Source organism: Equus przewalskii, chromosome 13 (assembly GCF_037783145.1).
Source record: "Equus przewalskii isolate Varuska chromosome 13, EquPr2, whole genome shotgun sequence".
Lineage (NCBI taxonomy): Eukaryota > Metazoa > Chordata > Mammalia > Perissodactyla > Equidae > Equus > Equus przewalskii.
In genome coordinates, this window is record NC_091843.1 from 85286878 (window position 1) to 85431056 (window position 144179).

At 39.3% G+C, this 144179-nt stretch overlaps 1 protein-coding gene and 1 long non-coding RNA gene across 3 annotated transcripts; both read right to left on the minus strand.

Moving 5' to 3' along the window:
* Positions 1-627: 627 nt before the first annotated feature.
* JMY (junction mediating and regulatory protein, p53 cofactor) lies at positions 628-104908 on the minus strand. Of its 2 annotated transcripts, XM_070571545.1 has the most exons (12): positions 104262-104685; positions 103371-104109; positions 65004-65177; positions 50178-50328; positions 35171-35340; positions 24975-25140; positions 24081-24268; positions 21593-21679; positions 13460-13555; positions 11652-12252; positions 10261-10571; positions 628-6226 (listed from the first exon to the last, which is right to left on the minus strand). In XM_070571545.1, exons 2-11 carry the CDS (start codon positions 103818-103820, stop codon positions 10264-10266), a joined length of 2391 nt encoding a protein of 796 aa, XP_070427646.1. In that variant the 5' UTR covers positions 103821-104109; positions 104262-104685; the 3' UTR covers positions 628-6226; positions 10261-10263. The 2 variants fall into 2 exon arrangements, with proteins under 2 accessions (XP_070427646.1, XP_070427645.1); XM_070571544.1 differs by having other exon boundaries at positions 103371-104908.
* Positions 104909-107010: 2102 nt separating this feature from the next.
* LOC139075358 (uncharacterized) lies at positions 107011-107777 on the minus strand. Its single transcript, XR_011525707.1, has 2 exons — positions 107491-107777; positions 107011-107160 (listed from the first exon to the last, which is right to left on the minus strand). It is a non-coding gene; the product is annotated as an uncharacterized lncRNA (long non-coding RNA).
* Between the last annotated feature and the right edge of the window lie 36402 nt (positions 107778-144179).

Here is a 144179-nt window from a genome sequence, read left to right on the forward strand (position 1 = left end):
GGTGTTCACCTGTGTTAGTGAAGATGGCTAACCCAATAAAGAGGTCATCCACTAAGCCCACTGCAAGCCAGCTGCACCGTGATTTTCACGAGGCTGAACTAGGTACTAGATTCTTCTGATGAACTATGATGTACTAAGCGGGGTAGAGATGCAAACTGGAGCCCTTACTCAGGACTGGGCAGCATCTGGGACGCAAGTCCCTTAGAGCACGCGTGTCTCTGTGTGCAGGGGTGGCATCGAGTCAGCATCAGGTGAGGGCATCTGCCGGGCTCTTGTTAAGCTAGTCCTGTGTTTTGGTGGAAAGCCAATCATCTCCCCCAATTCAGATGATCACAAACTGACTGCTAAATGACAGGCATTTAAAGACCTTCCAATTTTGGAGGTCATCATTTCCAAACTATGTGGGCAGTTACGCAGACACAAATAAGGCTGTTACTAGCACAAGTAAAGTTGCCATTAAAATGTCTCAGTACAAACAGTGGTCGGGAAGAGACAGAAGCAAAGGGGTGGATAGTTTCTGAATCCTGCTCAACATGTTATAACAAATGCACAACTTGCCATGCTCCTTCTGTCTGAAATGAAGTGACAGTATTACCACCAATGCTAGTGTAAACAAACGAAATTAAGTTAACTCAATAAATATCTTTTATTAAAGAAAAAAAGGAATATCGTTAAGCACCAAAACTGTATGTTGTTACATTGCATGTACAAGAAGAGAAAGGTGATTGCAACACTTGGTGAACAAGTACTTAACTCTGAAGTCATGAGTGTAAAACATGAAATACAAAGCAAGACAAATTACAATGCAGAAAAGTTGCACTAAAGGGCAAAAGGCAACCGTCAAAACAATTGGAGATTTCAGAGTATTGCTATAAATGCCTGCCTAGTTTTTTCTTTGCACTTTTAATACTTTAGAATGTTAACTGAGCATATTAAGTATTGTAAATTTGCAAGAGTTGGCATTTACAATACACTGTGCACACTGTCCAACTGACGTCTCGGTGGTAAAGCCATCCTCACCAGCCAAGCAGTGTGCCAGTTAGTGTCTGCTTCTACCATTATAACATTGCACAAAGCTGGTAAATGGTGAGTCAGTTTGCCATTAAAAGTTTCATTTAACCAGAAAGGCTAAAAAACATGTCAGTTTCATTAGCCCTAATGGGCTTTATTATTCATGCAAAATGATCTGTAGCCTTCGATTTTTCATAAAATATATATTACGGTCTCACACTTGGCAAGACATACAGTACAATGAGAAATTCAATGAGACAGTGGGGATTCTGTCCAAGTCGAAGAAGTCAGAAGCCACCTATGGGCTGTATTGTCTACCCCTCTTGGTTCACAAATGAAGGGAAAAAGCCATCTTGTGATTATGGAGACTTCTTAAAACCAACATAATTAGTACTTGGAAAAGCTAGAATAACTTGTTACACTCTTTGATAGTTAACCATAGAACATGCAAGTTAAAAAAAAAAACAAAAACCAAAACTTCCCTTGTTAAAATTGAACTCTAAACCAACACCCATACCTTTTGTATACACCTCAAGATCCCTTTCCAGGGTCTTTCCTTTCCGTCCTTAACTCCCCAAATTGCGCCACACTTAGTTATACCTGACTTGAAAAGAAACAAACTTCCCCCTAACCCTCAAAACAAATAGCTGCTTTGAGATTCAGTGTGAAATAACATTAATAAAATATTTAATATGTCAACCTCAGAGGTATTTTCTGTACATGCACCTTACAGCGGCATAATTAACATGTTTGCAGAAGGGGAGAAACATTTATAAATTTGGAATTCAATCAACTAAATTCCTCAAAATACCAAGCTGTACATTTACCATGGGCAGAACAGAAAATTTTAGAATGAACACGTCTTCGAAATAATGGGCAAACATTTCACACACACACACACACACACACACACACACACACACGCAATCCAGACTCCCTCTCACCTTTAAAAAACCTCTGTTTACATATATGATAGTTTAGGCAGCAATATAAACTCATTTTGTAGGAAAAACTTTTAAATTAGACTATATTTACAGGATAAAAAATACCATTGCTTCATTTTACAAAGCTTAACTGAGCAGAGGCTCTTCCTCATGTGCTTTAACTACAGAGCGCTCTGCGGGAGAGTTCAGGGATAGCTACTGAAGGCTCAGGAGCCGGAAGAAACGCAACGTGCTCCAAAAGTAAGGTGCTTCAACTGGCTTACCTCTCTGCCATCTGAGATAAATCTTGTCCGTCAATCCTCTAGCACTAAGCACAGCTCTTCCATGCTAAGCAATAAATGGGAATAAAGTCTGTTTAAAATGCACGTTTAACTTTATATTATCATTTAAATTCAGTGCAGGAATTAGATAAAACTTGTTAAGTTTTCTGCTTTCACTATCAAATGGCTGCATGTTAACAATGCATCTGCCATGGTTTTTAAATGTTTTACAGCTGTTCAAAAAGATTCTTTACAAATAACCCGGTAATATATATGAAATTTCAACTCCCTGATAAGGCCTTTAAGGACCCATTAGTACTTTACAGGTTGGTATCTGATGTTGAGTGCATAACAATTAAATTATAAGGCAAAAAAACCCCTTGTATTTAGTGAAAGAAAAAAACTGCACCTAGGCTAAAAGCAGTGACTTAAATTCATACACATACTCAATGAATGTAGTTAAAAACTGGAGTCTAAGGCAATGTATAAAATTAAATTTTATACTGGTCCCATTCCAAACAGAGAGGATGCTGCCCATTAATTTTTGCTCCACTGATATAGTAAGAGTTTTAATTCTTTAGTATCTGCTATGGCCAAAGTATGCTTTACAGGTGAACACATTTTATGACATCAAGTGGTCAGGCCATATGTTACCGTGTATTGCTACACCCTGCAGCTTTGTAGAAACAAGGATTTTCCCCTCATTATATAGAGTACATGACAGTGCTGAGAATTTTCTACGGTTTCATGTCATAAGAAAATCCCCACATTCCCACTGTGGAAATACTACAGCTGATCGACTGTTACAGCTGTGCCTTGGAGCCTGTTTAGAAATGCATTTTATAGAAATGTGCCAGTTCCACAATGAAGAATTAAGGAATGATTGTTTTTATGCTGCTCACGAACTCCATAAGCTGATAAAATATCCACCGAGTAAGCAAGGTGAGTGCTCATCTGTGGAAATCCTCGAGCCAGGCCTTTCCTCACTGCACCCTCCAGTGCCATGGGGAGTGTACGTCACTAACCACACCTTTTCTAAACAGGCCACACTGGTTATATATACATAACGTTGGTCGCATTAGTAGGGGAAATACTGAAAATTGACATTCAAGTGAGCAGTAACATTAACCTCAAAACATCCCCAAGTCATCATCTACTTGTTTCCCGATTTTCAATATATTGCTGTTGAGACTAGACTGGTCAATTCACCTCTGAATTGACTCAACATCAGCAAGCAGCTGTTTGTGGATCTTAACACAGAAATGATACAATAACAGAAATAGAACTGTCAAATATTTTAAACCATATAAATAGTACAGGCAAGACTGGAACTGGAAACATGATCATCTGGAAGTACCATGATAAGTAAATATATACAAATTTAATACTAAGGCCAAATACTAAGACCAAAGATGCTCATTTTCTTAGGGACAAGAAAAAAAAAATTTAGCCATGTTTACATATAATTTTTGGTTCTGAAACTGCTTTAAAATTAACAAGAGGATTCAATTGGTAATCTCATCTTGACGGACAAGTGGACCATAGTTATTTGAAATTTTAATATTATTTGTGAGAACTGCGCAGCTGATGACCTGCAGCTAAATAAAGTGTAATTTTGTGGAAGCAGGAACCTGAATCTTGAGGAAGAGAACGGGTGTGCTGGAGAATGTTATTTGCCAGAGAATGAGCACAGTGGCTGCCAACGAGGCTTTCCTTTCACCTACTCACTCTCAAGTGTGGGATAACCGCCACGGAGCGCTACAAAGGGACGTGCTGAGAGCCGTGAGTGCGCCCTACAAGGGTCTCTAGGGCTCTCAGGAAGACAGACCACAGGACCCTTGTATAAGTGAGCCTGTCTTTAACATGGAATCCCAGCTGTAAGATTAAATGGGTAATTCCCTCAACACAGGAAAGTCCCCATGCCTTTGTTGTTAATTTAACACTAGATCCTCCAGTATTTTTCTAAATGTCAGTAAGTGAAAACAAAAACCAAAAACAACTTATGTAATGAACAAGCATCCAAAGGCATAAAACTAATACATGATTTTTGCTAAAAAAACTTTTTTCAGACGTATTAACAATCAAACCAATCATTCTTTGGGTTAAAAGGCATACTTCAATGCTTTACTGAAGGTGTACAGGGAAAAAAAATCTACCCCCCCCACCCCCATCATGGGGTGAAGATTTCTAATCTTCCCAGACAAGATGTGGGAATAATGCTAGAATACAACCAAGGTATCGTGAAAATGGTGTGCAAAAGCTCCTAGTCTCATCTATAAACATATTACCAACATTTAAGCAGAAAGATTTTGTTTTATATAACCTATTGCCAAAAAACTTTCCCTATAATTATTTTAAAGGAAATAACATTTTAAAGTGATAAAGGTGCGACCATTTCTTTTTTTCTCCAGGAACACCGATTCATATACTTTGGAGGGCTTTTACTCTGGGACTGCTTCTGGGTCCAGGCCAGAGAACCGCCTCATAAGAAAGAAAGTTCTTTTTGGTGCTTCAGTCCTTAACTCCTTTCTCATAAAGGCCAACATCTGTCTCAAGCAGAATTACACTCGACAGCACACTGTAAACTGAGTTCCACATATCTACCTTCATTCAAGCCTACAACAGTCCTGCTGAGAATTCATCATGATGTCTCCATTCATATAAAGGCATCCTTCAGGACTCCATTACAGCAAAATCAGCACCTAGAGCTACACACACGTTGAAAAACTTAGTGACAATAACAAAGGCTCTCTCCCAAAATCCCACTCACAGCATGTGGAGATAGTGAAACGCCAGGCAAGCAGGCTTTTCTGCCTGTCTGCATTCTGCATGCAGCCGTGCGCCGCATAACAAGGCTTCGGTCGACGACAGGCCGCGCACAGGACAGTGGTCCCCTAAGTTTAGCGCCACACAGCCTAGGTGGGAGTAGGCTGCACACTCTATGATGTTCACACAATGAGGAAATTGCCTAATGACACATTTCTCAGAACGCATACCTGTCGTTAAGTGCCACACAACTGCACACGGCACACTTTTTTCACTGTGGAGCATAAAAATAAAACTTAAAATGGTGCATGTTAAAAAGACTTAAGATCTGCATCCCTATTACTGAATCCCGATTTTGATTCTCAATAGGAAAGTCATGTCAAGTTACAGTAATCAAGCAATAGTTCAAACAAAAAGACTAAAGATAATTTGAAATATTATCAAATTACAAAGTATTGCTTCTCATAAACAAAGCTGCACATAAAATTCAAACTATTATAAATTCACAATTATGAAGAGCTAAGCATGGAAATTTGTACTTCGAAACCTTACAAAGTGTTAAGAGTGTGTGGTCTTCTAAAAATACGCCATGTTAAATGTATTGTGTTGTGGTAAACACATTAATAGGTGTATCTCCATGGTTAGGTATCTTTTCAGATGTTGTCAAACATCTTTATGAAAATTCCTTTGGAGATGAGTAATGTGGAAATTTTCAGAGCCTTTCCATCTGATTTTCTTTCAATTCCTGTCCTATAGCTATCATGATAAACTTCTTTTTTGGAGTGTCGCACTACTTTATAGAAGCTGATATGGAAGCAGCTCTGTATTTAAGCAGATGACTTATTCAGTGCACTGAAAGATGGGTTTCAAAGCAGTCCCGATACAGCTCACAGTAGATCTGTCAACCCAGTGTTCTTCCAACTCACAGCAACCCCGAGCTCTACTGGCCACTACAAGGATGTAAATGCGTGGACAGGAGGGGAAGGTGCTTCAAAAGCCAGGAATCTCCGGAAGGCCTTTTCTTCACTGCTGTCAGGAACATTGCACATCTAAAACTCACGGTCTATTGGAATGACTGGAAAAGCGATCACTTGCCAATTGTGCTTCCTTTTTTCACACCACTGATCCCATACACTTGGGATCTAATGAAATCCAACTGAGGAACAAAGTGCTTAAAATTTTGTTTTCCGAAAGAATAAAAACCAATCTTCAACTGTAGGTATCTTTTTCTTTCTGTTGGGTCACCTGTTTACAAACAAAACAATACAGTGTATTAGAAAAAGGTGACCTATTAAAGATAGTGTGTAGGTATGCTTCCTCACCCCCTCTGCAAGATCCAGGTCAACACTGATGGTTTTTTTTCTTCTAAGTGGCCATTATACAGATGGTGTACAGCAGACATGTTTTTTAAAAAAGGATATGCTTCTACTCTTTTTTTTCTTTAAAGTTTTTTTTTTTTTAAAGATTTTATTTTTTCCCTTTTTCTCCCCAAAGCCCCCCGGTACATAGTTGTATATTCTTCGCTGTGGGTCCTTCTAGTTGTGGCATGTGGGACGCTGCCTCAGCGTGCTTTGATGAGTGGTGCCATGTCCGCACCCAGGATTCGAACCAACGAAACACTGGCCGCCTGCAGCAGAGGGCGCGAACTTAACCACTTGGCCACGGGGCCAGCCCCTGCTTCTACTCTTAAAGCAATAAAAATGAAAACAAAATAATCTGAATATGGATTTTGAACACTGTTTAAAAAGTTGTATATTAGATTCGCTTTGACTTTCATTCCTTTCTGCTCTAACATGTATGTCAAAACTATATACTAAAAAGGAAAATACAAACTAAAATATTTGCCTCATAAACTCCCAGTATGCTAAGTACTATTAAAGAGTATCTCTAAAATTCACTAGAGTCAGTGTTTGTTACAGTGACATTTAGAGGTCAGGATTAGTACTAGTCTTTAAATGAACACTTTACCAGGACTTTTTAAAATTGAAAATAGCTGTGTTTGAGATCTAAGAGCTTACTCAGGGCACAGGAGCATATATATAAAAACCAATCTGCCAGACAAAAGCTGACACACACATGAATAAAGTACCGACTTATTTCATTACAGTTCTGCATTACCTAATACATGTGGCTACTGAGCACTTGAAGCGTGGCTAGTGTGGCTGAGAAACTGAATTTTTCATTTGATTTAAATTAAATGAAGCAATATAAAAATCTGTCCATTAAATACAATTTTATTGTTTTAGTAGGACATTTCACTTTAACCACTGAATACTTAGCGTACAAATTGAGATGTGCTACTAGTAAGTGTAAAACACCCACTGGATTTTAAAGATTCAGTACCAAAAAAATACATAAACTACATTGTGAATTTTTTATACTGATATGTTGAAAGACTCTATTTTGGATATATCACGTAAAATAAAGTATTACTAAAATCAATTTCACCTGTTCCTTTTAACCGTTTTTAGTGTGACTTTTGGAACTTTTACAATTACACCTGTGACTCACAATGTATCTCTAGTGTATGGCGTCATTATAGTTACTTCCAAGTTTAAGAAGGACCCCAGAGGAAATAAATTAGAAACTCAAGAAAAAGATATATAATTACTTGTATTTCCTTATGTTTAGAAATCCCCTTCAAGGATATTATTACCTATGACTATCTCTGAGAAGAGTTTTTAGAGGAAGATTAGGCAGAACAAGAACCTTCACTTCTAATTTCATGACGTTTTGAGAAATTAGTTCTTCAAAAAACAAAAGTATGGGATTACATTAATGATTTAAAATCTCTAAGAAAGAAACCGATTAATAATAGGCAGTACAAATATAGCCTTTTCAGCCAATCATAGAGAAGTATCTAAAAGCTCAGGGCCTTTAAAAATGATTTCCCAAGACCACACATAAAGCAGCAACACACAGCTCCTTCTCACTGCCTGCTCAGTGGGTGGGGAACACAACTACAGCCGTGTGCTTCATAACGCCTTTTGGTCAACGACAGACCCCACATATGACAGTGGGTCCGTAAGACTAGTACCCTAGAGCCCAGGTGTGTAGTAGGCTGCAGCATCTAGGTTTGTGTAAGTGCACTCTATGATGTTCACACAACAACAAAATCCCCTAACAACACATTTCTCAGAGCGTAGCCCCGTCGTTAAGCGGCGTCTAAGTACAGTCTGTGGTCTGCTTCCGGTGTAGGGTACATTCAGTCTTTTAAAAGCGACTTTGCAACATTCCAAGCTCATAAATTTTCTGGGAGTATTTCACCATTTCTCTCCACATTATACTACATACACCAGCCATAAACGATCACCCCAAAAAAGAAAAGTTTTAGGCAATTTTCAAAGTGGTATTCATCATAGACCATATTCTTAACATCTGATAGATGGCTAAACGAGCGGCCAAAAGCTATAAATAACATCCAGCCACTTGAATATACAAAATGCTGTTGCAATATCATGTGTTGGGCAGGATCTGGTGGGATGGGAGAAGACAAGCAGGGATGGGTCATGTACCCTGGCTGGGCCATTGCAAGCAGGGATAACAAAAGGACTAAACACCCAATGAAGTGAAGGCCCAGCTGTGGGATTAACCAATCAGTACTAAGATGGTAGTTTTAGGCATAGGCTTAGCAGCTCAGCAGCTCACTGAGAAGCCACAAGCAAAAGGACACAAGAAAATAGGCAGCAAGCACTGTAAAGTGGGAGACGACTCAGTGTGGAAAAGATTCCCAATCAGACACACCTGAGTCTCTAGACGCATTCACACACTGAGTAGACATACTAATATCTTTACATTCCTCTACAAAGCATAGTGTACTATGTACAAGCACAAATGGTTTAAAATTATTTTAGAATCCAAAAACACTAGGTCATACAAAGTAACTGATAATTAGTGTCTCTCTAAGTAACAGGAAAAAAGGATAGCAAAAGCCCAAGACCCATGGCAGGACACTGGTGCTGTCGACTGTTGGCTGAAGCACATTAAAGGTAACACACAACCACGGATCAAGAGGAATGCGATTTTTCACTCTTTTTGTTAAGCCACTGACGGGTGCAGACACTGATGGCGGGGTGGGGTTGGGAGTGTAGTACAGGAACACTTTCCTGATGGACCAAGCCCAGAAGGAAAAGGTAAAACTGCTTTTAGAAATATTTTATTTGATATATCCAAAATAGCATCTTTCGACATATAATCAATATAAAAAATTAACGACGTAACTTGCATTTTTTTGTATTAAGTCTCCCAAATCCAGACGTGCGCCCGTGCATGCATCACGTCTATTCAGTCAGCTCCTCGGGAGCGACGGCCAGGAATCTTCATTTTTAATCAGCTCCCCCAGTAATTCTTACGATAGGCATGTTTAAGAATTACTGTGCTAGTGAATAAGTTTATTATGCCTTTACCTACTTCCTCCAGGACTAGAGTCTTCCCATTTTTGGTGAATGTTTGGAAGCCCCCAGAAACATATTCCATCAAAAAAACATAATAACTAATAGAATATATTTTGCACAAATTGTAACATTTCAGTTATGATCATTACCAATCCTGTATCCTATTTAATCTATAGAATGTGTTATCTTTACTGATTCTATATATTTAGCATAATTTGTGCCACATTACTCTACCATTAGCTTATTAAAATGTAGTGGAGTACAACTCTCTGTTACCTTAGGAAAATGCCAAATGTGTAACCAATAGCCACAGGGGTACTCAGTAAGATATGTACACAATTTTTATATATTTATTATGTCAGCTGCAATTTTATCTAGACCATGCAGTAACTATGATAAGCCTTAAAATGATAAACCTTAGTTTTAAAGGCTTAGAAAGCTAAATAATCAAACAATACAACAATTTTTTTAGACTGATCTTAAAAACTTCCTTTGCGGGCAGCTAATGAGACATCAAAATTCAATATGCATTTTAACAGTTTGTAACCAAAATAGAAAAAGCCTTTCCTTTTTTAAAAAGTAGAATAAGACCGTCCCTTTACTAAAGTAAGACTGTCCTCTGTACTTGGGATATAGTTGTACTGCAGAAATTTTTAATGAGCAGGATATAAAAAACACAGCATTTACATAGCAGTATCTTTGGAAAGTGCTTTTCTGTTAAGCTCCTTGAAACTACACAAGTAAAACCTGAAGTTTACAAATTTATGATCCATGCTATAACTGAGCTGTATAATAAATAATAAGCCTCAGACTCAAAATAGAACAGACTTCATCATCCACTATAAAACTGTATCGCTGAATGCTATCAAAAAAAGGAAGCCATACTTGTTAGTTTTCCCAGTCCGTGCAAGGCACAGCCTCCTCTTCATCCTCTGACTCAGGGGATGCTTCTTTGATTCTTCTGAGAGCTTCATGGATGCTCCGTGTTAGAGGGTCTGTGTCGGGCAGGAGCGTGAAGGATTCTCTTAAAACTTCCTTCTGTACCTTCTTCAATTTCACCCCTTTCCTTATTTGTGCCAAGATATTATTACTGTCATCTTCATCAGGAAAAGGAGGCAGAGTTCGCTGTTCAACCTTTTTCAGATGAAAACTACCACGCTTCAAGGAAGCTAGCACCTCATCCATGGGGGAGCTCACTTTAGAAAAACGAGAGAGAACAATTACAGTTAGGATGGCACTTCGAGTCAAAGTGTAGACCTGTAGACTTTAGGACAGTAATAGCCCAGGACACTGAAAACACCATCTACAAAATGGACCATGAAGTGTAAACAGAAGGTTGACAGAGGACAGGAGAGCTTCACTATGCTTGTTTAAAAAAAAAAAATCCCAAGACTCAAATTCCATGTCAGCTATTATTAGCATTTCTCTCATTTGCATGTGAGAGAGGTGAGCACTCGGCGGGCTAGGAGGGAGTCTTCAGTAAAACCATGCGTGAGACTCCCAGAGGATTCCCAAAACGCGCCAGCCAACCTAAATTCAGATAGACATTGGGTTACACTCTTAATTTTAAAAAGTTAGATTGTGGTTCATTGTAGTGATTGTGCCATATTTTTCATCTTCTTGTTTCACATATGAAACTCTACTCAGGTTATAGTAGGAAATACTTTACAGGATGGTGTCTTGGATTAAAAGGTAACATGCAAATTGTTTTACAGAATGTTTTCCCTATGGAAGCTAAAGTTCCTTAAGGGACAGGATTATTCTATCCTTTTCAAAAATAGCTGTATGAAGGCATATCTGACATTAATAAACTATACATATTACTCCTTCTTTTTTGCTTCTTTATACAAAGGGAATATCAAGGTCCTCGAAAATGTGACCAGATTTTCCACGGTCCTACTGATGTCATCCTAGTGTGACAGGCCTGACCAGATGGCTTACCTTTCTGATGTGAATACCTTTCTTGTATTTCCCAAGTTTAAAATCAGGTTTTCTTTCCATTACAAAAGGAGCCACCTACTATGTATTACCAAACAGATCCAGTATCACTTAAATGTTTTTAAAAACATGTCTAAGAGCTCAAGATGATACACATTTCTTGACGTGGGTTGGTAAGAATTCTGCCCCGCTGCAACCTTGAAAACATGTTTGCTATCATATAATGTCCAAAAATAAAATAATGTTTTAAGCTTTGTAAGGTCCTATGAAATAAAAAGTCCTCTGATTATGCCTCAGTTTATTCAACAGACGAACAGGAAAATATCTCTGTAACTTACCTCTCCTCCTCTGCAAACCTTCCGCAGTCTTTTTGAGCTTCTTCCTGGCACTGACCAGCTGGCTGCTGTCAAAGAGGTGTGCTGAGGGGGCACTTGCAGACTTCGGGATCCTCTTCTCATTTCCCTCCATTCTAGGCAGACCTTTCTCCAGTGTCTCTAGGGTGTTGTCCTTAGCAACTGGCAGAGGTGGTGGCGGTGGGGGAGGGGGAGGAGGTGGCGGTGGGGGAGGCGGTGTTGGAGGGAGAGGTGGTGGGAGTGGATCTACGGTAGCAGAACCTGGTTCAAGATCAATGTTATTCAAAAGTGGAAGAGATCCAGTAGGAGGCAGTTCAGAGGTAAGACCACTGAGAGGTAATGAAGTGGCTTCAAGTTGTGCTAACGAAGTATCTTCAAGCTGTGGGAGGCTTTGGGGCTCTGTTGTCTGCGATGGCCCAAGCTTGGCGCCTCGTTCCTCCGCCTCTTCCCTCTTCTCTTCTACCGGCAGCGCTCCTGGCAGAGAGTCGCACTGGTCCTCGCAGGGCCCAGGACTGGCTGTGCTGCTGCTTCTCGCATGAGCCAGGCGCAATCTGGTTGATTTAAGTATAACTTGGCCAGGGTACCTCTAAAAAATCAGAAGTTACTATAACTGGTTAAATTATATTAAAACAGCTTATGAACAAATGGTTATTTATTTTCTCCCTCAAATGCAAGATGTTGTTTTGGAGCTTTTGTGATTTTCAGGGAAAATTCTTTAATAAAGTTATAGAGAAAACCAGAATACCAAAGCATAATACCTTTCCAATTTATCACCAAACTCTATTATTTGCTTATAATTATACCCTGTATCCACTCTGTCCCCTCTTATCCACTTAAGAAATCACTGTTTAAAATTACATGATTTAAAAAAGATCTTTAATGAATAAAATTACTAATTTAGATGGGAAGATAATAATAGCAATGTAAAATACAAAAACTAAATGATGTCAAACAATGTTCTTTTTAAAAAGGCTGCTTGACATTTAAAAAAGTTCTGAAAACAATATATGCATTTTATGTTAGAAGAAAAGGGAATTCAACGTTCTGGAGTACTGATACACAGAACTCTTGTTCTGTATCTTTTACTACAGTAAAACCTAGCATCAACACGCTCAGTAGACAACATTTACTTGAGACAAGGCTGATCCTCGTGTTAAGGCCCCCCCCCCACTATAATACTAAGAGGACTTGATCAAAGGCTTCCTTCCTCTATTAGGTGACCGCTCAGCACAGACAGTGGAAGTAAGGCTCCTTGTGCAATTGAACAACTAGAACCATTCAACTTAAGCACAGACTCAAGGAAATGTTTAGCTGCTGTGTTATCAGTGTCCAGTGTCATGGGTTAGCCTGGCAAGAGGACAGCTGAAGCATTTCTCATGTACATTGATCCACCTTCTAATTTTGCCACTGGTCATCTCCCTAGATTATTACCATGCTGATGTATGTGGAATTAATAACAAGTTGATGCTTGAAAGGGATAGTCAGTTATGAACTAATTTTATAAAACTCAAGAGGAATCCAGGCTTCCCAGAGGCCCTGACCATTCCTCTTATACCACTGAAGTGGTAGGCCAAGGGTCACAAGAATATTAATTCTGGAAACAACCAGAGGAAAAGGAGCCATGCAATCAAAACATTAATAAAAAAATTTAAAAGGATTGCCATGATTATAATTATTTTCTAAATAACAAACGGAAAGGCAAGTTTTTCTCAAAGAAATCTTACAAGAGCAGTGTGGATGTAGCTCTGTTTAAAAAGCAGTGAAAATCAATAAATTGACCACACTTTTATTACCTGTTTGAAAGTTCGAAGTCTATCCAGTGTTCTCTGTCTTTCTTGGCTAACCCAGGCACTTTTTCTTTCTTCTTCATCATGTAATCTTTCTCTCTTCTGGTAAAAAAAATAGTAATTCCATTATGATGTGTCCCATTTATTTTTAACATTAATAGGAAAAATAAAACAAGAGTCCTTCCAATATGTAAACTGGATGACTCCGAAGAAGGATTGATGCATTAAATAAAATAGTTTACAGCACAAAATACTAGCAGTTTTTAAAAGAAATCATTTTAAAATTCACAATGATACGTGGACAAAAATAATGCTATTTCACTTTTCTTCATTTACTTCCAATTAAAGATGCTTATAAAGTAAAATAAAATCTCCCCTGAACTAAAAAAATGTTTCATTTTTGGGGTTCTGGCTTAAACAATTTTAGTAGGAAATACCTGTAGGTGCTGTATTCTGCTAACTCAAATAGTTGACCTTAAAAATAAAATCAGCAACCGCTTGGTCAGTAATTTAGATATTATACATTATTTCAACCAATATAACCAGGAATTCAAGAAAAAGAAAGTACTTCCAGCATTATACATGAAATCATTTGGTTTAACATCACACCTTATAGTTGGCAGTTATCTGCACAGAAATTTAAAATTTTTCCCGGGGCCGGCCTCGTGGCTGTGTGGTTAAGTTTGCGTGCTCCGCTTCAGCGGCCCAGGGTTTCGCTGGTTCAGATTCTGGGCACAGACATGGCACCACTCATCAAGCCACGCTGAGGCGGCGTCCCACATAGCACAACCAGAGGCACTCACAACTAGAATATACAACTATGTACTGGGGAGCTTTGGGAAGAAGAAAAAGAAAAAAAAAAAAAGATTGGCAACAGTTGGTAGCTCAGGTGCCAATCTTTAAAAATAAAAAAAAAAAATTCCCATGTTGTTGAATCATCTAAAAGCTGTCTAATTAAACCTCATTTGGCAGAACAAACAATAAATAAATGAAAAGACTTGCTAAATAGGTAATTGGGGTATGGCTTCATTTTCCTGCTTTGTTTTAAAAAACTGGAGATACCTCCCACAAGACCAGATAATTTCACATGGAGATGACAGGTCTCCAGTGTGTTATTAACCTGCTCTCTTCTATTGTCTGCTGTCCTTTTCAAATTCAATGCTCCACTGTTCTCTTAGATTCTATTACCTCTCTCTGTCACCAGCTGTTCCCTGGGCAACATAATTTCCAATGTGAGTTACTGCTATATTTGCCTTGGATGATTACATCAAAATCTAAAGGACAACCTGGATCCTCAGACTGCAAGTGCACATCAAGTTTCAGGAAACCCTGATGCACAATGATCAGCTGGTAAAGTTACTAGACTTTACAATAAAGAAAGACTCTTTATGGGTATTCAGACAGAAACATCAAGTCTCCCAGGGAGGCGAGAGGAGGCAGGGGTGACTCCAAGCCTCTCCACTGCAACATCAAATGCTACACGACATTGCAGCAATGTCTCCAGAATTCTGATGGAGAGGAAATATGACAACATGACCCAGCCAACTATCCTTTACAAATAAAGGAAACAGACAAGCATTCCCAAAACATGTCAGAACTCAGAAAATATGGCAACCATGAAACTTTCCTGAAATAGTACCTTAATGAAATCTAATAACTCCAAGATGAATCAAAATAAACTCAGGAACAGACAAGTTGTGATAAGAGGACTGGCACTAAACAATGAATCCACTTTAATATACAACTAAACTTAACTCTAGGAATTAGGACCATATGAAATAACTGAATTCTGACTATGTGAAATAAAGAATATGAAACTTATATAATTATTTTGACATTGTGAAGGTTCATAACATTGGGAGTTGGAGGGAAATGGAGTTGGGAGAAAGCATAAGGGCAATAATTTCTTCATTTTCATAGCACGAGTCTAAAGTTGAAATAATTTTTAAAACTATGATCACAACACTCAATGTTTTTCTGAATCTTGTTGTGCTCAAGAAATTTATCTAAATTTCAGTAGTTCTTTCAAATTCACTCAAGTTATCCTGTTAAAAGTAAAATTTATTTTGGCATTGATTTTTTCTTTGTAACTTTTTCCTGTGTTGTTTTAATCTTTTATAATCATCATGTCTGTCTTTTTGTAAACACAATAAGGGCAGTAAGGGTTTCTTTTTAATGTCTAAGAATGGTTGAGAAACATTTTTGTAAGACACTAACTAAAACTGCTCACAATAGAAGGATTTTTAAAGTAGCAATGAAGAAAAGTGTTTAGGATTTTTTTAAAATCTGGTAAGTCATCAAAATTTATACACAGACATCAAGATACTCAATTATTCAGGAAAGAATCACCTTGCTTAGATAACAGGACAAAATTAGAAAGTACTATGTAAAAAGCAAGAAAACTTTTTAAGATCACAGAGTAAAAAAAGTCATATAACATGTTAAGATACCATCTAAGACACTGACATGGCAGGAAAAAGGCTGCTTAAAAAATTCCATTCTTTCAACACACATTTATTAAATATGTGCAAACCAGGCACCACATTGAGCCCTAGGAAAAGGCAGGGATGCAGTCGAAGTGGCGGTGAGGAGGAGCAGGCCTGGTAGACAGACATGAGGCGTGGTGCTGGCAAGCACCAAGGAAGAAACGGACCCTGGTGGAGGTGGTAAGAATGAGAATTCACGTTCTCTAACATAGCCAACCCTGGGTGGATGGTGGAACTGTTAATCCAGATTAGGAATACAAAACGAAAGAGGTCTGGGGTTGGGGAATGGGGAGGAAAAACAATCTAAAGTAGTAAGGCACATCTTAACTTAGATTTGCAGCAAGAAGGAAGTTTCATTAACAGCAGACACTATCTGCTGAACATCAAGCTTAACCCATATGTAATAGGTTTCTTGAGAAATTATGCAACCAGACCCTACAGGAAATTATGCTGAGAAGAGTGTGGAGGACTAACGTGGAATTCTTGTCAGGAGGACAAAGAGTAGAAGTAGTGGTTTTGATAACCGCACTGTTGGAGGACCGCACGGATCTGCAGCTACTGATTAGGGAATGCACTGAAGAGGGCCTCACATCCAACCTGCTGACCACCACACACAACAGAGATCAGTTACACTTCTTCTCTCTTCGTGAGGGGGGCTGGATCCTTTGCATGGAAATTAGCCCCTTAGATTTATGGGAGGCAGGGAGGTAAGGAGTTACTGGCGAAGTTAAGATGAACATTCTTCCATCTCTTCCTCCTGCAGAAGGTCAGAAAGACCTTTTGCCTGTGCCTAGAGAGCTCTCACTGGGAAAGTCTTAAGAGTTCTCAAAGACCATTTATTAGTAGACTCAAAGTCAGGCATCTCTCAGCAATAGTGCCAGATGCCAGAAGACTTGCTATATATTCCTACAGGTTTCCAGATGGGAAAATAAAGAGAAGATATGACCGGAGCTCTATAGTAAAAGTAGGCAGAAAGATCCCACGTGGACTCTCTCCTTTAGAAAGGAAAGCCCAGAACAGCTCAAGGACACAGTGAGGCAAGAACTTACCCCACCTCCTCGCCCCTACTCCGTGCGTACTTCTATTTCATATAGCTAGAATGTGCAACTCTTCCAGCTGAGTCAGCAAAAGGAAGAAACAGAAAAAGATCTCATGTACATCTGGTGGCCACTTGGAATTGGGAGTGAGCTTGCACCTTCTCACGCCCAGATACATGCCACAGCCACCTGCAGACAGAGTCTTTCTAAGGCCTGTAGAGGAGCACTGACTCCAGAGGTGAAGACACTTTTCTATACTTAGAGAAAGTACACTATCCAACAGATACAGTTCCTAGTACTTGGGGGAGAAACATTAGTTATCTAAGAGGTACTTAGTTTGAGTTTTCAAACTGTGAATGTGCATCTCTAAACATAATCTATAAATAGTCAGATATGGACTTCAGAGATAAATTAACTGATTAATCATCTTGCTGGGCTGTTGGCTGGTATATACAAAGTCAAATCTTACTATAATTTAAAAGATCCTAGAGGAAGAGAGAAGGAGAAAGGTTCAGATTCCTGAGGCATGAACTGATGAGCTATATGGGGAAATAAAGCCCTTCTAGAGCATAGCATCAGAGTTATGTTTAAAAGCATAGCAAGTAACAGATAGGCCTGGGCTGAATACAAGGTGCCCCTTTACTAACTGGATGACTTTGGGAAAGTTATTTAATGAGTCTGTAAAATGAACACAATTTACCTTTTATTTTGGCCGGAGGAGTACTTATTAGATGGTAACAGAAGGGACTTTGGGTTTCTGTTAACATTCTACTTATCAATCTGGGTGCTGGTACATAGGTACGTTCAACTTGTGAAAATTCTTCAAGTTATACACTTGCGAGCTGGACACTTTTCTATATGTATATTATGCTTCAATAAAAGCGATAAAAGGTTTTCATAACAAAGTATTGTTTTAAGAAAATGAGACTAGACAATGATTTGGCAGGGCACATATTAGAGCATGGAGGAAGTAGGCAGAATTAAAAGGAGCCACTGTGAACAAAATAATCTAAAAAGCTCGGACGAGTTTCCATAAACTACAGTTTAAAAGTATTCCATGTGTTCTTTCCTGAAGTGAAATCCATAAGTTATGAATGTGGTTACATAAAACAAGAATGTATGTTTTAATGGGGAAAACTGACTTGTTTCCTGACCGCTATTTCCTTCTCTTACCTAATTTGTCTCTGAGCCAACAAAAAAAAAGAATAAGTAATTTTCATTTCATTAACTATTCTGTTTTAGAGAGTTTACTAGCAAATATTAAAATTAATTCCTCTTATTTACATATTTAATTTGCAAGGATTTCCAGAAGAATTTTTCAAACAATAAGGTTAAAATCTAGGGATCAACATTTTAAATAATCCACCACCCAAGATTTTGATAAAGGTGGTTTAAAACTGGTTTTGAAAAACAATGATTTCTTTTGATGTAAGCCAACTTTCACGTTCTTCTAGCTATGCATGTTAAAGATGACTAGATGGTTAAGAGATTCATTCTCCTACAATGAGGTATTTCACCCAAAGCTGGCATTGGGCAAAATTGTAAGGTAGATGATATTTATCTTTGAGATTCCCTCTATTTCATTTTCAATTTCCTCATTTTTACTACTCTTTGTCCTGTAAAGTTCATTGAGAAAGGACTTGATAATCATTCTAAAAGTTAATTAGTTACTCCATCCACCAAAGTACTGGGTTTCATGAAGCTCAAATCTTCATGTAATAAGGAACAAATTCCAAGTGTAGAATCTCAGTAACAAGCTGACAGCACAGGTGCTGATGGTGACGGTAGAGGGCATTCTGACTCACCTAACCATTACGCTGGTCCATTGCTGAACCTTCCTTACAAAGCAGTTTCTGACCCATGAAAATAGGAATGAAAAATAAAACTGTGATAATTAATTTTGCTATTTCTAGCTTCTGGACAAAGAAAGATGAATCTTAGAGTTTATGGGTAGTTTGGCTACTTTTCTGTGTTTAAAATCAAGAGTAAGAGGCAGCTTTAGCTAACACGCCAAAATGAGCTTAAGGGATAAGAGAGACAAATTTAAGCCCTTTGGCCTTTAGTGTGACACTAAAGAAAGAAAAATTTTAAATAAGCATAGTGTTATGGTCACGCCAGCATTTCTCCTATTTAATGAAATATAAATTATTGATGTTGACTAATCTAAGACATATGTGCCTGAAAAGACTACTGTCAGGATAATATACTGCAGGAACGATGGGGTGCAGCAATACCAGGAGTGGAAGGTTTGTAATGTGATTTTTAAAAAAGTGAACTAATGATCTCAGCAAACTATAAATAGAGGGGTACTTCCTCAACTTGATAAAGAACATCTACAAAAAACCCTATAGCTAACATCATACTTACACAGTGAGAAACTGGAAGCTTTCCTGTTAAGATCAGGAAAAGACAAAGATGTCCCCTCTCACCACTCCTTTTAAACATCCTACTGGAAGTCCTATCTAATGCAGCAAGAAAAGCAAATAAAAGATATACAGATTGGGACAGAAGAAATAAAATTGTCTTTATTTACAGATGACATGATTGTCTATGGAGAAAATCTGACCAAAGAAGTAGATAAAAGAACCGACAAAAAAACCCTCCTGGAACTGATAAGTGATTAGAGAAAGGCTGCACGATACAAGGTTGACGTGTAAGTCAAGTGCTTTCTAACAGGCTAGCAATGAACAACTGGAGTTTGAAATGAAAAACTATTTACATTACCACCAAAAAGAAAAGAAAAAAGACAGACAGATTTAGGTATAAATCTAATAAAATATGTACAAGATCTATATAAGGCAAACTACAAAACTTATGAAAGAAAATCAAAGAAGAACTAAACAAACGGAGAGAGATTCCTTGTTCACGGATAGGCAGCCTCAATATTGTTAAGGTGTCAATTATTCCCAAGCTGATCTCTAGATTCAACGCAATCTAAATCAAAATCCCAGCCTCTTATTTTGCGGTTCTCATCAGGCTGATTCTAAAGTTTCTTTGGAGAGGCAAAAGACCTAGATCCATGGAACAGAACAGAGAGCCCCAAAACAGACCCACACAAATACAATCAACTGGTCTTTAACAATGGAGCAAAGGTAATTCAATGGAGAAAGGATAGTGCTGGAACAATGAGACATCCACATGCAGGAAAAAAAAGGGAAGAAGTTTAGCCACAGACTTTACACCCTTCACAAATACTAACTTAAAATGGACCATAGGCTTAAACGTAAAATGCAAAACTATAAAGCGCCTAGAATATAACATAGGAGAAAATCCAGATGACTCCAGGCTTGGTGATAACGTTTTAGATACAATACCAAGGTATAACCTATGAAAGAAAGAACTGATAAGGTGGACTTCATTAAAATTAAAAACTTCTGCTCTGTGAGAGAGACTGTCAAGAGAATGAAAAGACAAGCCACAGACGAGGAGGAAATATTTGCTGCAGACACAGTATCTGATAGAGGAGTGTTATCCAGAATAAAAGAATTCGTCAAACTCCACAGTAAGAAAACAAACAACTCAATTAAAAAATGAGCAAAAGATCTGAATAGACACCTCACTAAACAAGATATACAGATGGAAAATAAGCATTATGAAAAGATGCTCAACATCATATGCCATTAGGGAAGTGCTAACTAAAACAACCATGAGATACCAAAACACACCTATCAGAATCACCAAAACCCAAAATACTGACAACACCAAATGCTGGTGAGGATGTGGAGCAACAGGAAAGGTCATCATTGCTGGTGGGAATGCAAAAATGGTACAGCCGTTTGGCAGTTTCTTACAAAACTAAACATACTCTTTCCATACGATCAATTGCACTCCCTGGTATTTAACCAAAGGAGTTGAAAACTTATGTCCACAAAAAAACTTGCACAGATGTTTATAGCAGCTTTATTCATAATTGCCAAAACTTGGAAGGAAGTAATCAAGATATCCTTCAGTGAGTGAATGGGTAAATAAACTGTGCTACATCCAGACAATGGAGTATTATTCAGCACCAAAAAGAAATGAGCTATCAAGCCCTGAAAAGACATGGAGGAACCTTAAATGCATATTACTAAGTTAAATAAGCCAATCTGAAAAGGCTACATACTGTATAGTTCCAATTAAATATTGTGGAAAAGGCAAAACTGGAGACAGTAAAAAGATCAGTGGTTACCAGGAGTTTGGGGAGAGAGAAGGATGAAGAGGTGGAGCACAGGGGACTGTTAGGGCAGCGAAAATAATCTGTATGGTCCTATAACGGTGGATTCATGTCATAACACATTTGTCAAAACCAACAGACCATACAGTACCAAGAACGAACTCTCATGTAAACTATGGACCTTGGACGATGATGTGTCACCGTTGGTTCGCTGATTGTAACAAATGTTCCACTCTTACGTGGGATTTGGTTGGTAGGGGAAGCTGTGCATGCGTGGAGGTATATGGGAACTGTGTCTATTTTCAACTTAATTTTGCCCAAAACAGCTCTAAATAATAAAGTATATATAGTGAACCAAGGCTAACATTAGTTATAACACTTTTGTATTCTCTGTAGTTCTCATTCACTTTGAGACACGTAAAAACTGAAGTTTTGTTCTAATTCTCCGAGAGTCCAAACTTACTAGTTGTATTGTGTGATGGCTTCTATATTCATCTTCACTCCGAAGACGCTGTTGGAATTTTTCATTGTGTTTTGCAATACAAATTTCCTATAAATACATAAAATATGTTTTAATATAAGTGAAATCTCAAAGACAAAACACCACACCAGGGTTTACTTGATAAGTTGAATTTTAAACTTCACAATATACCCACATAGCAAAATACCAATGCTACCTCTGGCTTTTTGTCTGGAGTACTGAAGCAGCATAAGCCAAATAACCGGGGTCTTAAAAAGACTCTTCTATTGAACTATTAACTTCTCTAGAACTCCCATTTCTCTTTTTATGGAGGGAGACGGATGGGCCAACGTAGCGTGGAAGGAGGCGTCCTGAAATGATCTCAAAGGTCTCTTTCAGCTCTGAAGTCTGTGGCCAGAAGATTCTAAGTCATATTGTACACTTTAAACTAGTCTGGGAAAAAAAGGATACACAATTTTTGGCTTAAAGTCTGTATTCTTAAGCTGTCTCTGATGCGTTAAAGAATATAATTTTGACTGGACTGGTTTAAACATTTTCATAAAATCTGAATCTTCTGGTCAGAGACCTCAGAGTTAAAAGAGACCTTAAAGATTAGAAAATTAGAATTATAAAGAAAATATAGGTGTGCTTATTCTACTCACATGAAAATAAAAACATATTACTAAAATAGGAGATACATGCTTCTTCACAAAATAATGCACTATCTCTGGCACGGTTTTAGTGGTACCACGCTGTCTTCATTTTCCCTGCGTCCTTTGGGAGAAGTCCTCCAGATAAAAGGGTTAACATTCGTTGCCAACACTCTCAAAGCTACACCAGAAGATCACTCTTCTAACTAGAGAAAGTCACACAATGAATGACCTTTTAAGCCAGTAAACTATATTTTAAAGCAATTGTTTCTATCATATTCTTCACCCACACTGGGTTGACTCTATTGCCTAACAAGTATCCATCATGAAATGAACCCGTCCCAGGCCGTCTCCAGGGGAAAACAAGGGTAGTAATACACAGCAACGTGATATAGTGTATACTGACTCAGCACTGAGCCACAGAGACTTGGGACAGAGCCCTCCCTCTGCCCCACACTGGCCACACTTCCTTGGGTGACTGATTTAACCACCGGAAGCCCTGGTTCCCTTGGTTATGAGGACACAGGCCCACGATCCCTTAACAAGAACAGAGGTCAGATGTGTTTTGAAATTAAAATTTTGTTCAGATTTTAGAAAGATGACATGCTGCATATATCATATATTACCCAGTAACTCCAACAGGCTCTGAAGCAGCACCCCACAAATAGTAATACTAATATTTTTTCACTGAAATAAATGAACAAAGTAAGTGGGACAAAGAAATAAGTAACTACTTCATATCAGTTCGGGTCTGGGTTTGCCACCAAATCAAGTATGAGAACGCTATCGGTTTTCGGAGCTTTCCAGATTTCAGGCAAAAAATTATCTCATTTGGCTATTGGGAGAATTAAAGAAGATAAAATACATAAAGAACAATGTTCTTTCTACTATTCTTCTTGAAAAGTTTAATCATGAAGCAGAGACTTCAGGTCCTCAGGGCACAGGCAGAGACCATCCTTGTCTTTGAAGAGGAGAGGCAGGGCTGACTCACTTACAATCAGAACCACCCTGGGGATGAAATCCTATTGTGGGTGCCAGATAAGCCAAGCAGCCAGTGAACCCGGGCACTGAACCCAGGCACGCTGACATGGAGACAACAAGGAAGACAAGACGATGCTACATCAAGAGGCATATTTTGATCTTTTGTATGGTATGGTTGTGTCACATTCTCTTTCTTTTTAGGACTTAGTGTTTCTAGTTTTCTCTTTCTAGCCTCCTCCTTCGGTCTACAATTCGGCCACCTCAGTTGGTGGGCTTCAGTGGCTGGGGGCAGGGAGGGGGGAGGGCAAAACCATTTAGAGCTCCTGACTCCGTGTGAGGTGATGGGTTGCAGCAGATCTGAGGCTGCTGGGGTCAATGGGCAGATTCCCTAGGGGTGAGCTTCCCTAGCTCTGACTTAGATTAAAATACGAATGAAGAGTGAAGACTGTGTGTTAAATTGATATGAGCCTCTATGTGTGTATATATAATTCCTTCAAGACTGAGGTCAGTGCTCGGACTTAACTGCAGAACACCACTGGCCTCCTTAAATAACAAGGAGCAGGAGCTGCATCACATGGGATTCTGTAGTCATGCCTTTTAGCAGTCACCTTCAGGGTGGCTGAGGTGAAAAGCACATCTGGCTATTGTAATGTGTTTAAGAGGGCAATTCTTGGAGATCTACACATGTTTAATATAATGGCCTGAGGACTGAGAAGGGGTACTTCTCACTTAGTTTTAAAAGATATGCAGGTATTAGTGACAAACCGGATTAAAATTATTAGATATGGTCAAGGATTAATTAATAAAAACAAGATTTAAAACTAAGGCTACATATTCAATAAATACTTAACCTATTATACCTTTTTATTTCTGAGGTAGGCTTTCTTGGCCGAAACCCGTCCACGTCTTGCTTCCAGCTGGCGCGCCTTCTGCTGGAGTTTCTGGAGCTCTTCCCTCTGTAAGTGCACAGACGTGGCCGTCTCCTCCTTCTCCAGCATGGCCTCCATGCTTTCGTACGTGTCATAGTACACCACTTCGTCTCTCTTCTCTGTCACAGAAGAGCAACAAGGGCATGGGCTGTGAAGCCAGACAGAATGAGGTTCTAACCCACTCATGGGCTCTGTAACCTTGGGCAAAGCCATTACCTCTTGAGTTTCTTTGTAAAATAGTGATTATTAGGAAATACGCCTTATAAGGTGAATGTGTGCACAGTGCTTAGCAGTGTCTAGCACACAGTTAAGTGCTCAATAAATGCTAAATATCATCCTCCTCATCCTCCAAATTCAACATTTTTGAGAATACAGATTCTGGCTGAAATAACTTTTACCAAGTGAGTATGATAACACATACTGGCACTGCGGAGTCTACTAAACCACTTGTTCGACTTTAGGAACTTCTTTTTTTCTTTTAGAGATTTTTTTTTTCCTTTTTCTCTCCATAGCACCCCGGTATACAGTTGTATATTCTTCGTTGTGAGTCCTTCTAGTTGCGGCATGTGGCACGCTGCCTCAGCGTGGTTGATGAGCAGTACCATGTCCGCGCCCAGGATTCGAACCAACGAAACACTGGGCCGCCTGCAGCGGAGCGCGCGAACTTAACCACTCGGCCATGGGGCCAGCCCCATTTAGGAACTTCTTAAAAAGGTTTTACATTAAGACTTTATTTAATCTCAACAGAAGAAACATAGCTGACCATGTCCTTGTCCATTTTTCCTACGTATTTAATCTGTTGTGGGTTTATGTGGTTAAACGTACCCGATATAAGTCTTTTGATGCTTTCCAGTTGTGCTGTCAACAGTAACTCTTCACACTTCAAGATTTCAAACTGTACTTCATACAACTGAAGTTGCAGATCATAATAATCAGCTTCTAACTGATCCAATCTGGCTATGGCTTCTGTACCACCCTGCAAACTCTGCATCTGCAAGGAAAATAAAAATAAGAACATCAGTTGGTGGGGACAAGAAAAAAAATCAAGTTGTGATTAGAAAAGAACACTAATCAGACAGGATAATCCATGAAGCAACTGTTCTAAGATACTTGTAGGCAAGAAATGATGGTTTTAAAAAAGATAAAAGCAGTAATAATCAAAACATATGGCTTTGGAAATAACTAGGCAAACATGGTAAAAATAAAGTTTTTAAAGTTTATTTACATTACAGTTTATTCATATTTAGGATGATAATCTATTATTCTAATTGTCCTGACATAAATATTAATAGCGTCCCTTTTCACTCTCAAAAGTGCATGCTAAGTTATGCATTTATCCTTTTCATATAAAATGTATGACTACGATTAGGCCATACTGGGTGGGTTACAACAGAAGGGTAAAAGTTTGGTCAACTCCACACATCTGGGGCTGTGTTTTGCTCCATGGTCACAGCCTGGTAGCTTCTAGGATCTGTGGACTAGAGAGCAAGGTGAGTGAGTGTGAGTGGAGCAGCAAGACAGAATTCCTCTTCATGGAAATTCTTGCAATCTACTGATAACGATCACTATTAGTACCTTTAAGTAAATGCAATAGCATCTTTAAGTAAATCCAGGGTCTGACACTGAACCTAAGGTGGGATTCAGAAATTTCTGGCCATGTCTCATGAAGTGGTGGGTGGTCCTGCATGAGGTTTGATGCAAATATTTCGAACTGCAAAGCAACAGTTAGGCTGCGGTCTAAATGTATAATGGCAGACATTAAAAAAAAAACCATTGAATTAAACGCAGTGCTATTTAATAAACGTTATAAAAATTTTATAAGTAAATGTTTACTAAATTATCTAAGTTGTAACCAATGATCCTGATGCATTAGGAAATATTTCATGGGTAACAAACAATAAATACAGAACAAACCCCAAGGTGTTTAATTACAGTGGCTCATGGAGGGGAATGCTGACAAAATGAAATTCTGCTGTTTTTGTCCTAGGTCACAAAATAGGAACCGTGGAGGGATTTCTTTCCTGAGACTCCCAGCCTCACTTTAAATTACAAACATCCCTTCACACACTGTTTTGGGGCTCTTGTCCAACTCTGGAGACCACAGCCTCAGGATGCATCTACCTCTGCCATCTGCACCCACACTCTCTTTGAGCACAGCACACTAACAGTTAAAATATATAATGTTAGAAGGCTTTAAGAAGGCTCTAAGTGGGGAATTATAATCAGTTAAGTTAAAACCTCAGTGTGCAAGAGTCTAAAAACCTTCCTCTAAGATCATTCCAGGGACACCCTTCAGGCCCAGGCTGTCAGTTCTGTCTTCACCGCCTCCAGTTCTCTTCAGCAGAAAGTGACCATTACTTGCCACGTTCAGGACACTGAGCTAAGGCTTCCGCTAGCACTCTCCATGTCTGTCTCTCCTATCCACTCCTTTGGCTAAGGAAGGAAGTGGACAGGCCCCTGATGACACACCTTCACACTGTCAGCCACTCCAACTGCAAGCAGAGCAGTACTCTGATCCCTGCCCTGGGCCCATGTACTTTAAAAACACTTGAGACGCAGAGTGATCCAGAATACAGCAAATAGCAAATATCAAACTGAGAAAGCAAGGGGGTATTTTTCTTACAAGAAGTGACCTCACCCCCAATCTTCTGGGTCAGTGAGTTCTATTCAGAGCCAGGGAGTCCAGAGGTTGATTTGCCGTGGCTGGGCTCAAAAGGACAAAACCCCATCAGAGACAGAGGTGCAGATGAGGGATCTGTGAAATCCCAACCTCTGAGACAACAAGCAACAGGGCAGTGGGAGGCCTCAGGCAAAGGAAAAGGATGGCAGGACCAGAGCAGAGAGGACTTTTATCGGATAAGCTAAAGAGAAAGGAATGAGACAAGTCAGAGAAATCAGGGACGCCAAAATGGTGCTCTGAGGTTTATCTAAACTTCAATAGGGCGGCGAAATCCTCAGTGAAAGGCATGGAGAGGTATGAGGCTATGCTGCTCCAAATCCCTGCCCTATAACATCTGAAGTTTCCAGACTGGTTTGTTCCCGGTACCTGACTCAGCTGACAGCCACAGAACTAAGGGAACAGAAATCCAGAGTGGAAGGAGCACTGATTCTAGACAAAGGAGCAGTGCAGAGAAGGTGGGTGCCACAGCTGGGTATCTTTGTTATACGTGGGGGCAGTGCTTCCCTGGGCAGGAAGGAAGTCTAAAATGTAGGTTAAGTGCTCAAAAAAGTAGACAATGGGGGCCAGCCCAGTGATGCAGTGGTTAAGTTCACACACTCCACTTCAGTGGCCTGGGTTTGTGGGTTCAAGTCCCAGGCACAGACCTATACACTGCTCATCAAGCCATGTGGTGGCGGCATCCCATATACAAAATAGAGGAAGTTTGGCACAGATGTTAGCTCAGGGACAATTTATTGGCAACAGATGTTAGCTCAGGGACAATTTTCCTCAGCAAAAAAAAAAAGTAGACAATCAAGTGCCAACAAAAACTTTGCTACCTTGAAATTTTGTTCAGCTTCACTTTCATCCTTCTAAACAAACTGCTACTATCAGGATATCAAGACCCCAAAGCAAACTGTGACTTCTCAATGTAACCCAGGTAATACACCAGCAATGCTGGAGCCACACCCAATTCTCCCAATTCCTAGGAGAATGGCCTTTTCACTAGACAAAAGTAGGGAGCATCATTCTAATAAATATGCAAAAGAAACGAAGAAAAATGTTTTTACAATAACTGTAGCAAGGAAATGAAGTACCAGTGGATGTCCATTTACCCGCATAAGTACACCATATACTACTGACCCCACAGATGAGCACTCCACCATGCACAATAATGACACAGGTTTCACGTGTACCTATTTTGACAACCATATCATGAAACCAGATATAAAGCAATTTATACACACTAATGACACCTCTGTCCTGCCTTTTACCCCACTGTGCTAGAAACAGAAAACCTCATGACAGGTGAGGAACTGTGACAACAGAGCTTTCAGAGAATCTGTGGGTTCAGTCATTCATTCAACAAATACTCACTGAGCACCCACCTCTGTCTGAGATCAAGTACGCAGTAAACAAGAAGTGAGTGAGGGTTCAAAAAGTAGGCATAAAAACCATACACAGCCTGAGAGAAATAACAGTAAAGGCAAACTCTCAATCAATACTACCCCTTTTATGTGAAAAAGATGGAAAAAACATAAGACTTAGAACCAGACAAACCTGAATATAAATACAGGTCCCACCAATAACAGCTGCATAAATATGGATAATACATACAAGCTGACAGAATTATCTGGAATTTCACATTTCAGAAATCTTGGAAAACTAAAAATATCCACAATTTCTTTGATATCAAAACCTAATCACATAATCCATTTGTAGGAAAACATAATCTGAATTGATATGAGTCTCTATTCCATTTAATGTAAATATCCATCTGTTTCATTATTGGAATAGTAACACACGTCTGGAAGTTATATGCTATAAATTACCTTTCTAAAATCTGAAAAATTTAGAATTCTGAAACATACCTGGCCTCCGGGGTTCAGATAATGGCTTAAGGGCTTACAGCATAAAGGGTTATAGTTGAGAATTAAATGAGATAGTATACCTAAAGCACTATGGACAGGACCTGAAATATTTAAAGCATTTCTATTATCTTTTTTTTGTAACCATGACCAAAATGTAATTTAGATAGCTAAAATAGAATTTCATAATTAAGTAATATAAATTAAAACTTTTAGAGTGGAACCTAGCTTTTTGAACTTAGAGACTTTAACATTTCTAGTGTGCAGATATGGAATAGACTTACAGATAAATAAATTAAAAACAAAAAACTAGCCTTCCTGCCTGAAGAAGCACCCCAGCTTCTCCACCTCTGTTCAGATTGTGTCCACATGCAAGCTCCTTGCTGTTGAAACTTTTTGACAAGGCCTATATGAAATGCCAGTAAATGTCTTAAGCATGGGAATTATATTTTTCTCATCTTTGTATTCCCTTCCATGATACTGGCATAATAACCTAACATAGATCAGAGTAATATCTAATATTTATTGGTTTCTTACTCTATGCCAGGCACTGTGCTAAATGCTTTATATACATTAACTCATGGAATCATAACCCTCCTAGAAGTTATATCATATTTTACAGAGAGGTTAAGTAATTCACCCACGGTTACATAAGCAGTTAGTTTGCAGAATCGGGATCTACAGAGTTGTTCTATCTGAAATAGTAGCCACAAGACACATGTGGCTATTTAAATTGAAATAAAATAAAAAAATTCTGTTCCTCTGTCACATCAGCCACATTTCAAGAGTTTGATACACATGTGTCTAGCAGGCACCCTATTGGAAAGTGCAGAAATAGAACATTCCCATCATTGCAGGAAGTTCTATCTAGATCCTAAACTTCTATCCGCTATGGTATACTGCACATGCTCAATAAATACTTGATGACTTAAATAAAACTGACATAGGGGAATATAACCTTAATTAATCATAATCTAGCTTATGCTTTTAGGAGAAAGACAAAATTATGAAATATAAGGAACTAGCTTCAGGAGTGGTATATATTCAGCTCAATATTCTAGCAGTTTTTACGTTCACAGAGATGACCTCAAGGAATCACAAAGTTTTAAAAAGGAACGGATGGAGAACGGTTAAAATCCTCTGCCAAGACAAGAAAGCACATTGATGTATTGTTAGAACCTTCAACCACAAGGAGTGGAATCCAGAGTTTTCAGGTTAACTCCTGTTAGACAGAGAACGTAGTTACAGAAGCTAACAGTCTACAAGTTTATTGAGAGATGTGTACTTTCTATGATCTGTTTCATGATGGCATCTTAATTTTAGTATCTCCTATTTCAGTTAATAACTACAAAGAGAATCCCCTTATTTCATTGATAAATTTTATTTTAATAACACCTCTAACACATCCTACTCCTAACCCTGCGTGATTATGTGTTTTTTAATCTTGTCCAACGGCTTAAAATATATCTGATGTGATCTGTGAAGAATGCAGATCTGAAAGCAAAGGTGTACGTGTGTGGTCAGATGGCGCTGTTATTTTTGAGTCTGGACTTGAGGGGGAGTATACTATTTAAAGGGTAATTTAAAGCAGCTACAACTAATTAAACTCACCCTGGATTCTTTCAAAAGTATTAGGCCAAAAATACACTGATATTTCAGGAGTTTCTGATGGGAAAATCTGAACACCAGAGGACAATCTGGAATCAGAGGCTCAGGTACAGATGATTTGGGAACCTACTGAACTTGTGGCAAAGCTGTGTGTATACATGTATTTCCCTGAGGTCAGTGTTCCTAGCTTTCAAATTCTGAATCGGCAGGAGTCTGTGACCTAGAAAGGACAAGAATGACTACAGTCAAGACTCAGAAATAAATAAAAAGGAGATTGATTAAAAGGAATGGTACTTACTCCTAAGTGTAAGGAAAATTTAAAACTCAAATAGAATTTTGCTTGCCTCAGAGATATTTAACATTTCAGCATTTAGAAATTTTATTTCAAGTTCAGCATCATACTCCTGGCAAATATTACTAAATATTTTCAATTTAATTTCTAATTTTAATTTTGAAAGTGTTTTGTTTTGTCGCATCAGAAAGAAGTTTTTTGTTTTTAAAATAATGTAAGGAGACACAGCACACTGCCATTTTTGTAAAGAACAAAAGTCTCCTCCTAACTTAAATCACAGGGTAGCACTGGGTTAGACAGCCTCCACCGGCACAGCATTTGTTCGGGACGGACTTAATCACTCACATTTGCCGTTTCTCATGAGTAATGCGGTCAGCTTGAATTTATGCTAATAAAACTGGTGCAGTACATCTTCACAGACATATATATGTAAAGCACAATACATGTATTATATACACACAACAAGCATAAACCTGGCAAGAATGACTAACTGACAGTTTTACCAAATCCTTTGAAGAATTCAAACACAATCCAGAACATTAAAAAACCAACTATTAAAGTAATGGAATGGCCCCAGGGAAAATGACCCCACGGACAATCATCTCAGACTCTCGGGCCATCTCAGCCCCGCCCTTCCTCTACCACCCTAGATCAATTCCAGTACGAACAGTCTTCTTGGAACAGCAAGTAGTCAGAAGTCACCCTCAGCAGCACTTTTAGGCACCTATGTCGTCACTACAACTCAATGTCAGCCTGGTTAGAACAACAAAGCTAGTGAATGTGATGAAGGCAGAGTACTACTCTACTTCTCAGGCAACGAAATGCTAGGAGTTTAAGTTTTAAAAGTTCTGGAACTTAAGAAAATTCCAGACAGCTAGTACCATGAAGGAGAAAGCTAACTAGAAAAGGAGAATGCAGTAGAAATGCCTCAGGGGAATGCAAGAGGGGGCTGAAATCCTTGGAAAGAGATTTTGAATATAAAGTGTGAAGAAGTTCCAGGACAAGACAAGTTCCAATTTTACCTTTAACAATAGTGGCAAATAAGAAAATGTAAGAGAAAAACAAAGTCACAACTTAAAATCCATTAACAAAAAGATTTCTTTCTAAATCACAGCCATGATACATTACAGGTTACCTCATATACTATTTTTTCAACAAGAGTAGATAAGCATATACGCTTTTAAAATGTCAATGAGGACTATCTTGCTATATCTCCTAAGCCAAAAAGAGTTTCATAAAGCAATGAATTTTATATAAAGCTGCATTAATAAAAATGGAGACGACATTTTCTCCTCTAGAGACTAAAATATATTACTTTCACAAATATATAGTCAACATTTTAAAAACCAATATGGGAAAACCACAGAATGGGAGCAAATATTTGCAAGTCATATATTTGATAAAAGACTTCTATGTAGAATATGTAAAGAATTCTTTCAACTCAGTAATAAACAAAATAAGCCAATTTAAAAATGGGCAAAAGAGGGCCGGCCTGGTGGCGCAGTGCTTAAATTCGCACATTCCACTTCTTGGTGACCCTGGGTTCGCTGGTTCGGATCCCCGGTGCGGACATGGCACCGCTTGGCACACCAAGCTGTGGTAGGCGTCTCACATATAAAGTAGAGGAAGATGGGCACGGATGTTAGCTCAGGGCCAGGCTTCCTCAGCAAGAAAGAGGAGGACTGGTAGTAGTTAGCTCAGTGCTAATCTTCCTCAAAAAAAAGAAAAGAAAAAGGGCAAAAGATCTGAATAGACATTTCTCCAAAGAAGATACCTTTGTGGGCAACAAACACACAACACAAAGATATTCAACATCACATGCCATCAGGGAAACGCAAATCAAAACCACAGTGAGATACCACTTCACACACACCAAGACAGCTATAATTAAAAAACACAAATAATAAAAAGTATTAGTGATAATGTAGAGAGACATGTGGAGAAATTCTAACCCTCATACACTGTAGTGGAAATGTAAACAAGTACAGCTGCTTTGGAAACAGTCTGGCACCTCCTCAAAAGGTTAAACAGCAGCTTCGCTCCTAAATATACACCAAGACAAATGGAAATCAATGTCCACATAAGAACCTGCACCTGAATGTTCACAGCAGCATCATTCATAATAGCTCCCAAAGCAGAAGGAACCCAAATGTTCATCAACTGATGCATGCATAAAACGTGATATAACCACACAATGGAGGCCCACTCAGCAAAAAAACCTAAATTAAGCACTGATGCACGCCACAACGTGGGTGAACCTTGAAAACATCATGCTACGTGAAAACAACAGTAAAAACACTTACAGCTTTTATGATTCCATTTATATGCAATGTCCAGAATAGCAAATTTATAAAGCTAGAAAGTAGAATAGTGGTTTCCTAGGGCTGGGGAGGCTCTGAGGGGAGATGGGGGATGACTGCTAATGGGCATGGGTTTATTTTGGGGTGATGAAAACACTCTAAAGTAGACTGTGGTGATGGTTGCATGATTCTGTTAATACACACACAAAAAAAACGACTGAATTGCACACTTCAAATGGGTGACTTACATAGTTTGTGAATTATGTCTCAATGATGTGATTTAAAAAAACATTTTGGGCTACAAAGTACAACAAATCTAAGGATCAATTAAACGATTTTCTTCTTACCTAATCCTTCTGAAGCGTAATTGCCCTTTTTAAACAACGTAACTTCAGTTGCCTCAGCCAGCTCATTCTGCTCTGCCCAACGAAACCCCCACTTTTCTTGCCTCCTTTACCAGTCTGTTCAAGACTGCGGTGCTCTGTGAACACAGGCACTGCCCACGTACACTCAGGGCACAGGCACGTGCCATCTGCATCTGACCGTCACCAACCTGCCTTTACTCAGTGCTCAACTGCCCAGGAAAGTCCTGCAACAACCTGAGCAGTTTTGAAAGCAGCAATTTCAGGTTGCCAAAACATAACATAGGTTTAACTTTTCCCAATTCTGTTGCCTTTAACCTAAACTTCTTTCATTACTGAGCTAAGGGTCCAAATTCCTGATATTTACCCTCATTTGTGAGAAAAGCTTTGCTTTCTGTTGTCAGCAACAAACCTGTCTGAAAAGCAGAGTTTCCATGTAAGGAAATGGGCTAAGGTTTTAAGAATGGCCCTCCAACCAATCCGCTATAAACTGGCCAGAGTAACACTTCATAAGAACAAATTTGATCGTGGTACTCCTGGATTAAAATCTTACAGTGGCTCCATACTGTTTTGGGGTAAGATTCAAACTCCTTGGCAGGGCATGGAGGACCAACCCCAAATTTCACTTACTTTTCCAACTTCATTTCTCACTACTCCTTCTCCAGATAACTGGGCTGACTGACCCTTCCTGTCCCCACTGGGACTCCTGGAACATGCAGCTGTCTGCACCTATGACCCTCTGGTCAAAGCTGAGCACTCCACCAGTGATCCACTTTGTATACAGTGATACCTGCCTACCTCACAGCTCATTTTCACACTGCACATGTCTTGCCCCACCATACTCTAAGAACTCTAAATACCACGACTGCATTTTATTCATGCTTTAAAAATATAGCTTTGAGGGGCTGGCCCCGTGGCTGAGTGGTTAAGTTCACAGGCTCTGCTGCGGTGGCCCAGGGTTTCACCAGTTCGGATCCTGGGTGTGGACATGGCACCACCCATCAGGCCATGCTGAGGCGGCGTCCCACAGGTCACAACTAGAAGGACCCACAACTAAAATAAACAACTATGTACTGGGGGGATTTGAGGAGAAACAGCAATTAAAAAAAAAAGGATTGACAACAGCTGTTAGCTCAGGTGTCAATCTTAAAAATATAAAAAAAAGGCTTTGAAAAGTAGGGGGAGGAAGTAGGAAGCCAAGGGGTATTAAACATGTCTTTATTCCCATCACCCATTGTAATTCCTGGCAAAAACACTTAATGTTTGTTGAGTGAATAACTGACGAGGGACATCTGAGTTGCGCAGAATTCCAAAAGGTAGAAAAAGAAGGCAAAGGAAAGGGAAGAGTTAAAGGTGACCCTAAAGTTTGGGCCTGGAGTATGCTGAAGAAGCAGGGGCCTTAACAGAAAGGGGCGATCTGAGGAACACCTGCTATGGAGAAATAAAGGAGTTTGGTTTTAGAAATATTTTATGTATGGCATATAGGCAAAAAAGAATGTGATTTCTTTTTTTTCCAAAAATGACTTAATAAAATAATGTATGATACAATTAATTATTAATTATCTCAAGTAAGACAGAAAATGAATAAATGAAATCAATGGGAAACAATCCAAAATTAACTTAATAATTCAAACACTTCATCTTTGAAGTATTTTGGGTTTAACTCTGGGTACAAAAGACAAACTGAAGAGTTGTGCCTAAACCATCAAGTCTTACTATACGCCATCTCGAACACCCTCCTGAGTTCATCCCTAACACTAGCTTTAATCTTCACTCACTATTAAAACTACATACTTTCCTTATTTTCAAAAGTATCGTACTCCCAGACCCTAATGTTTGCTTCATCTAATACTTAGAAAAACTATCAGCAAATGAGCAACGTATATATTTAAGCATTTTAAATTTTATGCATTTTTCTGATGGTTTTATTACCTCTTCTTTCAGTGCATGTTTTCTCTGCTCCAGGCAGATCTCCTTAGCTCTCATCATCTGCAGAGTCTCCTTAGAAACTGCATACTGGAGCTTCTCCATACGTTCAGCAGCTGCTGCCCATGATGCTTTACCAAATTTCTTCTGATCAGCTCGCATTCGATCGTACACAGCTATTAATAATAATTTTTTAAAGAGACATTAAGACATAAAACTTGATACTAAAGCATTTGAAAGTCTTAGTTTTCATTGACCACACACTCAAACATAAACACACAAATCCTACCCCATGATAAATTATAGCTCTAAAATATAATTCAACAATATCTTCGATTCTCTCTACTGTCTTCAATAAGAATTTTAAATAATCATCCTCAGAAATAACTTTCTGAAGATAAAATTGAGTGGTCAGATTAATTTTAAAACTTTTTAAAATACTCTTTCACACGTCCAGGGTTACTAAATTTCAAAGTTTCTATAAAAACTTTATTCTGTGAGTGTCTATACTTTTTCCTGGGTATGTTAGTTGAAATGAGAGCCATAACTATTCAAGATTACTTAAAATTAATTAAATCCATGTGCTAAATTTTACCATTCTGAGTCCTCCAAAAGTACTATAATAATTTGATGTAGGGAGAAATAAATCCCAGATGTTAATGTCCAGGTGAGTTAGAGTGGTCCAACCAAGTCCCAAGAAAGACACTCAACCCCACCCCACAACACACACAAGAAAGAGAGGAAGAACTTTCTAGTTTGCCACAATAGAGGCCTAGTTCAAAAGGTATTTCTTGGCAATCAAACAGCTACTATCTTCCAGTTAAAGAACTTTGTCACCGACAGCAGTAAGTCAGTGGTTCATCAAGAGTCCTTATACAACTAACCCAACCATCCTTAGGCCCCAACACTTCAACAGCTCAGAGAGATGTTTTAATTATCATAAAGAGGCAGGCAATCTGATTAGTACCAATGTAATCTTTCAGTCAGGACCCCTTCCCTAGTAGTTTCTTTTATATGTTCAGAGCTAACTGATAATTTTGTGCTGCTACTATGTCCTAACTATGTCCTTCTTTGGCAAAGAAGTATATCTCAGTAAACTTTGCCTCAGAATTTTATAAAATCTTAATAATTTTTGCAATGACACATGTACACACTTAAAAATTAAAACCACAGACAGGCTTATAACAAAAAAAGAGCAGTTTCTCATGCTCAGCTCTCCCCTACCCTTAGTCCCAATGCCCAAATGCAACCAGCTTTTAATCGCTTCTGGTGGTTACTTCCATACAAGAAAATTGCTATTTCTTAATTTAGTCTTTAAAAAAATGATCTGTTGAGTTCCTATTATAACAGATGAAGAATTTGCTAACTTAGAATCTCCTCTAAATATATCAGTTCTTTTGGTTTCTCTGTGTTTTTCTGTGGCTTTTAAACGCTAACATATAGGAGGTAATATTTTCAATTCATAATCTTGCTCTGAACCTCAATTTTAGGGTTTCTAACAAATGAAATCTACTCATGTTGGTTGAATGTGAAATGATTCCACCATTTTTAATTTCTGTCAATCTTTCCAAACTGTGTTATAACATTTATGCAGCCATAAGATCAATATAGTAGCACACTGTAGGAAAAAAACAGCAGGGGATTTGGAGTCAAATTCCCAATTCCACCCATAGCTGATGTGTAACTTTTGGCAAGAAACTTAAACTGTTCTTGGGCTCAATTCCCTCAAATAAAAAAGTAAAGAAATACAGTACCTAGTCGGAAGGCTTTTGAGGGAATTTAGAAAATGATAGGTCCTCAAATGTCTCTCCCACTTCATATGGCAAAAGTAATCGGATAGATGGTCTGTTCTGTTTCATTTCTTTTCTCTCTCATGCATACACCACCACAGTCACTCATATTCATATGATATATTATTTTCAAAGCACTTTTTCCATATGTTATCTCTACTTATCTGCCCAGAATCCTATGGAATAGGTAAGGTATGCATTGTCAATACCTTCTATGTAGATACACAAAATGGAGGGGTTTTGGTAACTTAAAAGCAAGGTTACACACCTATGGTAGGAGAGTTAAATCTAACACCCAAGTTGCTCACCCCCTAGTCTATTACCTCTACCATTTCTACCTGAGCTTGTAATCCCAGCACACAGTCGAACATTCTGCAGCCTCACAGCTGGGAGCCTTTTCTCTTGCTCCCCACTTCAGGACCACGTCTAGGGAGCAGATCCCTGTCCTAAATCAGGCTCAGGTTGTAATCTACTATGAGAGCTAGCCAATACTTTGTCTTCCAACGTCTTTGGACAGAACGTTTTCTTACATCTAACTGCTGTTCATTTCACTTGGAATTACTTTCCAACAGTCTAGGAATATGAAGGTAATGAAGAAAATTATTTATGAACGTAGAATGCTTGGAATACTCCTAGAACAGAAAACCTCTAAATCAGAGTCTTCTCTTCCTCTGCTGGTAAGAATAAAGATTCTTGCTAAGCTGACCATTTACCTTATTGGGAAAATAACCCTGTAATAATATTCTATGATGATCATTATATGTTAAAAACCTCTGAAGGCAACAGAGTCCTGGTGTTTACAAGGAATCATGTTAAATCTACAAAAAAACTTAAATGTACTAACATATGTATCCTTGTCTGAAACAGGCCCATTTAAGATGTTTTTAAAAGCTAAGCAGTAATACATGAAAATTAGGTTACACCTGGAAAGAAATGAAGGTTATGCAAGGAAAGAAATAAAGGGGTCTGTTTTATTCCTCCTCTAAAAAGAGAAAGTAGAAAGTTACCTTCTGATTGGAAACATAAAGTAGGACTATTACTTTCAGCAGCATAAATCCATACAGAGATCTTTGCTCTGTTTCTCTTACAGGGGAGGAGAGAAACATGCTTAGAAAAGGCAAATTAAAAGGTCAAGCAAACTAAATACTTCTCTCTCTGTATTTAGGCTCAAAGGCTACCTGCTAGGATAAATAAAGTCACCAGAAGTGAGATACAAAGAAGTCTAAAATGACTTTGATGACGCACTTGGAACCCTAGAATGATGCTCATCACAAAGAAAAATGTTTTGCCTGAAATCAGAGAAGCAAAGTATAAAATAAGAGCAATAATCAAAACTGTATAGAATCAGAACCAACAAACTATGAACTATGCACGAAAATAAATACAGATTCATTGCATTTATGTAATAAATCATGTGTGGAGAAAAAGAACTGACAGATATACAAAGTAGCTGCAAAAGGTTGGCAGGATTACAGAGTTAGATTTGTTTTTCCTCTAATATTCTAACTTTTCTATAATGGTTATTTTTTTTAATCATAATGCAAAGACTTTTTTTAAACATTAGAGAAGAGTGCATCTAAAAAGCAGACTAAACCAAGTTTAAGTACACAGTTATCATAAAAATAGTTCACAGTAGGGAAAGATCTTTAAATGTTCAAAGAAACATTAATATAATGCATTATTTTTTAATTTTTATTTTAAAAACTGTCATACTGCTCTAGGGCCAATACTCAGGAGGGGGATTGCTAGATCATACGGTAAGTATATCTTTATGAGAAATTGCAAAATTCTTTTCCAGAGAGACTATACAATTTTGCATTGCCACCAGCAAGGCAGGAAGAATTCCTGTTACTCTGTACCCTTGTCTGCACTTGGTATTGTCTGTATTTTTTATTTTAGCCATTCTAATAGGCATGCATTGGTACCTCATTGCATTGGTTTTCATTTGCATTATCCTAATGACTAATGACGTTGAACATCTGTTCAAGTGCTTATTTGCCTTCTTTATCCTCTGGAAAACTGCCCAAGTCCTTGCCCCACTTATTAATTGGATTGTTCGTTTTCTTACTGTTGAGTTTTAAGAGTCCTTGATATATTCTGGATATAAGTCCTTTGTCACAAATGTTATTTGCAAATATTTCTCTCAAATACTCTCATCTTTTCATTTTCTTGATAGTGCCTGGAAAAGTTTTTAACTTTAATAAAATTCATTGTATCAATTTTTTCTTTTACAGTTCATACTCTTTATCATTTTTATCTTTTACATTTTATCGTTTACAGTTATCTTTTACAGATTTTTCTCTTTTACAGTTTATCTCGTATTTGTGGTGTCATTGCTAAGAACTCTCTAACTCTAACTTAGAAAGATTTTTCTCATGTTTTCTTCTGGAAGTCTTATAGTTTTACATTTAGATCCATTTTGAGTTCACTTTTGTTTAAAGTGTGAGATTTAGATCAAGGTTCATTTTTCTGCATATGGATGACCAATTGTTTCAATACTATTTATTGTTTTCCATTGATCTGCTTTATCAAAGATTAAATAGCCATGCTTTGGGAGTTTATGTCTGTATTCTGTTCTCTCGCACTGATTTACGTGTCTATCCCTTCCACAATACCATGACACTGTAAGTCTACAGCAATTTGTAAAATTAGGTAGTGTGAGTCTTCCAATGTTGTTTTGGGTTTTTTTGAAAACTGTTTGGCTATTGTAGTTCCTTTGCCCTTCCACATAAATTAGAACCAGCCTGTTAATATCTAAAAAACGATCCTGCTGGTATTTTGATAAGGATTGTGTTAAATATATAGATCACTTTGGGAAGAACTAACATCCTTACTATGTTAAGTATTCTAATCCATGAACAGAATGTGTCTATCCATTTACTTACGTCTGTGATGACTTTTACGAGTGTTTTGTAACTGTCAGCATACCAATCCTGTCTATGTTTTGTTAGATTTATAGCTAAGTGTTTCATTTTGGGAAAAGTTAACATAAATGATTTTTTTTTCTTTTGAGGAAGACTTGCTTTGAGTTAACATCCACTGCCAATCCTCCTCTTTTTTCACTTGAGGAAGATTAGCCCAGAGCTAATATCTGTGCCAATCCTCCTCTATTTTTTTGTTAGGTGGGACACCTCCACAGCGTGGCTAGTGAGTGGAGCAGGTTCACGTCCACGATCCGAACTTGTGACCCCAGGCTGCTGAAGTGGAGTGTACAGAACTTTAAACACTCGCCCATGTGGCCAGCCCTACTGGTATTATTTTTTAAATTTCAATTTCCAATTGTTCATTACTTGTACAGATAAATATGATTCACTTTTGTGTTGAGCTTATTTCCTGTGACTTTGAGACAGTCATTTATTAGTTCCAAGAGTTTTAAAAAAGTAGATTCCATACCAATGTCTATAGTAACAATATTGTCATTCACGAAAAGGTAGAATTTTATTTCTTCCTTTCCAAACTATAAGCCTTTATTTCTTTCTCTTCCCTAAGAGATCTGGCTAAGATTTATTACATTCTCTTGAATAGGAGTGGTGAGAGTGGACATCCTTGACTTTTTACCTATTTTAAGGGAGGAAGCATTCAGCTTTTCACCATTAAATATGATGTTGGCTGTAGGGTTTCTGTAGATTCCTTTATTAGGTTAAGGAAGTTTCCTTCTATACCTAGTTTGTTGAGTATCTTCATCACACATAGATGTTGTATTTTGTCGAATGCTTTTCAGCATCTATTGATATGATTGATCATGCTTTTTATAAAAAACAAAACTAGGGTTTCTCAACTTCAGCATTTTTTTAATTGAAGTCGCAACAGTTGATAACACTGTCAAATTTCAGTTGGAGAGTACTTTTGTGAGTCACCATATACGTGTGCTCCTTCACTCCTTGTGTCCACTCCCTAACCCTCTTCCTTCCTTCCACATAAGTGAAATCAAGTGGTGTTTGTCTTTCTCTGGCTTATTTCACTTAACCTAATACCCTCAAGGTACATCCATGTTGTTGAGAATGGTATGATTTTGTCCCTTTTTTATAGCTGAGTAGCATTCCATTGTATACATAGACCACATCTTCTTTATCCAATGATCAGTCGATGGACACTTGGGTTGCTTCCACTTCTTAGCTATTGTGAATAATGCTGCAGTGAACATGGGGGTGCATATGGTACTTTGGAGTGTTGATTTCAAGTTCTTTGAAGAAATACCCAGTACTGGGATAGCTGGGTATTTTTTCAATTTTTAATTTTTTGAGGAATCTCCATACTGTTTTCCATAGTGACTGCACCAGTCTGCAAGCCCACCAGCAGTGTAGGAGGGTTCCCTTTTTTCCACATCCTCTCCAACATTTCTTATTTTTTGTCCTGGTGATTACAGCCATTCTAATGGGGGTAAGGTGATACCTAAGTGTGGTCTCCATGTACATTTCCCTGATGATTAGTGATGATGAACATCTTTTCATGTGCCTATTGGTGATCTGTATATCTTTCTTGGAAAAACGTCTGTTCATATTCTTTGCCTATTTTTTATTGGGTTTTTGGTTTTTTGTTGTTGAGTTGTGTGAGTTCTTCACATATTCTGGAGATTAACCATTGTTGGAAATACGATTTTAAAACTTTTTCTCCCGGTTGATGGGTTGTCTTTTTGTTTTTATTCTGGTTTCCTTTGCCTTACAGAAGCTCTTTAGTCTGATGAAGTCCCACTTGTTTACTTTTTTCCTTTTGTTTCCCTTGTCCAAGTAGCCATGGTATTCGAAAAGGGCCTTCGAAGACCAATGTCAAAGAGTGTCCTGCCTATATTTTCTTTTAGGAGTTTTATGGTTTCAGGTCTTATCTTCAAGTCTTTGATCCACTTTAAGTTAATTTTTGTGTATGGCAAAAAATAATGGTCTACTTTCATTCTTTTGCATGTGACAGTCCAGTTTTCCCAACACCACTTACTGAAGAGACTTTCCTTTCTCCATTGTATGTTCTTAGCTCATCTGTCAAAGAGTAGCTGACCACAGATGTGTGGTTTTACTTCTGGGCTTTCAATTCTCTTCCCTTGATCTGCATGCCTGTTTTTGTACCAGTAACATGCTGTTTTGATTACTATAGATTTGTAGTCTATTTTGAAGTCAGGGATTGTGATGTCTCCAGCTTTGTTCTTTTTTCTCAGGATTGCTTTAGCTATTTGGGGTGTTTTGTTGCCCCATATGAGTTTTAGGATTCTTTATTCTATTTGCATGAAGAATGTCATTGGGATACTGATTGGGATTGCACTAAATCTACAGATTACTTTACATAGTATGGACATTTTAACTATATTTATTCTTCCAATCCATGTGCATGGAATATCTTTCCATTTCTTTATGTCATTATCGATTTTGTTCAATAATGTCTTATAGTTTTCATTGTATAGGTCTTTCACCTCCTTAGTTAAATTTATTCCTAGCTATTTTATTCTTTTTGTTGGGATTGTATTCTCGAGTTCCTTTTCTGTTAGTTCATTATTAGAGTACAAAAATGCAACAGATTTTTCTAGGTTGATTTTATACCCTGCAACTTTGCTGTAGTTGCTGATCATTTCTAACAGTTTTCTGATGGATTCTTTAGGGTTTTCTTTGAATAAAATCATGTTGTCTGAGAACAGTGAAAGTTTCACTTCTTCAATGTCTACTTGAATTCCTTTTATTTCTTTTTCTTGCCTAACTGCTCTGGGCAAAACATCCAGTACTATGTTGAATAGGATTAACAAGAGTGGGCACCCTTGTCTTGTTCTTGTTCTCAGAGGGATGGCTTTCAGTTTTACCCCATTCAGCATGATGTTGGCCGTGGGTTTGTCATACATGGCCTTTATTATGTTGAAGTACTTTCCTTCTGTACCCATTTATTGAGAGTTCTTTTTTATCATAAATGGATGTTAGATCTTGTCAGATGCTTTCTCTGCAACTACTGAGAGGATCACATGGTTTTTATTCCTCCTTTGTTAATGTGGTGTATCACATTGATTGATTTGCCAATGCTCAATCATCCCTGCATCCCTGGTATAAATCCCACTTGATCATGGTGCATGATCTTTTTAATGTATTGCTGTATTCAGTTTGCCAATATTTTGTTGAGGAGTTTTGCATCTAGGTTCATCAGCAATAATGGCCTGTAACTTTCCTTCTTTGTGTTGTCCTTGTCTGGCTTTGGTATCAGGGTGATGTTGGCCTTGTAGAATGTGTTATTAAGTGTTCCATCTTCCTCAATTTTTTGAATAGTGTGAGAAAGATAGGTAATAAATCTTCTTTGAATGTTTGGTAGAATTCTCCAGAGAAGCCTTCTGGTCCTGTACTTTTATATTTTGGGAGGTTTTTGATTGCTGTTTCAATCTCTTTACTTACAATTGGTCTCTTCAGATTACCTATTTCTTCTTGATTCGGTTTTGGGAGGTTGTATGAATCTAACAATTAATCCATGCCTTCTAGATTGTCCAATTTGTTGGCATATAGTTTTTCATAGTATTCTCTCATCATCTTTTATATTTCTGTGGTATCTGTTGCAATTTTTCCTCTTTCATTTCTGATTTTATGTATTTGAGCCTTCTCTCTTTTTTCATAGTGAGTCTGGCTAAGAGTTTGTCAATTTTGTTTATCTTCTCAAAGAACCAGCTCTTTGATTCAATGATCCTTTCTGGGTTTTTTTTGTTTCAGTTTCATTTATTTCTGCTCTGATTTTTATTATTTCCATCCTTTGGGGTTTGTTCTTCTCTTTCTAATTCTGTTAGGTGTAGTTTAAGATTGCTGATTTGAGATTTTTTGTGTTTGTTAAGGTGGGCCTGTATTGCTATGAATTTCCCTCTGAGAACCGCTTTTCTGCATCTGATATGAGTTGGTGTGGTGTATTTTCATTTTCATTTGTCTCCAGATATTTTTTGATTTCTCCTTTAATTTCTTCAATGATCCATTGGCTGTTTAGTAGCATGCTGTTTAGTGTCCACATCTTTGTCACTTTCCCACCTTCTTTCTTGTAGTTGATTTTTAGTTTCATAGCATTATGTTTGGAAAAGAAGCTTGATGTGATTTCAAACTTCCTAAGTTTATTGAGGCTTGCCTTGTTTCCCAACATATGGTCTACCTTGAGAATGCTCCGTGTGCACTTGAGAAGAATGTGTATTCTACTGTTTTTGGATGCAGTGTTCTATACATATCTATTAAGTTCACCTGGTCTAGTTTTTTGTTTAAATCCACTATTTCCTTGTTGACTTTCTGTCTGGATGATCTATCCGTTGATTTAAGTGAGGTGTTAAGATCCCCTATTATTGTATGGTTGTTAATATCTCTTTTTAGGTTTGTTAGCAGTTGCTTTATGTAATTTGGTGCTCCTCTGTTGGGTGCATATATAAGTGTTTTGTCTTCTTGGTGGAGTGTCCCTCTATCATTTATATACTGCCCCTCTTTGTCTCTCATTACTCATCTTATCTTGAAGCCTACTTTGTCTGTTATAAGTATGGCAACACCTGCTTTCTTCTGTTTGCCATTAGCTTGGAGTATCATCTTTCATCCCGTCACTGTGAGCCCACGTTTGTCTTTGGAACTGAGATTTGTTTCCAGGAGGCAGTATATTGTTGGCTCTTGTTTTTTTTAAATCCATCCAGCCACTCTGTGTCTTTTGATTGGAGAATTCAATCCATTTACATAAGGAGTGATTACAGATATGTGAAGGCTTAATGCTCCCATTTTATCACTTGTTTTCCAGTTCTTCTGCATTTCCCTTGTTTCTCGTCCTGTGTATTTCAGACCACAATTCAGTTTGTAGGTTCTCTATGTTGTTTTTCTTAGCTTTCTCTTTATTTGTGATTGGTGTCTCTCTTCTGATTGTTTAGTGGTTACCATGAAGTTTGTATGAAAACACCTCGCAGATGAGATAGTCCATCTTCTGATAGACTCTTATTTCCTGAAACTAAGCCGATACCATCCCTTCTCCTTTTCCCCTTCTACATTATTGTCACAACTTATTCCATCTTGTGTTGTGATTTTGTGGTTTAAATGACAAGGCTATATTTATTTTTTTATGTTTCCCTTCCTTTTTTAATTGTTTGCTAAGCTGTTTTGATAGCTGCAACTTTCTGATTTTGTCTACTTATTCATGTGCTTGCTTGAGGCTTTGTAAATGTTTTTTTTTTTCCTCTCATGCATGAGGACCTTCTTGAGTATTTCTTGTAATGTGGGGGGGGGGGGGGGTCTTGTGCCAATGAACCCCCTTAGCTTTTATTTATTTTCTGTTTATTTCTCCATCATATCTGAAGGATATTTTTGCTGGACAGAGTATTCTTGGCTGAAAGTTTTGTCTTTCAGAATTCTGAATATATCATTCCATTCTCTCCTAGCTTGTAAGGTTTCTGCGGAGGAATCTGCTGAAAGCCTGATAGGGGTTCCTTTCTATTTTCTCATCTTGCTGTCTTTAATATTTTTTCCTTGTCATTGACTTTTCCCAGCTTTACTATTATATGCTTTGGAGAAGATCTTTTGATATAATTAGGAGTTCTATCGGCTTCTTTCAGTGGTATTTCCAGCTCCTAAACCAGGTTTGGAAATTCTCAGCTATTATTTTCTTGAACATGTTTTCCACTCCATTCTTTCTCTTCTTCCTCTAGAATACCTATAATCCTTATGTCGCATTTCCTAATTGAGTCAGACATTTCTCAGAGAATTTCTTCATTTCTTTTCGGTTTTAGTTCTCTCTCCTGCTCCATCTAAAGAATTTTGATATTTCTGTCCTCTAGACTGCTAATCCTCCCCTTCATAATATCAGCTCTGTTATTCATGGAGTACAGAGTTTCATCTCATCCACTGTGCTTTTCATCTCCAACATTTCTTATTGGTTTTTCTTTACAGTTTCAATCTCTTTTGTGAAGAATTTCCTAATTTCATTGAACTATCTGAATTTTCTTGTAACTTGTTGAGTTTTTTTATGATAGCTATTTTGAATTCTCTGTCATTTGGATTATAAATTTCAGGGTGCTTGTCATTTTCCTTCTGTCCTGGAGTACTAATATATATTTTTTCAATCTGTTTCATGGTGTGGATTTGTGCCTCCACATAGTGACAGTATCTGGTCGCAGATTCCACCTGCCACCACTGGGTGGTCGTCAAGACCTGTGTATTCTGAGCCCATGTGACCCCCAGCTCTCTTGCTCATAGCTGCTGCTTTTCTGTGGTATGCATGAGTGTTCTGGCCAACAAGCTGAGATGGAGCACCGGGCAGGGGGAGGGGTGCTTCCTTTTGCCTGCAAGATGCCAGGGGCATTCTTACTCTGCTCTTGCTGTCTGCTCTCCTGTGGTGCTGGCTTGATGAAGACAGGCCCACAATACCTTAGTCACCTCTGTATGGGGCTTTCCCACAGGCTTGAGGAAACTTGGAGAGTGAAGGTGTTCCTGCAGAGGGCCACCCCTCCCCCCCGCCACTCAGAGCTGCATGCAGTCCTGCGCCCTGGGTTGCTGCCATTAGGGGAGGGAGAGGAGATTCCCTTACCTCCTTCCACTTCTTCTGGGGGATCCAACACCACTGGCTGTGTGGGTCTCTCAGACGTCTTTTGTGTTGTGTGAAAGCCCTCTGTTGTTATATGAAGATCCTCTTCATCGTACCTTAGGTGAGAAGAGTCTAAGGGAAGAGCTCACTCTGCCATGATGCTGACTCAATCTCAGCATTTTTCACATTATGGGCCATAAAATTCTTTGATGCAGGGTGGGCTGCCACATGCAACATAGGATGTTTAACATAATCCTGGTCTCTATCTGCTAGATGCTAGTAACATGCTCTTTAGTTGCAACAACCAAAAATGTCTCCAGACATTGCTAAATGTCCTTTTGTGTGGCACAATCGACCCCAGTTCAAAAACACTGTTCCAGACTTTTAATATGGTGAATTATACTAATTGGTGTTCAAATACTGAACCAGGATAAACCCTGCCTTGGTCATGGTTGCTAATTTTTTAAAGCATTTTAAAAATATTTTAAAATTTGCTAATATTTCGCTTAGGATTTTTGTATCTATGTATGTGGGATACTGGTCCGTAGTTTTGGTTTTTTGTGCTGTCTTCGTACAGTTTTGGACTTAGGGTATTGCTGGTCTCATTTAATATAAATTGGAAGTCCTTCCTCTTCTGTTTTCTGGAAGAGATTGTGTAGAGCTGGTATTACTATTTGAATGTTTGGTAAAATTTGCCAGTGAAACCATTTGGGCCTGGAGAATTCTTTTTTGGAACATTTTAAACTACAAATCCAATTTCTTTAATGGTTATAGGGATACTCAGGTTATTTATTTCATCTTGTGTGAGTCATGGTAGCTTGTGTTTTTCAATGAATTGTTCCATTTTGCCTAGGTTGCTGAATTTGCATGCAGAGAGTTGTTTGCAGTATTCCCTTATTATTCTTTTAATGTCAGCAAGCTCTGTAGAAATATCCCGTCTTAATATAATGTATTTTTAAATGAAAAATACTTTTGCATTTGATATGTACATGAAAGAATAGGAGATGAAGAATGGTGGCAGAGTAACAGAGTACACGTGATTTTCAAAATTCTTTAATGGCGTTATACTATCTTTCTACCAAAAATGAGGATGGGGAGGCAAATAGTATGGTTTACTTAAAACTTTCTAAGCTAATACTGACACCTGATTAGCCAGAAATGCATATTTCAGGAACAGGAAAGTTGGCACACGTTAACGTTGATGGCTGAAACTATAAAAGGAGTTTAAAAAGTAACGATAAGCATCATGGGTGAGACACGTTTTCCAGCGTCTATGCACAAAATCACTCACATTAACATTAAAACAAAACGTATGGTTGACTAAAATATATCTTAAAAGAATGAAAGAAAGCACTTGTATCCAAATACTGTATTAACCATATTGCACCTATCTAAAGTATTTTATTAAATCTCAGATACAAACCACATTTACTTTACTCTTCAACAAACAGAAATCACTAAGATGACTTGAAGATTAAAAAATAAAGCTCAAAACCTATTAAAAGGAATAACGTCCCTTTCACAACCATATTAACAAAAATAAAACATAAAATACCCAGAAGTGGGGGCTGGCCCAGTGGCGCAGGAGTTAAGTGTGCACATTCAGCTTCAGCACCCTGGGGTTTGCCGGTTCGAATCCCAGGTGCAGACATGGCACCACTTGGCAAGCCATGCTGTAGCAGGTGTCCCACATAAATAATAGAGGAAGATGGGCACGAATGTTGCTCAGGGCCAGTCTTCCTCAGCAAAATGAGGAGGATTAGTAGATGTTAGCTCAGGGCTAGTCTTCCTCAAAGGAAAAAAAAAAAAAGTCTAGGGGCCAGCCCAGTGGTGCAGCAGTTAAGTGCGCATGTTCCGCTTCAGTGGCCCAGGGTTTGCCGGTTCAGATCCCAGGTACAGACATAGCACTGCTTGGCACACCATGCTGTGGTAGGCATCCCACATATAAAGTAGAGGAAGACGGGCACAGATGTTAGCTCAGGGCCAGCCTTCCTTGGCAAAAAGAGGAGGATTGGCAGTAGTTAGCTCAGGGCTAACCTTCCTCAAATACAAACTAACAAAAAAACACATCCAGAAGTGAACTAAACAAGAAATGTGTAGAACCTAGATAAAAAACAAAAATGCTACAAAGCTTCCCTGAAGAAAACAGAGACAAACACATGGCAGGATATACCAACCACACAAATATTTTTCTCAAATTACCCTATCAACATAGAAATAAACCAAGAATTTACTCTTCTACATGAATATTAAAATCTTCTTGTCAAAGTCTAAGACACTGCAGTTCTGATCAGAATTACATTAGTTTGAAAAGAAATAATTTCAACTTTTAAAACAAAGATTACAATACTATCTTTGGAAGGAATAATTGAGCATAATCAAGAAAAATTTGAAAAGTAATGATGAGGGGTTATTTGATAAACTGGGTAATAAGTTTTATTATAAAGCTACAATAATTACAGCACAAGGACAGAAGAAGCATATCATTAGAAAACAGTTCAGAAAGAAGTCCAGGTAGAGTAGGGTTTAACCATTTGGAGGAATACAGAAACTTACTTTAGAAAATGCAACAAGCTAAGTTAACATAAAGATTTAAAGAAAAATCATTCTTAAAAGCTGATGGTTTTTACAAATAAAATTTGTGTAATTAAAAGAAGTTAAAAGGAAATTTTGGAATAGATATTTGCAACAGATGTCAAAGAATTAATATATAACAATAATTTAAATATCAATGAATATAATATACAAAGCTCTTAGGGACACCAGAAAAAACCACCACCATGGAAAAACAGGCAAAAGATATTAACTGGAAAAAAAGAAGGGTATGAAAATACTAATTATTACATGAAAACAAAAAAGATCAACACTCAGTAATAACCAAAGAAATGCAAAATTTAAAAACATGATACTGTTCTTCACCTATCAAATTGTCAGTTTTATTTTTTTAATGACAATGCCAAATGATGCTAAGGAATCAAGGACGGCATTCTCATTCAGCACTGGCATTCTGAAGGAATAAAGCGCTTCAAGTGAAATTTTTAAGGAACCATGGATTTGCTGAAAGAATAGCCTGAATGCTAAACTATATAAATGCCACGTAGATGGACACGTTATTAAAATAATGAATAGCAGTGATTTTTAAACTGCCTATCAAGGAGCCATGGAAGGATTTCTGTGGCCACCTATGGAAGGGAGCTGGAAGGAATGGACCTTCACTGACCTTGCCCTATGTGTCTCTTCATTCGGCTTGGCCTGATTTGTATCCTTTATAAACTGTAATCCTAAGTATGTGCTTTCCTGGGTTTTGCTAGTCACTGTGCGAATTATCGAACCTAAAAGGGCTGTGAGAACTCCTAAATTTGTAGCCAGTTGGTTAGAAGTGCAGATGCCTGGGGACTCCCCCAAATTTGCAAGCAGTGTCTAAAGTGAGGGCAGCCTTATTGGTGACTGTGTCTTTAAGCCGTGGGGTCTGCAACTGTGAACGGTTAGTGTCAGAATTGAACTTTGCTATACCAATATCCCATTACTATTATTTTTTTTAAGTACGGGGTATATGTAAACATATATGCCTAGAAAAAGACTTAAAGGATATACTTTAATTTGTTAGTAGTGATCTTCTTTAACTGCTGGGATGTAAGTGGTCTTTATATGCTTTTCTATATAACTACTGCAAACATAAAATACTTAAAGCGCTCATTTTCAAAAATACCTAACAAGGACAATTTTACTGGGAAACTCACCTTTTTGAGCTTTAGCTGTTATTTCAAAATATTTGACAGTAAGATCTTGAATTGAGAGCACAGCCATGTGAGCTTTCCGCTGCCAGTCAGCATCTTCTTTTTGTAGACTTTCAATTCTTCGGGGACCCAGATAGTCATTCTCCATGGAAATCTTGAGAGAAGAGAAAGAAAAATTAAGAAGTTCGTTTCTTTCTTTTATTCATTCCTTAAATATTTACTGACTGTTTACGTATCATGCATTGTGCCTGGGGCTAAAACAAATATTTGTTTTCCCTGCTCTATAGTAGAAGCAATTAATTTACAAAACAAGTAAATGAACAATAACATTGAAGATAGCTGACACAGAAATTTGTTCCCCTTTCCTCCTCCTCTACCTTCTTTTTCATCCTTCTCTCCTCCATTCATATATATACAAAGGACACAGAGCAAAATGTTAAGACATTATTTTTAGGTACTGAAGTAAGAAGAAATTTATTTCCTCCTTTATGATAATTATATTTTCAGGTTAAGAATTATTTGTGCCAATAAAATATTTATTTACTAACTGACAAATAAATGCAATAATTGAAAATTCAGATTTTAAGACTGAAAATATATAAAAATCAGTTCAGCTACTTACTGAAGGACTTTGGATAAAAACAACAGAGAAAAATCAGCTATGTATTATTTACAAGAGTCACAACTAAAATAAAAGGACAAAGGAAAGTTGAAAATCAAACGATGGACAGGGGTATACCACGTGAACACTAAAATAAAATTCACAGAAGTGACACTAGTAATATAAAATATAAAAGCACCACACAGGTATGTTTAACACGTAAGAAAGGTCCAATCCAGCAAGAACAGCAATGGATCCTTTGCACACTCCAGCCTTCTTTACCATATACAAGACCGCTAAAAATTAAACGAGAAGTTAGTAACACCATATTAGGATGATGGAAAAAAACACTATAGCGAAAAATGTTAAGCCACACATGGCACACTTTTAAAAAACTGATCAAGTATTATAACCCACTAAAAAATTTGTAATAAACTTTAAAAGTAGAAATAATACAGACCATATTCTCTAAATGGTATAATAAATACAACTTAAAAGCACAGTCTAAAACTAAAATAAAATTTTAATCACCTGGAAATTTAACACTCAGAGGAAGGAAACGTTTGGTTTTAGTCTTGAAGCAACAATATACTGCTCCTTAATCAAATGAAGAGTCTTCCAGATAGAGGGAAAAATATATGAAAGAGTACTTAGTATAGTGTTCAGCACACAGTGAGCAATTTATTAGCAGTGTTAAGGGGGACAATGGCAAGGCAGAGAGAGGGGTCAAGTCAGAGAAAGTGACTCAGGTTATCAGGAAAAAATATGTACATGGAATTGCCATTTCCTCAAAAAGTAAACAATGAAGAAGAGCTGATTTTAAAGGGGAGAAGACCAAGGATTTCATTTTGCATATGGTAAGCTTGCCTTTGCAAAGGTCGTGCCCAGAGATATAAATCTGGCTATCCTTGACACACAAAAGGCATTTAAAGCCATGAGAGTGAATGAGATCATCTAAGGAAGTCATGAGAAAAAGCTCATGACTGAATCCTAAGGAATTCCAACCCTTTGAAGTGGGTGAAGAACCTACAGAAATCAAATGGGGGGTGCGGTGGGGGGAGTACCAGAAAAGCATGGAATCACATAAGGAACAAGATTCAAAGGAGGAGAAATCAACTCTGTCGTTTAAACACTCCCTAGGGGTCATATAGGATGACAACTAGTATCCATGGACCTAACAGCATGAGGATCACTGAACTTAGCAACAGCAGTTCTGGAGGCCAGGCCAACTCCCTTTGCTATTAACTCCCATCACATCTTCAGATCTCAGCTCAATTACTGGTTCCTGGAAGTCTTCCCTGACTCCCCATTACAAGCTCTTCAGTGCAATACATATACTTTTCCTTCCTAGCACTTACCACAATCATACTTGATAGTATTTTGTGAACTTAAAAATACTGACTGCTTCCCCCTCCAAAAGTTCCATGAGGGCAGAGAATGCATAGGTTTTTTGCTTTTCACGAGCACACTGCTTGGCATGAACTAGGCAATCCAAAATATTTCCTGAATGATTGAACGAATAAAAAATTCACTTCCAGACATGTTTTTAATGAGAGGAGAGAAATGTAGACACATGTATAAATAAATACTCTTGAGAAATTTGATTGAGTGAACAGAGAACAAAGGGTGGCGCTGAAAAAGGATGAGGCTTAAGAGGAGGCCTTTTGATTTTTGTTTTATTTTAATAGGAGATGGTGGAGCAGGCTGAGTGGTGGTAAGAAGTATCCAGCAGAGGGAGAATCTAAAGATGCAGGAAAGAGATGGGGCTAATCAGAGTAGGGAAGTCCTTGAGAAGAAAATGGGAAGGGACAGGGTGCAGAGTCCTGGTGTAGAGATGTGCTCTTGGTAAATGGAGGGACAATTCCTCCACGGGCACAAAGAAAGGGAGGTTTTGGATTTGGCAGAGGTAGGATAAGGCGAACTCTCTTTTGATGATCTCTGTTTTCCCCTGTGAAGAAAGAACCTAGATAAGAATAGACTGGCTTAGGACAAGGAAGGAGAGAAGACACAAAATAGCCGCTTTTAGATGGTAGGATAACAAGCCATTTAGAAAGAGTCATTAAGTAAATATTAAAAATGAGACTTAACAAGAGTTAGTGTAGTCACGATGAAATAGGCAAACACTCATACACCACTAGTGGAATTATAAGTGGATTAAAATCTTTTCTGGGAGGTATTTTATGACATCATACTCTTTGAGGGTACTCAAGAAAATATCTTCAAATAATGATAACCAAAGATGTACACTGAAATGTTATTTAAAACAAAGGAAAAAAATGGATCCCAGATACCTAATAGTTATGTATGATATACCCATAAAATAACAATTCTGTGCTAAAAATAATGCTTATGAAGTTTTTAATAACCAAGGGCAATAATTATGCTATAATATTAAGTGAAGACACATCAAAATCATAGATACAATTTCAATTACATAAAGGAAGAATGTCCAGAAAAAAGACAAAACATAAAACGTATTATTATTAATAGCATCTTCTGGTGGTGGATTATGGGTGATTTTTTTTCTTCCTGTTTAAAATCTGCACCTTCCAAATCTTCTTTACTGTAAATATATTGCTTTATAGTCACGAACAAGAAAAAGTGCTTTCATCTCTTCTTGGGTTCAAAAGCCATACCAACTAGACAGGCTGAAGACACATTATCGCAGAGGTTTCCTGTTTCTAGTCAAGCAAACAATGAGCTCATGTTTTCACATACAAGGCCCAGCAAGAGGCAAAACTATGAGAGTTACCTCTTTTTTCCAGTGTGGGGGAGAGAGGGGAAGTGGAGATATGATGAGAACCTAAATGTCTTCCTTAATAGTTAGAAAACAGAATTGTGTGAGCTCCATTTCTGGGACTATAAACACAATGCCAAGCAAAGACAATTAAGCCAGTAGCAGCAGCTTGGATTCTTGATATAGGATTCCCTGCTCATCTGGACGGGAATTTTTTTTTGATTCTCAGAAGATGATTACTATATTTCTAGTCTCAGACCACAGGAGTCACACTTACATGATGCTACTAGATATGGTTGACTTTATTTCTCCTTTTAGACTTTCCCATGGCTAGTATTTGGAAATCACTTCAATTATATAATTTCAATAAACAGACCGCTGTACTAGGTGCTTCAGGGGATACACATATGAGTAAGACACATATTCTTCTCCCAAGAAACTTACAGTCTAATTGGGGGGTGGGGTGGGCAGAGATATCTGTGATGCAGAAATCTGTCTTGAAATTAGGAGACCTGGCTCTACTTAGTAACTGTGAAACCTTTGACAAATCTTTTAACACAATTATTCACCCAAAACGATGCTGTTTTACATCTGCTCAGGGCCAGTATTGCACTAGACACTAGGGACAGCAAGATATTCAGCCTAGCAAAGACAAAGACACCCAGACAAAGAATTACAACACAGTATGGAAAATGTCATGGCACACTACACCTAAGATACTATGGGGAGCACCAGCTATGGAGGTTGGGGTGCAAAGGCTGGGCAGACTTTCTAATGGAAATGATGAGTAAGTGGATTCTTAAAGAACAAGTAGAATTCTAGCCAGGTATTAAAGATGGTGGGAGTGTCTCCAGGTAAAAGGAATAAAGGTATTTAAGACTTTTAAGGAAAAGGAAAGGTTTGTGGGGAGAGAACACATTTGGCTGCTTAGATCAGGACAGACTTTAGGTTCATAAGTGAGGGGGGCGTTGAAGGAGGGGTGGGATTTTGACAGGTACATATGAAGTATACGGGAAAGAGAACCATCCAAAAGGCATAACAGAGGCAACAATTAACGTGAGCAAAAGCCTAGACGCAGGTAAGTTCAGTGCGTGGTAACAGAGAGCAGTCCAGCATGGCTGGAGGTTAGGTAAAACAGATAAAGGTAACGGGAGATAAAATTAGAAAAGTAGGCTGTGACCATCACAAGGAGGCCTTTAAGCGTCAGGCTGAGCAGTTTGCACTTAATTTGATAGGCAACAGGAAACCACTGTGGGATTCCTAGCAGTACGTGGCATATTTAGACTTTGGCTTAGATTTAAGGGTTCTGGAAGCCTTGTTTACTATTATAACAAAACCATCATGGTTTGTGCTTTCTTTTGTCGTGATTACCTCTGATTTTAAAACACGTGCATCAAAAAGCCTCAGATTAGCATTCACTAGTATGCAATAGAAATTTAATAAACTCAACACTGCAGCCCAAATTTTAAACCCTTACTCAGCATACTATGATAAACGTCCTTTTCAATGACATGATTAAACTTCGGCCCCTTTAAAGAACTTGTATGTTTATTGTCCTGAAGACCACAAGCTAGGTTACTACATTGTTTTCCCTAACTTTAATAGTTTGAAGATGTACGTAAATTCTAGTCTATAGGCTCTAGGTTCAGCTTTCTGCCTTGCGATGCTAGGGTTCGGGCTCTGCAAACCACATTAGGCTTTGCCAGTAGTAAGGGTTGGAGGCGATCTCAGAGCTGGAGGAGGGAGACGGGATTTGCTTCTTCCTATCTGCATCACTTGATTTTCCTGTTTGCTGCTCTTATCAGCGTCATCCCAGGCTCGCTTCTTCACCCCAGCATCTGCAATTCCTTCCTGAAGCGGTTAAGAGAATCCATTTCGCAGTTTTCCACCTCTGTAGAACTAGACTGCCTGCGCGCCACCCCCCAGACCAACCAGCAGCAGCCTGCTGGTGCCCCACCCCAGAGATCTGGGCCTCTCCACTGAGCTCAGACCTGGCAGCACAAGACGAGCAATGCTGTCTTCCTCAGAGGGCAACTCCCGAGGGCCCTCCTCTACACTACGCTTTTAATAATCACCATCTGTTTGTATTCTCAATCCTAGGAGTGGTGACTGTTGTTGCAATTGTTAATTCTGATATTTTAGAGCTTCCTTCCTGCCTTAACTATCTAGTTAACAACTCTATTCCTAATTAACAATTCTTTATACTAAATTCCCTCTGTTGAAGTAACTGGTTTGATTTTCCAAACAGACCCTAACAATGAAATAGAAATTTAATAAACAGAACAAGTAGTGTTCAAGATTCAAAAATCTCAAGTCAGAACACTAAGATAGAAATCTTTCTCACTTGCATGGCTAAACAATGTACAGAAGTGAGAAAAACTTGTATTATGGCTTTTTGAAAAGAAAAAGTAAAAAGTAAAAAAACTGCTGGTAATTATTTGAAAATAACTTGTACTTTCATGTTGCATTATCTTTACTTTCATTGTACATATATATTCAAATATACAGAACATAAACATGCTCTCTATGCTTTTTTAATGTTTTTTTTTAACTGACTTGTGAAACTCAGCAGCTAATGCTACAGCCAACTGTTTAAAAATGTGTTTATAGTGTCTTGTACCTAAGACATTAAGCTAGGATCCTAAGTTCTTTTCCTAACTTGGCAAATTTGAAGATATACAGCACTGGTCAGCTGGATCATGTGCTAAAACAATGACACTTCTGTTTTCAATTTCAGAGCTAGAAAGAAAACAGTGCCTGTTTTTAACATGGAAAAAAGTATGTGTCAGTTTAGGTAGCTAGGATAGGGAGACTAGTTTATAAATACAAATTCTTGGCACGAAATTCTTATTATAAAGTACATCACTTGCTTGGATATTTGAGTTTTATGTGAGGAACTTAAGTGTTATTCCTGTCTATTGTTGGGATAGTGAAAAAGAAAAAAAGACAACTCAGATTTTTAGGTGAAACAAACGCCAAGATAAATTCGTGAATACACTGAGGTAGCAGTACCCTTACTGCAAATTTTCCAGGCCCAGGAGTCACTTGAAGGTGACTCTTGGTTAACATAGTAACATGATTAGATTCAGCACCATCTATTCACATATTTTTATATTCAAAGCAAATAATAAAAGCAACACTCTCAGGAAAGAGTGTGATGAAATGAAAAGGTGAGGAAAACCAAAGGCAAGGAAACCAAAGAAAAAGTAGCTCAGATAAGAGAAAAGTACCTTAATGGATAGTGGTGGCACTATATAGTTCAGTGTGCATGCTATAGCATATAACGGTCCAATGGTGTAAAAACTCACTCTGCACAAAAGCACTCAACCAAGGGAGCAGAGTGGAGACTGATATCCAGCCTGAGCTTTGCCAAGCCATGTGTACTGCCGCATCTGCCCAGAAAGAGGCCCTTCTCTAACTTGTCTACTGGGGTAGGGAGTAGGGGTAGGTGTCTTTTTCTATTTCACACAAAGACAACTACAGATTTGCTTGGTCCTGGTGGGGGCAGGGGGAAGTGGAAGAAGAAGAGCACATTCAAGATTTAACTAAGAGATAATTGGCAAAATGAGGTGACTGGCTACAAAGGCAAGGGAAGAGTTGAGGGTGCCTTCTTCTATTTTCTAGCTTATTTACTTTCAGTAAAAATTAAAGGTATGTTGGACAGTATGTTTGAAGTTCTTATAATTGATCCAGGAAGATGATCAGTAGGACAACTCACTAACTGACCCTGACTCATTAAGACATGGCTTTAAAAATCTAGAGGACCGGGGCTGGCCCTGTGGCTGAGTGGTTAAGTTTGCACGCTCTGCTTCAGCGGCCTGGGGTTTTGCTGGGCGAGAACATGGCACCCCTCTTCAGGTCACGCTGAGGCAGTGTCCCATATGCCACAACTAGAGCGACCAACAACTAAAAAATATACAACTACAACTATGTATTGGGGGGACTTAGGGAGGAAAAACAAAAAAAGAAAAGAAAAAGATTGGCAACAGTTGTTAGCTCAGGTGCCCATCTTTAAAAAAAAAAAAAATCTAGAGGGTCATCTAGTTTAAATCTCATTTTATGGATGAGAAAACTGAAGCCTGGAGACTGTAACTCAGAGTTTCAGTGTGCTCCATCCTTTAGCTGTTTCAAGATTTATCAGACTTGTGGTTCTCAATCTTTAGTGTGCAGCATATTCACCTGGAAGGCTTGTTAAAACCAACTGCTGAGCCCCATCCCTAGAGTTTCAGGAGAGGAGAGTGGAGGTGAAGCCTAAGAATCTGTTTCTAGCAAGGTTCCAGGTTCATCTGGTCACATTTTTGAGAACCAACATATTAGACTTAGAGTCTGAGTGCTGGTGTACATCTCAGAAAGATTTCCAGCCTAAAATAATGTTGGGTAGGGAGGAGTCGCTTAATGCTTATAGATAAGACAGAGGGTTAGTGAAAAATCTTTGTCAATTTCAATTTTTCTAAATATAAAATGAAGACTATTTAAAATATATTTAATATAAAACATCATGTGGTGGGGCTGGCCCCCTCCCCTAGTGATTAACTTTGGCATGCTCTGCTTCGGCAGTTCGGTTCTTGGGCACAGACCTATACCACTCATTGGTGGTCATACTGTGGTGGTGACCCACATACAAAACGGAGGAAGATTGGCACAGATGTTAGCTCAGGGTGAGTCTTCCTCAGCATGCATGCATAAATAAATAAATAGAATGTCACAGAGTAAGTTTATTAGGTATTAATGTGATAAAATATTAAATATATAAATACATTATACATTTGGGGTGCCAAGTTAACTTCTTTCCTATCATACTTCATATCTAGGTTAATGAAACTACTGGAAATTAAGTTCTTTTTTGAAGAGACTAAAGAATAAAAGTCCAACTCCATAGGATGCGATAGCATTCTAGCTCCTCACCACCCTTCCTCTCATCACCTACAAATCCTGAGACCCAAGGCATATCAAATAATTCATACCCTGTGGTGTAACCACAACAGTAGGCTTTGCACTCTAACAGACACACGTTTCAATTCCAACCATGCCAGTGACTGGCATCCACCAATGGTGCTGGGTGGGTGTGATGAGTCAGTAATTTGTTTCAGTAATTTATCGTGATTAAAAGCACCAAGTACTGTGCCTGTTCGCTATACCATTCCTATTTTTATATGTATCTCTATCTGGAAGATTCTCAATTCCAATCTCCAAGACAGACAGACATACCCACTTCCTGCTGAATTCTTATTCATTCTTCAACAGTCAGGCTCCCAATAATCTCTTCTTCCTTTTATCTTCAGGCAGTGTTGATAACCCCATTTTGTGTGCTTCTACATAAACTTGCACTACTACTCATTTATTTTTCTTTTAAAAAAAAATCATCTTTAATTATAATTTACATACAACACATACCCATTTTAAGCGTAAATTTTGACAAATTTATATACCCATGTAACAACCACTATAATAAGATTTAGAGCCCATCAATCACCCCAAAGGATTCTGTTATAAATGCTACCTCCCTCTCAGTCTCCCCTGCCCCACCCCAGGCAACAACTGTTTAGCTTTCTGTCAGACTAGATCAGAGCAATCATTTCTAGAATTTCACGTAAATGGAATCATACAGTTTATACTCTGTGTCTGGTGTTTTTTGCTCAGCATAATTCTTTTTTTTTTTTTAAAGATTTTATTTTTCCTTTTTCTCCCCAAAGCGCCCCCGGTACATAGTTGTATATTTTTAGTTCTGAGTCCTGCTAGTTGTGACATGTGGGATACCACCCCAACATGGCCTGATAAGTGGTGTCATGTCCACACCCAGGATCCAAACTGGCGAAACCCAAGCGGAGTGTGCGAACTTAACCACTCGGCCACAGGGCCAGCCCCAAGCATAATTTTTTGTAAGCTATTTTATTAGGGTTTAATTTAAGTACAATTAAGTGAATCCATTTAAAGTGCTCAATTTGATAAGCTGTGATAGCTGTATCTATCCAAGAAACAACTACTACAACCAAGATGCATATTTCTATCACCTCCAAAGATTCCCTGTGCCCCTCTGCCATCCATCCCTTCACACAGTATCTACACTCTTTCGTACCTGGCTTCTTCGACTTAGCATGACTTTGAGATCTATCCATGTTGTCGTGTCTATCAGTAGTTAATTTCTTTGCATTGCCAAGTATTATTTTATTATATGGAAATACTACATTTTGTTTATCCATTCACCTCTTGATGTTATTTGTGTTGTTCCACTTTGGGGTTACTGTGAATAAAGGTGGCATGACCATTAGTGTGTAAGTCTTTTTTGTGAAAAGACAGTTTTGTTTCTCTTGTATAAATAACTAGGAGTTGAACAGTTGAATTGTCAAAGTACGTACGTGTTCAACTTTTGAAGGAACTACCAAACTGTTTTCCAGAGTGGTTGTACCACTTTAAAATTCTGCTGGCAATGTACGAGAATTCCAGTCATTCTACATCCTCACCAGCTCTTGGGAACAGACACTTTAATTATACTCATTCTCATGGATGTGCAGTAGTATCTCACTACAATTTTAACTTGAACTTCCCTGATGACAATGTTGAGCATGTTCCCACATACTTATTAGCCATTTAAGTGTCTTTAAATATTTAGCCCATTTTTTAATATTTTGGTTTTTGTCTTATTGAGCTGTAAAGCTCCTTTTTCAGATATATTACAAGTATTTTCTCTCAGTCTGTAGCTTGCTTTCTCATTTTCTTAACAAAGAGAAAAGTGTCTAATTTTAGTGAAGTCCAATTTATCAATTTTTAGTTTATGGCTCAAGTTTTCTGCATCCTATCTAAAAAAACTTTGCCCTTCCCTCTCAAAGATGGTGAAAACCTTCTCCTCTGTTTTCTTACATAAGTTGTATAGTATGAGCTTTTATGTTTAGGTCTAAGATAGATTTCAAGATAGTTTTTGTGTATGGTATGAGATAAAAACTGAAGTTCATTTCTTCTATGTGGGTGTGTAGTTGTTCTAGCACCATTTGTTGAAAAGATTATTCTTTTCCCCAGTGAAGCGCCTTGCCACCTCTGTGGAAAAACGAGCTGACCACATAACCATGGGTCTATTTCTGGATTCTATGGTGCTCTGTCGATTTCCGTGATTATCCTATGCCAATACCACATTGTCTGGATTGCTCTAGCTTTTTTTAGTACATTGTGAAATCAGGTAAGGTAAGTCCTCCGAATTTTGTCTTTTTCAAAATTGTTAAAGCTGTTCTAGGTCCTTTGCCCTTCCATATAAATTTTATAGTCAGCTTGTCAGTTTCTCAAAAAAAAAAAAAAAAACCTTACAGGAATTTTCATTTGAATCTATAGATTAAGTGAGAACTGATATCTAAACATTATTGAGTCTCCCAATGTTTCACCGTGGTCCGGTTCTCTGTTTATTGAGGTATACTTAATCTCTCTCAGCAAAGATGTGTAATTTTCAATATACAGGACTTTTATATATTTTAGTTAAGATCTATCCCTAAACATTTCATGTTCAGAGATGCTAATATAAATGATATTTTAAAAAACTTTAATTTTGTTTCATTTCTAGAAGACAGAAAATGCAAGTGAATTTTTAATATTGACCTTGTAGCTAAACTTACATATTATTTCCAGTAGCTTTTTTTTAGATTTCTTAGGATTTTCTATATACATGATAACGTGATCTACACAAATAAACAAAGTTTTACTTTCTCCTTTCCAATTTATATGCTTTTTAAATTTCTGTCCTGAATTACTAACTATGAACTCCAAAAAAATACTGAATAAAGTGGTGAGAATACTTGGCATGCCATGCTGTGGCAGGCATCCCACATATAAAGTAGAGGAAGATGGGCACAAATGTTAGCCCAGGGCCAGTCTTCCTCAGCAAAAAGAGGAAGATTGGCAGCAGTTAGCTCAGGGCTAATCTTCCTCACAAAAAAAAAAAAGAAAAGAAAAGAAAGGAAAAAAAAAAAAGTGGTGAGAATAGACAATCTTGCCTTGTTCCCAATCTTAGGGGAAAGAATTCAGTCATCCACCATCATGTATGATGTTAGATAGGCTTTTCATACATGCCATTTATCAGGTGGAGGAAGTTCTCCTCCATTCCTAGTTTGTTGAGTTTTTATCATGAATAGGTCATGAACTTTGTCAAATACTTTTCTGCATCTGTAGAAATAATATATTGGGTTTTTTTCCCTTTATTCTGATAATATGCTGAATTATGTTGATTTATTTTTGAATGTTAAATCAACTTTGCATTTCTGAGATAAACTCTAATCACAGTATATCATCCTTTTTATGGATTACTGGATCTTACTTTTTAATACTATGTTAAGGATTATCACATTTAAGTTCATGAGGGATGTCTGTCTATAGTTTTCTTTTTTCAGTAATGTAATCTGATTTTGGTATCAGGATAATGCTGGCTGCAAAAATGAGTTGGGAAATATTCCCTCCTTTGTTTTCTGAAAGAGTTTGTGTAGGACTGGTATTATTTCTTCCTTAAATGTTTGATAAACCCTCCAAAGATGTCATCGGGACCTGGAGTTTTCTTTGTGGGAAGGTTTCAAATTATGAATTCAACTTTGTTAATATAGGGCTACCAAAATTTTTCTTTTTCTCCTTAAATACATTTGATAATTTGTGTTTTTCTAAGAAATACATTCATTTTGTTTAAGTTGTAGAATTTTATTGGCACAAATTTATTCATATTCCCTGTTTAATATCTGTAGAATCTGTAGCAATATTTGCACTTTCCTAATATTGATACGTGGCTCTCTTTTTTTAAAACTCAATTTAGCTAGGTTTATAAAAATATATGGAGATTTTCTTCCAAATAACCAGATTTTGGTTTCACTAATTTTTTATCTATTGTTTATTTCCTTTTCATGGATTCCCACTCCTTTTTTTGTTTGTTTGTTTAACTTTGGGTTTAACTTGCTCTCCTTTTTTCTAGCTGCTTAAGGTGGAAGCTTGGATAATTGATTTTAGACCTTTCTTCTCTAAGAAGCACTTAAAGCTATAAACTTCTCTATAACACAGCTTTAGCTTTATCCTCTGATATCTTGTCAAAGGTTCAGGTTGAAATTTTAGGGGCCAAAGGTTGTTCATTTCCCAGAAAGACATAGATAGGAAATAAGCAACAAAAAGAACATCCTTAAAAGAAAAATCTCAGAATGGAATAAGTCCTCCCAGAAATGGTAATGACTCCTGTCAGTGTGTATTAGGCTCCTCACGGGGCAGTCATTTCTGGGATCCGGCAGCACTAACAATTTGGAGTAATAAAAATCGCTGTAGGGTGATACTTAGAACAAGCATTTATAATACCATCAATTCAAGGCATTTCCTTCTTAGTGGCACTTAAGAAAATAATATACCACTAGAGTAAGTCTGAATATTAAAGATACTACAATAGATATAAATACACAATTGCTTTCCCTACCTTACTTTTTTTTTAATTGATGACTGATTAGCTCAGTGCATACAACACACATCACACCAATGGCACTGCTGTCAAGGTGAAATCTTACTCTATTTTAGGCACCCATTCTGTATCTCGATAATACAAAAGCTACTAAATAGATCTTACTAAATTAAGATTCAAAGATTAATTTGAAAGTTTGTGCCAGAGAAATATTTTTATTAATTAAGCTAGCCTGATGATAACACAAATGGATTTTAAAACACAGAAACAAATGCTCCAATTATGAGTCAGCTGGCTGTAAATTATCTTCACAAAAACTAAAATATTTCTATGGCAGACATTCACACAGTAATACCACATAAAATAAGTAACACGTTTTTACTACTACGTGTAAGAAATACTTTATCAAATTGATTATAATTGATTTTTTACTGAGTATGAATTTTCTAACTTAAAAGTAACCACTAACCAGTAATGCAGTTAAAAAAAAATTCTTTAGGATCAGAGACCTGAATTTGAATACTGTATCAGCTCCACCCCTTATCAACTGTGAACAAGTTACAAAAATCATCCCAGTATTAGTTTGCTCATATGAAGTAGGGATAATAAGAGCACCAATTAAATGTAAGGATTTAATGAGCTATTTTCTGTAACAGCACTATTTAACCCACTTGTCTGACACACTATACTGTATAAGCTCGCAAAATGAATCTAGGTGTTTACTAACAAACACTTCTAATTTAAAAGTTGACAAGAGTAAAGAAAAAAGAATAGTTATAGCTGATGGGGCATTTGAAGGGCAATGTCACAGAAAAATGTAGTAAAATGCCATTTTTACCTTTAAAAAAGTTTTAAGTTTTAAAAATATATCGCCTGTTCCTCCTCACCTATACCCTACCTCCCAGGAAAAACGGAGCAAGAAATGATGCTAGTAGACACTACAGTCTGACAAGCAGGTTCAATCAATTTGCTAATGTTAATATTCAATACAAACCGTGGTGTAAAGTAAAACTGCATATAGATTACAACAGTCAATACTGAGCTGTATAGATTATGTCTGCTAAACACTGCAGCCTGGTCTAGAAGTCGGTGGGGCCTCCACGTCATTCAGTTCATTCCGGGCCTTCCAATCGAGTTCTCAACAGACAAACATCTACAGCTCATTTTTTTAAATTTGGAAGAAATTCTAGCATTTAAAAATTCTTAGTTACAAATTACCATTTTAACAAAAATGTCAAGTTTATGATAAAATTGACTGACAACCCATTATTTTTCAAAAGTATTAATAAAGAAGTGTACGTCAATTTTGTTACTAAGTCTGTGCTGTTCTATATCCTGATTCATTAGCAAAGGGAAAAAAGACACACAGACATGCTTTACCTTCTTATAATTTTTCAAATATACTACTCATCCTTGTCCCCAAGCATAAAGTTCTCAGAATAACTGCTAATTTTTCTCAAATACACATTTCTTACATAACGTTGTTCTAATTTAACCCATTATGCAAAAACACAATTTTAATGTCCTAGTGCAGCAACATTTCCATGTGAATTAAACATAGTAACATTGATTTGAGGTCAGCCATAAAACCAAACCCTTAAACACTTGCCTCAAAAAATGTAATACCTACTTTATATACATGAAAATTAAATGTCATGAATTTTAAATCTCCACCATTAAATCTTCAGAACCTTCAAAACAAGGTCTTCCCAAAACAAATGTTCCCAAAGCTTCTGGTAAAGAAACCTAGGATTACACAGTACTCCAAACACTAAAAGGCAGACAAGAGTAGAGGGAGAGGAGAAGTATAGGAAAAATGGGAAAATGGGGATCTCACTGTATTTACAACTTTACTTTCTAGGCCGTTCTCAATCCTGGCTACTCAGCAGAATCGCCTTTTGAGATGCTTTAAAATGACGTGCTCAGGCTGTATGTAACCCAAACCTACTAAACTAGAATCTTTGGGGAGTCACAGACCAGATATCTGCATCTTTAAAGAGCTCCTCTAGTAATTAACAGGCATGGCCAGTCAGGCTGAGAACTATGGAACAGGCAGTCTACTATTTAGGTTTAAAAATATATACAAACCTTGATCTGCTGTCGTCGTAGCATGGCAAGTTCCCTCATGTCTCGGAATGGCTGTAGTAAATACTGATAGAGTTCAGTTGTGGCTTCTGCAAGGCTGCTGTAGGCTTCATCTTCCATCTGATACAAGTCCAGAAGCTCCACCATGCTCTCTGTATTCTTGTGCTTATCCAAGAGCTGTAGAACAAGAAAGTTTCACTACAAAGAAATCTGATAATAACCTATAAATACTTGATTTTAACTCCCTATCATCTCAGGACTTTGGAACCATGAAACCCAGAAGCACGAGGGAACAAAGAGCACTGACTGGTTTTCATCACTCATCTCCATGCCTCAGGTGTCTTACTACTCAAGACCACTGCCTGAATCACCCTTTTCAAGCTGCTTTTACCGTTTTATTCCTGTTCTCTGGATTTTCTGGGACTGCATACTCTCTGCCTAGCCTTAACTCGTTAAAAAAATTTTTCTACCATCTGGTAGCTTTCTCTCTATTTATAAAAAAATATTTTTCGAGGGGGGCGGAGCAAAATGGCGGGGTGAGCTGACCCGGGATTCTCTCCCCTCCAAAATACAACAAAAGATTGGAAGAACTGAATTTCAGAGAACAAAAATAATGCCAGCTCGTTAGAGACCTACAATTCCAAGAAGGCGGAGACCATAAACCTTGCTTACACCTTCGGAGGTGCTGGAACGGTAGGAGAGAACATCGCTCCCTCCCCCAGAGTCTGCGATTGCTGCGGCGTGGGTCGGGAAGGAGCGGGGGAGGGGCTGCGCAACCGGGGGATCATCCAGGACTCCTGCCGCTGATTCAGTGGAGACCCGCTGACGGGGGGAAAGCTTCCGTCCGCGAGGACCCCATAAATCAAGGGCCTTGGGAGACCAGAGAACAGAACTGATCTGACCCAGACCGGCGCATGTAACAGCCCCTCCCCGCCAGCGAAGCCAGTGGGCGCAGCCATCTTGCCCCAAGCGGAGAGCTAACACGCCGCTCTCGACCCCCATCTAGTGGCGACAGGCTGTAACTGCAACTGAATTCTACCACCATGAGAAAAAACCGCTCCTCTACCATCCAGCAACTTATAAAAGCCCCAGACCAGAAGGAAAACAATAAAAACACAGAATTAAGTCCTGAGGACTTGGAATTAGGTAAACTAAGTGATAATGAATTCAGAGCAGCTATAAGCAAAAAACTCAATGAGGTAGAGAGAAAGATAGAGAAACAAGCCGAGTTCTGGAGTTACTTCACAAAAGAGATTGAAATCATAAAGAAGAATCAAACAGAATTACTTGAGATGAAAAACACAATGCACCAGATAAAACAGAATACGGATTCCCTGAATGCCCGTGTAGACAACATAGAGGAGCAAATCAGCATAATCGAGGACAGACAGGCTGAATGGCACCAGACAGAGGAAGAAAGAGAACTAAGAATTAAAAAAAATGAGGAAAATCTCCGAGAGATAATGGATTCAATGAGGAGTAAGAACATAAGGATCACAGGAATTCCCGAGAATATGGAAAAGGAAAATGGAGCAGAAAGTGTGCTTAACGAAATTATTGAAGAGAACTTCCCAAATCTAGGGATTAACAGAGAAATGTGTGTAGAGGAGGGTTTTAGATCTCCTAGATTTGTCAATGTAAAAAGAGCTACCCCAAGGCACATAGTAGTAAAGTTGGCAAATAGGAATGATAAGGAGAGAATACTCAGGGAAGTAAGGAAAAAAAAGAGAATAACCTATAAAGGAGCCCCTATCAGACTGTCAGCAGATTTCTCTACAGAAACCCTACAAGCTAGGAGAGAATGGAGTGATATATTCAAAGCTTTAAAGGATAAAAACCTTCAGCCAAGAATACTCTATCCAGCAAGAATTTCCTTCAGATATGAGGGAGAAATTAAATCTTTTCCAGACAAACAAAAGGGAATTTGTAACTAAAAGCCCTCCATTACAAGAAATCCTCAAGAAGGCTCTCATACTTGAAAAAAGAAAAAAGGGAGAAAGGGGACACAATCCACAGACTAGGGAGACCAATGGATAGAACCACAACAGGATAGCAAATATTCAATTATAGCATTTACCAAAACAAGGACGATCTTAGCACTCTAACTACAAATGAATAAGACGAGTTGGAATAAAAAATGAAAATAATTATTTAGGAGGGGAAGAGCAAAGGGTCTAAATCAGTATTGGCCAAGTAGGTAAGAGACCACCAGAGAATAGACTATATTATACACGAGATTCTAAATACAAACTTCAAGGTAGACACTAAAATAAAGTACAGAACAGAGTCACAAGTCATAAATAAGGAAAAAATCTAAGAAACCCAGCATAAGAAATTGCAGTATTAAATGGGTAGGATAAAGCACACAGGAAAAGAAACGCAGGAAAACAAGATAATGAGCGACAGATTAACAGCATTAAGTCCACATGCATCAATAATCACTCTCAATGTGAACGGATTGAACTCTCCAATAAAAAGACACAGAGTGGCAAAATGGATTAAAGAACAAGATCCAACAATTTGTTGCCTCCAGGAAACACACCTCAGCCCCAAGGACAAACACAGACTCAGGGTGAAGGGATGGAGGACAATACTTCAAGCAAATAGCAAGGAAAAAAAGGCAGGTGTTGCAATTCTCATATCAGACCAAGTGGATTTCAAAATAAGACCGGTAAAGAGAGACACAGAGGGACAATATATAATGATCAAAGGGACACTTCATCAAGAAGAAATAACGCTTATAAATATCTATGCACCCAACACAGGAGCACCAAGATTCATAAAGCAACTATTAACAGACCTAAAGGAAGATGTTAAAAACAACACAATAATAGTAGGGGACCTCAACACCCCACTCACATCAATTGACAGACCATCCAGACAGAAAATCAACAAGGAAATAGTGGAGCTGAATGAAAAACTAAAACAATTGGACTTAATAGACATATATAGATCACTCCACCCTGAAGGAGCTGAATACACATTCTTCTCAAGTGCACATGGAACATTCTCTAGGATAGACCATGTGTTGGGAAACAAGGCAAGCCTCTACAAATTTAAAAAAATTGAAATAATAACAAGCATCTTCTCAGATCATAGTGCTATAAGGCTAGAAATTAATTACAAGAAAAAAGCTGAGAAAGGCACAAAGATGTGGAGACTAAATAACACACTACTGAACAAGCAATGGATCACTGAAGAAATTAAAGAAGAAATAAAAAATACCTGGAAACAAATGAAAATGATAGCATGCCATAGCAACTCATATGGGATACAGCTAAAGCTGTATTAAGAGGAAAATTCATTGCAATACAGGCACATCTTAACAAACAAGAAAAATCCCAAATAAGCAACCTTAAAGTACACCTAACTGAACTAGAGAAAAAAGAACAAATGAAGCCCAAAGTCAGCAGAAGGAGAGAAATAATAAAAATCAGAGCAGAAATAAATACTATTGAAACGAAAAAGGCAGTAGAAAGGATCAATGAGACAAAGAGCTGGTTTTTTGAGAAGATAAATAAAATTGACAAACCACTAGCCAGACTTACAAAGAAAAAAAGGGAGAAAGCTCAAATAAACAAAATCAGAAATGAGCGAGGAGAAATAACAACAGACTCTGCAGAAATACAACAGATTATAAGAGAATACTACAAAAAACTATATGCCAACAGAATGGATAACCTAGAGGAAATGGATAAATTCCTGGACTCCTACAATCTCCCAAAGCTCACTCAAGAAGAGGCAGACAATTTGAACAGACCAATCACAAGGAAAGAGATTGAAACAGCAATCAAAAACATCCCAAAGAATAAAACCCCAGGACCAGATGGCTTTCCTGGGGAATTCTACCAAACTTTCAGAGAGGATTTAATACCTATCCTTTTCAAGCTATTCCAAAAAATTAGGGAAGATGGAACACTTCCTAACACATTCTATGAGGCCAACATCACGCTGATACCAAAACCTGACAAGGACACCACGAAAAAAGAGAACTACAGGCCAATATCACTGATGAACATAGATGCAAAAATTCTAAACAAAATTTTGGCAACCAGAATTCAGCAATTCATCAAAAGAATCATACATCAGGATCAGGTGGGATTCATACCAGGGACACAGGGATGGTTCAACATCCGCAAATCAATCAACGTGATACACCACATCAACAAACTGAGGAATAAAAACCACATGATCATCTCAATAGATGCAGAGAAGGCATTTGACAAGATCCAACAGCCATTTATGATAAAAACTCTGAACAAAATGGGCATAGAAGGAAACTACCTCAACATAATAAAGACCATATACGACAAACCCATAGCCAACATCATACTCAATGGGCAAAAACTGAACCCCATCCCCCTGAAAACAGGAACAAGACAAGGATGCCCTCTATCACCACTCTTATTTAACATAGTACTGGAGGTCCTGGCCAGAGCAATCAGGCAAGAAAAAGGAATAAAAGGAATCCAAATAGGGAGGGAAGAAGTGAAACTCTCGCTGTTTGCAGACAACATGATCTTATATATAGAAAACCCCAAAGAATCCATTGGAAAACTGTTAGAAGTAATCAACAACTACAGCAAAGTTGCAGGGTATAAAATCAATTTGCATAAATCAGTAGCATTTCTATACTCCAGCAATGAACTAACAGAAAAAGAACTCAAGAATACAATACCATTCACAATCGCAACAAAAAGAATAAAATACCTTGGGGTAAATTTAACTAAGGAAGTGAAGGACCTATATAATGAAAATTACAAGGCCTTTCTGAGAGAATTGGATGACAACATAAGGAGATGGAAAGACATTCCATGTACGTGGATTGGAAGAATAAACATAGTTAAAATGTCCATTCTACCTAAAGCAATCTACAGATTCAACGCCATCCCAATCAGAATCCCAATGACATTCTTTACAGAATTAGAACAAAGAATCCTAAAATTCATATGGGGCAACAAAAGACCCCGAATTGCTAAAGCAATCCTGAGAAAAAAGAACAAAACGGGAGGCATCACAATCCCTGACTTCAAAACATACTACAAAGCTACAGTAATCAAAACAGCATGGTACTGGTACAAAAACAGGTGCACAGATCAATGGAACAGAATTGAAAGCCCAAAAATAAAACCACACATCTATGGACAGCTTATCTTTGACAAAGGAGCTGAGGGCATACAATGGAGAAAAGAAAGTCTTTTCAACAAATGGTGCTGGGAAAACTGGAAAGCCACATGTAAAAGAATGAAAATTGACCATTCTTTTTCACCATTCACCAAAATAAACTCAAAATGGATCAAAGACCTAAAGGTGAGACCTGAAACCATAAGGCTTCTGGAAGAAAACGTAGGCAGTACACTCTTTGACATCAGTATTAAAAGGATCTTTTCAGACACCATGCCTTCTCAGAGAAGGGAAACAATAGAAAGAATAAACAAATGGGACTTCATCAGATTAAAGAGCTTCTTCAAGGCAAATGAAAACAGGATTGAAACAAAAAAACAACCCACTAACTGGGAAAAAATATTTGCAAGTCATATATCTGACAAAGGCTTAATATCCTTAATATATAAAGAACTCTCGCAACTCAACCACAAAACATCAAACAACCCAATCAAAAAATGGGCTGGAGACATGAACAGACATTTCTCCAAAGAAGATATACGGATGGCCAATAGGCACATGAAAAGATGCTCATCATCGCTGATCATCAGGGAAATGCAAATCAAAACTACACTAAGATATCACCTTACACCCGTTAGAATGACAAAAATATCTAAAACTAATAGCAGCAAATGTTGGAGAGGTTGTGGAGAAAAAGGAACCCTCATACACTGCTGGTGGGAATGCAAACTGGTGCAGCCACTATGGAAAACAGTATGGAGATTCCTCAAAAAACTAAAAATAGAACTACCATACGATCCAGCCATCCCACTACTGGGTATTTATCCAAAGAGCCTGAAGTCAGCAATCCCAAAAGTCCTGTGCACCCCAATGTTTATTGCAGCACTGTTTACAATAGCCAAGACGTGGAAGCAACCTAAGTGCCCATCAACAGACGAATGGATAAAGAAGATGTGGTACATATATACAATGGAATACTACTCAGCTGCAAAACAGAACAAAATCATTCCATTTGCAATAACATGGATGGACCTTGAGAGAATTATGTTAAGTGAGATAAGCCAGCAAGAGAAAGATAATCTGTGTATGACTCCACTCATATGAGGAATTTAAAACTATGGACCAAGAACAGTTTAGTGGATACCAGGGGAAAGGTGGGGTGGGGGGTGGGCACAAAGGGTGAAGTGGTGCACCTACAACATGACTGACAAACGTTAATGTACAATTGAAATTTCACAAGATTGTAACCTATCAATAACTCAATAAAAAACATATACATTTTTCATTCCTAACCTACAAAGTAGTTATCAATTCTCGCCACTATTATTTTACTAATTTCCCCAAATCTTGCCACTGCTTTCTTCCTCCCAGTTTGGAGCATTCCCTCAATAACTTTCAACTCAGGCCTATCACTTCCTTCAAAATCTAGCTGAAAAAACAAAAGTCAACTCTACCGAAGAGTTTAAGACTGACTTGTAATAGATGTTGATAACTCTCTTACTTTGCATTCCTTGGTGCTCACGTATATATGCATCTATGTGTACATATACTCATTCATTCATTCCTCAACAAATATGGATTGAGCATCTAACACATGTTAGACACTGGGCTAGGACCTAGGCACACAAAAACATGGTCCCTGTCCTAACGGATCGTACAGTGTGATAAATAAACAGAAACTAAGTAAGTTTTTAAAAACTACAAGCTATGATAAATATTATGAAGATGATTTTAAAAGTTTTAAAAAGTAAAGAATAAAAGTAAGACAATAAAACAATGGGTCCTATGAGAAAGAATAAGAGGTTGGGAGATCATGGTAAACTACAACCTAGTTTAGAATAGGAAGAGAGAAAAGGCTATCCAAGGAAGCTTAGCTGAAATTTAGAGAATCTTTGAAAGAACCATTTAGCAAGACAATATTTTATATACTTATTCTTGGTGTCCATTTACCTGGTGACATTCTCATCTCCCAAAAGGCACAGAATGTTGCTATTCTTTCTCATACCTAAAGTTTCCACTACTATCTTCCTCTCCAACTTCTTGCTTTACTTATCATATTGCGTTATTACATTATTATGCTGAATTTAGACTTCAGGTTCACTTCCTGCCCAGGATTTTGGCACAAAGCACAGGAGCACCCAGGCATTTACTATTCTGCCTATTGTATCGTTAGCAATCATAATAAATCAGATAATCTACACTAACGTGCCTTTATAACAAAGATGTACCATAGAAATATTACTTATCATTCTATTGTTTTAAGGCTAGTGTAATTCCAACTTTCATGGTTAACATGGAGAATTTCCACTTCTGGTATCAGCTGAGTAGTTCCTTAATTACACCAACTCTCCCACTGATAATAACTATAAACTTTGGACAAAATATTACAAAACAACTACCAGAAGGCAATGTAGTACCAAAAGAGGGTAAAAACTGGAGGGGGCATCAACACTTGAAGAAGGGAAGGCCCTCAGGGAGTTTCTAATTCATGGCTTTTGGCCAGAGGGCCGGCCCCAGCGGCTGCCAAAGCAAGAGAGGAGTGTGGCTGCAACACAGACAGAAATCCACAGTCTTGGCAGCTTGAAGAATCAGAGAACAGAGTTTGGAACAATCACAGCAACTAGAAAGTAAGGGGAAAATGCTGAAAAGGGGAAAGCCAAAGGAAGAAATCCCAAATTCTTAGATAAATTCTAATCTCTGGCTGGTCACTAGAACTATGGTATGCACAGGACAGGCTCTAAGCAGTGCAGCTAAGGATAAAAACTTAGTATTTTAGCTGCTGCCCTCCGCAAGGGAGGCAGAATTTGCAGTCTGAATCAATCAAACGAACTGTTTGCTAAAACAAAACTGTAAATATCAACACTCTCTCTCAAGGAATATAAGACAATCCAGAGGCTCTACAAGGTTTCATTTATAACATCCAGAATACAATCCAAATTTAGCAGATCTATAAAGTAATAGGAAAACAAAACTCAATACCCAAAAGGGAATCAATGGAGACCAGCTGCAAGATGAAACAGATCTGGACTTAGCAAAAATTTTAAAGCAGTTATAATGATGCTAATGGACACAAAGGAAATATGCTCATAAAGAATAAACATATAGAAAATCTCAAAAGAAAAAAAACTTTTTTAAAAGGACATTCTAGAGCTGAAAAATATATCTGAAAAAAAATTTGCTGGGGGGCCAAGAGTGGTTAAGTTCATGTGCTCTGCTTTGGTGGCCCAGGGTTTGCAGGTTCAGATGCCAGGTGGGGACCTACCCACTGCTCATCCAGCCATGCTGTGGCGGCATCCCATATACAAGGTAGAGAAGGACTGGCACAGATGTTGGCTCAGGGACCATCTTCCTCAAGCAAAAAGAGGAAGACTGGCAACAGATGTTAGTTCAGGGCCAATTTTCCTCACCAAAAAAAGAAAAAAATTGCTGGATGATTCCAGACTATAGTAGTAAAGACAAAAAGAGTCAGTGAACTTGAAGATAGATTAAGAGAAACTATCCAATCCAAAAGAGAGAGAGGAAAAAAAAGAACAAACCCTCAGGAACCCATGGTAAAATAATAAAAGGCCTTGATACATTTAACTGGAGTCCCGGAAGAAGAGACAAAAATGAAGCAGAAAAAATATTTCATGAAATAATAGCCAAAAAACTCCCCAAGTTTGGTGAAAGATATCAATTTACATATTCAAGAAGCTCTCAGAATCCCAAGCAGATAAATGCAAAGTAACCCAGCAGCCAGAGAAAAATAACACATCACATAAAGAACAAGAATACATATGAATACTGACTTCAAATCAGAAACAAGAGAGAAAAGAAGACAGTGATGTGACATCTTTAAAATGCTGAAAAGAAAACAAACACACCAGTCAACCCAGAATTCCATTCCCAAGAAAATACCTTTCAAGAACAAAGACGAATAAACATATTTCCAGATAAAAGAAAACTAAGAGAACTCCTCACCAATAGACTGACACTATAAAAAATGTTAAAAAAAGGTTGTTCAGGTTGAGGGGAAAAATAACACAGATGGAAACATGCATTTTCAGAAAAGAATAAAGAATACTGGAAATGATAAATGAGGAAACATAAAAGACTATTTTCCTCCTCAATTTCTATAAAATACAGATGAGTGTTTAAAGCAAAAATTATAATACTAGACTGTGAGGTTAATAACACATGTGACTACAATATATATGACACGTTATAACATAAAGGACAAGGGCAGAAATGGACCTATATGGACTCACATAGGTTCTGAGGTTTAACCTAACGTGATACAAAATTAGCCTTAAGTATAGTACAATCTCTATAGCAACCACTAAAAGAATAATAATGCAAGGAAGGAAGTATAGCTATAAACTCAACAGAGTAAGTTGAATTATAAAAAAAGATTAAGAAAATTCGAAGGAAGGCAAGAAAGGAGGAAGAGAAAAATAAAGACCAGAGGATACAAACAGAAAACCGTCCTAAATCCAACCTTGACAAGAATTACATAAAATGTAAATTGAATAAACACTCTAAAGGTAAAGAGTGTCAGAATGGACAAAAAGCAAGACCTACAAGAGATGAATTTTACATATAAAGACAGGTTGAAGGCAACAGTAAAGCATACAAAGGCTGGAGTGACTATATTAATTTCAAATAAAGTAGATTTCAAGGTATAGCGTATTATCAGAGATGATGCAGAATATTCCATAATGACAAAAGGGTCAATTCATTGGGAAGACAACAACCATAAATGTGTGTACACCTAACAGAGCTTCAAAGTACATGAAGCAAAATGAACAAAATCAAAGAAAGAAGGAAACAAACTCACAGAGTTGGAGATTTAACACTCCTCTCAGCAATTGATAGAACTAGAAAAAGTTGAGCAAAAACAAAAATCTGAATCACAGCAACCATCTTAATCTAATTGACATTTACGAAAAACTGCAATCAACAATTGCAAAATACAAGTGTATATGACACGCTGTTCCAAGACAGACCATAAGCTAGGCCATAAAACAAGCTTCAAAAATTTAAAAGGATTGGAACACAGAGTACATTTTCTGACCACAATGGAATTAAAATAGCTGAAAAATCCTCACACATTTAAAAGTTAAACCACCAGCTTATAAAAAACCCACATGTCCGGGGCAGGCCAGTAGCATAGTGGTTAAGTTTGCATGCTCCACTTTGGTGGCCTGGGGTTCATGGGTTCAGATCCAAGGCGCAGACCTATGCACCACTCATCAAGCCATGCTGTTGCGGCACCCCACATACAAAAACAGAGGAAGGCTGGCACAGATGTTAGCTCAGCGACAATCTTCCTCAAGCAAAAAGAGGAAAACTGGTAACAGACGTTAGCTCAGGGGCAGTTCTCCTCACACATACACTCAAAAAAACACAACTCACGTCAAAAAACAAATCACAAGAGATAAAAGAAAATATTTTGAACTGATTAATTATAAAAGTACAACCTGTCAAAATTCATAGGATAGTTTCCAGTCCAGCATGTAAGGAGCTTGGAAGTCATCACTCTCGTCCACACAAGAACAAAGTTAAACAACCTGAAAACCAACAACTCTTCTTAGATCCATCAGAGAACTGAAGTCACAGGGCAAACCACTTCCCCCATAATTGGTCAGATACAGAGAATCACAACCTACTGGTGAAGAAGCCCAAGAACAGAAACCTCTCTGGGAAACAACACTGGGGTAGGAAAACTTCAACTGTGAGTGATGAATCCTTGAGTCTCAGTGTGCACAGGTCTGACAGTCAAGACTCTAGGGGGGCCCTGACAATTTTTTGAGTTTTACTTCCATGAGCTCTACCAGATTTTCACAGTGACAAGTGGAGAAAAACTTCCTCATGCTTCTGGCAGAAAAAGGGATAAAGTAGCCATTTTGAAATATGCATGGAGCATTCTGTCTTATTAACAAGGCCTTCCCTCAAGAGAAACTATTTTACCAAAGCCTAACCTACTTCACCAGAACCTAACTAACCTAGGGGAAGAGAAATGCCCAACTCCAGACCTCTTTAGCTTTCCTGTCTTGCCCAAGGGAAGGGACTGAGAAGCACCTGTGATGGTGACAGCCCAAGGACAAAGGCACACTAAAAGAGTGAAACCTAATCATAGGTCTATGATCAGCAATTCTTCTCCCCTAATACCTTACCACTGCACCAGCAGGGCTCCTGTATAACAGGGAAATACAACTGAAAAAACTGCACGTCTTAGACCTTGTTTAAGTACCTAGGGAAACCCAAAACAACCAGGGAGACAAAAACAAAGACACTAGAGGAAATTTTAGCCCTCTGGCACCTACAGCTACTAGAGTAAGGCACAGACTAACTTCTAGCCAGATAAGCATAACCCCATGCTAAAGGCATATTTGCCTCAGTTCCTTTTACCTAGTACATCATGTCCAGCTTTCAATAAAAACTTACAGGGCATATCAAAAACACAGTTTGAACAAAGAGAGCAAGCACCAGAACCAGACTCAGATACAGCAGGGATATGGGAATTGTCAGACCGGGAATTTAAAACAACTATGGTTCATATGCTAAAGGATGTAACAGAAATAGTAGACAACACGCAAGAACAGATGGGTAACATAAGCAGAGAGTTGGAAATACTAAGAAAGCAAAAAGAAATGTTAGAAATCAAAAACATTGTAACAAAAATGAAAAATGCCTTTGACAGACTTATCATTAGACTGGACATAACCAAAGAAAGAAAATCAACGAGCCTAAAGAAATGTCAATAGAAACTTCCAAAACTAATATGCAAAAAGAAAAAGAATTTAAAAAAGCAGAATAACTAAGAAGTACAAGACAATTACCTATAGAAGAGCAAGGATGAGAATTACATTGAACCTCTCTTCAGAAACCATGCAAGCAGGGAGAGCAGAGTGAAATAAAGAGTCCAAAAGAAAAAACCCCACCAACCCAGAATTCTGTATCCAGCAAGAATGCCTTCAAAATAAAGGAGAAATAAAGACTTCCTCAGGCAAACATAAATCAAGGGAATTTGTTGCCAAGAGACCTGTCTTGCAATAAATTTTAAAATAAATTGTCAGAAAGAAGGGAAATTATATAAGTCAGGAACTTGGATTTAGATAAAGAAAAAAGAATGTTAGAGAAAAAATAAAGGTAAAATAACATTTTATTATTCTTAACTGATCTAACAGATAATAGTTTGTTCAAAATAGTATAATGTATTCACAGTTACAGGTTATAGGTTATGGATAAGTGAAATGAATGACAGCAATGTTAAAAGGGAAAGAAGGGAAGAATTAGGAATACTCTGTTATAAGTACGTACAGTACATGTGATGTGGTACAGCACTATTTGAAAGGCAGCTTGGATTAGTTGCAAAGGTATACTGCAAACTCAAGGGCAACCACTAAAAACGTTTTAAAAGTGTCATTGATACACTGAGAAAAACAGAATAATATAGAATGCTCAATTAAAACCAAAGGGCAGAAAAAGACTGGAAGACAAAAAAAAAGACAAAAACAGGGAGATGAATAGAAAATAGTAACAAATATGGTAGATATTAATCCAACTGTATTAATAATCGCTTTAAACGTCCACGGTTGAAATATACTAATTGAAACAGACTGTCAAGGTGGACATAAAAATAAGATCCAACTACATGTTGTCTAGAAGAAACTCACTTTAAAAATAAAGACACAGATAGATTAAAAGTAAAAGGATGGAGAAAAATACACCATGCTACCACTAATCAAAAGAAAGCTGGAGTTCACAGTGTATACAAATATCAAATCATTATGTTTTACCCGTGAAACTAATATTATACCTCAATAAAAATTGAAAAAAAAAGCTGGAGTAGCTATACCAATTTCAGACAAAGTGGACTTTGGACAAGCAAAACTATCAGAATAAAGAGGAGTATTACGTAATAATAAACAAGTTAATTCTCCAAGAAGACATAATAGTTCTTAATGTACATGAGCCTAACAAGAGAGGATCAAAATACCTGAGGCAAAAAATGATAGAACTGCAAGGAGAAAAAGATGAATCCACTATTTTATCTGGAGACTTCAAGATCTCTCTCTCAGTAATGGACAGATCCAACAGGCAGGAAATCAGTTAGAATTCAACAGCACCATCAATTAACTGGATATAACTGACATCTATCAACAACTTCATTCAACAACAGCAGAATACATAGTCTTCTTGAGCTCACATGGACCATTTACCAAAAGAGACTACATTCTGGGCCTAAAACACAGCATAACAAAATTAAAAGAATAGAAATCATACAAAGTATGCTCTCAAACTGCAATGAAATTAAACTAGATATCAATAACAAAAAGACTGCTGGAAATCCCCAAAACACTTGGAGATTAAACAACACACTTTTAAATAATACATGCGTCAAAGAAAAAGTTTCAAGAGAAATTTAAAAATATTTTCGGGGCTGGCCCTGTGGCCGAGTGGTTAAGTTCGCGTGCTCCGCTGCAGGCGGCCCAGTGTTTCATTGGTTCGAATCCTCGGCGCGGACATGGCAGTGCTCAGCAGACCACGCTGAGGTAGCATCCCACATGCCACAACTAGGAGGACCCACAACGAAGAATATACAACTATGTACCAGGGGGCTTTGGGAAGAAAAAGGAAAAGACAAAATCTTTAAAAAAATACATATATATATTTTCAACTAAATGAAAACGAAAAATAACTTAAAAACTCGGGGATGCAGCAAAAGCAGTGCTTAAAGGGAAATTTACAGCATTAAATGAATATGTTAAAAAAGAAAAGCCTAAAATCAATCAGCTAAATTTTCACCTTAGGAAACTAGAAGAAGAGGAGAAAATTAAATTCAAAGAATACAGAAGAAAAAGAAAAATTAGAGCATAAACCAGTGCAAGAGAAAAAAGGAAATCAATAGGGGAAAATCTATGAAACCAAAAGTCTGGTTCTTTGAAAAGATCAATAAAATTGATAAACCTCTAGTTAGGTTAACAAAGAAAAAGAGAGAAAAGACACATTACTAAGATGAGAAATGAAAAAAGGGACATCACTCTGATCCTACAGATATTAAAAGGATAATAAAAGAATATTATGAATAATTCTATGCCCACAAATTTGACAACCTCAGTGAAACGGACCAATTCCTTAAAAGATACAATCTAACAAAACTCACACAAGAGCACACAGATAATCTGAACAGGCCTATATCTATCTATTCAAGAAATTGAATCGATAATTAGTAACATTCCCAAATAGAAAGCATCAGGCCCAGATGGGTTCACTGGTGAATTCTGCCAAATATTTAAGGAAGAAACTATACCAATTCTCTACAATCTCTTCAAGAAAAGAGAAACAGAGGGAATACTTCTTAACTCATTCCATGAGGCCAGTATTAGACTAACACCAAAACCAAAGAAATTACAAGAAAGGAAAACTACAGATCAACATCTGTCATCTTCAACAAAATATTAGTAAATTACATCCAAAAGTGTATAAAAAGAATTATTTATCACGACAAAATGTTATTTATTCCAGGTATGCAAGACGGACTCAACACTCAAAAAAATCAATTAATGTGGGGCTGGCCCCGTGGCCGAGTGGTTAAGTTCGCGCGCTCCGCTGCAGGCAGCCCAGTGTTTCATTGGTTCGAATCCTGGGCGCGGACATGGCACTGCTCGTCAGACCACGCTGAGGCAGCATCCCACATACCACAACTAGAAGAACCCACAACGAAGAATACACAACTATGTACCGGGGGGCTTTGGGGAGAAAAAGGAAAAAATAAAATCTTTAAAAAAAAAAATCAATTAATGTAATCCCTCACATCAGCAGGCAAAGAAGAAATATCATATGATCATATCAACAGATGCAGGAAAAGCATTTGACAAAACCCAACTCTCATTCATTGATAAATTCACAATAAAAACTTTCAGCAGGGCTGGCCCAGTGGCAGAGCGGTTAAGTTCAGCAACCTGGGGTTTCAACATTTCAGATCCTGGCTGTGGACATGGCACCACTCGTTAGGCCATGGTGAGGCAGCGTCCCACATAGCACAACTAGAAGGACCTACAACTAGAATATACAACTATGTACTGTGGGGCTTTGGGGAGAAGAGAAAAAAAAAGATTAGCAACAGAGTTAGCTCAGGTGTCAATCTTTAAAAAAAAAAAATATCTTCGGCAAACTTATTCACAAAAAAACTGCCAGCAAACTAGGACTATAGGGGAACTTCCTTAACTTGATAAAGAACATCAACAAATAACCTAGAGCTAACTAGATGCTTTCCTGCTAAGATGAGGAACAAGGCAAGGATGTCCCCATTCCTATTTAACACCATACTGGAAGTCCTAGCTAATGCAATAATAAGACAAGAAAAGGAACAAGGATATGCAGATTGGGAAGGAAGAAATAAAACTGTCTTTGTTAACAGATGATACATTGTCTACATAGAAAATCCAAAAGAATAGACCAAAAAACCCTCCAAATACCATTTACACTAGAACACAAAAAACGAAATACTTAGGTATAAATCTAATATAGGTACAAGACCTATATGAGGAAAAGTACACAACTCTGATGAAAGAAATCAAAGAACATCTAAATAAATGCAGAGATATTCCATATATGTGGACTGGAAGACTCAATATTGTCAAGATGTCAGTTCTTCCCAACTTGATCTACAGACTCAATGCAATGCCAATCCAAGATCTCAGCAAGTTATTTTGTGGATATCGACAAATTGATTAGGGAGAGGCAAAGATCCAGAAGAGCCAACACAATATTAAAGAACAAGGTCAGAGGACTGACACTATCCAACTTTACTAGTTACTATAAAGCTACAGTAATCAAGACAGTGTGATATTGATAAAAGAACAAACAGATCAATGGAACAGAGTCCAAAAATAAACACACACAAATGCATTCAAGTAATCTTTTGACGAAAGAGCAAAGGCAATTCACTGGAGAAAAGATAGTCTTCAACAAATGGTGCAGAAACAACTGGACATCTACAGGCAAAAAAAATGAAATCTAGACAGACCTTACACTTTTCACAAAAATTAACTGAACATGGATCACAGACCTAAATGTAAAATGCAAAACTATAAAACTCCTAGGAAAAAAGCGTAGGAGAAAATCTAAGTGACCTAGAGTTTGATGATGACTTTTTAGACAAAACACCAAAAGCACAATGCATGAAAGAAAACATTGATAAGTGGGACTTCATTAAAATTAATAACTTCTACTCTGTAAAAGACACTTTCAAGAGAATGAAAAGACAAACTACAGACTGGGAGAAAACACTTGCAAAACACATTTCTGATAAAAGATGGTCATGCAAAATATAGAAACAACTCCTAAAACTCACTAAGAAAACAACCCAATTTAAAAATAGGCAAAAGATCTGAACAGATCTCACCAAAGAAGATATACAGATGGCAAGTAAGTATATGAGATGCTCAAAATCCTATTGTTATTTGGGAATTGCATTTTAACACGATAAGGAGATAACACTACACACCTGATAAAACCAAATGACGGCAAGGATGTGGAACCGGAACTCCTTTTCATGCTGGAGGGAATGTACTCTAACACTGCATTGTTAGGCACATACATACACATCAAGGATTACTACGTCTTCTTAGAGAATTAACCCTTTTATTACTGTGTAATGCTCCTCTTTATCCTGGATAATTTTCCTTGCTCCAAAGTCTGCTTTGTCTGGAATTAATATAGCTACTTCAGCTTTCTTTTGATTAGTGTTAGCATATATATTTTTATTACAAAACTAAACATACCTTTACTATATAATTCAGCAATCATGCTCCTTAATATTTACTCAAATGAGCTGAAACCTATGTTCAAACAAAAACCTGCACACAAATATTATCGGAGCTTTAATCATAAATGCCAAAACTGTCCTCCAATAGATAAATGGATAAACAAACTGTGGTACATCCATACAAGGAATATTCAGCAATAAAAAAGAAATGAGCTATCAAACCACAAAAATGGTATGAAGGAACCTTAGTTGCATATTGCTAAGTGATAAGACAATATGAAAAGGCTACCTACTGTATGATTCCAACTATATGACATTCTAAAAAAGGCTAAATATGGAGGCAGTAAAAAAAAAAAAATCACTGGTTAGCAGGGGTTGGAGAGAGGTGGCACTCTCCAATGAATGGGTGGCATACGAGATTTTGAGAGCAGTGAAATTGTTCTGTATGATACTGTACTGGTGCATGCAGACATTATCCATTTGTCAAAACTTTGTACAACACAAAGAATGAACCCTAATGTAAACTATGGACTTTAGTGATAATGTTTTAATATTGGTTCACCAATTGTACCAAATGTACCACTTCAATACAAGATGTTAATAAGAGGGGAGACTGTGGCAGGAGAGGGGGGTAAATGGGAACTCTGTATTTTCTGCTCCACTGTTCTGTAAACCTAAAACCAACATAAAACAAAGTCTATTAATTTTTAAATGACACAAACTTATTTAAAATCATAATTTTGTATTTCACTGTATGTGTGCTTAAATTATTTTTAAAGTAAAACAAAAAAGTGATTAGAAAATAAATCCATAATAAACAATTAACGCTTATGTTCATTCCCACTAAGCCCTACTGCTTCGTAAGGCGATCAGATCAATCTCTTCTGCTTTATTAACTAGTGGTTTTTGGTTTTGTTTGTTGGTTTTGTTTTAATAGAAGTTGACTAAAGCAAAAAGAATCAATTCAAACATCAGTGACTTTAGCAACTGATAATACATAAATGATTTACAGACATGGACAGAGACCAGGCCAAGTGGGATCTGCTTTATGGAGAAAGCAAAGCGACATCATTAAAGGTTTTCTGTTTTGTTTTTCAGTCAAAGCCCTCTCTGGTTACAGGGAAACATCAGGGAATACTTTCCCAAGTAAAAGAATCTTGTTTGACTTGTGCTCTGAAGGATAAAATGCATAAACTAGGCAAAGTGGGAAGAAAAGATTGGGTCAGAAAGACAGACAGGTATGTCCACAAAGATGATAAAATAAGGTTAACAAACTAGAGAGAGGGAACACAATGGGAGACACTAACAGACCACAATGGCCCTGATTTACACTATGGCTGTGAGAACAGTTTGGATGGGGGACCAGAGCGGACGCAGAGAGATGACTTCACAGGCTCCTGGGTCACTCCATCAAAGCTGGTGGTAGCTTAGATTGGAGGAGAGAAGCACAGATTCAAGAAATGCTTTGGAGATAAAATCAACAGGACTTGATGAAAGATTGGGTTTTAGGGCAGAAGGAATTATGGATGACCACTAGGTTTCTGGCATTCACTGAGGCAAAGAACACAGTAATACAAACAGGTTTTCAGAGGCAAAGATTACAGATTCAGAGACCCTGCACCAAATTGCTTTTTAGATATCCAAGTGGACAGGTCATATAGAGGCTGCAAAATGTCCAACACAGACTTTATCTTTAAGAAGTCTACAATCTTACTAGAGAAACAAACCAATACACATAAAAGTAAAATATTGATTGTAAAAGACAGTAAAAGTTCAGAGAAAAGACAAATCAGAGTGGGCTAAAGCAGTTGAAAAAGGTGTTCTAAAACTAGGATTTGAACTGGGTCTTGAAGGATAAGAGGTGCTGGACTGTTGAAGGACAGCAATTTATACCTGAGAAATCACATGAATTAAAGCATCGCAGATGAGAAATCTGGGTAGGAGAAGGGAGTGGCAGTGTGTTATCATGCTCCCTGAAGTAGGGGGTGCACACTAGGGAGCAGGCATCACATGAGTCTGTAAATGCCGTGCATTCTAATAAGCAGTGAAACCATCTATGAGTAGGAAAAAGAATGATGTATGTGGTCAATGTACCCTGTTTACCTCAGGGCCCGTTCCAGACCCACAGAACCCAAATCTGAATTTTAATAAGATTGCCATGTGATGAGTATACACTTCAAAGTTTGAGAAGCATTGCTTTTACTAAGTACCTTGATGTACTCATATTAACTATAATGTGAGGTTAAGTCTATGTAAAGTTATAGAAGTTATGTATTCAATTTCCAAATCTGTAGAATTCTGGTACATAACTTTTTTTCTTGGATCTAAAACCATTTTCTCCTCTCACTACATTTACTATTATTTTATATCAGATGAATCAGCACTATTTAAAGTAAAATTGAGTCAAAATTCTCATTTCTCACAGTTCAGTTATCCAGCATTTTTTGCTATTCTAAGAAAAAACCACTGTTATTACTAAAGCCAATCACAGAATGATCATCTTTAAAGGACAGGTCTAGAACGACATCAGCCTGGTCTCATCTCCAACACTGACCAGCATCTTACCTCCAGTATATATATGCGCCAGTCAATGAAACTGGATGTTTAAAGGCAATGGCCATTAAAATCATCAAATTAACTCTCTTCATTCTGATGACATGCTTACCTTCCTTTTTTTTAAAATTATAATTTGGCCTTTTATGCCTACAAAGAAACAATGAAGAAATCATAAAGATATTCTGGGTCTTCTGACAGAATTCTGCCTATTAATTTAAAAACTGGCAATTTAGAATCCAATTTAGAATAAACAGAAAAAGTGCAACAGAAATAGAACTCAATAAGCTGTTAGAATTTATATACAGAAACCAATAGCCCTTTTATGGTAAACACAAACAACCAGCAAGGATTCCATTTACAAGAACCACCAAAAGAGAAAAATACATAGGAATAAACTTAAATCTATTAAGAGCCATGTGAATAAAATGTTAAAAGGTACCAAAAGGTGATGTAAATAAATGGAAGACTAATAATAAAAATATCATTAAGTTATAAATTTCATGTGGTAATTGCCTCTTGACAGTTTTACGGCACAACAAAAGGCCAATTTTAAAACTCACATGGAAAAATACAAGGATAAAATAACAAAAAAAAATTTTATAAAGAACAGTAAATGTGGAGAGGAGCAATGGCCTTACCAGGTATTATAAACATTTGATATCAGGATCAAGCACAATGAAGTAGTAAGGAGTTCAGACATATGAAAATTTACTACACGGTAAGTGTGAATCACTGAAAAACTGTGGTAAATGTCACCTCATCAGGAAAAAAAATAAGTTGGATCCCTATCTCATTCCTTACACCAAAATAAATCCCAACTGAGTGAACAATTTAAATACAAATAAAATTATAAAAGTCAGAAGAGTTAAGGTTTGTTTTTGTTTTTTTCTTTAAACATTCTCTTCATGGGAGACTTTAAAGCACGACCCAAAATCCAGAAACTATCAAGAGACTAATAAACTCTGCTGCAAAAATTTTAAACTGGCTACACAGACATAAAAAATAAAATCACGAAACAAAGGACAAAGGAAAAATCACAACACACAATTTCTGTAGTCAAACAACACAATAAAAAAATAGGTAAAGAATGAAATGGGTTCACAGAAATGACTCCTGAGAAAATGAAGACTCACTCATTAGAGAACTGAAAAGTAAATTACAAACTAAAACTTTTCATGGATAAGATCAAAAAAGGCTTTCAAAACAGTCTTCTGTTGAAAAGGATACAGAAACAAAAGGGGGGAATGTTTTGTTTGAAGGAGTGTAAACTGGCACTTTCTCTATAGAAAGCAATTTAATCAAAATGCATATTCTCTTTGACCCACCAATTCTTTTCACAGAAATTTATCCTATACATACACTTGCACATGTGGGAAAAGATATGCTATTTTAACAGCAACAGTAAAGATCAGGAAAAAAAACCTACATTAAAACAAATCCATCCGATGGAATATTATTTAACATTAAAAGAAATACAGCCTGTTAAGAGAAAAAAACTGAAGATATGTAACAGAATTTATAGTATGCTACCATTTGAGTTGTTATAAAGGTGGGGAGTGGGGCCAGCCCAGTGGTGTAGTGGTTGGGTTTGCACGCTCCACTTAGGTGGTCTAGGGTTCACAGGTTCAGATCCCAGGCATGGACCTACACACTGCTCATCAAGCCATGCTGTGGCACTGTCTCACATACAAAATAGAGGAGGACTGGCACAGATTTTAGCTCAGGGCCAATCTTCCTCAAGCAAAAAGAGGAAGATTGGCAACAGATGTTAGCTCAGGGCCAACCTTCCTCACAAGAAAAAAAAAAAGGTGGGGAGCATATATGGCCTATATATCTTTGCATGTGTGACTGAATCTGGAAGATGCACAAGAAACTCTTTTGGATGATTGCCTCGGAGAAGAGGAACCAGAGACAGGGTAATGGCAGTGGGAGGGGAGAAGATACAATCTATCAAGTTTTTTAAAGGAAGTTTTTTAAAGGAAGGTTTTATACTCACTCTATTCCTTCTCCACTTTCCCACCCCAAAGGTATTCTGGCTTATTCATCAAAAAAGGAAAATTAAATGATCCCCTTTGCCATGATATGTAAAACTACAGATACAACTTTTCCAAAAGATGAAGTATGAGAAATATGAAAATGATACATGCTTCTCTTCCTGTGTCCATGTATTATTCATAAGTAGCTAAATCATTGTTGAATCATCTATTTTAAGCTACAATTGAAAAGCAGGATTTTGAAAGTAACAGCAGCTGCTGTGAATGATCAATTCTAATCACAGCACTCTTCTCAAGTCCCAGAATCAGTTCTAACTGGTGGCAAAGGTGCCTCCTCCACGGCTTACCACTGCCAGGCTGCAGCACATCAGAAACATAATAACCAGATTGAGAAAGACAGGACAAGAAAACTGAAAAGAAAAAAGTGAATGTGTAACAGCAACAAAACAATGATAGTCTTTACAATGAATTATAAACTATCCTTTTATAGTTTTAAAGGCAATAATTCTACATTCACAGAAGCTCTTTATCTTTTATTCCAGTTGAAAACGGAACACTTTCTTTAAGATAATGATTTTATGCCAAGTTTGAGGAATAGCAAAACTGATAAAAGAATGAGGAATAAACCCAAAAGGGTAGCAACAACTCTCAATAATAAAGTTCCCCTGAGTCCTTACAAGTGATCAAATGCCACGATTCAATAGTAAGACAATCCTCAGACACTAGGCTTCTTTTGAGCTCTTCTTACAGAGACACAAAGTAAATGTAATGCACCAGTTGGATACTATTTTCTGCCAACACAAAACATCAAATCACTATATACTTGTTAATTAAGTCACAATACCACTCTGCACAGACATGTGCAATTGACAGGACAGAAAATCAGTTATTCTATTCAAATATTAACATATTTATATATCATGTTCCACATACCTTTTATCCCCAAACAGAACAGCACTTTACAAAGCTATTATGCAGCAACTAAACTTAATACTCTTGCACAGAAGCCCAAAGCATCTCACCTAACACTGCTAATTTATTAATTTGTCTTCTTTGTTATAAAGTTTCATGTTTTTCCAACAGCAGACTATCTTAAAACCAATTACAGCTTCAATTGGCAATCTATTTTAATCCAAGTATCTGAAAATAATCTCCAAGTAAAATGCATTCTAAAACTTCAAAAGATACAATTTACTAAGCATTAGACTTTTTAGTCTAAACCACTTCCCATAATTCATAATAATTCAACTAGTAAAAATATAATCACTAAACTGTTACAGTAACATAACTTAATTTTCTATTTTGCTAACCAAAACTGAGGAAATCCAAAGAATAAACTGAGCTGCAGACTTTTGCAGGTTATGAACTGTGAAATGTGTAAGGTGTTATAAATAAGGCACCCACAAAAAGAGGAGAAAGATACTGAAACCAGAGTCATATTATTTAGGATTAAGGATGTTTGGGATGTATAGGGAAGGCTTGAATTTAAAATGTGGAAAATGCAGGTTTGCTAAATCTGAAAAGATTCACTGATGGACACAAACTCAATCAGAATATAGACGGATCTGAATGACAAACATGCACGCAAAGGATGATCACAGAAGGGCTCAGGTACAATCAACACAATATAGAGGTGCTCACAGCAGGATGCAGAGGAGAGGAGGGAGAGGCAGGGAAAAGGGGTCCAGAAAATAGAGTTGAATTATCTCTGCTTCAATATCTTACACACCTCACATGTAATTTTAGAAAGTTATTTTGCTCTATTGATTCACTTAAAAGAAATGAAGAATTGTATAAAGCATTAATTAAGTACATTAGCCTAATAAGTACAACACTTCTTCCTTTCCTTTCTTTCTAACTTCCCTAATGGATACCTTTCTTGCCTCCCCGATCTAATCCTGACAAGAACTAGGCTCTTCAACTAGGAGGTCTCAATTATCTGATATTTGAAACAAAACACTGTTTACTGCAAAATTTCCCTGGGGCAAGGATGCACAACTTTTATCAGATTCTTAAAGGAGTCAGCGACAATAGTTTAAAAAAATATTTTTTCAGGACTCCCTATAATCACTGAAACAGAGAAGACTGCAAAACAACTCTGTGCCACTACTTCTTTCCCCAGTCCTACTCGACCTGGTTTCTAACGCAGTGACCAATTACAAATAGAGGAGGAGAGAGGAAGAAGACACTTCCTGCCCTTAATTATGGAGTCCCCATCCTGTATTTTGCCAGTCAGAGTTCTAGGGTCATCTCTCTGACTTCAGGATCATAGGACTGCTAAAATCCTTGAAAATCTTGGCATAATTTTTACAGTTCTAGATATAAAATTTAGAACCTATACACTCCTATGCATAGTTTCATAACTTTCTTCCCTACTCTAATGTGTCAAACTCAAGACTGAGTGCCTCATTTTTTTTAATTAGGAAGATGTTTAAGCAGCAACATAAAATCTATAAATAATATCTTAATCATTAAGGTATTATTAAGACATGCAAATAATTATTTGCTGGTGAAAAGGTGTGACTCAGGACTAGCATTGGGGTACTCAGATGGGAGAGGCCTATCCCAGCAATGAGACTGGATCTGTGGCCCTGGGAACTCCCCGAAGGTGTACTGGGTTTGCTTTCTCAACTGACAAGGACGGACCAAGGACACACACATTTTCCACATTCAGAAAACACACTGCCCAACTCTGTTCTTGTGTTGTAAAACTGCTGAATCATTTTCATGTTATTTCTATATTAATCATTGATTATTTGTCAACAACTGTTAAAGCTGAAGTCCAATTTTAGAAAGTGTAAGGGTTACTGACAGTAATGACCCATTCTGATATTTAAAAAGTTGACTTTTTCAGGTTCCTTACTTCACAGAGAAGTGGTAAATCTGATTTCATTCTACTCCTAGGGAAACACATACCTTTAGTCAATATTTTAGCCACATGAACACATGTCATCTACAGAAACCAACTTTTAAATGGATCAAAGAACATCTACTAGGCACCTACTATATACAGAAGCACTGGGGGATTTGAAGTATTAGAAAACAATATGAACAAAATTTATCTTTGTCTCTTAGGGGCTTACAATGCATTTTAAAGGGCAAGAGGGGTCCTTAAAGAGAAAAACACAAGGCAGCACTTGAACAATATGAACTGTAGGTAACAAAGGCCTCTCTGACCTCCGAATTTCTGCAGAAATTTCTCTGATTTCTGACAGGAGGGGCACTTGATCTGGCCTTGGAAAGAAGGGTTGAACTTAGACAAGCAAAAGGGAAGACTTGGCGGGGGGGGGGGGGAGGGGGGCGTTGCAGTCCTGTACAATGGAGCAAAGACAGGTGTATGGTGAGTTCAGAGAATATTGGGCAAAAGTCTTGCTTAGAATAATGAAAGGTTCATGCAGAGAACAGAAGAGATAAGACTGGCAGGATAACCAGAATGTGGATGACTCTGAATGCCAGGAATGTGGACTCTGTCAATAAGCAATGGAAGAAGTTCAGTTTAGCGTTATTTGTGTGAGGCTGGAGAGGTGGGAATGAAGGTGTGCAAAGTAGTGCTGTAAAACAGTTTTGGAGCAAGGTATAGAAAGCCTACGTTGCAAGGAAGACATTGGAAGAAAGCTAAAACCAGTCCAGGGATGAAACAGTGAGAGATGAAACTGAGATGGGTGCAGGAGCAACATGGGAAAGCAGTAACTAACAAGAGTGATTCCTTAGTTCTTCAGTTCTAAAATTCACATCTAATATTTCTCAACTGGTATGCATTTACAAATCAATGTGAACACAGTGTTTCTTTTCCCACATTGAAAACACCTGTCATAAAATGGATCATGTGTCATAAGCAATGGCTTCTTAGAACCAACACACACCAGATTTGGAAGAACTGAATAGTTCTGGGAAACAGAGGAAGGGAGGCAGTTCCAGAGAAACAGCAAAGACCCATATTAAAGGTGGCTGCTTCAGGTAGAGCCACAGACCCAAGTGAGGCATGGCAGCTGGAGGATGTGAACTGGATAAATGGAATGAGTAGGAGACCAACAGGACATCCACGTGCAAGGGGAAGTCGGAAATACAGGTCTAGTCCTCATCTGGGGTGAGGGTTGACCACAGGTCAGAAAGAGAGTAAAACTTCACTTAATATTTTAAAATGATCCCAGGGGAACACAAACAAACATGCATAGATATCAAACACTAACTGGGGAAACAACCTATGCATACATTACGTAGGAAACCGATAAAAATCAACAATTTACAAAAACTAAAAAATTATATCTCCAAAAACCTTGACCTGTGGCACAACAGTGATGTGCTGCAATCCTCCACCAATTCTTCCATTGGACTTTCCAAGATGGCTACTTGACCATGAGGGTATTGCAGAACATCCAGCCCTGCTGTACTTCTAAGTCATTAAGTTTAAAAACAGGTTTAGGACTATCTCCAGAAAAGACCATTTGCAATAACAGCGCTGTTCTTTGGTAAAGACTGGAGTAAGCTTGGCACATATTTCCTATAACGGCTTCACATTTCAGTAAGTAAATATTCTGAGACTAGTTCAGCTAGCCAGCTTACTTATAGTTACACATACAATTGGGGAGCAAGATGAAGCAAAATCTACATTTACCATCTAGTAACCCTGTATACCAAAGTGCTGGACCTTCCTTAGGAAAAGAATACTTACAAAATGCAATATTAGACCTACAGAATAAGAAAATAAAATATTATGTTATTTATAATAATAAACAAATAACCAAAGATATGCCCAATTGTTTTAAACCACATTAATTTTCCACTCCTTTGCAACCAATGTGAATGGAAATTCTCAAACTGACTTGTAAAAGAAATCAGCATATGCAAATACCTAAATACCCTTCCTAAGGAGGGTGACCTAAGCATCGTGAGTTGTTCCCTTACTCTCTCCCCTTTAAGTTAGAACTAAATGGACATTAATGAGCAGAGGATTCCCCACACAGCACAAAAGAACACCTGAGAGATCCACGGAGCTATTCATCTGAAAGTGAGTGAACTGGATCCCCAAGAGGCAGTGGAACTAGGTGGGTGCACCCTTTCCCCTCCCTGGTGACAGTGAGCCAGGTGGCAGATCCTCACACAGCAGCCAGTGCAACTGTAAGAGGAAGTGAGGACAGCCTGGCCTGAGCGAACAATTTCAGAGTCTCCAGAAACCAATCTTGAACTCACAGAAATTTACAATCTAAATGAAAGAATTCAAAATAGTTATCATAAAGAGACAGGTTACAAGAAAAGTCAGAAAGACAGTTCAATGAGCTCAGGAGTAAAATTAATGAGTAGAAGAAATAATTCACTAAGGAGAGTGAAACTCAAAACAAACCAAACAGAAATTCTCGATATGAAGAACACAATTCATGAAATAAAAAATAATCTAGAATCCATAAAAAGCAGAGCTGACATTATGTAGGACAGAATTAGTAATTTAGACGATTGAAATACAGAAATGCTTCAAGTGGAGGAGGAGAAAGAACTAAGATTTTTTAAAAGTGAAGAAATCCTCTGAGCAGCATCCAACTCAATTAGGACAAGCAAGATAAGGATTATAGGTATTCCAGAGGGAGAAGAAGGGGAAGATGAGGAGAAAGGAGCAGAGAGCTTGATCAAAGAAATAATAGCTGAGAACTTCCCAAGCTTTGGGAAGTAACTGGACTTACAAGTACAGGAATCCAAGAGAACTCCTAATTACATCCATACAAAAAGACCTTCTTCAAGGAATATAATATTAAAACTGGCAAAAGTCAAAAGTCAATAACAAAGAAAAAATATTAAGGGCAGCAAGGCAGAAGAAAATAACCTACAAAGGAACCCTAATCAGGCTTTCAGCAGAAACAGGCTAGGAGACAATGGAATGATATATTCAAAATACTGAAAGACAAAAACTTTCAGCCAAGAACATTCTATCCAGCAAAACTATCTTTCAGATATGATGAAGAAATAAGAGCATTCCAAGATAAACAAAAGCTGGGAGAGTTAATCACCACTAGACCTCCCTTAAAAGAAATGATGAAGGAAGCCGTCCTACCTGTAACAAAAAGGCAAAAGTTTACAAAACCTTGAGCAGGAGATAAATAGAAAGAATCAGAAAATTGCAGCTCTATATCAGAAAAGGTCAGTCAACAATTATAAAAGACAAAGGGAAGGAAAGCATCAAAAATAACTATAATCACTTCAAAACAATCTCACAACACAGAAAAGAATTTGTGACAACAATAACTCAGAAGGGGAAGATAAAAGGGATGGAATCTGCTAAGTCTAATGGCGGTAAAAAGTTATCAGAAAATGGACCATCTCATCTATGAGATCTTTTATACAAACCTCATGGTAACCACTAGACAAAGAATCAAAACAGAGACACAAATCATAAGTAAAGAGAAAACTAAGAAAACCATCACAGAAAACTGCCAAACTGAAATGGCAGTCAGAAATACAAGGGAAGAAAAACAATGGAAATACAGAACCACTGGAAAACAAGAGACAAAATGGCAGTATTAAGCCCTCATATATCAATAATCATTCTAAATGTAAATGGATTGAATTCTCCAATCAAAAGACAGAGAGCGGCTGGATGGATTAAAAAACAAGACCCAACAATATGCTGCCTCCAGGAAACATACCTCAGCTCTAAAGACAAACATAGTCTCAGAGTGAGGGGATGGAAGAAAATACTCCAAGCAAACAGCAAGCAAAATAAAGCAGGTGTTGTCGTACTTGTATCAGACAAAGCAGACTTCAAGATAAAAAAACGAAAGACAAAGACAGGCAGTACAGAACGGTAAAAGGGACATTCCAGCAAGAGGACATAACATTTATGAATATATACACACCTAACACAGAAGCACCAAAGTATATAAAGCAACTACTAACAGACCTAAAGAGAGAAACCAACAGCAACATAATAGTAGAGGACCTGAACACCCTAAATGAAACATCAACGGATAGATCATCCAGACAGAAAGTCAACAAGGAAACAGTAGCCTTAAATGAAACACTAGACCAGATGGGCTTATACACAGAACATTCCATCCAAAAACAGGAGAATACACATTCTTCTCAAGTGCACATGGAACAGTCTCAAGGATAGACCATATGTTGGGAAACAAAGCAAGCCTCAATAAATTTAGGAAGTCTGAAATCATATCAAGCATCTTTTCCAACCACAATGCTATAAAACTAGAAATAAACTACTAGAAAAAAGCTGAGAAAGCCACAAATATGTGAAGACTAAACAACATGCTACTGAACAACCAGTGGATCACTGAAGAAGTCAAAGAAGAAATAAAAAAATACCTAGAAGAAAATGAAAATGAAAACACAACATATCAACTCCTACGGGATGCAGCAAAAGCAGTACTAAGAGAGAAATTTATAGCAATACAGGCCCACTTCGACAAACAAGAAAAAAGTCTCAAAAAGCAATCTTAAACTACACATAACATTACTAGAAAAAGAAGAACAATCAGCCCAGGGTTTGCCAGTTCAGATCCCGGGTGAGGACATGGCACCGCTTGGCAAAAGCCATGCTGTGGTAGGTGTCCCATGTATAAAGTAGAGAAAGATGGGCACAGATGTTAGCTCAGGGCCAGGCTTCCTCAGCAAAAAGAGGAAGACTGGCAGTAGTCAGCTCAGGGCTAATCTTCCTCAAAAAAAAATTTTTTTTTTAATTAAAAAAAAAGTCCAACGTCAGCAGAAGGAGAGAAATAATAAAAATTAGAGCAGAAATAAATGAAACAGACTTAAAAAACAGTAGAAAGGATCAATGAAGCTAGGCACTGGTTCTTTGAGAAGATAAAATTGACAAATCTTTATTTAGCCAGACTAAGAAAAAAAGAGAGAAGGCTCAAATAGAATTAGAAATGAAAGAGGAGAAATTACAATGGATTCTAAGAGAATACTATGAAAAACTATACACCAACAAATTGGATAACCTAGAAGAAATGGATAAATCCCTAGACTCATATAGCCTCCCAAAAGTGAATCAAGAAGGAACAGAGAATCTGAATAGACCGATCACAAGTACAGAGATTAAAACAGTAATCAAAAGCCTCCCAAAAAACAAGTCCAGGACCAGATGGCTTCTCTGGAAAATCCTACCAAACATTCGTGGAAGATTTAATAACTACCCCTTCTCAAACTATTCCAAAAAGTTGAATAAGACAGAATGCTTCCTAACTCATTCTGTGAGGCCAACATTACCCCAATACCAAAGCCAGAGAAGGACAACACAAAGAAGGAAAAGGCCAATATCACTGACGAACACAGACACAAAAAACCCTCAATAAAATATTGGCAAGCTGAATACAGTAATACATTAAAAGGATCATACACCATGATGAAGTAGGATTTATACCACGGGTGCAGAGACGACATGCAGAAATCAATCAATGTGATACACATTAACAAAAGGAGAATGAAGGTAGACCATTATCTTACACCATGCACAAAAATTAACTCAAAATGGATTAAAGACTTGAAGGTGGGGCTGGCCCAGTGGCGTAGTGGTTAAGTTCACACACTCTGCTTCAGTGGCCTGGGGTTTGTGGGCTCATATCCCAGGCATGGACCTATGTCATTCATCAAGCCATGCTGTGGCAGCATCCCACATACAAAATAGAGGAAGACTGGGAAGATGTTAGCTCAGTAACAATCTTCCCCAAGCAAAAAGAAGATTGGCAACAGACGTTAGCTCTGGGCCAATGCTCCCCTCCAAAAAAAAAAAAAAAAGCATACTTAAAAAAAGAAAGCAAGCAGGAATCACTCAGGCTTGGATGTGAATTCGGTTTTCTTACACACTAGATATATTATCTTAAGCAAATTTATCCAATCTCTTTCAACCTGTTTACTGTAAAATCTCTACCTCTTAAGTTGATAAGGATACTAATATTAATAAGTTAGCATTTATAAAGTGTTTACTGGGTACATGGCACTGTTCTAAGTACTTTACATAAAACCTATTTTTAAATCAGTCTGTGAGGCAGCAGCATTAGTCTCCTCACTTTACGGATGAGGAAGCTAAGCCCTGAGAGAATTAGGTAGGCCCGAATTCACAAAGCTATCAAATGGAGGAGCCAGGACTCAAACTCATTTGAACCCTACCTCTTAACTCCTATCTACATAACCCAGCTAATGACTGTACAGATCTCCACAGTGCCTGATCCACAGGAAGCACTCAGTAAAGGCTAGTTATTGTGATGACTGAAAACTGGAGCCTCACGTCCTTCTGCACACATAGCTGGCTCTAGTTATGGCCACCCCTGTGTCAGTAAAGAGCACAGAGACTCATCTAGGGAGGAAGATGAAGAGGAAGACAGGCTTAAAAAAATAATTTTAGTAAGTAAATATTCATTTTGTAAGTTTAACTTTAGTAAGTTATCAAAAACTGATGGGAAAAGTCATTTTAATACTAAAAACCATAGGGGAAAGCACAAAAAAAACCCTTCATGTACAAATAACGAACAAACTGAAGATGAGGAAACAAAAAAGCAGGGGGAAGCATTACCTCCTGCCCTAACCTAACGCCCTCCGCACCCAACAATGAATTAGGGCTTTTTCAAACTCCAGCACCATTAGAAGTGCTGTGATCTAAACAGTCACCTCACTGCAGGGAGGCCGAAACCTGGACACAAGCAACAAGGGGCTCAGGTCCCAACCCTGGGCACACTGTGCCTGTAAACTACCCTGGATGCTTGAAAAGGACACCATAACCTCACTTTACAAACGGGAAACTAAGGTCCAAAGAGGGTAAATGAGAGCCTAACGTCAAACAACTAAATCAGAATCAGGACAAAACCACCGACTCTCCCAAGCCATGTCCAATCAATTTTCTTTCCACTACGCATGGCTTAAAGACGTGCAGTGAGACGCTTCTTAAAAAGCACCCTGCCTCGACTAATTCCCAGCAGCAGGATGCCTCAGGAACCAGTTTTATTTAAAATTTCTTCCGGAAGAAAATGACCATCCTTGTTTACCACTGTATTCTCCCTGTGCCTACAGAACTTGAATGCACTAGTAATCAGCTGAAGAAACCAAGCCCCAAGCAATCACACTCAAACCTTAAAGTTACAAATAAAACCCTAAATCATTAAAGGAACTTCACACTTTTATCCATAAGACCATTCTCCCCTATAAAATGCCTAGCCCATCAGGCCTACTTTTTATCTTATAGCCTATTCTAAAAAACCTTCACTATAGTCTGAAAAGAATCTAATGTATGAAAAGCATAACTATATATAATTTAAAATTCAATGACAAACATAAAAAGGCAATCCTCACATTTAAGAAAACTCACGAAATTTTCTAGCTTTTTGCTGAATGAATCCTTCCTTGCCCTGTGCAGTTTTAGTAAGCTAGATACTCTGTAGGCTCTGTACAGCCTCCGTAAGGCTACTTGGTATTAACAGTCCCCTACAGGAAGCCTGAAAAGCCAAATGAACTTCACTCCCTCTAACAAAAATCAAATAGCACCAAGAACGATTACTTAGTCTTCACTGTCTATGTCTCTTACCCTTGCAACTTAATTTCTCCCCTGTCAATAACTGAGGGAACTGGGCAGATCCAGAGGGAGCTGATTCTGACTTGTTCAAGAGTAAAAAGAGCCATGGGAAACTTCCCATTACAAAAAAAATAAGCACACATATATTTAACCATCACTGGAAGGCCACCTTGTACTTCCAAGTCCCACTTCCAACAATATTCTACAGTCAGTAAGGTCAAATAAAGTAGCAATGGGGAAGAGCGAGAGACTGATTGAAGTCACAGGTGAAGATCTGGGGAGCTCAAACCAAACCTAACCTCCCACTCACCTTCTCCTTCAACACACACACACACACACACACACACACACACACACACACACACACCTTTGTACTCACGTAACTAAAGTGTTTGTCAAAGTTGGCCTTGTTTTATTTAGCACGGAGGAAACACACCCAATTTCATGTCTGTGCAGTGTCTGGTGGACTGGGCATCATGTGATATTAAACAGCCAGCAGAGAAACTACCACATAAATTAGTTATCAAAAGGCCGTCAACCTGAGGCCAGCCTCATGGCTGAGTGGTTAAGTTCACGCACTCTGCTCCAGCGGCCCAGTGTTTTGCTGGTTCGAATCCTAGGCACGGACCTAGCACTGCTGCTCAAGCCATGCTGAGGCAGTGTCCCACACAGCAAAGCCAGAAGGACCTACAAGTAGAATATATAACTATGTACTGGGGGGCTTTGGGGGGGAGAAGAAGAAGAAGAAGAAAAGAAGACCGGCAACAGATGTGAGCTCAGGTGCCAACCTTTAAAAAAAAAAAAAGGCTGTCATTCCACCACCAGTCTCCATGTTTCTGCTTTACAGAAATGCTAACCTAGATGCATAAATTCACCTTTTATTCTACACTTATCTCTTTTTTCAGTGATACGAAAAATGGCTAAAAGTTTATTTGGGCACAGGATTAAAGAAAACGATTAGTATCTAAGTCATTATTTTAACAGCTTCCAGCTTTCAAGTCTTTCATCATAACTTTGACGAAACCCCACTGAATTCACTTAGCTTCATTATTCATTAACTGTGTTACACAGTAACATAGCAGTCTGCACTATTTTTATGGGAATATATTATGATTAGACAAGACACCAAGCTGCACTGTTGACCTATCTCCCAGGTCCTAAAAGGCCAGAGCTCCCATACGTCCTTGACATGTAACATCCTGTCTTTCAATGCCTCGAGTCACTGCAGTCAAGAAGTGCCAGGCAGAACAGCTCTCTCCACTGCAACCACATTATGTCCTTCCCAAGCCTGCTTCCACTGTTCATACTTAGTCATGGGTCATGGCTCACTGGCTCAATGAAGGACCAGCATCCTAGAGCTCCTGAAAGACTGTCATTTCTCTAATGTGTCTACTGGAGTTTCAGCAGGGCTCCAGAGTTTTATAACTAATCTCAGTTTTCCAAGAAAATTAGGGAAGTTATAATTGGGAGGAGGGGCAGTAAGCAGTCTTCTTAGAGCTCCCTGCTCCTTCTCTTAAATAACCTCAGAAGTCAGGAGCTGTTTATAGCTGAGTCATTTTAAGAAACAAAGGGAAACAGTGATTGAACATTCTTGCCTAACATAAACCCATCCTTGCATCCAAGACAACCTGTTTCTTCTAACACACAACATGTGGACTCTGCCACACATCATACCTATCACAATTAACCTGAAATGTTAACAAATGAGTTATTCTAATTTAAAAGTCATCATTGAACTGACTGTTTAAATATCGACACTCCCACATTCTTAGGAGTGGAGCCTGTCATCCCTTCTAATGTCTTCAGGGAAAAAGGGCATGGCAGAAAAGGCACACAGTTGGATTAAGACAAATCTAGGTTTGAATCTGACTCTGGTCACTCCTTAGCTGTTTAACACTGGCCAAATCCATGTAACCTCGTTAAGTCTCAACTTCTGCTTCAGTAAAATAGGTACAAAACACCACTTATCCCAAAAGATTGTGGGGAGGATGAAAGGAGACAGGTAATGTGAAGTGCACAATATCTAAGTATTGCCAGTAAACATTAGTTACATTCCCCAAAGAAGTGTTGAGTTGAAAACTCTGGAGAATCCTTCATTACATGAAATAAGAAAACACATCCTAGAGGCCTCCTTTATAAGCCTCTAGACACTTATTTTTCATACCGTCTTACTTGAATCTGAAGATAATCCTTTAAGTATTTTCCCCATTTCCCTGTTTTAAAGAGGTTAAATAACTAAGCAGGTCACAGAAGTGGTGAGTCCAATTTGAACCCAGATCTTTTGGACTCCAAACACTAGGTGTGCTCTGTCTACTGCACGCCTTACACGGCTACTTTTAAAAACACATCATGCTCTCAAACAGTGGTTTCAACTGGAAAGAAGTTCAAATCAACTGAAAAGAAGTTCAAATTGAGCATAGTTTTATAAACACAATAAATTCCAAAGTGAACACTGATTTTTAGATCCTAACCAAGCCTACCATCATAGCTAAGCTTTACTACCTAAAGGACAATTAATCATTTCAAGAACAGTTATCCTTATAGAGAAACCATTGTTTACAAAGTCCAGGTCATCAAAGGTAACCCACAGTATGGGCCATCCATGCATACACACCCCTTAATAGGATCCTCAGCTCGAATCAACAACCAAGCCTACCACTGAAACCTCTCCAAGAGACCTTTGGTGGCACTTGATTCATTCAGGGATTGAGTACCTGCTGTATAAATAGCACTACTTACAGTAAATCCTTGTAAAAGTCCATGACAAACCTATCACGTAATAAATTTCACATTTCGTTTGTACTCAAGATTAAGGCCCTAAGTAGTATACAACGTTTAATTCTTATCTCATCTAAAAATAATTTCTCTTTAGCATTGTACAAATGGTAGCTCCTCCTAAACTATTATTTCCAGTCAGTTGACCAAAGTTGTGAATTATTAATAAAAACTTTTAGCTGAAAACCTAAGGTCTAATTCTTCAGTATTTCACAAGACAAGGATATAGGAGTACTTTCTATAACCCCATATTACAACATAACTGTATTCCAAAAATTAAACTCTAACAGAGGTATGCCCTAAGCTTACAAAGTAGGTAAGGCTTTCTCTCCAAAAACACAACTATGCCTAGGCATATAAAATTCTGCACGTTACTTAAAGTATCCCATTAAAGTTCATCAATAGCTCCCCTCAATTTATAGGGAACTCACCAACCCAGACAAAGACCTCCTATTTAGGAAGTTATACCATTTTAAGAGACTTTTCTCCTAGTTTTTAAATAGCATGGTCTCTTGAGGAATTTACATTTATCAATTTATAAAATTTCATTTACCCATAAGTTTACATTAAAAGGACACTTCTTCCAAATCCTTTAAACTCTTGCAATACTAAAAACAACTCTGGTGTCCTTTGTCCATTAATATTAAGAGTGCTCACAGATGTGTGGCCCTGAACTAGGGGTGCCAAGAAGAGAATTCCAAGATAGTGTCAAAGCCAGTGACCTTGAGAAGTTTACAACCTGGTTATACAGTCTGTTCTATTTAAAACAAACAAACAAAAAAACCCTACAATTTACTGATCATTTTGAACAAAAACAGGTATGATCTTTAAGCTGAAACCTCTAAGTGGATAGGAAAAGAATGCTGTAGAAAAAAGGACCAGAAAACAGATTCAAAGAAATTAAAGAAGGAAAAACATGACCAAAGGACTAAATTTTCTAAGTAACATATACCCAAGAACATGTTTGATTTACCAGATAATACTTAGCTTGAAAATCTATAGCCGGGGGCCGGCCCCATGGCGGAGTGGTTAAGTTCACCAGCTCTGCTTTGGTTTCGCCGGTTTGAATCCTGGGCACAGACATGGCACCACTCATTAGGCCATGGTGAGGCGGCATCCCACATGCCACAACTAGAAGGACCCACAACTAAAAATATACAACTATGTACGGGGGGCTTCAGGAGAAAAAGGAAAAACAAAATCTTTAGGAAAAAAAAAAAGAAAGAAAGAAAATCTATAGCCAATTCCACAAGTTAAGTCAATTTGAGAATTGGGAATAAAAAACACTGAATTAGATGTAATTACTAAACTCAACAGAATCAATAATACAAAAACAACATAACTTCTATAAAGATTTTACCTAAAAAAAGTTATTGCAAACTATTAGGATAGCAGCTGGGGAACAAAGCAATACATGGCTGGTGTGCTATACACCCCCATTACCATTCCGGTGGCAGACATCACTAATCAATCACACCATGCTTGCCCCACTGAACCTCATAATTCCAACATAACCTTCCAGCAGAAACAGGGTGGGCATTACAACTGAAACTATTTGTTGCCCTTGAAAGCTATTTTCTGTTCAAGTCACCTAAATAAAGCACCAAAACTCAACGTATTTAATGTTCAACGAATTTATAATAAATTTCATTTACTTTGAGTTGCTCTCCAAAACACAAAATCCTCTCTTTTTTTTGGTAAGGAAGATTGGCCCTGAGCTAACATCTGTTGGCAATCTTCCTCTTTTTGCTTGAGGAAGATTGTTGCTGAGCGAACATCTGTGCCAGTTTCCTCTATTGTGTATGTGGATGCCACTGCAGCGTGGCTTGATGAGAGGTGTGTAGGTCCGTGCCTGAGATCTGAACTCACAAACTCCAGGCTGGCAAACCGGAGCGCACAAACTTAACCACTATGCCACTGGGCCAGCCCCACAAAATCCTCTTTAAAACTTTAAATTTTTCTATTAAAGAGAATAAAATATGGGTAATATAATCTTAACTAGGAAAAGATATTCTTTCTAAAAAGTGTAAACGTAATAAACTCTTTTCTAGAAAACTGTAACTATATTTTTGGCACCCTTCATTTTTGACCCAATTTGAATTTAAAAAAACAGACAAAATTACTTTTTATGAGTATCAATAAATACCAGACATGCTATGTCATTTAGGGATAAAAAGTAGAAAGTTAAAAAAAAATTACAATATATATCTGTACATCAAGAGAAAGAAGCACAAACTCTCCCCTTGCAGTTTAAAAGAAATACAGGTTAACAAAACTCTAAAGAGAACATACGCGACCATTTAAGACTTCCGTCACTTCCTTCCAAAAAGAATTTAAGGCAGAACAGACTCCAGAAGTGAGATGATAAAAAGAGATAGAAAAACAGATCTCTGGGACTCTAAGATCACATTACCAATGGGTGATGTTTAGCATAAAGTAAACTTACAGAAAGGAGCGAAAACCTGGATTCAGGAAGTTGTAAGAGCACTGTGGGATAAGTGAGGAATAATTATTTCCTAACTCCTCAAGCCTAGCAAAGAAAAGTACGAAATATTCTACAAAGAAACCAGGAGGCTCCAGCTTCTTAGTCTTAATAGGAAGATTCAAGTATTATATAAACATAGGCAAGGCTAACAGATGACAACACAATGTCAGAAATACAGATACCATAAAAGGGGCCATTTCCCCACGCCAACTCCAACTTCAGTTGGTACTAAAACTAAAAACAATAAATTGTTTTGAGAAAGTATCTGTTAATGTCCATTACCAGAAACTAAGTATATCTTAGAATACTCTTTCAGTAAAGTTCTTTCAGCGGAAGCTAAGTAGGCACGACCTCAAATTATATACATCTTACACATTGTAGGGCTCCCTATGTATATCTACGCAGACCTTTCCTCCATTATTTTAAGGATTAGACAGTTTGAAAAGCTTCTGCATGGGTTTTACTCTTAAAGTATGAAAGTATAATAAACATTCCTGCCCAGGACCTTTCTTCTCCCTAAAACTGGAGTGAAACATGAGCCACCTGTAAAGACTTGAGATATTCCTACAGTGTGCATAAAACCTTTAAACCTACATTTGCATCCAATTGTCAGTTGGTGCTTTTTCATTTGGACAGGCCAATCATTCAGAGGAAAATGAATTTAAAAATTGCCTAAGTTGTTAAAAAACATACGACATTAAAAAAAAAAAAAGACCAACTTTGCTCCATAAGACAAACTATTTTGAGTAAACGAACACGACACCAGGAAAGAAGGGTTAATATCTGGGCACTTACTGCTGGAAAGAGCTTTAGGGGCAAAGAGAATGGCTCATCTAGCTTATATTTACGGGACACCCTTTTGCTGAGCGTCTTTAATCTTGCTGCATGTACTGAATAGTAAACAAAGCACTTATTACACAGAACCTATTTGATAAATGGGGCAGGAAATCTACTGATTTATCAAGGGGTCCTTCAGAGCGCCAACTAAGGAAAGCCACGGTTTTCCTACCACTAAAAGGAGGGAAGGGTGAGACAGGTCAGGATCCCATCTTCATCCTTTTCCCCCGTCTAGAAAAACAAGCGTCCCAAACGCGCACAGCCCAGACCCAGGCTCCGGCCCTTCGTGGTACGTAACCAACGGCGACGGCTGGAACCCAGACCAGCTTCCTACCTCCTGGATGCGCTTCCTGGCCCGCTGAAGCACTTCTTCGTAGCCCTTCTGCCGCAGCTCGCTAAGGCTTTCGTAATACTCCTCGGGGTCGTCGGTCTCGGTGAAGAGTACCTGGGAGAGGATCTTCCAGCCGCAGGTGTCCAGGCCGTGGCCCAGGTAGACCTGGAGCTGGTAACACAGTGTGTCGATCTCCTGCTCGCTCATCTCTGGGGCGCCCCCGAACAGCACGGTCCACATGCCCGAGGGCTCCTCGGGGAACAAGGGCAGGCACGGCTCCAGCTGCGAGTTCACGGAGCACAGCTGCTGGTGCACGGCGCGCAGGTCCTGGAAGGAGAAGAGCCCGGCCCAGCTGCACTCCTCGGCCGGGGACTCCAGCTCGGCGGCGGGCGGCGGCTGCTCCGCGTTCGAGAGCGCCAGAGACGCCGGGGCCGCCTCGTCCTCCCTCACCATCTCCAGCACCTCGATCTCCTCGGAGACCGCCCCGCAGGCGCTCACCACCCGCACGGAGGACGCCGGGGCCTCCCTGGGCGCCGGCGGGGCTGCGGCAGCGGCGGCCCCCGCTCCATCTCTGCCGTCGGATGCCCTCCGGATCGGGCTGGACCGGGCCCGCACTGGGCTCCTGAGTGGGCTCTCCGCCCCTCTGCCGGCCGGACTTCGCTGCAGCGGGTCCCCCCGAAGGCTGCGCGCGCTCCGCGGAGAGCCGCCCTCCGCCCAGGCCGGACTCCTCCGGGGCCCGGGGCTCCGGCCCAGAGGCGCAGAGCCAGCGGGCTCGGGCCGGCCCTTGCCCGCCGGGCTGCCCGGCCCGCGGGTCCCGTCGGACGCGGGCGCGCCGGGTTCGGGGCCCCCTCGCACCCCCGCCTGCTCCCGGGAGCCGCTCCTCTGCCTCTGGGCCGTCCGGTTGTGGCACGTTATGGCAAACTTGCCCTCGATCTCGTTCCAGGCCACGATGAAGACGAACTTGTGCTTCTCGCGCTCGTCGAACACATGGGGCCGCACGGCCACCCAGTCCGACTCGAGCGTCTCCTCGAGCGCGAACGACATGGTGGCTCCGGGGCAGGCCGCGGGGGAGGCGCCGCCGGCCCTGCCCGCCGAGGACTCACCGGCTGCTGCGCCGCGCCCCCCGCTCACCCGCGCCGGGCGCCTTCAGCCATCTTAGCGCGCCGGCCGGCTCCCTCGCTCGCTCGCTCGCTCGGCCCTCCGCACCCGGAGCCGCCGCGCTCCTTTGTGGCGCGGCTCGCGGGAGAGACAATACGCGTCCCCGGAGCAGGTAGTTCACATGGTCACGTGCGGTCGGATCTGTTTACAAGCCCGCGCTGCGGCAGCGCCTCGCGCCGCCCCGGCCGCCCCCCGCGCCAGGCCGCGGGGCTGCGTCTGCGGCGCCCTGGAGGGGAGGCGCGGGGTCGGCGGGCCGGGCGGCGGGCGGCGCCGGAGGCGTGTGTGTCCCCGCCACTCGCCTGGCCGACCTCCCCGCCCCTCGTCCTGCTCCTCTTCTCTGCCGCCCGGAGCCCGCCAGACGGACTGACGCGTCTCCTAAACTCTGCGCCTCAGCATCGCCACAATGTTGCCATTCGCCTGCTGACGTCGGCGGCTCCACGAGGGACGTAAACACGGGCACGTGCCGCACGCTGGTGACGCGGCGGCGGCGGCGGCGCGCACACTCCGCGCGCGCGCGCGCGCGCGCGCCGGCCACGCCCCTCGGCTTCCCCCGACCCCACCCCCACCCCGCCGCCCTCCAGCGGCCGCGCGCCCGACTCTTTCCTTCCTTCCGCGCCGCCGTCGTCTCCCCGGGGCTGCACTCGGCGATCGCCGGCTGCCAGCTCCGAGGGCGGTGAGAGGGGTAGGTGTACCCTGTGGGACAGGTGGCCTGGGAACCCAAGGAAAGAGGAACAAAGGCGGAGGAACTGAGCCTTTTCGAACTCCAGTAAATCAAAGGTACCCTCAGATGTAAATTTGCCTCCATCCGCCGGGAGGAAGTCGGGATGGCTGACATATTCAGAAAGAAGTATTCTGTTAACACGAACTCCGTGCTCAAGTTCATTGATTTCCCCGAGGCTGTTGGATTCTCCCCTAACACCCTTGAGACGGTCTAAGGTATGAAAGGAAGGTGTCTGAAGACAACCCAGTAGAACACCAAAATAAAATTAAATGAAAATGCCGTCATGTCCTAATAGTATGAATGTTTACATTTCGGTTCATCAGCGCTTTGCTGCTTCAGTTTCATCATTGTGTACTGTCTGTGAACCTCATTTTGAGGTCACTGGCTTGAGCCCTTTTGAAGTTGTAGTCAATAGAGTTCTCAGAATGTACATACAAAATAAAAAATCAGGTAAATCTGAAGGATTCTGCTATTCATACTGGACTATGATGAAACACATTCTTAAAATTGCCTAGTAATCCCATAATGCAGTTTATATTATTGCCCTTCTATGTCCTGTTAATGTCCGGTTCATACTGCAGGTATTCTGCATCCGCAGTAAAGTACAATGGGAATTATTTCTTCTTTGACTTTTATCCATATTTCTAAAATATATGCAAAACCATATGGGTTAACCATGCATCGTCAGCTACATTTACTTCAGTAATGTCCTGACATCTGAATAAATAGGTAAAAGTTTTAACCCTGTCACTCAGCTGGACGTTTTAGACCTATAGATCTGCTTTGACCAAAAAAAAGGCACTTTGGGCAGAGTGAGCAGAAGGGGAACAGGACTGGTTTTTAAACCCGTTTACAGTTTTTTATGTGGAACCACAAATTCTCAAAGCTTGCAGCTGAACTTGTGTGAACTCTCAAATGCAAATCAGAGATACACCTTTTGAAAGGCAGGAAGAAAGAAAGAGAAAACGCATTGCATATCTGTATCACTAGCTAAGCAAACAATAGCACGTTATAGAAAAATTCCCCATCTTTTCTGCTAAAAAGTTACTGCTAAAAGTTTTTCTGATAAAAAGTGATGACATCATCACTAGCTGTGTTTTTGTAATACATTATAGATAAGTATGAATAAAGAATGTGTTTATAGGAAATATTTTTATAGATAAGTATGAATACTAAGAATGAACAATAAAAGAATGTGTTTATAGGAAATATTTTTATTTACATGTATATTAAAATTGCAATATTTACCCACAGATATAAAATTGTCTTATCACAATAGTGCTAGAGAAAATTGGTTCGTGATCATATAGGTGTGAAGTATTTTTCCCCAATGCGCTGGCCACAGTGTTTTGTCAAAAGAGTTGTTTCAATGTTTCTCATTTCCTCTGTCTTAGGAATTGTTATCCTAGAAAGGGAAAGAAAGAAACCGAAATTCCCATGGCAGGTTACCATAGTACCAAACAATTCTTTATTTAGGTCTGTATCTGATTGTCAAGCAAGATCTTTGAGTGTATAAATTACTCCCTGGGGATAAGTAAAGCTACAGAAAAACCACATCCACCATACTAGCTTTGAAAGGGCTTGAAAATGATCATCTGTCTGGATTTTTTTTTTAACTGTTGAGGATGGTTAGGTAATCCGGGAAATGCTTTAACTCTTTCAGCCTTTCAATAAAAACTATAATAGTTTACATAGTGCTTTTCAAATTGCATAGCATTTTCCTGCACATATTCATTTAGCATCACAATAATCATATAATGTAGATAAGAAAGAAATGTCTTTAATTTTATATATGAGAAAATAGCAGTTCTGATTAGTCAGGTCACACCTCCCAGGATTGGGAGCAGGGAACAGCTTGAATTCAGGGGCCTCTTGGACACATCTGTTCCAGTTAGATTCTTCCAGAAGCACACACTGAAAAGAAGTTAGGAATGCCAAAGTTTATGGGGGTAACACCTGTGAAAGAAAAGGGGCAGAAGCAGGATTGGGCAGGCTACTCCAACAGGGAGCTCCGGAGCAAAGATTGTTCCTTAAAGAAGTTCCCCCACTGAGTGGAAATGGTTAGGCCTTGCTCAGTGGTTGACTGGGGACCCCTCTGAAAAAAGCATAGGATGAAAACCTGAAGCTGTCTGAAGATGCAAACAGCTGGGGACTGTCAGCTAACCACCCTCCCTGGAGCTGAGGAGTGAGTCCTTTCTTGAAGGAGGATCTGATTGGCGCATCTCCACATCTGCCACAGTTTACCTTGTGTCCCGTGTGGCTCCACTTCATAGCACAGTTGTGGAGCAGCTCTTCTGGGGTTCTGGTGGGCCTCTCTTCCTGAGGGGAAACTTAAAAGAGGGAATTTAGAGAGATGAACTATAGCCCCCATGGCTACAGGTGGTCTCATAACCACAACTGATACTCATTGTCTCTCTCCTCCACTAACTGTTCGAAAGTCCCTCACTCTCTGCTGGCCTCAGTGGCTCACATGGTGGTGTTTCCCAAACCATCCTTCCTGAGGGGCCTGAATTCCTGGTAATCTTACCCGTGTCTAGGCTCCATTACTACATCACTACATTTGTCACAATTAGGCAAGAGCCTTCCAAGAGGCACCCAAGTGGGTCAACTGAGTTCCATGGACGTTCCTCCCTGCTCCCATCATGTAACAGCAGCTCTGCCTGCTCCTGCTGATCAAGGTCAATTACCCCTGACAGAAGTGGTTCCTCTTCTTGCCTCCTGGTTCCTGGCCGCACAGAGCCCGGAGTGTCCAAGTGGAGCTGTAGCTTATTGTTCAATGGGATTTTTGCCATCCTCTGCCAAAAACACACCCTTTCTGGGGACCAGGACCTCTAACCCTGCAGAATCCAGAGCTGTGGGGACCCCTAGTGAGTCACTGAAAGTGATGGTAAGTGAGGCCACTCCTGCTTCCCTCCCTTGGTTCCTGGATCCATGAGTTTTCCCTCTTGGAGACATAGTGCCATATAAAGTTCTGTAATTCAGCATGTATCCACATCCTTAAGGATGGTACTCGCATCCTTGCAGAGTGTGGCATTTGAGCTGGTGCTTCAGCTGTACCTTCAGCACACCATACCAACTGTATTTAGCCAGCAGCTTTTAAATGACACAGTCTATGACATGGCCAGTGGGTCTCTAAAATGGATTCCCTTGCTGGATACTAAGTTGTTTCGTGTCTGTAGATCAGGCATTCTGTAAGTGGCTTGATAGTGGTGCTAGCTGAGGCACTGCAGGCAGAAGGGCAAACCCATACTCAGATTAAGTATCTATTCCTGTGAGAAAAATCTTTGGCTCTTCTAGGATGAAAGGAGCTTTTGCTACCAAGTGACCGGTTAATCTCCTTAAGGAGTAGTGCCATCCATACTAGGGGCTCATTATTGCTGTCCGTTGCTGGCAGGTTGAACATTCAAAGCAGGCAATCATTAGATTGGCCTTTCTAAGTGGGAGTCTGTGTTTTTTTGATCCATGCAAAGCCTCCATCTCTGCCACTGTGGCCATGTCATCTGTTTACCTATCATGTCAGTGAATGACAACTGGTCAAGTTATTTTGCCCTCTTGGTTATTTGATGCCCATGCTATGTGGGTGCTTTTGGGTGGGCATTAATATACAATACAAAAATCTTCACACCTTGTGCCTACTCTCGTATGTTCATCTACATGTCTCTTCTCCAGACCTCTTTGTCCCAGGTATTCTAATTTTTCTCCTTCCAGCCCATGACCATTCACCATTGTCCATGAGTCCATGTACGTTTTGACTTTTGGCCACTTGTTTCACACAAAGTGGGTGACCAGCTGCACCTCCAGAAGCTCTGCCCGTTGGGAAGATCTGTCTTTCAAACAGTTCTCATTACTGTCTTTCAAAGCCAATCGTGAGTAAGGTTATAATGCAGACAGCATCCACTTTTGGTTTGAGTAAGGCTATAATGCAGACAACATCCACTTTTGGTTTTCACCCACATACCAAATCAACCCATCTGTAAACCAAGCTAGGAGTTTTTCTTCTTCCTTCAGCTGGTTGGATGGGAGGCCCATATGGTCTTCACTGTGAGCTGAGGAGGGACACTGCTACACAATGGAAGCCACGATGGGACATGATGGATGCCATGGGATTCTGGACCCACTGCTCATGCTTCTTGTAATGTGATCTCTTCCTGCTCATGCTCAGTCCCAGATGTACCATTTCCATCTTATGATGGATTGCTACTGGGCCTATCTTACTTTATGACTGTTCCCAACTCACGATGAGCAATTCCAGAGTCAGGATCACTTGGTATCCCAACGTCAAGCGTTCCAGCTCTATCAGGGCCCATTAGCATGCTAGGAGCTGTTTAACAAAAGATATTTAATCCTCTGCTGCATATGGTGTGACCTTGCTCCATCACCCCAGAAGCCTGGGTTGTGATTCTTACACTGGGCCTTGCCATAAACTTCACACCGTATCTTTTTCTACTACTGATATCTCAAATATCATAGAATGTGCTGAGATTTTTGTTCTTGCAGCCAGCACCTGCTGCAGAGCGATTCTCTCCCCTGAGCCCTACTCAAAGCTGGCACCTTCCATATGGGCTGGAGCAGTTTTCCTATGTGTGGAATGTGTTGCTTCCAAAGCCCAAGGTGGCTTAACAGTCATTGTGCTTCCTTCATTTTAGTAGTGGATACGTGATGCAGCAATCTGTCCTTTACTTTGAAGGGAATGTCCTGGCATGTACCTGACCATGGGCTGTAGAGAAACTTTACTGAGTTGCCAATTACTTGAATTTTCTGGAGTTCATCTCCCTCCTTCTGGAGTGCATGTGTCTTACCAAGGTCTCTAGCGTGCCAGCACTCTTACTCATGTTGCCAGATCAGCACGATGTCATCATTGTAATGAATCAATACCATGTTCTGCAGTATGTCCAGATGGTCCAGATGTCTTCAAGCTAAAATGTTACAGATGGCAGAAGAGTTAATATGGCCCTGGAGCAAACTGTTTCTGATCTGCTTTCCTGGCTGGGATAGAAAAGTACACATTCACCAAATCAATGGCTGCATATTACATACCAGAGACCATATTATGTGCTCTAGCAAAGAAACTATGTCTGGCTAGGCAGCCGCGACCTAGCTGTGGCTAGGTGATTTCTTGGTTAAGCTAGCAATAGTCTGCAGGATCTATCTGGCTTCTGCAAGGACCAGACCAGCAAAGTGAACAGAGATGTTCTGGGGCCACCATGCCTGCCTCTTTAAGAGTGGCACTAATCCCGGCCATCCCTCTCCAGGGTTGTACTGTTTTCGATGCACTATTTTGTTGGAGGAGGCAGTTTCAGAGGCTTCCACTTGACGTTCCCCACTATGACGGCTCTCACCAATAGGCCCAGTGTGTGGGTTACTTCACCTGCCACATGTCAGTCCCAAGTATATATTCGGTGACCAGGGAAATGAGTACCAGGTGAGTTCACAGACCCAGTAGACCCAGATTTTGGTCAAGACTCCATTTATCACTTGGCCTTTGTATGCCCCCACCCCCCCACTCTCACACAGAGCCCATGATGAAGTTTCTGGTTTTGGGGTATCAATGTCAACTTGGAGCCTGTCTTCAACAGTCCTTGAAATGTCTGAGTATTTCCCTTTTCCCCGGTGAACAGTCACTCAAGTACATGGCTTAGATCCATTTGGAGAAGCACTGATGAAATCATTATTTTTCCAGGGTCCTTCACACTGGCATTTAGTCATCTCTTCAGTCAACGGGCACCAGGTCTGAAAATTGAAAACTGGTTCAGGTCCAGAAACTGGGCAAGAGAGTTTTTTGGGGTAACTTCCCTCAAGCTTCCACTCATCCACTCTTGCTCTGTTTTGATTGTATATATTAAGCAGTGCCTTTTGGCTGCTCGGCTATTTTTCCCTTAAGGATGCAGTGTTCTATTAAACATCCCTTAACTGTGGACACCGTGACCTCCGGCTTCTGTTGGTAAAATGCTACCACTGGCCTCTTGCTCCAGGGCCTTCTCATCACCTTTGCTATCAGTGAGTCAGATTCTGTTGACCGCTTCTCCTGCCTTTAGCCCTGGCCTGCAGAGGAGAGCCACACTGAACTTCACAGGGGGCTGGGGCCCCTCTCTCCAGCACATTTCTAATGCCCTTGGTGAACGGCGCATCCTTTCGGCCTCCCTGGGAAACACGTTTCTCTGGCCTCATGTAACATCCATTCTGACATTCCCACTTCCCCGAGTCTTACTCTCTTCCTCTTCTGTACCACGGCAATTCAAGCTTTTCAATTCAGGCTGTCTGAGGGCTGTTGTTTTTTCCAGATTTCTAAGAGTCATCCTAGCCGCAAGTTTTCAACATCCCCTAGGATCCTAGCTTGGATGTTAAATTCTCTTGTTTCTAGAGAGTGACCTCCAAGTCAATAAATAATGTTCTCACTCACAGCTTTTCATTATCAGTCTGTAGGGTGACAATGCAACTTCATAACAACACTCCAATTCCATTATCCTTATGCTTATCATTCCTCTTACATTTCAAATCCCTAAATCATTGCACCAGTCAGAGCATTCCTCTCCACTGGTGCATTGTCCTAACTCACCACCAGTGAAAATTTTAGAAACAGGACTCTGACCTTTTGCCAGGGGCTCTCTGCGCTCTACCCATCACTCAGAATTGGGTGCCTGTTGCTAGCCAGGTGGTGAGTGATCCAGTCGCTCAATCCCATCTTACTGCCTGCTTTCTCAGACTATTTCTGGTACCAACTGTGCCACCAGGGCTCTCTGGGAGGCAGACACAGAGAGGGAGTGAGGAGAGTAAAAGGTTTATGGAAAGGAGCACCTATGAAAGAAAAAGGGAGGAGGCAGTATGGGCAGAGGAGCATCAGCCTGGAATCTCTGCCAGCCCGATGGGGAACTGGAAGCAGTGACTGTTGGGGGAGGTGTACGTTGGGTAGAAGTGACAAGGCCCTGGTACCACGGCTTTGCTCAGTCATCAGGTAGGAGCCAGCCAAGAAGAATGTGATCTTGGTTACCATTGTCACAGTCGATCATAGGCGGGGGGCCACCTTGACAAGTGTCTGACCTAGGCTCAAAAGCTGAGGTGAATTCTGAAGGTGCTATTGGCTGAGGGTGTCAGCTCAGCCCACTCTTTGCAGCTAGGTAGCAAGGACTTTCTTGAAGGGGGATCTGAGTAGTGTATGTTCATGACTACTCTTTTTAGTATTTCACATTACATCACTTATGGCCAAGTATCCTTGTTTCACAACTCTCAAGTGGTGAGAGTGAGGAAAAAGGAAGAAACAAGGCAGGGAAAGATGTGAAGCTCTGCAAAGTGACGCCTGACTGCACTGGCCCCACATTCTCCCTCAGCAAGAGGGGCTTCTCCAGAAGGGAGGCAAGAAAACACCGTGCTCAGTGAAGTCACAGGAATGGGGAAAGTAGGGGGAATGTGTCTGCCCAGGTCCTTCCCGTGTCTCATTTCCCAAAAGTCAAGTTTCACCGCAAGGGGAGCTCACATTTCCAGGCCGCATCATTCAGCCCTTCAGGAAGCCAGTCTGGACCCTGCACTGTGGTGTTTCAACCAAGCCTGGAAACGGAGGGCGACTTGGCACTGATATTTCAACCACCACCAACAGACAGGAGCAAGCCACACAGCTCTGCAAAGGCAGCAGTGGTAGGTGGGCTGGGATACAGGCAGTGTCTTCAGAAAGAAAGGCAGAGGGGCCGGCCCAGTGGCACAGTGGTTAAGTTCGCGTGTTCCGCTTTGGTGGCCCAGGGTTTACCGGTTTGGATCCCAGGTACAGACATGGCACCACTTGGTGAGCCATGCTGTGGCAGGCGCCCCACATATAAAGTAGAGGAAGATGGGCACGGATGTTAGCTCAGGGCCAGTCTTCCTCAGCAAAAAGAGGAGGATTGGCAGCAGATGTTAGCTCGGGGGTAATCTTCCCCAAAAAACCCCCCAAAAAAGAACAAAAAAAAAGAAAGAAAGGTGGGTGAGGAGAGCTGAGAAGGTACACAAAGTTTAGTCTGATAAAAATCTAGTGTTTGACAGTGCCTAAGTAGCATGCTTAATTAAGGACTTCAATATTTCTTTAAAACTTAAAAAAACTTTCTTAAGTGTTATTGTAACAGCAACATGTGTTTATTGTAGATAAACTTGAAACTGGAGATAAACTGAAACAAAAAACTTTAAATACTACCTGGAGATACCATTTTTATATCTTTTTCTATGCTTATTTACAAAAACAAGATCCACTATAAATACTGTTTTGAAAACTATCTTTTTAACCTAATAATGTGTCTTGAAAATGTTAATAAATATACATCTAATACCATTTTTAAAGAATCTTTATATCCTAAATCTTTGAGCACACACTTCATTATTTCTCTTTTCATTTTAATGTCCTATCTAGGGAATCCTTGGAAGCTCATACACTTAACCACTGTTACTTAAGATTCTCCAAGAAGCAGATACAAGATGGGATTAGATGTGCAAGAGATTTTAGGGGGAAAAACTAATGAGGGAAAATGAGGAGGAAGCCAGAGCAAGAGGAAGTGCTGGCAGATTGTGAAGGAGAGGGCGAAGAAAGGAGTCTCAATGGAAAGCATGTTAGAGTGCACGCAGTCTAAGAAAGTTTTTGCTAGGCCACTGGGGAGTCCTCCAGCCAGTGTTACCTGTCGGAGCAGTTTCGTGTCTCACAGCACGGGCTTGCCTGTCTCCCTGGCCCCACTCAGTCACTGGCCCAGAGCAGCCTGTGGGAAGTGTAGTGATTCATAATGCGGCAGCCCTGGCGTCAGCGTTATGCTCAGCAATCTGGGAGGCACATTCTCATGGCTTCCACAAACACCATCTGTGCTTTAAAAAAAACTTGGTGCTATTCATTCATTGATTCATGACACATCGAGGGCACAAATATGAATACAATGTGGTGCTCACACTCTAGTAATTGGCTTCAGTTTGAGTGGATCATCACGAATAGTTTTTCAGAAATTAGAAACAGAAATAGATTTCCAGAACCTCCTGAGGCAGAGCTTCAGGGCGTGGCTTCATTATTTTGTTTGAAATGATTTTTCAGATTCTGAAGTAAATTCTAAGTTAAATACTGAATGGGGTTTGGGTTCTTCCTTGTTCGGTAGCACTCATTCCTGTATTCATTTTACCTGACGCAGAAAATCGGGATGAGTTTAACTGAATAAGTTAAAATCTAGAATGTGAAATAGTAACTGCATTTCTAAAAAATGTTTTTTGAGAGAGGGAAAAATGTACACATCCCCAAGTACACATTTTTCCCATCCACGTATCCCTTATTTTATATATATGGTTTGTATTCGTTTTCTAGGGCTGCTGTAACAGATTACCACAAACTTCATGACTTACAACAACACAAATTTATTATCTTATGGTTCTGAAGATCAGAAGTCTGAAATGAGTCTCACTGGACTGAAGTCAAGGTGTCCACAGAACTGTGTCCCTTCTGAACACTCTAGGGGAAAATCCATTTCCCTGCCTTCTCCAGTTTCTAGAAGGTACCCACATTCATAAGTGGGTAGCCGTCTTCCTCTGTCTTCTCAGCCAGCAGTAGTGGGTCGAATTCTTCTCACAGCACATCACATTTCTTCTTAGAGACAGATCTTGCTTCTATTGTGTCGTATCAATTTCTTTAACTCTTCTAGCTTCTTCTTCCACTTTGAAGGACCCTCGTGATTACGTTGGGCCCACTAGGATCAGCCAGGATAATCTTATTTTTAGGTCCACTGATTAGCAACCTTTATGCTGTCTGCAGCCTTAGTTACCCTTTGCCATGTACCCTCACACGTTCACAGGTTTCAGAGACGAGCACAGGGACATCTTTGGGGAAGCATTATTCCACCTACCACAGGTCTTCTAGCTGAGGTCTCCAAAACAGTATTGATTAGAAACAGTTCTGGTGTTTATCAGTCTTCTTCTGGACGTTCATGGGAATGATTCTAAAGATTAATCATCCTTAGGATACTTTTCATAGTTTTTGGTAGCTATATGTTATCATATTAAGGAAGTTATCTTCTATTCCTGTGGTCCTCTTGTATGTTACTCTGTAATAACCACCCCAAAACTTAATGATTTAGAACAACACTTTATTATTATGTCTCTGTGGTTTAACTGGGCTTAGTTGGGTGGTTCTTACTTGGGGCTTGATGAGGTTGGATGTCCAATATAATTACTTCACTCATGTGTCTGGGGCTTCTGTGCTCCTCCGTGTGACCCCCCCCCACACACACACACAGTAGTTTGTAGCATGTATCAAGATAATCACATTTTTCTTCTTTAATCTGTTAACGTTGGCAGAGTTTAATGTACTGGTTGTTTACTAAGATATGCCCTTGGGATCAAGACCTGTGGAAGGAAGAGGAGGAGGCAGTTGTGGGGAGAGGGAGGCACAAGTTGCAGTGGGGGCCCAACATCCCTGACTCCATGGGGAGCTCTGTAGCTGAGTTGCTCTCACAGTGGGCCAGGTGTTTATGCATTCACCCAGTCATTGGATGGCAGGTGTCCCTGGAAGGGTATGACCTTGGATGAAGCTGAAGCAACTCCCTAAAGGGGCTGAAGGCTGAATGAAGGTTGTACACTGACAGCACTCTCAGCAGCTGAGGCAACAAGCCCTTCCCTGGGGGAAGATCTGGACCATGCCTCGCCATGTCTCTGCCACAAGGTTCGTAGTAGTAGTGTTTATAATAGTAAAAACTGGGAACAACCTAAATCTCCATTACATAGTAATCAGTGAACAAGTAGTATAGTCATATGATCAAAAAATGTACAGCAATGAAAATGAATGAACTAACACTATGTTTGTCAAGAACTAGTTACCATCTATCAGCATGGTTCAATCTCAGAAACATGATGTTAAGTGGAAAAGCACCTACAGAAAAAAGCATGTATGTCATATCTATACAATTTAAGAGCATTCAAAACACGAGTACATATTGTTTATGGATCACAAACATATAGGAAAAGTATTAAAATATTCATGGGAATTACAACCGCTAAATTCTTCATAGTGTCTAGGAAGGGAAGGTGGGGACTAGGATCAGAGAAAGGGGTGCAGGGTGCTACAAATGCATCTGTAAATTTTGTGGGGGGGTTTTGTATGCTTTTCGGTGAGGAAGATTAGCCCTGAGCTCACATCTGTTGCCAGTCTTCTTTTTTTTTTCCTCCCCAAAGCCCCAGTACATAGTTGTATATTCTAGTTGTAGGTCATTCTAGTTCTTCTATATGGGATGCTGCCACAGCATGGCTTGATGAGCAGTGTGTAGGTCTGCACCCAGGATCCGAATTGGCAAACTCTGGGCCGCAGAAGCAGAACGCGCGAACTTGACTGCTTGGCTGTGGGGCTGGCCCCTCAATTTTGTTTCTTTAAAAAATGTCTGAATTAATATGGTGTTATAGCATAGTGCTAATATATGATGAAATTTGGTCTCAAGTACATGAGTGTTTATTATATGACTTTATTTTTTCCTGTATTTTAAAAATATTTCATAATAGAATTGATAATTTCTTTAAAATACCATGCAGTCATTAAAACAAAATTAATTACACATATTAACATGGATATATTTCAAAAGTGATGTTAGGTGAAAAAAGTTGCAGTGGGGTATATACAGTGTGATGCCATTTCAATTTTTAAATAAGGAAATGACATTCTATATTATTTATAGCTTTATACTTATGTGGTAGAAATATTTTAAAATGCAAGATCCAAATAGTTTCTCCTTTGAGGAGAGAGGGAGATGAATGGGACTGGGGAGAGAGACAAGAGAATTTCCAGATATTCACATTGGCTAAATCTGGGTGTTGAGTTCATGGGTGTTTATTATATTACTCTCTGTGCTTTGTGGTATGTTTGAGATAGTTGATAGTCTTAAAGAGATTAAATATTCCATTCTGATTGGTCTTTCCCTCTGTTTATAATGAAAGTAACCACATAAGTACATGCCATCACTTGGTTGGCATGAAAAGGAAAGGAAAAGAATGTCTTCTATCAATCTGCAAGTGCCAATTTTTCTAGTATATCCTTTGCTGCACCCACTTTTTCCAAAACACTGACTTGATGTCACTGATTAAAAACTACATGCTCATGTGCCCACTTATTTATTTTTTTTAAGATTTTATTTTTCCTTTTTTCTCCCAAAGCCCCCCGGTACATAGTTGTGTATTTTTAGTTGTGGGTCCTTCTAGTTGTGGCATGTGGGACGCCACCTCAGCGTGGCTTGATAAGCGGTGCCGTGTCCGTGCCCAGGATCCAAACCAACAAAACCCTGGGCCGCTGAAGCGGAGCGTATGAACTTAGCCACTCGGCCACGGGGCCAGCCCCATGCCCACTTATTTTTGTGGGTGTTAAACTGCGTTGCTGCCGTGGGAGAACGTTGGAGTGCTCAGGCACAGGAAGTTAAAGGATTACGCACAGTGGTTAATTCTGCTGCAGGCAAGTCCTAGATTCTACCCTCTCCTCCTCCCCATGAAAAAATCCAGATTTTAAATGATTTTCTGGAGAAAGTATATTAAGCTGTAACTATTTCCATGCCTCCATACTATTCTCTGATCTTCCTTAGTTCACATGTCTCTGTTTTGCATAGTTGCCAGCCCTACACGGGGGTTTTGTTGTTGTCTTTTTATTTAACCGCAGCTAACATTTCTGTGTACCACCTCGTCCACACACTGGTCACTGTTCCATAGTTTTCCGTCTTGATACTGCACCACAGTTTACTTCGCCTGACCACTATTGTTGAACTTTTGAGATTTTTCCAACTCTCCAGTTATTATAAATAGCATTTCTATGACCATCTTTGTACAAACTACTTCTTTTCTTTCTGGTCATTTCCTTGAGGGTATAATCCTCAAGTGGAATTAGGCCAAAGGGCATGAATAGTTTTGTGATTCTAAGTTCATATTCCAATCTTATATTGATTTACCTTAACCCAACAATATTGGGTTTACACATTTTAATATAATTTTTAAAATTTAGTAGATATATAATGATTGTTAAAAGTTAGTTAAAAATTCCCTCAGATGCTTTCTTTGTTTTTTAAAGATTGGCACCTGGGCTAACATCTGTTGCCAATCTTCCTTTTTTTTCTTTCCTTCTCTCCCAAGTTCCTCAGTACATAGTTGTATGTGCTTCTGGTTGTGCTGTGTGGGATGCCACCTCAGCATGGCCTGATGAGCGGTGCCATGTCCACACCCAGGATCCGAACCAGCGAGACCCCAGGCCGCCGAAGCAGAGTGTGCGAACTTAACCACTCAGCCATGGAGCTGGCCCCCTTTTTTTTTTTTTTTTTATTTGTCTAATTGTTAAAAGTAATACTCTTTCACCAGGGGAAGAAGAATCAAGCAACTGAAAGTGCCCCCTAAACCTCCAGCCCCAAAGGCTTCCATGTTCCAATTTGACTTACATTCTTTCAGGTTATTTTATATGCATGCACTAGTTTCATTCTTGAGACTTGAGGCAACATGTGGAAGTTCTTTAGAAACCCACCCAATCCGTGCATCCTGTGTGTTTGGTACTTCTCGCTCTTGACCTTGCTGTTCTGTTCTTTATTCCCTTTCTCTCCAAATCTGCAGCCCGACTTTCTTCACCAGCTCTTTTTCCTGAAACTTCCAATATAACCCAATCTTCCAAAACCTTTATTTGCTGCCCTTGGACCTTTCAGCAACGGGCTTACTTTTTATTTTTTTTTAGTGTGTTGGATTTCTTTTTAGGCTTACTTTTATTCTTCACAACCTGTGGTTCTGAGCCTCAGCAGCATCTCAGAGGACTATCCTCGACCTCACCCCAAATTATTTAAATCAGGATGTTAAAGGGTGGAAACTAGGAATCTGCATTTTGAAAAATGTCCCAGGTGATTCTAAAATGTAGGCAAGGTTGAAAACCACTGTGTTACTCTCATTTCTGGAATGATTGCTCTATACCTGTGTGTTTTACTTTTTCGCTAATCACTTCTCCTTGATTACCTATAAACTGGACTCTGAGTCTTCTGCTTTACTGAAAACAGTAACTTCCTTTTGAGCAAATCAACACCATTCAGTGCTGAGACTAGGGAGAGGTCTAGGCATTGACTCCTCTTCCTCGGTCTGGTATACTTCTCGTGTTACTTGACAAGTTTCACATTTGTTTGTTTCAGAGTTTCATGTTTGCTAATGTGTGTTAGCTATTGCTGCATTGCAAACTACCCTGAAACTTAGTGGCTTAAAACAACAAAAACCATTTCTTTGTTCCAGTTCAGCAATGTGGGCGGGGCTGGGTGGGGACTTTGCTCCATGTGGTGTTGGCTGGAATAGTTTGACTGGGCCTGGAGGATCCAAGATGCTTGACTCACATGTCTGGTGCCTCCGCTGCCTTTTTTTCTCCAACAGAGAGGTTGGGCTTTTGTACACAGTGGCTCAGGGCCCTCAAGAGAGCAAAACCCAAAGCTGCCAGGTTTCTTAGGGCCCAGGCCTGTGATGGGCAGGGTGCCACTTTCCGCACTCTACTGGTCAGAGCAAGTCACAGGCCGGCCAGATTCAAGGAGAGAGGAAATAGTCTCGCTACACCCTGGGTGGAAAGGAGCAGTGTGTGTGCACAGGATGGGAAATTTCAAGCAGGGGAAATATGCCAGGCATGTGATATACAAATAGTACTGGTTGGAATCATTGAGTGAAGGAACAAACAAATGAACGAATGAATAGAATAATAAAAAAAAAAGAAAGTATTTTTACATATACAGACAGTATGTAGACAGTAAAATGCTTAAATCTTTTATATAAAGGGAATGTATTTAATGGTAGAGACTGACTGTATTCAATTTTGCACCAAAAGAGAGGCTGAAGGAAGAGATAGGTATTCTCCATCTAGACAGATTGTGTCAGGCCAGGCCAGAGTGTGTAAGACCAGGGACGTCTAGCTAGACTGGGAGCAAGTATCCATAGGAGGTGCCTATGGCAGGCAGGACAGAGGTCAGTTCTGGGAGTGTGGAGCAAGAGCAGGAAATGAGAAATGAGGGAGGTTCTGCAGGTCAAGGCAGCAAGTCCAGATCAGCAAGGTCAGACTCCAGACCAGAAACCCAGGACAGGAAAATGAGACAAAAAGCGCCCCAAGCCAGTAGGAGACAAGATGCTGGACATCAGCATCAAGCACGGTATACAGTATACCCTGGGTATACTGGTCAGCTAGCCTGGTGCTGGGCCAATCCTGGAGCCTGGGTCTGCGGTAGCTGGTCTGAAGTCTAGGTCCTCAGGGGCCAGCCTGGCGCTAGTTGGTCAGGACCTCTTCTCCTTTTCCTTACTGGGTCATCTGTTCTCCATCTGGATTTGCAGAAAGAAGCAGCTCTTGGTATGAGCTGATATTAATCATTTTTGTCAGAATTACTCAAAATGTAGTGTGGTAGCCGGCCTCCATGATGGCCACCAATGATCCCCACCTCCTGGTGTTCACACTCTTGTCTAGTCCCCTCTCACCTTGTATGAGGACTGGTCTATGTGACTCATAGAGTATGACAAAAGTAACAGTATGTCACTTCCGAAACTAGGTTGTTAAAGACCGAGAGTTCCATCTTGGTTCCATCTTTCTCTCTCTCTCATCTCTATCTCTCCCTCTATCTCTGGTCGCTCATTCTGGGGGAAGTATGTTGTCAGGTTGTGAGCAGTCCTGTGGAGAGGCCCACATGGCGGGGAACTGAAGCCTGTGGCCAAGAACCGCGTGAGAGAACAACCACCACAAGGTGAGCCTTGAGATGACTGCAGCCTCCGCTGTGAGCGACCCTGAGGCAGTAACAGCCAGTTAAGTCATTCCAGAATTCTTGACCCTCAGACTGTGTGAGATGACAAATGTGTGTTGCTTTAAGTTGCTAAGTTTGGGTAATTTCCTACACAGCAATAGATACCTAATGCATGTGGTCTGTATCAGAATTCTCTGGAGAGCTTATTTACACATATAATTCCTAGGTCATATCTGAAAGAAAAAAAAAACACCTCTAGAGCAGAGGCCAGCAATTTCTATTTTTGACAAGCTTCTGAGGTGATTTTGTGTACTCTTAAATTTGAGAGCCACTGCCTTATGTCTTTAATCCACTAGTGTCACTTCTTCCAAATGAATTTGCATTTTAATTCTGATTTTCAAGACTTTAAGCAATAAATAGTATCCAAGGCTTAAACACTAAGCCTAGGGATTCTTGATGTTTTTGAGTTGAAGACAATGTTCAAATATTATAACTTTTGGTGGTACGTTTGAAGCAGTTAAAAGACCAAATGAAAACTAAGCAAGCCAGCGAAGGTTATAACCAATCACTGCTGCAGTGTGACCTTGTCCATAAAGGCGTCCACGCTAAACACACTACACCCTAGTCACCCTTCAGCCTGCTCAAACAGCAGCACAACTTATTGCTGTGTATGTGCTCACTCATAAACTCAAGAGGCCAAATTTGTCCATATTCCAGCAAGGGTTTATCAACCTTTGTGCTAGATGTGTGTTAGGCCTCACCCTTATTTTTGCACTCTCTTCTATGCCCTGTCATATCTCCAGCTCAACTCAATGTCCCACTGGTAAAAGGTTCAAACTGGTTGAGAACCATAGCCCAAACTCTTCATGACACTCCGCATTAGAGATGGTTGTCATATTAGTTAGGGGTCTGACATGAAAAAGACTGCACATTCAAATTGTGATGAGAGTTTAATGAAGGGAGTAGGAACCAAGGTGTAAGATGGGTGTAGGGAAACCACAGGCATGGTGCAGCACCCAGAGGCTAGTGGCAGAGCTATCAGAGGAGGGATTGGTTCTTGGAACTGGAGACACAGAAAGGGCTGTGTGGAGAGGACCACCTTACAGAAGCTGAGATTTTTGGTGGCGGGAGTGTCCAGCCTCCAGTGACCCCCATATGGAGGGAAGAGGAGAATGATACCCTGACCACACTCTCCTCCCTTCCTCTTATCTCTTACCAGTGCTCTCCATTGGCCCAACCCAACAGGAAGCCAGAGGACAGGAGAGTCCATGGAGGCGGTTCATAGAGGTCATCCTCCTAGAGAGAGGGGGAGAGTGGATCTGGGGTACAGCAGGGAAAAGTTGAAGATGTCCGGCACAGTCATCCATCCATCTTTGCATATGGCTATCCTGAGAAATTTTTGGACCTAAACTGAACTACTTCAAGTTCAGTGAGACACAGCTTATTTAATCATGTGTAATTTGGTAAATGCTTGTTTGCTTTGTTCAGACATTCATGATCACAAAATTATAGTCATATCCTCTTTCAGCCTCATATTTTTCAACTGAATCTTAACATTTTTATTCTATGTTAATATGTGACCCTATCTTCTTGGTGGTTTTACTTGAAAGTAGTAGAGGAAATGAGCGATCGGAAGTTGTATCTGTTATTAGGTGGCAAAGCTAAGGGAAGATGAAACTGTCCTAGACGTACAGTAGAATGTTGGAGAAGGTTCAGAGGTGGACACCTAGAATAAATGATCCTTGAATATAAAGGCCTGAGGTGAGTGGGAGGAAAGAATGGACCAGGAGGAGAGAAGGAGTTAAATAGTTCAAAGTGCACTTCTGAATGTTTTTGAACACCAGAAACAAATGATTAGAATGGCTCAACCAAATGTTTGTAGTTGGTAAGCATGGTCCATAGATGACCTTCTCTTCCCCAATTTGGGAGATAGGCAGGGGCTTTATAGGTAAAAGTTCAGTACCCAGTAATTCTTCACTTTTATGGGCTTTGAGCCCTGAAATGTGGTATGAGTAGAGAGAAGATACCTCTTTGAAATTAGACTCATCAAATCTGGAGTTTGGAAGAGATCTTCCACCATTACGAACCTAATTTATAGCATTCTTACTATATGACTTTCCAGTCATTTAAAGGTGGCTGGTGAAGGAGCTCAGTGTTTTATTAAGCAACTCTTCCACTCTTTGCCTTTTTCCTGGGGGCAGAGATATGCTTTCTTACAACTTCTGTCCATTGATTCTTTTTCTACCATCTGGACAGGGTTATAATACCCTACTCCCTCTTCTCTGTGAAAAACTCTGCAAATATTGTGCTTCCTCCTTCTTTCAGCTTTCTTTTATCCTGGTGAAATGATTAACGATAATAATAAAGAGATATGCCTAACATCTTATTGCCCACTATGACCTAGACACTGGGCTCGATGTTTTGTGCACCCTATTGCTAATTTTTACAAAAACATTATGAGATCAGTATTTTCATACCCATTTTACGGGTGAGAAAAGTCATGCAAATTCTTCGTGGCTGAGCTGGGTTTAGAAGCAGGTCTGTGTGAGTCCAGCTCCACGTCCTTCCCCCGTCCCAGTTCCTTCACGTTCCAGGCATCTCAGCATCCTGATCAGTCTCTGGATTAGTGTTTCCCATAGCAGTGTTTTTCAAAATCTGGTTCAGCAGGATAATTGTTGTTGTTATGACAAAAGAAGAAAAAATACATTTGGAAAACAGTGTGCTAAACAAAATGAAACAAGTTTCTATAGTTTAGGACTTCTCAGAGCCTTTAATGGGCTAAGTGCATTGTGAAACTCTGTGAGGAATGTAGAGTACTCAGGGTTTTCTAATCCTGTTTCATCCTGGGACTCTTTTTGGGGGGAAGGTTTTGCAGAATTATATTTTCCAGTATTAACTTTGGTGAACTGCTCTAGATACAGTTTTTTTTTATTAGTCTTGTTTTGAAAATGTCGTATACCAAACTGAGCATGATATCTTTTATGGAACTGACATGGAAAAAAAAATCCTGTTACGAGATATAATTTCAGCTTGATTAAAACAAAATATTCTTTCAACATATGGATAACTGAGATAATTAATCAATTAGTTATTTTTCGTACCAAGAACTTCTTTTCTTTTCTTTTTGAGGAAGATTGGCCCTGAGCTAACATCCACGCCCATCTTCCTCTATTTTATATGTGGAATGACTGCCACAGAATGGCTTTGTAGGTGGTGCATAGGTCCACGTCTGGGATCCCAACTGGCGAACCCCAGGCCGCTGAAGCAGAGGGTGAAAAATTAACCACTATGTCACCAGGCCGGCCCCTCGTACCAAGAGCTTCTATATGTAGCCAGCCTCTATTCTGACACTGGGGGAAAAACATCCTTGACGTATAGGCACTAACATTTTTTGAGCACCAAAATCTTTTAGGAAAATGCCTTGAACAAAAATAAAATTCTTTTTGAGAAGCAGACTTTCTAGTTGATAGAAATAAGAGGGATGTGGGGATTAATTGTAAAAATGCTGAATCAAGTTTTTGTGGCATGATGCCAGGAAAGTCTCCCTTCCTTTGTTTTAACTCTGAACAAAGTTGCAAGATTTTATCACTTAGTTTCCCACTGATTTAAACTCAATTTGTTTGGGTTTCACATAGGCCTGTCTTTGTGGTTAGCTGTGACATACGTACTGAAGCACCATCTCTGAATGATAAACCACAGCTCATAACTTCCTGAAAACTATGCTTCTTTATTTATATAGGTTATTTTTTTTCTTCCTCATGCCTTGCCTTGTATTTAAATCTTAAAATGTTGGTCAAAAAACCCCACTTTGAGACATTTTTCAAATTAATAGCACAAAATTGAATCTTAGGAGCTTAGTAATTTTTAGCATTAAATTTTTTTGAAGGAAAAACAATTGACTTTCATTTGCAAATCTCTCATATTAGAGAAGTTCGAATAAACCTTTAACACACCCAATGATAACAAGCCCGTCTCTCATAACACCAAGGACTCAGTTATTAGCGGAAAGGGTATGTTTTAAGACTTTGCCTGCTTGTATCTTCTTGATTCCTCCTTTCTCATTTAGAAGCTACATTGAAGTTGCTTGCTGTGAGATAATAGAAAAAATATATATTGGTCTCTGCCCCTGGTTCCTGGCACAGAGCTGCTGAGACCTTGTAAATTCCTAAGTGATAAGAGCACTAGGAGCATCGTGTGTTCTGCTGAGATGACTCTGCGTGGGCTCCTGGGTGGGGGCTGCTCACCAGAAAGAACAAGCCATGAAGGGAAGCTTGGGATTTTCAGCCCCCCCGACCCCTTATTCTCCAGAGAGGGGAGAAGGGCTGGAAATGGACTTAGTAATTGATCGTGCCTATGTGAGGAAGCCTCCATAAAACCCCAACGGCACAGGTTCGAGGAGCTTCCAGGTTGGTGAACACATCACCCTGGGAAGGTGGTGCTACCCAACTCCACCAGGACAGAGGCTCCTATACTTGGGACCCTTCCAGACCTCACGCCTCTGTATCTGTTCATCTGGCTGTTCATCTGTATCCCTTACCATGTCCTTTAATAAACTGGGAAAACTAAGGAAGTGTTTCCCTGAGTTCTGTGAGCTGCTCTAGCAAATTAATCAAACCCTAGGAGGGAGTTGTGGGAACCTCCGATTTGTAGCCAAATGGGACAGCTGTTGTGGGTAACCTGGGGACATACTATTCGCAATTGGCATCTGAATTGGGCGGGAGCAGTCTTGTGAGACTGAGCCCTTAACTTGTGGGATTTGACACTATTTCTAGGTTTATAGTGTGAGAGTTGAGTTAAATTGTAGGACACCCAGCTGATATCGCAGAGAATTGTTTGGTGTGGGGAAAGCCGCCATGCACATTTGGTGATGAGAAATGTTAGAAGTGAAGTGTTCTGAGTGAATAGTAAAGAAGACACACAGGAGAGAAAGACAGGAGGGAAAACCAAAGTTTTTCCAAAAGCGCTTGCCAACCGTCTTTTATTTGGAGCACAGAAAAGTGTCAAGATGAGAAATGAAAGAAAATTCATAGGAGTACTCACTCATCTTCTACAAAAAGGGACTGTCACAGAGACCCATGGAAAGGACTATCCCAGATGCTCTGGGATACAGCCTTCTGATGGAGTTGCTTAAATAACTTTGAGACATACAACTGGACTGAGTCAGGATTTCTAGAAGTCTGTGGAGAAGCTGATGAGTTCATGAGATTGCTAACCCAAGACTGAGCAGAATAAGAATTCATTACATAAGGGGCTGGCCCAGTGGTGCAGCAGTTAAGTTCACACATTTTGCTTCTCCGTGGCCCCGGAAATCACCAGTTCGGATCCCAGGTGCTGACATGGCACCGCTTGGCAAAAGCCATGCTGTGGTAGGCATCCCACGTATAAAGCGGAGGAAGATGGGCATGGATGTTAACTCAGGGCCAGTCTTCCTCAGCAAAAAGAGGAGGATTGGCAGTAGTTAGCTCAGGGCTAATCTTCCTCAAAAACGAAAAAAGAATTAATTACATAAGACTGAATGAACTGAGGCTGGCCCCGTGGCCAGGTGGTTAAGTTCACCCCCTCTTCTTCAGCGGCCCAGGATTTTGCCGGTTTGGATCTCAGGTGCAGACATGGCACTGCTCATCAGGCCACCCTGAGGCGGCGTCCCACGTAGCACAGCCAGAGGCACTCACAACTAGAATATACAACTATGCACTGGGGGGCTTTAGGGAGAAGAAGGGAAAAAAAGATTAGCAACAGATATTAGCTCAGGTGCCAATCTTTAAAAAAAAAAAGACTGAATCAACTGAGGAAGGATGGTTATGGGTTTTGTTTGTAATATTGTAGATGCTGTTCTGTTTTTTGGATATTAAGGAACCCCTTCCTCTTTTCTCTTACACTATCTATAGCTCATAAGCATTTAGTAGATTATGCCTTTGTAAACAGAAATGAAACATTTCTTTTTCCCCTTGCCTCATCTCTCCAGAATTTGGAAATTCTTATTGAGTATTCTTATTTTCATGGTAACATAATTATTTGCATAGATTAAGTAAGAATTTGTACCCTTTGTTAAGAGTACATAATCGGAAATGTTGGTTATCTATCCAAGGCTTTGACTGGAATGTCGTATTGAGGATGATTGTCATAGAATCAGATAGGACCTAACGCTTATAGGAGTTGAGGTTAACTTTGTGCAGCTAATGCCTACAGAGCCCTCATAGGAGAATTGAGCCTGGTACCTGGCTTACGGAGTTCTCAGCCTTATGGGGGGTAAGAAAGGTCACATCCTGGCAGTCCCAGGAAACTTATGATATTTTGAGGACCTTGAAAAGAGAAGAGTTCACCTAAATCTAAAGGTACTATAGATAGAATCTGATGGTGAGTTCTTGACTTGGCTTCCTAGCCTTGAGAGACCTTTAAAAGGTCTAATCTGAGATTCCTTATGAAAACTTCCAGCAAAGCAAACTTAAAAAGACCTATTATGATAAATTACCATTCTTGGTATAACTATGTAAATAGTCAAGCCAAATCTAGTGAGATTGGTCGTATTTTATCATCAAGAATAGTCGTTCTTTGGAATTATCTTTGATCAAAGAGCAGGGGTAACTGTTGAGAGAAATTTGGTGTTTCATTAGAAAACTATAGCACACTGTTGTGGGTTATCAGAGTCTAGTCCTAGTCTGTGAACTACATTATACCTTTTCATTAATTGTAGGTAACTGATGGATATGAAAAAATATATTCAAAACATGTTACCTACCTGTAAATTGGACTAGATCCTTCCATCTTATTTATTGCCAATACTTACCAAATTTTCAATTCTTCCATTTTTCTTCAGTGTCTAGCCACAACCCTCCAAACTAACGATTCCTATTCTTCCGCCTCTTTCCTGGCTTGGCATTGCTGAGAATTAAAACCTGCCTGCTCAGATCCTTATTAGAACTTTAGGTTGTCTTACAGTCAGCCCTTCCCGCCAGGATCTGAGGAAGCATTGAGAATTAAAGCGCCACAACTTGGCGTGTACTTCACAGGACTCAGCCCTGCGGCAGTCGGCGCATGAGCTGGATTTCTCTCTGGACAAGCCACTCTCTGGGCTACTAAGGAAGTCTGACCAAATGCTCAAGTCATGCAGGCCCTTATGTGAGAGGTAACTGTGACTGGACAGCATCACCAAGAACATCTACATCTTAGCTCCAAGGAACTCGATAAACAGTGCTGCCTATTTGAAAGATTTTAATCTACCAATCTTAGACTTTAATACGACCTTTTATAGTGATATTTCTCTTTTGTATTTCAGGCATCCCTCTTTTAAGAAGCCTGACCCTAAAACAAATGACCTTTGCCACCACCTCTTAATAGATGGTTCAACTGATTTTGCAGGAACGACACCAATAAGACTCTTCAGGATACAATTTCTTAGACTGCTTCAACCAATCAGGAGATTTCTGATCCCTTTGAGTCATTCAGTCGCAAATGATATGATTCATGTTGAACAAAATGGGGGACAGACAATGTTTAATTTTACCTAAACCCAGTGATTCTGGAAAACAAGTTAAAGTTAAGAAATTCCCCCTCTCTGTGTCCTGGAAATCGACTTATTGCTAAGAACCACCCTTTCCCATATGGCTTAGATAAAATTCATGGATGCCCCCCTTATTTACCTATAATAAGGCGGGACATAGACCCTCCAAATTTCCATTCTCTGTCTCATAAAAGACTAGCTGAACTGCTTGTGCCCATGGAATTGGAAAGAAAGTGCTCATTAATCCAACTTAGGTTAAATTTCTCTCGTCTTCTAGGCCCCTAAACTTTCACCCACCCTCAGTCTGAGACAGCATTTGCCCCATTTAAGGGCCCTGCTGAAAATAGGTTGACCCCAGGGCAAAATATCCTTGATCTGCTATCCAATCATTCCACTCCACCCTTTCATCCCACTTCTCCTTGTTTACTCCTCCCTGTAAGAAAAACCCTTTTTGCCCAACCTCTGAGATCCTACAGATCCTATTGTCAGAGAGTTCTCCCTATAGCAGCAGCACCTTCCCTCCTCCCACCTTGCATTAATCCTTTGGAACAAAGTCTCTCCTTGCCTAAATCTGGATTTGTTTTTTGACACCATATAACTGTTTTATTCACTTTACGGCAGGTTAAACACATAATATTTTAGTGAGGACTTTTAAGTATACAAGATTGAAAAGTTTCAAAGATGTGTTTATGGTAGTAAGAGAAATAGTTGCACCAAAAATAAGTAATATAACAGAAGTCCGTTCTAATAGGATTTACTGATAATAGCAATTACTGATGGAATTGGAAATTCTAGTAATAGTATAAATACTGATACCTTAAATTCTAGAACTTAACTCTGTTTGTAAAAAATATCCTGGAAACATTTTAGTTAAAAAGAAAGTTAAGTTCATAGCAATTTTGCATGATATTAAATGGTGAATACATGTTGACAAATAAAAATGTTAAGCAATAGGATATATTGGAGAATATGAGGAAGCCATTTGGTGTAAACCTACTTAGGCCTGTCCTTGTCTTTCCAAAAGGGGCTGACCGTGGCTTTTGAGCATGCATTGTATATCTGCTTTAGAGATTCCCTATGGCAAGAACAAAGGCCTTTGAGATAAAGGTGCAACTTCCCTCCCCCTCTCAAAGTTGGCATTTCCTTAAAGATTAAGCATCTTTCCTTAGGCTAGGAACTGATTGCTGCCTCACCTGTGACCACCCAGCTAGACACAACAGACTTGCCTCCTGCTACGCCCTCCGAGATAGCAGACCCACTACCTGCTGTGTCCATCAAGTGCTGTGCCAACAGGGCAATCTTGTGACTATTGTGGGAGGGACATTTCAATCATATGTGAAGCATCCTGTTTGGGGGTATATAACCACTCTGTATACCTCACTTCTTTGGTGCCGTTTCTTCCTTCGGGAAGAAAGGCCCCAGGCCATGGTCCTCAGATTTCAGCTCAGAATAAACTCATCCAAATTTTCATTTATAGATTGGTTATGGATTATTTTCGTCAACAATGTCATTATACATTTGTCAAACGCATAGAATATGCAACACCAAGAGTGACACCTAGTGTGTACTCCTGACTTTGATAATGATCTACTCATGTTGGCTCATGGATTGTAACAAATGTGCCATACTGTACAGGATATTGATGGTGGGAGAGACTGTGGGTGTTCAGTGGAGGGGGTGTATGGGACCCTCTGTACTTTCAGCTTACTTTTGCTGTAAACCTAAAACTGATCTAAAAAATAAAACCTATTAATTAAAAAATAAATAAAACTAGAACTAGAAAAAAATCAAAAAAATTACATTCAATTGACTTTCAAATCAATATAACAAACCAATTTTATACTACCATATAGAAAGGGTATAATGAAATGGAACACTTATGAACTGAGTTTTTAGTAATTGTTACTTAGGCAAAATAGATTTATAAAGAAAGTCTTTTTTAAGGTTTGAAACTATAGACAATACCCCACTCAGCCAATTGAGATCCTATTCAAACTAAGAAAATTGCATTGTTATAATTTTAAGCACAATATTGTTTTAATATAATCAATCATCGCATCAAAAACTATAGATTATCTCTACATTAACCAGATAATTTCAGAAAATTAGAAAATGACAATGTTTGAGAATTTCAACTTCTCTTGTCATTTGATTAAAAAATATGTTAGAAAATTGGTGAGAAAAAACTAACATCATACATAATTGACAATATAAATATATATATATATTTTCTTTTTTTATAGAGCTAAGGGGCATGGCAGGAGGAGTTTCAGAGAAACAACAGGGAAGTTCCTGTTTCTTTCACTCCAGATAAGCCCTTGGGCAATCAGACTTCTGGGCATCAATGACAGCTGGGGGCTGGTTATCTGGTCGTTGTAACTTCCTTGAAGGCATTCTTTTTCTTCTGCAAAACAAGCTTATAAATCCTTAAGACTCTTGAGTCACCTCTCATGTTAAACAAGAAAACAACAAATTAACAAGATTAACTTCTTTTCATCCATGTCTGTGTTGGGAACAAGGTCAAAGGGTAATCATGTTTATTGAATGTTTACAGTAACCCTCAAGTACCCAGCTTCAAAACCATCCTAAAAATCAACCATGCACTGGCAATTGTAAACAATGTCATTGATAAAATAATTCTCCCTAAAAATTTTTTTTTGTTTAGTTGTAAACAATTGATGGATACTGTTGAATAATATACATGTTTCCAATTAGCACTTTTTCGTACTTATTTTTAAATAAACATTGTTTTCTAATGGCAGTCAGAGAATTCCCAGTTACGCAATTGGCCCTTGACTTGCTGGGACTGAACTACAAGCATTCATTCTGAAAATAAATTCCTAATGGTTTGGAATTGTTGGGCTAGACTAGGCGTGTGGAGGTAAGGGAGAGACAGTTTGTGTCTGAAACCCCTATGGTGCTAACATTCCTGCATCTAAAAAGGAGATTTGAAATCCACAACAAAGGCATAGGGGTTGTAAAGATAAAGAAAGAGAACTTGAACTACTTCAAATTCTGTTATTCCATGTGGCCACTTGGAGTCGTTCTTTGGCTTTCAAATTTAAAGCAGCGAAACAGAAACAGAGTTTGAACTTAGAGGTGATATATTTTTGTTTGTTAATTTTACATTTTCTAATATCTAAACAACTTTTAGTTTTGTGGACAGAATTCAGATATGGGCCAGACCTGGTTTCACAAAGACTTAATCTCAGAAGGGGTTGGGGGCAAACACTGAAACACATGACTTGGAGCAGGCTGGAACTTCTGAGCAGTAGGCTAACAAGGTTTAGTTCATCCCTGAAATATCTCAGTTAACTCAAATAAGATCTTTATTTTAGTTGGAATTCTTCTTATTCAATTGCAATTGAACTCTAATGCTATCATTCATTACTTTGAAAGACCAATGTGTAGGTATAATTTTTTCCCTTAAAATTAATGTAATTAAATAGGATTAATTGTTACATTTTTTTCTTTATTGTGTGTAGTCTTTGTTTTATTATTTCTTTGTTGGCATGTTTTATATATACTGACAAAGGAAAATGGCAAGCGATAGGATATATTGGAGAATATGAGGAAGCCATTTGGTGTAAACCTAATTCGGCCTGACCTTGTCTTTCCAAAAGGGGCTGACGGGTGGCCGTAGAGCATGCATTGTATATCTGCTTTAGAGATTCCCTATGACAAGAACAAAGGCCCTTGAGATAAAGGTGGAATTTCCCTCCCCCTCCCAATGTTGGCATTTCCTTAAGGATTACACATCTTTCCTTAGGCTAGGAACTGATTGCTGCACTCACCTGTGACCACCCAGCTCGAGACAACAGAATTGCCTCCTGCTACACCCACCGAGATAGCAGACCCACTACCTGCTGTGTCCATCAAGTGCTGTGCCAACAGGGCAATCTTGTGACTATTGTGGGAGGGACATTTCAATCATATGTGAAGCATCCTGTTTGGGGGTATATAACCACTCTGTGCACCTCACTTCTTTGGTGCCGTTTCTTCCTTCGGGAAGAAAGGCCCCAGGCCATGGTCCTCAGATTTTAGCTCAGAATAAACTCACCCAAATTTTCATTTATAGATTGGTTATGGATTATTTTCATTGACAGTAGATATAATTTTTTCCCTTAAAATTAATGTAATTAAATAGGATTAATTGTTGCATTTTTTCTGTATTGTATGTAGTCTTTGTTTTATTATTTCTTTGTTGGCATGTTTTATATATACAAAGTTCAATAAAATAAAAATTCACTGTCCAAGTTTTGGGCCATTATTATCAATTTGATTTCATGATTATTACTGAAAATGACTTTGTTGTATAAAGAATTAGGGGTTTAAAAATGATCAGCTCAAGATATCAAATAAAATAGATATACCACTGATCGTGCCTTAAAAAGTAGCAATAATTCCTTATTGCTATCAATATCCAACCAAGTGGCACTTTTTAGGCTCTAGATTTTTCAGAACTTGGTCAGATTCAAGAAGAGGGAGAAGGATATTCTATATTTTTACCGTCTTATATCCCCCTAGAAAATAAGGTGGAGCCAGAGAGAAGGAACAAAATTACTAAAGGTTAGTAGTATCATAGTAATAACAACAAGATGACCGCCACAATAATGTGTTTAGAGAGCTCTTGCTAATTGGTGTAGCAGAAAATAAATCACAGCAGTTTTGCGGAATTTTACAGCCTTGTTCCATCTAGAAATGAAGGACTGCCCAGAACTGAATGGGGATGCTCTGGAGCGCTTGATAGATTGGGAGGGAGGGAGGGAGTGGCCCTTTGCAGCTGTCCCAGCACCAGCCTGGGGTGACCACAGACTTTGCTTGGCAGCAAGACAATAATTCTAGGAGGTAAGAAATATTTTTTTGCTATCGCCTCGAAGATCCCTCAGGTTAGAGAGAAATTAAGAAGTGATTCAGTTCCTTCCTTTTTTTCTTGAATTGTAGGCAGTAACTCTGGAAAATCTGTCTCAGCGTTGTCTAACATTTCTTCCACTTTCTCTTTTTCCCCCGTTTGTGGAGTGCAGTAGAGAGAGGAGAAAACTGTGCAATCTGGGTGGGTTTAATCTTTACTTACTTTGCTAAATTACTTACCCTCCCTTCATTTGAAAAATGGGAACAGTCATTGTAATATTAGTCAGCATTTGTTGAACACTCACTACCTGTATACCAAGAGCTGTTGGTAGGCCCTTTGCATCAATTTAACATTCACAACAGCCCTATGAGGTCAGAACTGCTCTTAATCCCCTTTTACAGAGAGAAAACTGAAGTTAAATAACTTGCCCAAGTTTGTTTTATTGGCACCCTCTTAACCACTCCACTATGCAAGTAGAGATGTGAGAGGATTAAATAAGATAATGCGTGTCAAACTCTTAGATTAGTGCTAACAGTGTTGAAGTTTCCCCAAGCCCTGTGATCCTGGAAAACAGCACTGGTTAAAGAAATCCCCCCACCCACTGTGTTCTGGAAAATGATTTACTGCAAAGAACCATCCTTAACCCATAGGACTTATGTAAGGGTGCTCCCCTGTTTACCTAGGGTAAAGGTCAAACACAGACCCTCCAAATTCCAATTCTTTGTCTCATAAACAATTAACCGAACTGTTTTGTTCCCATTGATCAATCAGAATAAAATGCCTGTTAACCAGACTAGTTAGGATTCTCCCTTTCCCCCCAGACCCCTGAACTTTGACCCATTGTCAGCCTGGGTTAGCACACAGCCCCTCCTTAACAGCCCCTCCAGAAAATAGGTTGACCTCAGGGCAAAACGTTCTTTGATCTACTGTCAGATCAGCCACCTCCCCCTTTCATCCTACTTTGCCAGTTCAGATTCTTTCTAGCCTGTCTACCCTTCTCTAGAATAGAGAGACCCATTTTGTCTAACCCTTGAGACACTTGCAGATCTTAATGTCAGAGAGTTCTCCCTATTGCGCTAGACCACTCCTCCTATTGGAATAGTCCCTTCTTTCCCATCCTTGCAACAATCCTTTCAAATAAAGTCTCTCCTTACCTATGTCTGGATTTGTTTTTTATTTGATAGTGCCTGGCACACTGTAAACACTCAGCAAATCTTAGTTACTATTATTATTATTTCCTTGCCTCCTCTTCCTTTGTCCTGTGCTAAAACTTTGCCAGTATAGGCAGGAAACAATGAGGGAATCCAGCTTGCTCCTTACACCTAATGGGTGTATGCTAATCCTCATCCCCAAAGGAAATAGATGGTACAATCAAATCTGGATAATTTGAGGAGGATTTATTTACAGGGGAGACTAGTTAAAAAGGGGTGGCTGGTACAGGAGAACCACAAGTGATAGTAGCCATTGAGTTTTCACCATTTCTCGGTTTGAGGGGACAAAAGGAGGCAGAAGTTGCTAGAATGTTGAAGGACAGTCATGTAGAACAGGCCGATTTGAGAGCAGTGTCAACGAAAATAATCCATAACCAATCTATAAATGAAAATTTGGATGAGTTTATTCTGAGCTGAAATCTGAGGACCATGCCCGGGGCCTTTCTTCCCGAAGGAAGAAACGGCACCAAAGAAGTGAGGTATACAGAGTGGTTATATACCCCCAAACAGGATGCTTCACATATGATTGAAATGTCCCTCCCACAATAGTCACAAGATTACCCTGTAGGCACAGCACTTGATGGACACAGCAGGTAGTGGGTCTGCTATCTCGGAGGGCGTAGCAGGAGGCAAGTCTGTTGTGTCTAGCTGGGTGATCACAGGTGAGTGCAGCAATCAGTTCCTAGCCTAAGGAAAGATGCTTAATCCTTAAGGAAATGCCAACTTTGGGAGGGGGAGGGAAGTTGCACCTTTATCTCAAAGGCCTTTGTTCTTGCCATAGGGAATCTCTAAAGCAGATATACAATGCATGCTCTACGGCCACCGGTCAGCCCCTTTTGGAAGAACAAGGTCAGGCCTAATTAGGTTTACACCAAATGGCTTCCTCATATGCTCCAATATCCTATTGCTTGCCATTTCTATTTGTCAGCAGCATTGACTGTCAATTGGTCAAATGACTCAGCCCACGTTGGGCAGGGAATAAACATCCATCCTTACTTGCCTCCTTCCCTTGATCTTCTTTTGTGGCACTCCCTCAACTAAATCCAACAGAAAACCAGAAGGCAGGAGCCCAGTTAATATAATTCACAGAAGTGAGCCTCCCGGGGCAGAAAGCCAGGTGGGAAAGAGTGGAGACCTGGAGGGAAAAGTGGAAAATATCTATCACAAGGGGGTTCACAGGCCTCTGTGTGTATTAGATTGGGTTCCCTGGAAACAGACTCTGAGACAAAGAGTCACATGCAGAAGGTTTACCAAGGAGTACTCTCAGGAGATACACTGTAAGGAAGTGAAGGAGGCAGGACTGGACACACGGAGAAGCCGACTCACAATGCCATTGCAACCAGAGCCTCAGCCTTTTCTATGAGGAGCTCTGGAATTGGGATGGCCTTTCAGCGTTGTCCCCAAATTGAGGTCATGGAGTCAGCCCTTTGTACCAATGTATCAACCAGCCAGGGTACAACCTTGGGCTGGGGCTGGACAGTGCCTGTGACCTAGAGAAATTCCCAGGGAGGGATGCAGGTGTGAGCCGTTAGCACCTGCAGGGTGGGTGAAGGGATCTGGGTGGAGCACCACAGTATCCACTACAGTGTGTATGGGGGTGGAGGCAGTAGCTCATTGGATGGCCAAGAACAAGCAAAGTACTGAATACAGAAATTACAGGATACACTGCTGAGTTGGTGAGAAGGGTTGAAAAGAGTGTAATTACATACTGAAAAGCATCTGAACAAACTCAATCTCCATTCTTGGTAAAATATATATAAATAAAAAGAAATCTCTTAATGCCATAGAAATAGATGGATACCTCCATATGCTGGTAAAATACCTGTATCCCAACCCAAGAGGTAAAACCATGATAATGGGAAACATCAAGCTCCTTCCCGGGAAAGTCAGGGACAAAACAAGGCTGTCCACACTCCCCATGATTGTTGAACATTGTTCCGGAGGTGGTAACTAATCTAACACAAGAAAAGAAATAAAGGGTATTAAAATAGGAAAGGAGGAGTAATATTTTCATTAGAACTTTAAAGATAAAAACTTTTTTACCTATCAAGTTAGCAAAGACAAAAACTGTGATAATGCACTTGGTTGGTCATAATTTGGGAAACAGGCAAAGTATCTGAATACATTGACAGTGGGACAGTAAATGACTACAGTCCTCTCTGGGAGGAAATCTGACAATAATTATTAAAATTAAGCACATGCATACCCTTTTGCTAGCGACTCCACTTCAAGGAGTTTGTCTTACAGATATATTCACACATGTAGGCAAAAACAGATGTACGAGGATATTAACTCTAGCTTGGTTTATTTATTAAAAGACTTTTTGATTATGACCAATTTTAGTTTATAACTGCATTATTTGGCACTTTATGGTAATGGATATTTCGTCCAATGTTTATTTTTGCTTATTTTTCAAAAATTGCCCAAACAATACTTTTATACACAATGTCCTTCCACTAGTAGTCAGCTTTAGAGATGATTTGTACTGTAGCCTCGAGGATGCAAGAACAATGAAGCAAATCTCAATGCTGGGTAAATTTTAGCTTGGTTTATAATAGCAAAGGAAACAACCTAAATGTTCACCAATGGGAACTGATTGAACTACAGTCCAACCATGAGATGAAATGCTATATAACTTTTTTCTTTCTTTTCTTTTTTTTTTGAGGAAGATTAACCCTGAGCTAACATCTGCTGTCAATCCTCCTCTTTTTTTGCTGATGAAGCCTGGCCCTGAGCTAACATCCGTGCCCATTTTCCTCTACTTTCTATGTGGGACACCTGCCACAGCTTGGCTTGCCAAGCAGTGCCATGTCCGCACCTGGGATCCGAACCGGCGAACCCAGGGCTGTTGAAGCAGAACGTGCGAACTTAACCACTGTGCCACTGGGCTGGCCCTGCTATATAACTTTTAAAATGAATGAAGCAGATCTGTTTGTACCAATATGAAGTGATTGTGAAGACATATTGTTGAGTAAAAAAAGCTAAGATGCAGAAAAAAATGTTATTAATATACTATTTTTGTTGTTTTTAAAAAACAACATATATGCATAGAAAATCTTAAGAAGGACATATACATTATGTAACTGGTAATGATAGCTGTTCGTGGAGATCAGAACTGGGTATTTGGAAGAATAGGACAAAAAGGGAAACTTTTTTTTTATTATTGTTTTGTACCTTTTGAATTGTGTGCCTATTCAAAAATTAACGTAAATAAATGGACAAAATAGATGGACCCAAATCAAGCAAATATTGAAAACAACACAACAGACAACAAATTTTTATAAAAACACTCTAGAGGAACAACAAAACAACCAACTCCCTTTCCTCAAAAAAGGGGCAGGGGAGAAATAGGGAAAACTGGGGATTAATAATAATCTGTAGGAGAATGTGTCCGAGATGAATTATAGAAACTCATCTGCTTCCGGCCTATTGCCATGGGGGGAGCAGGAGATTGCCTTTGTGTTTTGGCTGAGAAAATGACTGTTAGAACATTCTCTGAAATCTATTCAACTTTCGACTTTATGGACAGAACTCAGATATGAGCCACGCTTGTAGGGCCTTGTCTCACAATGGCCTTGGGGCAAACGCCAGGATGCAGCCCTCTTGAGCAGATTAGCAGGTGCACCCATTTCCCAGTCTGTCAGCATTTGCAGAGATGCATGTTTAGACTGGGTTGTGGCCGAACCCACCCGGGACAGTAGACCAGCAGAAGGACAATGACCTCTGTAGTTCTCTAGTTCTGTGTGGTAGGCATGAGAGTGTCTTTTATGGCTCAGGGACAAAGCAGCCTGAACATAGGTGATGGCTCCCCAGAACCTGGAGACCTTAGGAGTCACCACTCTAGTGGGAAATTGAGTTTGAGGGTAGCCCCTCCCACTGGAAAAAAAGGGAGGGAATCTCATTGCCTTGCAAACCAGTTTGAGCCTCTTCACTCATTGGACAATCCTTACTTTTGGTCTTCACAGGCCTAATATAGATCCTAACTACTAAAGACTTTACAAACCCTTCTTCCGATGGCCTTGCAAAACTCAGGGGAACCAAGAAAAGGTTGTGAGATCAAACAACATTCTCAAGGAGGCCACTTTTTTATTACTAGAATGCAAGCCCTTTTGCCACAGATATGCCTCTATATGCTTATGATAGTTTTAATGTATTATTGGGGGCCGTGGCTCTATAAGCAATTGTTCCTGCTATCTAACTTCCGCCAGAAAGAATGGCTCAGGTTTCAACTGCTGCCTTCTGTGGTCATTCACCAGAATTCAAATAGCTGCGTCCAGCAGGTCAGGTTATGCAGGTGCCGGGCTGTACGTTTTGTGGCTAATTCACTCTGGCAAGCATGTCAGGAAGTGATGCTGCTCAGAACCAAATGTTCCACAGGAGCATTACTACACTTTTCCTATGGCTGAGTGGCAAAACTGATGATACCTGCTCTGAAAATTTTCCAGGTCAAGCTTCTGTGCACCAGGCTCTGCCCAAGCGTGATTGCCAGGAAGTCTGTCCCATGCAGTGCTGCAGACCTGTGTATTTCTTCAGGGACCTCAGCCAGGTACTACAATGGAGGCAAAGGTGCTGCTTGAGGAAGAATTCCGGCTTTGGCTCAGCTATTCTGCAGTCTACCTTCCCTCAGAGCAGAGAGTTTGGGGCAGGGTTTTCTACTTATTTAAGAGAATGTCGTTCAAGCCATCTACTTGCTTGATGTGAGAGATTTATGTGTTTTCTAACATAGTCATCAATGTAAGGTTCTAACACTCTATATTCCAGTTGGAGAATAACCTTGAATTGTCAATTGTTTTACTCCTTTCAAAAGCTAAACAGGAAATTGACGTTTAGTCAATTTTGTTTAAGGGACATGGTATCCATCACTTTTGGTGTCTTTTAACATTGTTCTTTTATCACATTTGATCACTGTAAATCTACACGTTTATGTGACGTTAACTTAGTCCTCTCCAGAATACCCATTACTGAATTTATCTTTTAGAGAGTGTAAAGACTAGATTTGCTATAAAACTATTGAAGTTATTGACTAAAATCTCCTACAATGTCTCCTATAAAAGGCATCAAATATTGGGTTTATCTTATTTTAGGGTTTAGTACTAGGAGAAAAAATCTCTTCTGAAAAACTGGTTTCCTTATTCCCCATTCTAAGAGCAACACATTGTGTTACTCTTCTTTTTCTCACTGGCAGAAATAGAATTAATAATCATTCACAGTTACCCTGTCAGCCTTTGAGGCTAGAATATATGCTTCCTCCTCCTTTTTACGACTTTAGTGTTATATTTCTTTTTTTTTTTTTGCAAACAACCGTTGCCAATGTTTTTTTTTTTCTTTAATTGCTCTTTCCCCCCAAAGCCCCCCAGCACTTAGTTGCATATTTTAGTGGTGGATCCTTCTAGTTGTGGCACATGCGATGCTGCCTCAACATGGCCTGATGAGTGGTGCCATGTCCGCGCCCAGGATCCGAACCGGCAAAACCTTGGGCTACTGAAGCGGAGTGCGCGAACTTAACCACTCAGCCATGGGGCCGGCCCCTGGTATTATATTTCTATCCCAATAAATGTGTTACATATGTGTCTATTATTGGAAGCTGCTGTATGGCCTTAATTTATTTTTAGAAAAAGTAGGGCTATGAATTTATATCGCCATAAACACTTCAATAAGAAACACTATGTTCATTAAAAAAAATACAACAACAACGACAAAAACCCAACAACAACACACTATATCCAGGTAATGAACAAATTTTTCTTAAATCTAATAAAAAAAAGAGTAAAACTACTCATTATTTGTTTATCTAAAAATGAAATTTTTTATTCATTAACTCTTGAATTCATTCAAGAATGTGAAATATTAGATAAATTCGTTGAACCTCTAAATGCAGTAGTAAACATTAGGTATGCCGTACTCCATGGTGGAGGCTGGCAGCTACATCCTTTTGGGAGATCCTAGGTAAGGATAGGAGAAAGGAAAAGGAGGGAGTAGGGAGGGCAATGGCTGTCCTACATCCACTAAACATGTATGTGCACCCACTTAAGCCGCCTCGGTGAGTCAGTCCCGACTGTTCCCGGCCTGGCTCAACAATCATGTAAACTCTGTGAGGGCTAGGATTTGCATCAGGCACAAGTGAGCTCAGGTTTTCTATTAGATATTTGGCAAATGAATGAATAAATGAATGAATGAGTCAGTGTTAGAGCTACCCTATTATGATAGTGGTGATCCCATTGTCCTAGAGCCTGAGCTCCTGCTCTTGTCCTCAAGCTTCTCTTGCCAGGAAATGGTAGACCCATCTCTGGGGACTCTGGGAAGCTGTTTCCCAGCGAGCCCTTGCCTCAGAAGATTGTAGATCTTGGAAATGGCATTCATGTGCTTTCTGCACCCAAACTCCACGCCTGTAAATACAAAGTTGGTTGTGCTTTAAAATATTATGCTCTTCAGAATCCCCACAAATGTCCATCAGCATTCATTTCCCCTAATTTTTCGTAGTTTATACAAGACAATGTAAGATACCATTATCACATTATCTTGGGTCCTTTGAAGCTTTGTGATGAAATCAACATTATCATACTTTTTTTTTCTTTGTTGAGGAAGATTCACCCTGAGCTAACATCCACTGCAAATCATCTTCTGTATGTGAACCACCACCACAGCCTAGTCATTGACAGACGGTGGTATAGATCTGCGCCAGGGAATTGAACCCCGGCCGCTGAAGCAGAGCATGCCAAGCTTAACCACTAGGCTCCCCAGGGCTGGCCCTATCATACATTTTTAAAACATCATGAAATTGGGGAATCACTCTAACGCAATGGTTCCCAAACTTTAGTGTGTATCAGGTCTGCCTGGAGGGTTTGTTAAAACTTAGGTTAGTGGGTCCCATTTTCAGAGTTTCTGATTCCCCAGGTCTGGGGTAGGGCTCAAGAACTTGCATTTCTAACAGATTCCCAGGTGATGCTGACGCTAGTCCAGGGATCACACTTTGAGAACCACAACTCTAAACCAACTTTCTTTACCAAACACTCTGCCTCTTGTGACATTTTGGTTGCTTCTGTTCTGAATGCTGTTGGCAAATGTGCAGAATGGCCTCAGGAGTGTGAGACTGAGTAATCTGGTGACTGCAACCTGTGTTATCTACAGCTGGTGGCTGATTGCAAAATGGAGCAATTAAGGATTAAGACATAAATCACAGGAAATTAACACGAAGCAGCACTGAGCACAAAACCCATAAAATTGCTAACATTCCTCTGTTTTGGTCGTACACGTGCATCCTGCTTTGCTCTGCTATTGTACCCAACATGATGGGACCACACCCAGAACAAACAAAAGACTGTCTGTCTCTGCCACCAGAGAATGGTAAGGTCACAGGCAGGCAAGAGAATGGAAGTAAATTCAATGAAAAAAGATTCTGCTGCTGATGATAAAGAAAAATGACATTATATTGATTTAATTTTATAAATATCCATACTCAGTCACGTAACTGTGGCAGAGTAGAAATTTGAATTTCTGTGGCCTCCGAAGAGCGGCTTCTTTATGCCAAAATAATTTCTCTCTGAATGTTTTCTACGAGTTAGAACTTCATATGACTATTTCATATGGATTCATTATTGATATGGCTTCTCAGAATAAAAAACCTGAAACGTACCATAAGATAGATATGAATTTGAAACGTAGACTGATGAAGTGGAAAAAGCTGAAATTTCATATTGCCAATTAATAATTCATTTAACTTCTTAGAAATTTATATTTGGATTTCTTCTTATATATACTCATTTTAAAAATTTAAGGTGATTAGCACCAAGTAAAATGAATTAATATAAAGGCTAGAAAATCTGATCGGATTGATTTGACAAAAATTAGTTTGAAGGCTTTCTTCCTGTTATATCCCTTTTATAAGGTCACACAGTCACTTTTCATCTCACAGACTTCCCCAAATGATTACTTATTCCCTGATGTTTTCTTTGACTAATCAGAACAAGATGATAGTTTCCTTTTTATTCATCCTGCTGATCTCTGAGTGTTATTTATCTAAATGTGTTCCATCTACTCTTCATAATGGTTACATTGATGTACATAATTTAGGATGGAATTGATTTAAATAAAATGTATTTAAATTTAAATTACTACCCAGGAAGATGGAAGGTAGTAAGTTTGACGGCAGCTCTTATTTGATTTAACCAGAATGTGGTTCTCAACTTGTAAATAGGTATAGTTTCATTTTTAGAAGGCCTATGCTATATGTTTCAAGTGATGATTGGTTTTGATAATTTCTCAAATTATTTTTGCTGTCTAATCAGGAAAATGAGGCATTTGAAACCAATAGGTGTGAATTCATTGAGAGGGTTACACACCTCTGAGTCAATAGGTTGATCATGATTTTGTTTGGCGTATTTTACGATATGTTAATACATCAATCAAAACACAAAAAACAAGGTACACATACGTAAATGTTTTATTTGATTAAAACAAACGTGCTGAAAATTTTCTAACGACAAACAAAAATGTTGAAATTAACCTAACTTGGAGAATAAATCTTTCATCCACCTTGGCCCTTGACTCCTTAGGGACTGGTATGGCACAGGGAATTATGCAAATTCGTGTTTGCAATCATTCCTTTGCAGAAATTAACACAGGGGACGAGGGATGTCTTGTTGTAGAATCTAATCTTGCTTAAGGAATGAGAAAAAAAGGCTGCAATTTCAGAGTTTGGGCCTGGTAAAGTCTACAGGACAAGGAGCCAGGTAAGTTTAGAAGCTTGGAACTAGCTCAACAGATGCCAGTGTGGCTAAACGGTGACGTGCCACACCATCTCCACGGGAGATCTGGGCCTTTGTACTGATCATCTTGTGTAGACGTGGCTATTTTGTTCTCTTAATATATCTTACTATAGGCATACTACTTTTGGGAATTACTGTTTTTCCTTAGAAGCTACCCTCTATGTGTGTGTCTTTCATTTAATACTCACCTCCAGAATGCTCTGGAAGAATGAAGGGACACCTCTTCAGGGTACAACGAGAGAAAGGCTGGAGAGGCCCAGATCTTGGAATATTGAAGCTCATGCTGGGCTTTCCTAGATAATCTTGGACATGTAATTGCCACACATTGATTGGACTTGAGACATACTTTAAATTTCCTCAGAAAGACATTTATAAATCATCTCTCAGGGTGGGTTAATTTTGCAGAGCTAATGTTACCTATAACAACAGCAAACGTTAAATGCTTGATAGGTATGACTCACAACAGGTCCTCACAACGATCCTATGAGACTTATTATCTTCATTTTTCAGAGAAACAAGCTGAGGCACAGAAACGCTAAGTAACGTTCCTTAGGCCCCCAGTGGTAAGTCGTAGAGCTGAGACTAGGCCATTCTCAGTCTGGTTCAAGGGCCTGCACTCTGTGGGGGATGTGTGTGTGTGTGTGTGTGTGAGTGTGTGTGAAATATTTCGAAAAAAGAAAATCTTGTCAGAGTTGGGGCAAGTTCTGCTCACAGTGGCAGCTGGTCTTATCCTCGAGGACAAATGGTTTCTTGGTTCTTTTAAAAAGTAGGCAAACTGTCTTAGGAAGGACAGTGGGCCTTTGCCTGGGCCCTGCTGATGCAGATCGTCAGCCAGAGCATGTTTTGTGTGCCACATCTCAGGAAAGCCAGAACCTCCCAGAGAAGGACAATGAAACTGGCAAGGACGTGGAACAGCTT

Bases quoted from the DNA above. Each gene is read 5' to 3' on its own strand.
- JMY (XM_070571544.1), bottom strand. From the start codon at position 104,411: ATGTCGTTCGCGCTCGAGGAGACGCTCGAGTCGGACTGGGTGGCCGTG. The intron at 65,178-103,370 runs GTAGGAAGCTGG...CTTGTTCTACAG, and splicing joins CCAGGAAGCGCATCCAGGAG to CTCTTGGATAAGCACAAGAA. The intron at 10,572-11,651 runs GTAAGTTACAGA...GTTTTTCTAAAG, and splicing joins AGGTTTGCAGAGGAGGAGAG to TGAGCTCCCCCATGGATGAG.